Source organism: Sus scrofa, chromosome 2 (assembly GCF_000003025.6).
Source record: "Sus scrofa isolate TJ Tabasco breed Duroc chromosome 2, Sscrofa11.1, whole genome shotgun sequence".
NCBI lineage: Eukaryota > Metazoa > Chordata > Mammalia > Artiodactyla > Suidae > Sus > Sus scrofa.
This window is the reverse complement of record NC_010444.4, coordinates 8,409,276-8,550,700: the sequence shown is the minus strand read 5'-3', so window position 1 is coordinate 8,550,700 and position 141,425 is coordinate 8,409,276. Positions and strand designations below refer to the sequence as shown.

The following is a 141,425-nucleotide window of genomic DNA, read 5'->3' as shown; positions in this document are numbered from 1 at the left end:
ACAAAATGTAAATAAGTCACCTGTCTTAGCTCATGAAGCCCTGCACATGGTCAGCCTCTGAGCAGTTTGTCTGCTATGTCTTAGCCTTTTGAACACTTCCAACAGGGTCGTCTTCACCTGTCATCAAGGGGATCCTAATTACTGCAGCTCAGGTTCCCTGAGCCTCACTGGTTTTCCTCTCTCCAGAAATGCAGGCCGTGCGTATGGTGTTGGCATCTTTGGCAGCAGGATCTTGTTCTGCCCTCTTCTCCTGTTTTGTTTCCCATTCGGCAGAACTGATTCCCACTGTCCTCAGGTATGAAAACTCACGGACACTCTTTAAGGGTCAACACAGACCTTTCCTAACGAATTAACATTTGTTGAGGGAAGAACACTAAGGTCGGTTAGTTATCCAAAGCAATCGATTACAATAACACAAACGCCAACAATGTACAAGCAAAGTTGATTTAAAGCTGATTTTTGTTGGGCACGGGATGAAGTCCTTTCGTGTAACCTTCCAAACCACACAAAGGGTAGATGCTGTGGGTAAGTGTCTATTTTTAATGATCAAACTGTCTCCTAATGCACTTAATGCACCTGAACTTGAGGGGAAAAATGGCTAGTGACCAGAAGAGAAAATGCCAAAAGCCACAGTGGGTTGTTGATCTTCTGCCCTGCTTTGCATCTCTCATAATCAGAGCAAAATAAAGAATCACAAATGGCATGTGCAGATTTTTATCAGACCTTCTTGTGTTATTGCTTCCACCCCAAGGTCAACTTCCTCAGGAGTCCTGGGAATTGCTGGTGGTTCCGGGGCAGCCCTGTCTCCTCTCTTGATGATCCTGACAGTGTACTCCCCCCCCCTGCCCTGGATCATCTGTGGCATCTTCTCCCTCCTCGCTGGCTTTGCTGTCCTACTCCTTCCTGAAACGAAGAATCAGCCTCTGCCTGACTCCATCCAGGACGTGGAAAATAAGTGAGTGAACCCCCCAAGGGTCCCTTAGGGTCTGTGATGACGAGACCCTGCAGGTCTGTGATGAGGAGGGCAAAGCGTGAGTGGCAATCACTGTCCCCCAAACAAGCGTAGACCTAATAAGCTCTTTCCATGTGGTCAGTGCCTTTGGTTTAGCGACAGTGACCTCTGACTCGTGTGAGGCTCCCTACATCACACAGACCAGCTCTGCCCAGCCTGCACCAGTCGTTTCAGAAGAGGTGCCCTAGTGTGCCAGACACCCTGCCGGTGTTTCACAAACGTGCACAGATCCTAACACCAGGTTCTCATCCCTCAGACCCTGGCAGCCCCCAGCCAGGGAGGGCAGTCAGCTCTTGAGAGCCCTGGTGTCTATAGGTCTGTGATCTGCCCTGGTCACTGAAGAATCTGTGGGAGACAAGGGAGAGGACACGAGCCCCTCCCATAAATGACAATATATCTCAGGGGAAGAAGTCTTGGCATGCTGCCTGCAAGATTCAGAGCACCCAGCTTTCCCTGGAAACGAAATATCAAGACAAGAGAGAAAAAGTATAAACATTGGGGTTTTAAAATGATGAAGATTGGGAAAGGATACGATACCTTTCCGGGCTCCCCTTGCCTTCTCCGAAGACTCCTTTAACCAATGCGATGATGTCCAAAAACAAAAGGAGAAACTATCCAAAATACCTTCCCAAATTTTGCTCTGGGAGTTTTGCCTTTTTCCTCACAAGATTTATTCCAACCGTCAGGGCAGGGGTTACGGTTTTAATCCAAATTGGTGGCCAAAGGATCAGATTGTTCTAAAAAAGGAGAAAAGAAAAATGTAAGACATAAATGCTTCTTCCTTGTCTTTTTGATTTTGTGTTTGTTTGCTTGCTTATTGGTTTATCTGTATTTGTCCCAGGGGAAACGACTCAAGAAAAACAGAGCAGGAAGATAGCTTCATGAAAGTGACACAGTTTTAAGGAACTCCAGGAAAGAACTACTAATCGAAGAGAAAGAGGAAAAAATGTATTTTTTTTTTCTAAATACTAAAAAGAATTGGAGGAGTTCCCACAGTGGCTCAGCGGTTAACAAGCCCAGCTAGCATCCATGAGGATGCGGGTTCGATCCTTGGCCTCACTCAGTGGGCTAAGGATGTGGTGTTGCTGTGGCTGTGGTGTAGGCTGGTGGCTACAGCTCTGATTCAATGCCTAGCCTGGGAACCTCCAGAGGCCACAGGTGCAGCCCTAAAAAGACAAAAATAAAAATAAATTGAAAAATAATAAAGCCACAGATATAATAAAAACATAGATTACAATCGTGGTGCTAATTGCCAAATATGAAATGCATACAAATTAATCATAATAAGAGATGTGAAGAAAAATATAATCATTAAAAATAATTATATCAGAATATTTATATAATGGTAGAAACCCAGCATGCTTCTACATAATAAAATTAATTAGTCCTAAAAAATTAAGTGTTTTCCTCAATTACTTAGAGGACTAATTGGTAGAGGAATTACAATGAGATCTTGAAAATTGCTCCAAATTTTATCTAGAAACAAATAATAAACAATATGACTCAGAAAAAGAGGACGTGGAGTAGATTGAGCTGTTTGTTGAATGCAGAAGCATGTGTAAGTCTTTAATATAAGCTATAATCATCAAAAGAAAACAAAAAATAATAGCAGATGCATTTTTAAATGAAAAGAAATCCATCAAATAGACCATAATATTTTAATACTTAATATGTCATAATAAATCACTAAAGAAAATAAAGTACGGTTCAAATATAGCATTAACTGATTATGTGGAAAGAAACGACTAAAAATTTGATCATACAGTAAATTTTAAAAAGCCACCTGAATAAAGTTAAATAAACCAAATGAACCAGAGAGATAATTTTACAGCTTCCTTTCTGTCTTGAATGCCTTTTATTTCTTGTTCTTACCTAATTGCTCTGGATGGGACTTCCAGTACTCTGTTGAATAGAAGTGGCAAGAGTGGCCATTCTTGCCTTGTTCCTCATTTTGGAGGAAAAGCTTTCAGTTTTTCTCTGTTAATTGTAATGTTGGCTGTGAGCTTCTCATATATAGCCTTTATTATGTTAAGGTAATTTCCTTCTATTCTTAGTTTGTTAGTGTTTTACCACAAAATGGTGTGATTTTTTTTGTCAAATGCTTTTTTGCATCCATGGAGATGATCATTTGATTTTTATCCTTCATTGTGTCACATTACGGATATGCAGAACCATGCTTATATGCCAAGCGTAAATCCCCCCGGTCATGATGTACACTCCTTTTAGTGAGCTGTCTTATTATATTTTCTAGCATTTTGTTGAGAATTTTTGCATGTACATTCATCAGAAATACTGGCCAAAAATGTATCTGCTATTACTGGTGTTCTTTTTTCGTAGTGTTATCAGAATAACGCTGGCCTCGTAACATGAATTTGGGAGTGTTTCCTCGTCTTCGATTTTTTCGGAAGAGTTTTGAGAAGAACTGGTGTTAATTTTTTAAACGTTTGGTAGAATTCGTCTGTAAAGCTGTCTAGTCCTGGGCTTTTCTTTGTTGAGAGGTTTTAAGCTACTGATTGAATATGCTTACTCATTATTGGCTTATTCAGATTTTGTCATGTCCTTTGATTCTAGGAATTTATCTGTATCTTATAGGTTACACAATTAGTTAATGTATGTTTGTTCATAGTAGTGCCCTATGATCCTTTTTAATTTCTGTGTCATCAGTGGTAATGTCTTCTCTCTTTCATTTCCAATTTCATTTATTTGTCTCCTTTTTTCTTTTTTTTCTTTTTTTTTTTTGTCTTTTTGCCACCATTTCTTGGGCCATTCCCGTGGCATATGGAGGTTCCCAGGCTAGGGGTCCAATCGGAGCTGTAGCCACTGGCCTACGCCAGAGCCACAGCAACATGGGATCCGAGCCGCGTCTGCGATCTGCACCACAGCTCACGGCAACGCCTGATCGTTAACCCACTGAGCAAGGGCAGGGACCGAACCCGCAACCTCATGGTTCCTAGTTGGATTCGTTAACCACTGCGCCACGACGGGAACTCCTCCTTTTTTCTTAATCTAGTGAAAAATTTGTTGGTTTTACTCATTTTTTCAAAAAAAACAACTTAGTTTTTGGAGTTCTCTTGTGCTGCATCAGGTTAAGGATCTGGCATTTCCACTGCAGTGGCTCTGGTCATTGCTGGGGCAAGGGTTCAGTTCCTGGCCCAGGACTTCCACATGCCATGGGCATGGCCAAAAAACTTTTTTTTTTAAAGAAAAACTTGGTTTTGGTTTCTTTTCTATTGTGTCTATTCTCTATTTCATTTATTTCTTCTGTAATCTTTAATGTTTCATTAACTTTAGGCTTTGGTTTTTTTCTAGTTCCTTGAAGTGTGAAGTTAGGTTGTTTGTTTGAGTCTCTTGTTGTTGTTGCCACACCCATGGCATATGGACATTCCTGGGCCAGGAATAGAATCCAAGCCACAGCTGCAACTTACACCACAGCTGCAGCCACACTTAATCCTTAACCAGGGCCAGGCCAGGGATCAAGCCTGCACCTCAGCAGCCAACCCAAACCGCTACAGAGACAAAGCTGGATCGGTAACCCACTGTGCCACAGTGGGAACTCTCAATATTTCTTCTTTTTTAATGAAAGTACTTATTGCTCTGATTTTCGGTACTGCTTTGCTGCACACGTGGTTTAGGTATCTTGTATTTTCATTTTTGTTGGTCTCCAGATATTAACTAATTTCCCTTTTTGTTTCTTTTTTGACCCATTGCTTGTTCAAGTGGCTGTTGTATATTTCCACATATTTGTGAATTTTCCAGTTTTCTTTCTGTTATTGATTTCTAGTATTATTTCATTGGGCTTAGAAAAGAAATTTAGTATGATTTGAATGATTGTATTTTATTTATAGAAGAGCCTAAAGACTTCACATTAAAAAAAAACTGTGAAAACTAATAAACAAAGTCAGTAATGTGGCTGGATATTAAATCAACGTACAAAAATCAGTTGCAGAGTTCCCATTGTGGTGCAGTGGAAACAAATCCAACTAGTATCCCTGAGGATTCCAGTTCAATCCCTGGCCTTGCTCAATGGGTTAAGGATCTGGGTGTTGCTGTGAGCTGTGGTGTAGGTTGCAGATGTGGCTCAGATCTGGCGTTGCTGTGGCTGTGGCGTAGGCCAACCACAACAGTTCCAATTAGACCCCTAGCCTGGGAACCTCCATGTACCACAGGAGTGGCCCTAGAAAAGGCAAAAAGACAAAAATATAGACCCCTCGCCTGGGAACTTCCACATGCCATGAGTGTGGCCCTAAAAACAAGATAGATAAATAAATAAATAAACAAACAAACAAACAAACAAACAAACTAAAGAGAAGGCCAGGATGAGGATGAACTATTATGTTATCTACCTTATGTCTATATTTCATTCTATTTACTTATTTATTTTTGGCTTTTTGGGCCACATACACAGCATGTGGAGGTTCCCAGGCTAGGGGTCGCATCAGAGCTACAGTTGCTGCTGGCCTACACCACAGCCACAGCAATGCCAGATCTGAGCCTCAGCTGCCGCCTACACCACAGCTCACGGCAACACAGGAACTCCTTATGTTTATATTGTAGTCTGCATTCTCACAACAAAGAAATAATGCTTCTACGTTAGTTTCCCAGGGCTACCATACAAAAACACCACAAAGCGGTCGACTTAAACAACATTTACGGCATCACAAGTGACTTAAGCAGCATTTACTGCCTCACGAGTCTATAACGTAGAAGCCTGAGATAAATGCTGTGGCAAGATCAGGACCTTCTGAGGGCTGTGAGGGAGAAATCTGTCCCAAGCCCCTCTCAGCTTCTGGAAGTTTGGTTGGCAGTGTTTGAGGCTTCTTGGCTTCCGCTGCATCACCGCAGTCTCTGCCTTGGTTTTTAGATGGTGGTCTCCTTATTCACGTGCCTCTGGGTTCTTACCTCCCCCTCGTATAAGAACACTCGTCATGTTGGATTAGGGGTCCATCTTATTCTGGTATGACCTCTTTTTTTTTTGCAGGATATTAAAGGTTTCTATTTATTTTTCCCCAAGCATAATTTATTCTTTTTTATGAGAGTATAGTTGATTTACAATGTTGTGTCAATTCTGCAGAGTCACCCAGTCATACAACTATATACATTCTTTTTCTCATAATATCTTCTGTCAGGTTCTGCCCCATGTACTCCCTGTGCCGTACAGTAGGACCTCATTGCTTATTCATTCTAAATGTCATAGTTTGCATCTATCAACCCCAAAATCCCTGTCCATCCCACTCCCTTCCACCTCCCCTGGCAACCACAAGTCTGTTCACCATGTCTGTCTGTGTCTGTGATCCATTTCTGTTTTGTAAATAGGATCATTCGTGCCATATTTTAGGTTCCACGTATAAGTGATATTATATACTATTTGTCTTTCTCTTTTTGACTCACTTTACTCAGGATGAGAATCTCTAGTTGCATCCATGTTGCTGCAAATGGCGTTATTTTGTTTTCATGGCTGAATAGTATTCCATTGTGTTTATGTACAACATCTTCTTAATCCATTCATCTGTCCGTGGACATTTAGGTTATTTCCATGTCTTGGCTTTTGTGAATAGTGCTGCTATGAACACAGGGGTACACGTATCTTTTTGAATGAAAATTTTGTGGTATGACTCTTCTTAACTAGTTCACCTGCAGTCAATTCTGAGAATTCTCAGAATAACTCACATTTTAAGTCACTGAACGTTAGGACTTCGACTTACGAATTTTGGTGGAACATGATTCAACTCGTAACAGCTTTTAAAAGATAGGAGGAGAAAGGAGATGATGAGAATAGTGAGAAATTCATTGGTTATTGTATTCACAAGAGATAAGATTTAAAGTCTAACTTGAAATTTGTCAAATCCAATATGAAAATTTGGGTTAAATAAAATGGCACATTCTAAATGGTAGTTTAAAAAGCCGCAAGTACAAATGTAATCAATAACACAAAATATTAAATAGTTAAATAGCAAAAGTAATAAAACATGTCATATGGAGAAAGAACAAAGACAAATTCATACACGCATACTCATAAATCTTAATTAGCTCCAATAACTTATAAAAACAGTTTTTAATTCAGTTCACAAGGTCAAACACCTCTGTGCTATCTACAAGTGACACACCCGAAGTGATTCAGAAGGTGGCGAAACAACAGCCATCAGCAAATGTGCACCTATGAAGTGAAAATAATAAGAACGCAGGATATTCAATCCTTACAACAGATGAGGCAGAATTCAGGCCAGAAAGAATTAAACAGGAAAAGGAAGAATGGGGGTTAGTGCCAACACCAAAAATAGAACAGTTATGAATATCTATGCACCAAATAACTGACCAACCACTGGCACCTTTCTGAAAGAAGACAAATATTGAAATGCTAAAATAATAGATGTTTAACCACCTCTCTCAATACGAGACATATAGCAATAGGACAAATGTAAGAAAGGAGGCAGACAACCTTTAAAGTGCAGAAACTATGGTAGATCTTATGATCAAGCCACTGAACTTTACTATCTAATATTACAGAACACGTTTGCCCATCAAGAAAACATGAAAAATCCACACCAAAAAATGTACTCATACCCTTAGTGAAAGGAAACCCTCCTCTGTTTTAAGGTCTACTCACAGGACACCACTGCAACCAGATGTGTTTTTCCCCACACCAACCCATTCTCCAACCCCAGGCAGGTGTCCAACAATTCAATTTAGGGTCCGACACTATCTCTCTGAAGTTCGTGTCAGATCCCACAGGTTAGGGGCTCGGTTCGACAAGACTCCCTCCACTTCAGATGCCAATCAAAAGACGTGGGGGACCCCAGGTTACCCACACTTGTGTCTGCCTGGGCTACAAATCGGGAGGTCCCATGGCCCCCTCCTGAGGTTATAACAGCTCACATAACTCAAGGAAATTATTGCTATTTACCTATTTGTTATATGAAAACCGCTATGATAAAGGATACAGCTGAGCACGCAGATGAAGAAGAATGTAGGATGACATCTAGAAGGTTCCCAAACCCAGGAGCTCTGGCGTGCCACCCTCTCCCTGTGGAGGGGTGTGTTCACACGCCTGGACGGTCTCAGAACCTCTCAGTTCAGGGATTTTCATGGAGGCGTCACCACGTAAGTGTGATGGATTATTAACTCAATTTCCAGTCCCTCCCTCCTCCCCCAAGGACTGGCGATGAGGCCAAAAATTCCAAGCTTCTAATCATGGCTTGGTCTTTCTGGGGGCCAGCCCCCATCCTAAAGCTATCCAAGAGCCCGCCCAGAGTAGAGAGCCTCATTCGAACAAAAGAGTTTCCATCACCTTATTTCCACAAAGGACTTGGGAGTTTGGGGTCAGGAACAGATCAAATATGGGAACGGAAGATGCCCCTAGCACCTTTACCTCTTAGGAAATTACAAAGGTTTTTAGGAACTCTAGGCAGGAGCCAGGTACAGAGATCAAAAATATATACTTATTATGATATCCCAATACCACCTTAGGTCACAAAGAAAAATCAGTAATTTCAATGATATAGAAATATGACAATCCACAATCTCTGATCCCCTAAAGAAAATGAGAAATTCACAGAATTAAAAAAAAAAAAAGACCTTCCCTCCTGGAAATTGTAAAACCCCCTATTAAGTATCTCTTTGTTGAAAGAGGAAAAAACCAACTGAAATTGCAGATACCTTGAAAACGATAATAAAAACGCTTCGGCGAGGAGGAGATTATGGGATTTTTTAAAAAAGAGTTGTCGACGAAAAAACACACAACCTGAAAGTTGAGAGTTAAGTTTTATTTGGGGCAAAAGTAGGACTTAAGCCCAGGGAGACAGCATCTCAGGTAGCCCTGAGAAACAGCTCCGAGGCAGGTGGTGAGGGAGGACCTAGGGTATAGAGGAATTTTTGCAACAAAGGGCAGGGAGCAGGGACCAAAGAGGCCTGGGCTCCCTGAAATCATTCCTTTGATGTGCACGTCCACTATCGGGGCCAGTATCCCGAGTCTGAGTTTTCACAGCCTGCAGGACTCCCTGGCTCTCACCCTGGGAGATATTCTTTATCCTTAACTACAGAACCAGGCTGAAATACCACCCAAGGAGGAAAAAGGGGGAACATCGGGACATGATATAGGTGGTGGGGGTGGGGGGTGCATACAGCATAGACCCATTTTACAGAAGTTTGTTGCTGACCTCCTGAAGGTCACTCCCAGTCACAAGGAGCAGACATCACCATGAAGGATTTTCATGTTTTTCTAGACATGAGTGTTGGCTTTGCTGAGGGAGGAACACACAAGGCCTAGTTGGCAAAAAAGAGATGTATGAAGGCATCAGAGGGGCATGGGCTGAGCTCAAGATGGTACCAGCTCTGACTGTGAAGAGGTGCTAGGCTTATAAAGGATCTGAGGCTGGAGGTCACGGCGGGAACGAGTGGGTATGAGGCCAAAGCAGGAGTAGGTGAGGAGGGTTAGGTGGTCGGGTCCCATGACAGAGGGCAGTGAACCCTTGTAGGTGGTTCATCTCTGCTCCCCATTCCAGGAAAAGGTGTCGATCTTGTGCCAGGCCATACCCACATCCCCAGCAGGGCTCCAAGGTCATCAGCCACATGCGGGGGGGTGGGGGTCTGTCTCCATCCCCCTGGGAACCTATCACATAAAATCTTCTAAAACTACCTGACGATCTGAAGGCCTGTTCTTCCAGCTTTCCCAGAGCACAGAGCGCCTCACTCCTGGTCTCTGCCCTGAGCTCCACTCAGAGGGTGCCGTGGGTTGGTAGCTGCAGTGACTCATGTTTTTACTCAACGTAGAGGCTGATGCCAAGGGCCAAACTTCAGTTCACACAGTGATCCAGCAAAAACTATCCCCCTAAATATTTCTACTAGTGATGCAGGTGCCTCATACCCCCGAGAGAAAAGTTATATGCCTTATGCGTCTTTTTGAAATTGAACAGCTTAGAGACCTGCCTTGTCCTTCTCCCTGACCTAATGGACCCTAAACACAATCACCCATAAGCTAAAGATGAGTCTCCCTGAGCACAGTTGCCTGTGGGTTAAAGAGGGTGCGCACATGATGTTTTTCAGGAACTTCCCTAGTTTGCGCTAATCTCTGATCAATCTGCCCTTTTTGCAAGTACTGTTATTCCAGGCAATAAGCCAGAAGACCCCATCGTGAAGATCCCCTGACTCCAGCTTTGATGACTAAGGTTCCCCCAAAGAAAGAAGAAGGCCTGCTTGTCCCAATCCCAACTCCTATCCGAAAACCTATTTTTCTCCTTTTTACTCTAAAACTCCTTGCAATTCTTTCTAAGGGGGCGAGGGGGTATGGTCTTTAAGGTGTTAGCCTGCTGTGGCCTCCTTTGCCTGGCAAAGCAATAAAGCTATTTTTTTTTTCTTTCTCTCCTTTACCCAACAGTCTGTCTCTGCTTTTCAATTTGGCACTGGCAGACAGAGGCCGAATGCTAGCAACGCTAATAATAATTGACTTGAGGATGAAAAACAATTGACTCACAGCCAAAAAAAGTAGAAAAAGTTCAACAAAGCAAATCGAAAGGAATCACAAGTAAAGAGCAGCACTAGAGACAGAAGGGAACGGAGTATGGTATAGACTGAAGGACACGTAATTCATATATTAGGAGATACTACGTTTTCGAAACAATTTTCCAAAGAGACAAACACCAGCTAAGGTCATCAAGAGAAAGGGGGAGAACGTGCAAATCTATGAACCATAACATGGAATGAATAACCAGAGGGGACTGGGAAAACTTGAGCTCCGGGGGGGGTCCCCCTGCCCGTGGCCAGGAGAGTCCTCGAAAGTCCGGGAAGGGGCAGGGAGGCAGTACTTCTAGTAACCTTCGGAACTGCCTTTTCACTTTCAAAAAAAAAAACCTTTAGAAATGGGACCACATGAGGCTGGAGGCGGGCCTTTTCAGCTCAAAGGCCGAACGGAGGGCCTTGTTAGAGAATTTCTTAAAACCCAGGGAGGATTCTCAAAAGTATTAGTAAATGGACTCCCCCCATGAAAGGCTACCCGTCTGGCTAACCTGACCATAGGGGGTGTTCGGTACCTAGTGGGGGTTTTGCGGGGAGGCCTTCTCCCCCAGAGGCGAATAGGTGTCTCAGTCCTTTGAGGATATCGTGGGCGTGGTCACCCAAATCTTTAAGGAAACAAAACAAAAAACTTGTTATTTTACAAACCTGGCATTTATAGGACCAGGCGTGTAGCTCTAGAAAAAAATCCCAAACCCGCCAATCTTTTTACTCCTCCCCAAACCTCCCAGGGAGAACATATCTTTCTCATGCCTTTGAGATGGAAAATGTTCTACTTGGTGCTTTCAGGCTTTATCGCTTGCCATCTTTTTAAAATGCAGATTTCAGGAGTGCCCACTGGGGCAGAATGGGATTGGCGGCGTCTCGGGAGTGCTGGGACACAGGTTCAATCCCCGGCCCAGCACAGTGGGTTAAGGATCCGGTATTGCCATGAGCTGTGGTGTAGGTTGCAGACATGGCTTGGATCTGGCATTGCGGTGGCTCTGGTGTAGGCCAGCAGCTGTAACTTTGATTAGACCCCTAGCCTGGGAACACCCATATGCCTCGGGCGTGGTCCTAAAAAGACAAAAATATATATGTGTATATATACACACACACAGTCATTCTAGAAATTACATGGAACTCCTAAAATTCTGAAATATCCTGGTGAATGGTATCAGTCATAGTTTTACTAATTATCTTAAATTGTATGTTCAGTAGTAACCGTTTCTTTTCAGTTGCACTGTAAGCAGCTCTTTAACCTTGAATTGTCTTGCCACTTACAGACCAATTATTGTTGTACTCAAATGCTTTTGCAAAAGTACTTCATCTTCAAGAAGTTTCATAGGAAGGACTTTTGACAAGTGTGGATCATATTGCTGAACTGAATAAGAATTTTAAAATCCTGCTGGGAAAACTGATGGCTTCCTAAAAAGCTACCAAAAGGATTGGTTACCGAGTGGACTGGTAAATACGGTTTAATGTTTATGGTTTCCATCTGAACTATTACTGGGTTTTAATCTCTGTTTTCTAGATACAAGAAAACCTTCAACGGACACCTCTGTAAGTAGAATTCCAACATTTATCTTTTCTCTCTACCTGATCCCTCCAGCATCTGGAAACTCTTAGGTTCCCAGCAGCTTTCTCAGGTGTATAAAAGAAGGCCACCTCCTAACAGGTACAGGAATTTCAAGGTATTTAGGGGACCTTGAAAAGAAGAATTCTCCCAAACCTGTAGATATCACAACCAAAATCAGTTGACACCCTTGGCGTGGCTTTCCTGGCCTGGAGGTTTTTAGAGTTCAAGCTGAGATTCTTTATGAAAATTTCCAGCACAGCCAATGTCAAGTGTCTATGGTCGATTAACCATAGTTATTAATATATAATAATTAATTTGACGGAGTTCCCGTCATGGCGCAGTCGTTAACAAATCCGACTAGGAACCATGAGGTTGCGGGTTCAATCCCTGGCCTTGCTTAGTGGGTTAAGGATCCGGTGTTACCGTGAGCTGTGGTGTAGATCGAAGGCGTGGCCTGGATCCCGCGTTGCTGTGGCTCTGGCGTAGGCTGGTGGCTACAGCCCCGATTAGACCCCTGGCCTGGGAACATCCATATGCCGTGGAAGCGGCCCTAGAAAAGGCAAAAAAAAATTTTTTTTTAATAATTAATTTGATAAAAATGAGGGTAATTTTAAAGAGAAAGGGTTTGTGTTTCAATGGATGTTAAATTTCTTTCTTTCTTTTTGATAATTGAAGTCTATATTTACTGGCTAAGACTTCCCAGAGAGTTCCTGGTAAAGTTTAGTTATGAAAAGGACACTAAGTTTGGTTATCACAGAAAGCTATTTTTCAATGAAGATCAAATTCCCCATGACCGGCAACCAGGAGATTATTCATGCTGGAGAAAACATCAGACAAGGGAAATGTGGGAAGGGACCATATCAGGCCTCTCCCAAATGAACTGAAACTCCTGTTTTGACAAATGATTTTGACTAAGACCAGATTAGGATGAAACAAAGATGACATCTAACGTGGCTGCCCCAAGATGCTGGCACAGGCTCGTATACGGATGACCTTGATAATTGCTCACATTTTTGCTAGTGAGACAGGTGTATTTCTTGCGCTTAATCATAAGCAATTTTCAAAAATCAATCCAATTGTTGGGTTTATGGCTAATGATCTACGTCCAGTACACCCAAGTTGACTTGGTGGATTTCACCTCTCCAAGGTTCTAATTGAATGGCCTTTAAGGAAAAAAAAAAATTTTTTTTTTTTGTCTTTTTAGGACCACGCCCATGGTATATGGAGGTTCCCAGGCTAAGGAGTCAACTTGGAACTGTAGCTGCTAGCCTACACCACAGCCACAGCAATGTGGGATCCAAGCCACGTCTGCAAACTGCACCACAGCTCACAGCAATGGGGGATCCTTAACCCACGGAGCAAGGCCAGGGATCGAACCTGCACCCTCATGGATGCTAGTCAGATTCTTTTCAGCTGAGTCACAATGGAAACTCCTAGAAATTTTATTTTAAAGGAAAGAACGTCTAGCATCATGCAAAATAATGTTACCACCAATATCACTAAATGAAATTTCTTTTACTTGGCCAATTAATGATGCTGTTCTGGCCATAAATAATCCTTTATATTGGATGTTGAATATTCGGTGGCTCCTAACAGGACGCATTTGTGGGACAAGTGGATTTATGGACCAAGTTTATGACCTTGACTCGCCCCAGGTTGATGAGGGAGAGGCATAGTTGGTTTCCCTTGGGTTTAAGGTCACTCACTTATAAGCAGCCTTGGAAACAGCCCCTGCCAATCTGTCAATCAGTCTTTAGCACAGGCATGCTTGCTTCCGTCAGTTTTCCAATGATTTGGCCACGATATTCGTTCGTTCCTGTTATAACCTATGAAGTGTCATATTTCTGCTGTGAACAATCTTCTTCCCAGCTTAAAGAAAATGGTTTGGTTTAGGAAGATTTAGCTTAAATTTTTGCTAATGACAAGGTTCCTACTACCAATTTAAATTATAATGTGTGGAACTTATAAGATGATAGTTTCTCGCCTTTCCCACCGTGTGTCATCAGCTTGTATTAGGACAATGATGTCTAAATGACTTGAAACTGTAGATCACCTCCCCAGTTCTCTATAAAATAATGGGTGTATGTAATGCATATGTGAGGAAAATTGGCTTCAGTCCCTTATTTGACAGCCTAGAACTGACTGTCAATCCTTGCCAAACATTCATCTAGTATAACCCCCAGAAAAAGAGAACTGGGCTCTTAGGACCCAGCCCTGAGGGACATGAGACACAGGGGGCAGCCACTCTAGCTTCAGGGGACCACATATTTATTTGATCACATAATACTTCCTATCGAAAGGCTAGTGATGAACAGGGGGAAAATATGAAATCAAATTCATATTTTGTGGCAAGACAAGAAAAATATAAATATAAAAATTTGGAGCTCCTGTCATGGCTCAGTGGTTAACGAATCCGACTAGGAACCACAAGGTTGCGGGTTCGGTCCCTGGCCTTGCTCAGTGGGTTAAGGATCCGGTGTTGCCGTGAGTTGTGGTGTAGGTCACAGACATGGCTTGGATCCCGAGTTGCCGTGGCTGTGGCGTAGGCTGTCGGCCACAGCTCTGATTAGACCCCTCGCCTGGGAACCTCCATATGCCGCAGGAGCGGCCCTAGAAAAGGCAAAAGGCCAAAAAAAAAAAAAAGGCAAAAAAAATGTCTCTACCCTTTGGTCTCCCCTCTTCTCACTGAGCATTGGGTATTGGCATTCTACAGCAATCAGACCTCCTCCACTGGCAGGCACATCTGCTCAACCATAAAGAGCTACGTTCTCCTAACATCAAGACAATTCTTTAAAGATAAATAACATTCCTTCTTCTTGTAAGAGGTCTCATGACCCACCAGGACGATGCTTAGATCTAGATTGGGTAAATGGTCACACATTTGATGTACAGACCTCTGTCTCCCACAAACTTCCATAAAGCTGAGTTCCTGTCGTGGCACAGAGGAAACGAATCTGACTAGGAACCATGAGGTTGCCGGTTCGATCCTTGGCCCTGCTCAGTGGGTTAAGGATCCGGTGTTGCCACAAGCTGTGATGTAGGTCACAGACATGGCTTGGGTCTGGCATTGTTGTGGCTGTGGTGTACGCTGGCAGTGGTAACTCCGACTGGACCCCTAGACTGGGAACCTCCATATGCCACGGTTGTGGCCCTAAAAAGACAAAAAAAAAAAAAAAAAAAACTTCCATAAAGTGTGTCTCAACTTCTGATGGGCAGAACAGTTCTCAGAGCTTTCTGAGCTGCTCTTCTGGGGTTACAATCCTCAAATTTGTCTTGAATAAAATTTTCCAATTCTTTTTTTAGGTCAACTGATCGAAATATTAATTTTTCATTAACATTATAAATCATAATATCAAGGTGAGGAAAAATGTAAGTACCCTAGAGAAAATTGAAGCCTCTGTCAACTACAGCAACAGTTGTGTGTGTGTGTGTGTGTGTGTGTGTGTGTGTGTGTGTGTTGGTGAAAGGATGCTCTGTACGGACAGGGGTGATGGTTGCACAAACTCTGTGACAACTAGAACTCACTGGATGGTACTTTAAATAGAGGAATTAGATGATATGTAAATAGCACCTCAATAAAATTATAAACAAAGAAGGTTCTAGTAGATGATTTAGTGATAATCAATAGTGCTATGAGGTTTCATCCCATATTTTCTCTCCAATTCTTCCCCAGCACATTGTGTAAGGACCATGGAATGTTAGGACATTAGAGTGTAATTATTTAGTTACTCCTCTTTTCCTCACCAGACAATAAGAGGCAGAAAGACTAGGTTTGATACAAAGCTGCATCCCTGAAAATAGAATAGGAAAGACTCTCACATAAGTTATCTCCATGGATCCAAAAAACCAGTGGAAAACAAACCTCTGTATGAGCTTACACGGGCTTAGCCCTCTACCCTCCATCGCTGCCCACTGTGCCTCCCTTTCAAGTAACTTATTTTCCATGTGAATTTCAGTGTGAACTGAAGCCCAATGTTACTTCCAGGGGGAAAGGATTGCCTCACGTTTCACTTGCTTTAATTTAACTCCGGATAGGTTTCATTGACTCTTTCATTAAAATTCAGTACTAAGCAAGCAAAACATTTTCCGTTCTTTTCCCAAAAAATCAAGCGCATTTCACCTTTGAGTCTCACAAATTACATTTTCTTGGAAGAATGGCAGATTATTCAGCAGATTTATGACCACTGCCTTGCTAAAAAAAAAAAGTCCAACCCTGACTTGGTAGGTCAGAGTCCACACTGACTTTGTGGTGCTGTTGAGAACAAAAATTTTTGCCAAGTACACTTTTAATAGATTTAATTGTCAACTGCTGAAGTTACCTCAGCAAAATATTTCTCTCTGTGACTTAATGAAAACAGCTACCTTCCTGACCCTAAAAACAACCTGGAGAGACAGGGTCCATGGCCCTACTTTAGAGGTGAAACAGGGCCAACTGAGGAGAAGGTGTGGTCAGAATCCACACTTGTTTCATGAAACGTTGTAGGAGGCAATAGTTTTCCTCTTGAACTTTCCTAGATATCGTTATTTTGCCTTCTCTTGGGGACCACCTGTTCAGCTTCGATGGCCTTTCAGGACCTCCTGGATCAAGTGGGAGGCCTAGGAAGATTCCAGATCCTTCAGATGGTTTTCCTTTGTATCTGCAGCATCATAGCGTACCCTCATATCCTATTGGAGAACTTCACGGCAGCTGTCCCTGGCCATCGCTGCTGGGTCCACATCCTTGACAATGACACTGACTCTGCTAATAGCACTGGGACCCTCAGCCAAGATGCCCTCCTGAGAATCTCCATCCCCCTGGACTCAAACTTGAAGCCGGAGAAGTGTTGTCGCTTCCTCCACCCCCAGTGGCAGCTCCTTCACCTGAGTGGGACCTTCCCCAACGTGACTGATCTGGACACGGAGCCCTGTGTGGACGGCTGGGTGTATGATCAAAGCTTCTTCTCCTCCACCATCGTGACTGAGGTAAAGGACCATTTACCTCTTGTGAGTACATGGTCTGTGTGTTTAGAGGTAACAGAGCAATGAAGCTTCTAACCTTTAGCCACTAGGTAGGTGTTCATTCTTCATTCTTTCGGCAAATATTATTTCTCTATTAAATTCTTAGCATAGGAACAGATAATGAGACTAATGAATTCAGAAATAGACATATTTTCATAGCACTCTTATTCTTAGAAAGACCAGGTCTAAGCAAGTAATACATAATGTAATATATAATTATGCTAGGTTAGTAATATTCTGCCTTTGGTATTAGAATTAGAATTAGAGTTAGATTTAGAATTAGAAATATTTACACCCAGGAGTTTCCATTGTGGCTCAGAGGTAATGAACCTGACTAGTATCCATGAGGATGTGGGTTCAATCCTTGACCCTGCTCAGTGGGTTAAGGATTCGGTGTTGTCATGAGCTGCAGTATAGTTGTAGACATGGCTTGGAACTGGTATTGCTGTGGCTGTGGTACAGGCTGGTGGCTGCAGCTCCAATTTGACCCCTAAATCAAATCAAATTTGGGAACTTCCATATGCTGTGGGTGTGGCCCTGAAAAGAAGAACGAACGAACCAACAAAAGAAAGAAAGAAAGGTCTGTGCCCAGATTGTATGTCAGAGCCATCATGTAAGAAGGTCTGTAGTGAAACTCAAGCATCAATAAAATTTTAAAACTCAAATGATTGCATTCTGTGACCAAGATGAAGAACCAGTTAGTATGGAGTAAAGCAAGGCATTAATAAAATCTACTGTTTTAAAGGAGGTTTTGCCCTCAAAAAAAAAAAAAAAGATTGATTAAGCTGAGTTCTGAATGAGAAGGTCAGCTAATGCAGAAAGGGAAGATGAGGATAAGGGCCTCATATTAAGTTCTGAGTAGTGTTAAGGTGTTTCCACTAAGGAGGTACAAGGTTCTGTTGGGCTATCCTTTGCTGGCTTCCTTCTCTTCCAGTGGGACCTGGTATGTGATTATCAGTCACTGACCTCAGTGCCTAAGTTCCTCTGCATCACTGGAATGCTGGTGGGAGGCATCCTATACAGCCATTTATCAGACAGGTGAGTGTCTCTGGATTATAGAGCTATGATCCCTTGCTCCCGGATATTTTTATCAATACAAGAATCATTCTTTCATTAAGAAATAAATATTATAAATTACCCTGTCCTAAAGCTGCCTTGGTCTCCAGGTTTCTAGAAATACAAACGGAGAATTAACCAGTGTGGTGAGTGCTATTTTTTTTTTTTGACATTGAGCTATGTGTACAGTATACAGTAATGACATGTCCTTCACATCTGGAAGCACAGAAGGACAGGTTGTAGAGAGGAGGTGCTGTAACATGTGGTTTAAGAACATGAAAGGGCGTTGCTGTGGTGGCGCAGCAGAAATGAATCCAACTAGGAACCTTGAGGTTGTGGGTTTGATCCCTGGCCTCGCTCAGTGGGTCAAGGATCTGGCATTGCCGTGAGCTGTGGTGTAGGTCGCAGACGCAGCTCAGATCTGGCGTTGCTGTGGCTCTGGCATAGGCTGGCAGCAACAGCTCCACTTAGACCCCTAGCCTGGGAACCTCCATATGCTGCGGATGTGGCCCTAAAAAGACAAAAAAAAAAAAAAGAACGAGAAATAGTTACCTGTGGGAACAAAGAAAAGACATTTTGTGGCATGAGATTCAGCCTGTTAAAGACACAGTTATGGAACGTGACTTCAATAGCTCTGGTCATGGTTTCCATGTTCCATTCTTCGTGGAGCCTATGAGCTGAATGACTGTGGCTTCCCAGAGAATGGTCATAATTTCCCAATTGGATGATGGATACATTTTCCTATAAAATTTACAGGTCACAGGGCAATGTGTCATTGGTGCTGTACTGACAAATTACACCGGTAATCGTAATTTGGGGTTGCAAAAACAGATTTTTAAAGGACCGGTTTGCAGAGTTCCCATTGTGGCACTGTGGAAGCGAATGTGACTAGTACCCATGAGGATGTGGGTTCGATCCCTGGCCTCACTCAGTGGGTTGGGGGATCCGGTGTTACCATGAGCTGTGGTGTAGGTCGCAGATGTGGCTTGGATCCCATATTACTGTGGCTGTGGAGTAGGCTGGCAGCTGTCGCTGTGATTCAACCCCTAGTCTGGGAACCTCCATATGCCACAGGTGTGGCCCTAAGAAAAGCAAAAAAAGAAAAGAGTCAGTTTTGCAATCACGCAAAGTAATTAATCTAACCACATTGCTATCACAGTTTGTCATGTGAAATTTGGGATAATCTGTGCCTAACACGCCTCCTCTGAAACAGAGCTTTTCTGAAATCTTTGCCAGTATCTGAGCGTGTCTTTCCTGAGGGAGGTGGAAGCCATGAGGTGCCCCTCACCAGCATAATGTTAACTGCTGTCTTGGCTGAAAAGTGTATCACAGAAAATGTAGCATAGAAAAGAGTTCAGAGTCTGAGTGCTCATTTTCAACCCTTAATAACCTAGCCTTCTGTAATGTTATAATAACAGTATATAAATATGTCTGTTCTTATGGATCATAGGGATGTGGGGTTGGGAATGAGAGGAGCCTAGGAGCAGATTACAGTGAAGAACTAGCTGAAATTGAAGGTACAAGAAATTCTGGGGATTTTGAACATCATAAGAAAGCTAAGAGGAAAAGCTATGTGCAAGGGAAGGGCATGATCAAATTGATATTTTTAAAATAAGACTCTCAACTATTCATAAAATCCCAATACTGGGAACAATCTAGAAGTCCTTCAATAATAGAGTGAATAAATAAGATGCAGAATATTGCACAATGGATTGATACAGAGTAAAAAGACTGAACAGACGACTCTGTGCAGTGACATGGATGAACCCAATGGTAACCACAAACCAAAAACCTACAATAGATACACAAAAGCTAAAGAGAAAAGGATACAAGCATACTACTAAAGAAAATCCTCAGACCCCAAAGGAAGGTATCTATCAATAATTACTTAAAATGTCAAGGGACTAAAAGCATAGTGGCTGATTGGATGATAAAAAAAAACAGGACTCGGAGTTCCCATCGTGGCGCAGTGGTTAACAAATCCGACTAGGAACCATGAGGTTGCGGGTTCGATCCCTGCCCTTGCTCAGTGGGTTAACGATCCGGCGTTGCCGTGAGCTGTGGTGTAGGTTGCAGACGCGGCTCGGATCCCGCGTTGCTGTGGCTCTGGCATAGGCTAGTGGCTACAGCTCCGATTCGACCCCTAGCCTGGGAACCTCCATATGCCACTGGAGCTGCCCAAAGAAATAGCAAAAATACAAAAAAAACAAAAAACAAAAAACAAAAAAAAACAAGACTCACCTATATTTCACCTCCAAGAGACTCCCTTCAGAGCTAAAGACACAAACAGACTGAAAGTGAAGGGATGGAGTAAGACAATTACTGCAAATGGAAATGACAAGGAAGCAGAGTTAGCAATACTCATGTCAGACCAATAGATTTAAAACAAAGTCTGTAACAGAAGACAAAAAAAAGGTATTATGTAATGACAGAGGGATCAACACAAGAAGAGGATATTATACCCTATTAACACATACACACCCCATACAAGAGCCCCTAAATGTATAAAGCAAATACTAGCAACATAAAGGAAGAAATTGATAATAATACAGTTATAATAAGATAACTTAATACCCTACTGACATCAATGGCAGATCATCCAGACAGAAAATCAATCAAGTAACCGTGGTCTTAAATGATGCTATAGACCAGGTGGACTGAATTGATGTCTATAAGGCAATACATCCCCAAAAAACCCAGAATATACATTTTTTTCAAGCACACATGGTGTCTTCTCCAGGATAGATGACATATTAGGTCACAAAACAAGTCTCCACAAATTCAAGAGGATAGAAATTATTTCAAGCATCTTTTTCGACCACAACGTATGTGACTAGAAATCAACTACAAAAAGAAAAACTAAAAAGAACAAACATGTGGATACAAAAAAAAAAACATGCTACTAAAAAACCAATGGGTCAGCAATGAAATCAAAGAAGGAATCGGAAAATACCTCAGGACAAATTAAGTTGAAAACACAACTTTCCAAAAATCTATGGCAGCAAAATTAGTTCTCAGAGGGAAGTTCATCTCAATACAGGCCTTCCTCAGGAAACAAAACAAAACAAAACAAAAAATCTCAAATAAACAATCTAATCTACCACCTAAAAGAATTAGAAAAAGAAGAAAAAACAAACCCAAAGTCAGCAAAAGGAAGGAAATAATAAAGATCAGATAGAAAAGAAATAAAATCGAGATTTAAAAAATAGAAAAAAATCAATGAAACCAAGAGCTGGTTTTTCAAAAAGATAAATAAGAGAGAGGATAAATAAAATGCGGTGCATATAAACAATGGAATATTATCCAGTCATAAAAAATGAAATAATGCCGTTTTCAGCAACATAGATAGACCTAGAGATTATCATACTGACTGAAGTAAGTCAGACAGAGAAAGACAAATATCATATGATATCACTTATATGTAAAATCTAATAAAAATGGTACAAAAACACAAAAGATTTCAGAGGCAGTCTTATGGTTACTATAGGTGAAACCGTTGTGGGGAGGGAAGAATTAGGAGGGTGGAAATAACATATACACTACTATATAAAATAGATGATTAACAAGAACCTACTGTATAGCACAGGAAAATTGACTTAATAGTTTGTAATAACTTACGTGCGAAAAGAGAAAGGATAAATTTATATATACAATGATTGCTGTACACCTGAAACTAATACAACATTGTAACCCAACAATACTCCAATAATTTTTTAAATCAATTTGAAGGAGTTCCCACTGTGGCTCAGCGGTAATGAACTTGCCTAGTATCCATGAGGATGTGGGTTCAATCCCTGGCCCCACTCAGTGGTTAAGGATCTGGCATTGCCATGAGCCGTGGTATAGGTTGCCAATGCAGATTGCATCCCATGTGGCTGTGGCTGTGGCTGACAGCTGCAGCTCTGATTCAACCCCTAGCCTGGGAACTTCTGTATGCCACATGTGTAGCCCATAAATAAATAAATAAACAAACAAACAAATTTGAGACCAAAGAAAAAGAAAAGATAAACAAAATTGACATAGCTTTAGCTAGGCTTACTAAGAAGAAAAGAGAGAGGACCCAAATAAACAAAATAAGAGCTATGAGAGGAGAAATAACAACTGATACCACAAAGATACCAAAAAATCATAAGAGAATACTATGAATAGTTATATGCCAACAAATTGGACAACCTAGAAGAAATGGACAAATTTCTAGAAACATACAACCTATGAACACTGAGTCAAAAAGAAACAAATTTGAACAGACCAATCACTAGAAATAAAGTAGAATCTGTTTTTTTTTTTTAAAAAGCAAAACAAAACAAAAAACAAAATTCCCTGCAAACAAAAGCCCAGGACTACGTACCTTTACTGAAAAACTCTACCAAGCATATAGAGAACTTTTACCAGTCCTTCTCAAACTATTCAAGAAAAATTGAAGCGGGGGAACATTCCCAAAACTGATTCTATGAGGCCATTACCCTCATAGAATACCAAACCAAACAAAGATGCTACAAAGCAAAAGAAAAGAAAATTACAGGCCAATATTTTTGATGAATGATAAATGCAAAAGTCATCAACAAAATAGTAGCCAATCAAATCCGACAATACAGAAAAAGGGATCATACACTGTGATCACACTAGATTTATTCTAGTGAATCTTGTTATCTATTCACAAGGACAATGCACTATATGCAAATCAGTCAATGTGATACACCACATTTTTAAAAAAAGACGAAAATGACGTGATCACCTTGATAGATCTACAAGAAGCTTTTGACAAAATTCAACATCTATTCAAGATAAGAACTCTCGTCAAAGTGAGTATAGAGGGAATATATACGGACATACTAAACGCCATTTGTGACAAACCACAGCCAACATAATACTCGACTGTGAAAATCTGAAAGCCTTCCCACTAAATTCAGGAACACGACAAGGAAGTCCACTCTCACCACTTCTACTCAACGTAGTTTTGGAAGTCCTAGTGACATGAATTAGACAAGAAAAAGAAAGAAAAGCCATCAAAATTGGAAGAAAAAATATGTGCACCAGACAGCAGCATATTTAAATAACATTAAGCAAATACTAACAGGTATGAAGGAAGAAATAGTTAACAGTACAATAGTAGTAACGGGCTTCAATACCACATTCCGACCATGGATAGATCAGTAAGACAGAAAATCAATAAGGAAATGTTGGACTTGAACTATATTTCAGACTAAATGGGCCTCATAGATACATACAGAACTTTCCATCCCAACAACGGTGCACACGGATCATATGTAAGGTCTTGGAAAACTTAAGAATATTGAAATAGGTCTTGGAAAACTTAAGGATATTGAAATCACAACAAGCATCTTTTCTGACCACAGTGGTATGAAACTAGAAATCAATAACAGAAGAAACACTTCAATTTAGCCTTAGCCTGCAGGGTCCTAGCAAGAGCCACTGTTTTCTAGACACTAATGTAGACTTCTTACTATCCTAAGTGCCTCTGTTAGCACAAAGAATGTTTGTGATGTATGAAAATTTACAGTATTCCATCCTGCCTTATTTGGTTTCCGTTGGTGTCAAAGATCCACTGGTAACAGAGCGGAGAAGAGACTTTGTTTCACTTGGGTTACAGACGGGAAGGTCGCTTTCAGAGATCTGTCCTTAATTATCTGTTGATTCATCAAGGTTTCAAGTGCAAAGTTTCACTTGCCAAAAACATTCCCTGAATTTCAAAATGGGCCCCTTTCTTTCACACATGTTTTCAATTGGTTGTTATTGTTCCTATCTTCTAACCTGTACCTATTTCTCAGGTTTGGGAGAAAGTTAATACTCAGCTGGTGTTTGCTCCAGCTTGCCCTTGCTGACACCTGTGCCGTCATCGCTCCCAACTTCCCCATTTACTGCTTACTACGTTTCTTGGCTGGGCTTCCTGCTGCAACCATCTTAGTCAATAGCAATATGCTCAGTAAGTCAACACTTTCGATCGTCTACGTTTTGACTTGACTTTGACATTGACAGTCCACCTTTGTTTGAGGTCAAAATCCTGTTTGTATTTCCTTTCAGTTATAGAATGGATGGTGCCCCAATTCCAAGCCATGGGAGTAGCACTGGTAACCTCTGCCGCTGGTGTTGGACAGATACTCTTAGGTGGTTTAGCTTTTGCCTTTCAAGACTGGTGCACCTTCCAGCTGGTGATTTCTGTGCCATTATTTGTCAGCTTTCTGTCTTCAAGGTATAAGCTCCCTCCGAGTCTTAGAGGATCTTAGAATGAAAAACCCACGAACTCTCTTCAGTCCTTGTTCAACCCTTGAGCCTGTGCTCTGCTAATCTGTGCAGTTCAACAGGCCAAACAGACAGGATTGCCAGATAATGTCGTGGACAGGAAATTAGGTTTGAATTTCAAATAGGCACAAATATTTTGGGTAACAATGTGCCAGATGTTACACGGCACATAGTTACAATGAAAATTATTCACAGTTCTTATGACATATCCACTTGTCTTAGAGTTCTGTATTTTTATGTGCTAACTGGATACAATTCAAGATATCCCATCAAATGCAAATTTCAGATCAATAATAAGTAATAGCTTAGTATAAGCATGTCCAAAATACTGTAGGAAGTTATTCATGGTTTGCTTGAATAAAATTAGAACTAGCCATGATATGTTTTTATTTGCCACAATTGGCACCTGCCCTGAATAAGAGGAAGCCGATAAGCTCCAAGTCTGAGTCTGCGATGGTGAAGGGCTACTGCATGAAAGGGTCGTCCTGGCGTTTTCCTAATTATGGTACAAGAGGAATCGATTTATATTTTCTGGCCTAATGCAGCAGTGGTGGGGATGAGATGGGAAGGGAAAGGCATCTGCAGGGAAGGAAAAATTTCCTTCCACCCTCCTGGGTTCTGTGGATGGCCCCAGACATGGGGCAGATGAACAGGAGAAATGCGTACAAATGTAGTTAACATTTTCACATGCCTTCAGAAGAAGGAAAATAAAAAACCAAAGAAGCCATTAGGTCCAAAAGCTTGTATACCTGTTCACACACACACACACAATCAATTGGTATGTGACAAGACAAAGGGGCTTGGGCTAGCAGTGTCATTTGTGGGACAGTGACTAGAAAGTATATGGGAAACTAAGGGAAAACAAGAGTTGTTTTAGCAAATTTGAACAAGCCTATGTTGGCGTCACTTCCCAGTCTCTGGTGGTAAGAATGTTCTTTCCTTCATGACACAGAAGGGGCATCTTTCTCAGGAGAAACTTTACCACCTACTTGTAGGAAGGAAGGAGAGGTCAGAGAACCCTCTTCGTGCATCTTCTGTTTCCCAAGTACCTTCGGTTCCAAATAATCAACATGCCAGAGCAGCATTTTGGGGGGATGGCACATTCTGAACCCCTTCACGTTTCCAAACAGAAGCTGTGTGGAACATGGGGAAATGAGATTTGGTTGTCACTCTGTCCTCTTCTTTGGGCAGGTGGCTGGCAGAATCTGCTCGGTGGCTGATTGTTGCCAACAGACCTGAGGAGGGCTTAAAGGAACTCAGAAAAGTCGCGCACCGGAATGGGAGGCAGAACGCTGGAGACACCCTGACCATTGAGGTGAGGCAGCTGGGAGCTGGTTACGGGATGCAGGGAAGACATGACCTGTACTCTGTATTAGTATCCACAGCAGCAAGAGCAGGTAAGATCGCAGGTGTGGCGATGGGTCTCCTTACGTCACTGTCCTGGTTCTCGAAGAGTGTCGAGATCATTCGGGCTAACATCGGAGAAGAACGTGCGATTGCTAAAAGGAATAGAAAATCGTATCTTAGTCCACGGAGGCGAAAAACACTGAGCGTGAACCATCATAAATATTGTGTATTGGTCTCACTCTGTGTAAGAGACAGTAATCAAAAAATAACCCATTCCTATAAAGACGACGTGGTACATATATACAATAGAATATGACTCCGCCCGAAACAAATAACAAAATAATGCCATTTGCAGCAACAGGGATGGACCCAGAGATTATCATACTAAGCGAAGGAAGTGAGACAGAGAAAGACAAATATCACATGAAATCACTAATATGTGGAATCTAATCTAAAGTGATACGAAAGAGCTTAGTCGCAAAACAGAAAAAGACTCAAAGTTCTCAAAACCAACTTTAGGGTTACCCAAGGGGAAACACTGGGAGGGAATCAATTAGGAGGGTGGGATTAACATATACACACTACTATAAGTATAAAATAGATAAATAAGAAGAACCCACGATACAGCACAGGGAAATCTACTCAATACTCTGTAATAATCTATATGGGGAAAGAATCTGAAAAAGGATGGTTATATGCATAACTGATTCACGTTCTACCTATACCTATATACATTCACTGAAAGTAACAAAACACTGTAAGTCGACTATACTCCAATAAAATGTTTTAAAATAATAACCCATTCCTTTCCAGTTCATTTTCTGATGGCCATGTTTCAGAGCGGCAAGGGTCATGAAAGGAAGGATCACGCCTGCGGAGAGCAGGACGCGAGGAGGTTCTCTTGTTTGTTTCCTTACCTTGCCTTTTTTCCTGGTCTTTCGTGAGTGCCTTCCTATGGCAGGTTTCCTTTCTTTCCCAGGATATGGCAGTACCCACAACCATACACATCCATGTTGCGTAGAGTTGACATTCTACTTGTTACAAGTTCCAAGAGCATAAATGAGTGGAAATGTCTCAGAGAAGTCTTTCTCTCATTTTTCCTCCTAGACGTAGAAGGCAGCTATTGCTACAGGTCATTAATTAAATCATTCTTTATGTCAAGTATTTACTGAAAAATTAGGTGGGACCAGGCATGATGCTAGATCGTGAGTAACAGAATAAGTCAGAGTCCTAGCCTTCAAGGAGCTTTCATATTAATATCAGAGAGAAAATTAATAGACATTTTTGAAACCCAATGTTTAAAAAGGTCAAAGAACATAAAGAATGCTAGAACATCTGGAATTCCCGTCGTGGCTCAGTGGCTAATGAATCCGACTAGGAACCATGACGTTGCGGGTTCAATCCCTGGCCCCGCTCAGTGGGTTAAGGATCCGGCATTGCCATGAGCTGTGGTGTAGGTCGCAGACGCGGCTCGGATCCCACGTGGCTGTGGTGTAGGCCTGCAGCTACAGCTCCAACTGGACCCTTAGCCTGGGAACCTCCATATGCCGCAGGAGTGGCCCTAGAAAAGGCAAAAAGACAAAAAAAAAACATAAAAACAAATAAAACATCTACCCTCCTTTGACTGATAAAGAGAGGATTAAAAATTAGGCCACTGGAAAAGGAGGAAGAAAAACATTTGTGGAAACATGGACAATAGCACATCTGATGGAAGTTCTTATAGACCCAGAAAAAAAACAGAAGCCCCTTAGAAGATTTCAAATGAGAAAAAAGCAAAATGCAGAGCTCCCTTGTGGCACAGTAGGTTAAGGATCTGGTGTGGTCACTGCACTGGCTGGAGTCGCTGCTGTGGCACAGGATTAATCCCTGGCCTGGGAATTTCTACATGCCATGGGTACAGCCAAAAAAGAAAAAAGAAAAAGGAAAATGCTCATGAGAATTAAGATCCCACTGAAGATGTGAGAAGAAATCAAAGTTTTCCCAGAGATGAAGCCATTACACAGAGACAGTGGCACTGAGGGTTCTTGATGTGGTGGGGAACCACTGGCTTGTACCGTTTTTTTTGTTTTTTTTTTTAGGGGGAGGGTAGACCTTGAACTTTAGGTGGGGCTCTATGACACGTCTCTACTATGTCACTATATGCCTAAATGATATGAATTTTTTGGCCCACTCCAAAGAAGGAAAGCTTAAGGTTTCTAGGGCCAGTGAGACACAAAAGTAAGGGACACTAGCTGGAAGCAAGAAAAGAACAATTCATGATCAAAGTGAGGAGTTCCCGTCGGGGCTCAGAGGAAGCAAATCTGGCTAGTGTCTATGAGGACAAAAGTTCAATCCCTGACCTTGCTCGGTGGGTTAAGGATCCCGTGTTGCCGTGAGCTGTGGTGTAGGTCGCAGATGTAGCTCAGATCTGGCATTGCTGATTTGACCCCTAGCCTGGGAACCTCCATATGCCATGGCTGCAGCCCCAAAATCAAAATAAAAATAAAAAACATAAGGTGAATGGCAACCGGATGACCTCAGTAAAAGTCGGCGAAGGAAAACAGCATGGCACGTGGGTAGCAGTTAAAATGTGGTTTAAGCAAGGGTTTCTATTCATGAATAGGTAGCTAATATGCCTTCACTTAATTTTTTATTTTGTAAAGATAATCTAGAAATTTGTGGTCTTTGTCCTGTTTTAACATGGTGTTTAATCCATCTGATGGAGAGCCCAACACACCTGCTCCAGGTAACCTTCTGACTTAAAGCTGTTCCACTTTACATGAATACCAATCTGTTGATGACTCCAGATATCCGAGAAGGGCAGCCTTTCATTTTTCCAAATCCACTTTATCATGGAATGTTTATCTAATGGACTTCATGGTACAATTTTATTTGTGGAGGCAGGATGACAAGGGAGCTAATATTATTTGAATTACTAATAAATCAACAACTCCCTGAGCTGTGCTAGGTGTAATCCCATATACATACGTGTGACTTCTTGGATGGTCTCGGACATCCTTATGACAGAGACATTCTTTTTTTTTCCTCCTGCTGCTTCTTCTTCGAATCCTGATTCTTTTATATCTTCTTTGACTATTTTTTGAGGTATAATTGACATATGGCATACAGTAGTTCCAGGGGTACAGCATGATTGTTCAACATTTGCATATACTGCAAAATGACTGGCACAGTAAGTCTAATTAGTGTCTGTCCCCACACACAATTACATTTTTTTCTTGTGATAAGAAATTTAAGATCTACACTCTTAGCCACTTTTCAGATATGCCATGTGTTATTGCTACTTTTAGTCAGCATGCTGTGCCTTATATTCCCATGACTTATATTTATCTTACAGCTGGAAGTTTCTACCTTGGAACCCCCTTAACCCATTTTGTCCACCCCCTAAAACCCACCTCTGGCAAACATCAGTCTGTTCTCTGTATTTATGAGCTTGCTTTTGTATTTATTTATTTATACTTTTATTTATTTTTGTCTTTTTGTCTTTTCTAGGGCCGCATCCGTGACATATGGAGATTGCCAGGCTAGGGGTCGAATCGGAGCTGTGGCTGCCAGCCTACACCAGAGCCACAGCAACGCAGGATCTGAGCCGCGTCTGCGACCTACATCACAGCTTATGGCAACACTGGATCCTTAACCCACTGAGCGGGGCCAGGGATTGAACCCTCAACCTCATGATTCCTAGTTGGATTTGTTAACCGCTGAGCCACGACGGGAACTCCTATGTATTTCTTTTTATTTATTTAATTATTTGCTTTTTTTAGGGACACATCCATGGCATATGGAAGTTCTCAAGCTAGGGCCCGAACCAGACCTACAGCGGCCAATCTATGCCACAGCCACAGCAACACAGGATCCAAGCCACGTCTGTGACCTACACCACAGCTCATGGCAACACCGGATCCCCAACTCACTGAGTGAGCCCAGGGATTGAACCTGCATCCTCACGGATACTAGTTGGATTTGTTTCTGCTGTGCCACAGCAGGAATTCCTGTTTGGTTTGGTTCGGTTTGGTTTTTAGATTCCACATATAAGTGAGATCATATGATATTTGCCTTTCTTGTCTGACTTGTTTCACTTAGCCTAATACCCTAAAGTCCATTCATGTTGTCACAGATGCCAAGATTTACTTCCTTTATGGCTAAATAATATTCCACTAGATAGATATACCACATTTTCTTTATCTGTTCATCCATCAGTGGACGCTTTGGCTGTTTCCATATCTTGGCTGCTATAAACAATGCTGCAATGAACATGAGGGGCGGATATCTTTTTAAGTTAACGGCTTTCATTTCCTTTTCTTCAGATAAACTCCTACAAGTGGAGTTGCTGGATCATACGGTAGTTCTATTTTTAATCTTTTTATGAACCTCTGTATAGTTTTCCACAGTAGTGACCCTAATTTACATTCCCACCAACAGTACACAAGTGTTCCCTTTTCTCTACGTCCTTGCCAGTGCTTGTTGTTTCTTATCTTTTTGATGAGAGCCATTGTAACAGGTGGGAGGTGATATCTCTCTGTAGTTTTGATTTGCATTTCCCTAAAGATCAGTCATGTTTGGCACTTTTTCGTTTACCGGTTGGCCGTCTCTGTATCTTACCTGGAAAAAATGTCTATGCAGACCCTCTTCCTATTTTTTTAATTGGATTGTTTGGTTTTGTTGCTATTGAGTTGTGTGCGTTCTTTATATATTTTGGATCTATTAACCCCCTCTCAGATACATAATTTGCAAAAATTTTCACTCATTGGGTAGGTTATCTTATTCTCATTCCTACTCATCTTTTTCATGAGAAGGAAATTGAGGTCTAGAGATGTCCTGTTACCTTCATCAAGGCAAACACCTAACACATTGCGGGGCCATTGTACAACGCCAGATAAAGTCAGCGTGTCAATCAGACTCTACCAAGATATCCCCTGATTTTTGTCCTCCAGTTTAATTCTAGCCATCTCCTTCATGAGTCGGTATTTCCCTGAAAGAGGCCGACCCCAGAACGAACATGAAGGCGCTCCTGGAAAGTACTCTCCTTTCTAAAAAACCCTTTTCTACCAAGAGCAGCCAGCCAAGGACCAAGCTCAGTGGCCAGATCGTCATGCCCCTCTAGTATAAAGGAAGATTTGACCCTAAAACCAAGTAACCCTTCCTTTAGTCCCTGCCTGACCTAAATCTCCAACCTCTACACCTTTTTTGATGACCAGCAGCCTGAGTTCCATGTTAGAATGTTCTTGCCACAGCACAATGTCCCTTTACCTCCCCAATTCACCATTCATACACGTTTTTACTCATCATTACATCCTCAATGCCTGTGTTTTCCAGTAGATAGAAAGGCAAGGCGTCTACCTTGTCCTCTGTTGAGGGCCTCATGGCACCTACCACTGTGGGACAACTGAACAGTTTGTTGTTTTTGTTGTTGAAGGTCGTGAGAGCCACCATGCAGGAGGAGCTGGAGGCAGCACAGGCCAAAACGTCGGTGTTCGACTTGTGCCGCACACCCAACCTGCGTAAAAGGACCTGTGTCCTGTCCTTTGTGAGGTGGGCTTCCCACAGTGCGTGAGGGACATTAAGATAGTGGAGACGTGGGAGTTCCCATTGTGGCTCAGAGGAAATGAATCCGACTCGTATCCGTGAGGATGCAGGTTCGATCCCTGGCCTCGCCCAGTGGGTCAGGGATCTGGCATTGCCATGAGCTGTGGTGTAGGTCGCAGACATGGCTCAGATCCTGCGTTGCTCTGGCTGTGGTGTAGGCTGGCAGCTCTAGCTCCAGTTGGGCCCCTAGCCTGGGAACCTCCATATGCTGCGGGTGAGGCCCTAAAAAGAAAACAGAAAAAAAGAAAAAAAAAAAAGTAGAGACATGGTTGTATTTGTTATTTCGGAGTCTCTAACATGCTGTAGGGACAGATCTGAGCTAGAGCATGAGGAAGCCACAAATGTAATTGCTATGTTTGGAAAGAGTGAAAGGGGTGTGAAAAGACTACCATGGAACTGCTCATAGAGCAAGGACTGCTCTTTCTCACATCGCCCTTCCAGGCTCATCGCCACAGATGATGCTGAGCTCTCCAACCATGGTAGAGATCTGGGCTCTGAGTTTCTTCACGTGTCTTCATTGTCTTTTTTTTTTAGCCTTTTCTTGGTCCACTCCCACGGCATATGGAGGTTCCCAGGCTAGGAGTTGAATCAGAGCTGTAGCCGCCGGCCTACACCAGAGCTACAGCAACGCTGGGTCCAAGCGGCGTCTGCGACCTAAACCACAGCTCACGGCAATGCCAGATCCTTAACCCACTGAGCAAGGCCAGGAATCGAACCCAAAACTTCATGGTTCCTAGTCGGATTCGTTAACCACTGAGCCATGCCAGGAACTCCTGTCTTCACTTTCATTGAAGAACAATTACAAACAGTGAAGTGCTCAAATATAGGCAGTTCAATGAATATTTCCATTTGTAAATATATAACCCTCACCCAGATCAAGGTACAGAAAAAAATTTATAGCTAAAATTTTAGAAGGCCCCATCCCGGGTGCTCCACAACCCAACTTCCCACCCCCACCAAAAAAATTTAACCATCATCACCCCCATGACCATAACATGATTTTATAAAAATGTTTAAACCAGAGTTCCCGTTGTGGTGCAGTGATTAACAAATCCGACTAGGAACCATGAGGTTGTGGGTTCGATCCCTGGCCTTGCTCAGTGGGTTAAGGATCCGGCATTGCCGTGAGCTGCAGTATAGGTTGCAGACTCGGCTCGGATCCTGTGTTGCTGTGGCTGTGGTGTAGGCCAGCATCTACAGCTCCGATTCGACCCCTCTCCTGGGAACCTCCATATGCTGCAGGAGCGGCCCTAGAAAAGGCAAAAAGACAAAAAAAAAATGTTTAAACCATCACCTTGCAAGGAAATCATTTTTATAATGTACCCAATCAGGTTTTAATCAGCTGTGCTAAGATGTGCAGACTTGGAAATAACTGTCATGAAGGAAGTTTAAATTCACAGATCCATAGAAAGAGGACAAGGCAGACAGGGCCACGTGGGGAAGCACCAGGGTCTGTCTGAAGACGGAAGCAAAGGAGGAGTGGGGCCCCGAGACAGCGGTGGGGTTTTGTGGGAGTGAATGGGAGAGGAGGGTGGGGATGCTGAGTAAGCTTGGGATCAGATAGATGGAATCATTTCAGCAGGCTCCGGGCTAGAGAGGTGGTCCTGAGTGGTCCAGCACCCAGCCCTGGGTGATGAGAGCAGGGAGAATATTGGCTTGTGGGAGAGTTTGATATAGGAGCTGGTTGGCCGTGTAGGCCCTGGCTTGGTGGTTTGCAGGTCAGAGGTGCACCCAGAGGAGAGACATTTCCATGCCCAGAAATTGGTGAGCCCTGGGAGAGGCAGACCCTCCAAGATCAAGACTCCAAAGGCCAGACGATCCAGAATAATGAAAATATGAGAATATAATCAAAACGGAAATATTCTACAAATCAGACCATGCCTGAATATTTTAACACCAACCCCTGGCTCAAAATCATCGTTTGTATGACAGAGAACCTAAAACATACAAACTTTTGTCTCTCCTCTTTTGTTCACCACAGATTTCTAGTCTCCATACCAGTTTTTGCCCTGGTCCTCCACCTCCAGCTCTTGGGGGAAAATGTTTTCCTACTCCAGATTCTCTTTGGTATAATCAACACTCCAAGCAATTGGGTTGCATTTTTGGCACTGAATCACCTGGGCCGGCGAGTAAGCCAGATCCTTTTCACGTTCCTGCAGGCCGTCTTCATTCTGGTCCTGGCCTTCATCCCCCAAGGTGAGAAAATAACACAGGGTAAAGCAGCGTTTCTCAGTATTTCTTAGGGGTTGCTTGGGTCACACCTACCCGAAGCCAGAAGGAAAGAAAGCATTATGTTCGAAGGATGCCCTGAAACCAACCGAGGGTGTTGGTGCAGCTTCTACCCTTACCTTGCTGGGAAAAGAACTCTTGGGGGGAAGAGGATTTTTCCCTATCTTTTTATGTTCTTCTGGATCATCCAGGAATTAAATTGAGCAGGAGAAACTCAAATGAAAGTTTAACAACGTGTATACACGGAAGAGTCCCAAGAAAACTGAGTAACCCATCAAAGTAGCCTCTCCTTCAATGCCGTCTTCAACTAAAAACAAAAGAGGAGGAGAAGATGTTGGGGGGTAGAGGTTTGGGTCTTCAAAGGGGAGGAAGGCGATTCACCTGGAGATGGAAAAGCAGGTGTTTGGTAAACAAATGTTTGCTGGGCCTTGTAGAAACAGTGGAACACAGAGCGGACACTGGTCTCTGGGCCCTGCCCAGTTTCTCCCACCATGCCTAGCCTATGTTCTCTGCAGGAATCTCCAGTGATAGGTCTGTTCCAGGAACAGGCCCTTTGCCTAAATTCTTTAGTCATCTAAGGAGGAAGGAAAAGGAAAAGACTTCCTGAGTCTTCTGTTTCTCAAAAATGATCAGCCTGCAGAATTCCCGTTGTGGTTCAGCAGGTTAAGAACCTGACATTATCTCCATGAGCATGTGAGTTCGATCCCTGGCCTCACTCAGTGGGTTAAGGATTTGGCATTGCTGCAAGCCACAGCGTAGGTCACAGATGCAGCTTAGATCTGGTGGTGTTGTGGCTGTGGTGTAGGCCTATAGCTACAGGTCCAATTCAACCCCTAGCCCGAGAATTTCCATAAGCCGCAGATGCGACCATAAAAGGAAAAAAAGCCAGCCTAAATTAATCCTCATGCCAAAGAGACATATTTTGGAGTGACCAATTTTGCTCCCCCACAGAACCAAAAGCAGGGAAAGGTCAGCTCAGATGTACCATTGTATTCATCACATGTGAGAAGCATCTGGAAACTGGTGCCATCTCTGATTGGCAGTTTCTCTAGGACAGCAATGGATCACCTACCTTTGCCCAATCACACTTTACATAGCAAGCAAAGAGAGTAAAATCTCCCATGTGAGAACATGATACTGTCACTTCCTCTGTCTGAACTCTTTCTGTAGCTTCGGTGAAAATTGATTCTCTGATACCTATGTCCCCACATGTGTCTCCTATCAGGTCACCCAAAGTGCAACTCTGGTGTAGGGGTGTCATCTTGACTTCAAGCAAATAAAAAATCCTTTGTCTTCAAGCAGAGACGTGTGTAGCAGGAGCAAGGCAGTAAACAGTTAAGAGCCTCCCTTAGAATCTATTTGGCCAAATGGAATGACCATATGGAATAAATAGCAGAACCCAGGTCATCACCTTGCTTCATCTAACTCCCAGGGCAGTTGGGCATCGTACAGGGTGACCCATGGGTGGGCTCCGCTCCTCACCTTGACCATCAGCAATGACGCAAGCTTGCTGCCTGACGACACAGCCCCCTCCAAAGCTGGAACACCCATAATGAAATTTCCTGAAAGACAGGAGGGGTAGAAAACTGACTCTCTGAAACTTCCCTTCAGTTGTTTGCAAGTCAGATTTTCCCCCCTAGACGTTCTTCTACTTGATGATGGAAATATTGCTCTAGACCAAGCTCCCCTCCAATTTATCCGTTTAACATAGGAGTCCCGTTCTTTCATGAATCTCTTCTCCAGTACTAGCCCCATGTCAATATTGTGTAAGCTCCTGGGTCTTAATCTCTGGGGACACGGATGAGTCTACACTCTGCCGTTATTGCTCACCTGACAGTCCTACATTCTGCCTGAAAGACAGTCCTGCAGTGATTGCTCACCAGACAGAATGAGATAAAGCAAGTCCAGCCAGTCTCACCTTCTCTCTTCTCCAAACCTCAGATCTGCAGGGAGAGTTGATGAAATAACTCAGACCCTTGTGTTCGCCCTAAGCCATAGCATATACGCAAGTCACATTTCTCAGCTTTTTAAACTCTGCACATGTTCAGCCTCCGAGCAGTTTCTCTATAATGTGTTTTATATTCACGAACAATAGGATCTTCCTCTGTAATTATGGGGCTGATAACTCCCTCAGCTCAGGTCTCCTGAGCCTCACTGGCTTTCCCCTCTCCAGAAATGCAGACCGTGCGTGCGGTTTTGGCAAGTTTGGCAGCGGGATTTTCTTCTGCTACATTCACCAGTTCGGTTTCCCATGCCTTTGAACTGATTCCCACTACAATCAGGTATGAGAACTCATGGATATACTTTCAAATCTAAAACAGATCCTTTCCCAGCTTCCGGACACTTACTGAGGGAAGAAAACAAAGAGGGATTAGTTATCCAAAGCAATCGATTACAATAACACAAACGCCAACAATGTACAAGCAAAGTTGATTTAAAGCTGACTTTTGTCCGGCACTGAATGAAGTCCTTTATTGCATCATCTCAAGTAACCTTCCAGACCATGCAAAGGGTAGATGCTATTGGTGACGGTATATTTTTAATGATCCATTTGTGCCTTGATGCACTCAGTGTATTTGAATTTGAGGGGGAAAAATTACTAGTGACTAGAAGAGAAAAAGCCAAAAGCCACAGTATGTTTTCAGCCTTCTGCCTTGCTCTGCAATGCTCTTAATCACAGCAAAATAATAAATCACAAATGGCATGTGTAGGTCTTCACTAGACTTGCTTCTCTTATTTCCACCCCAAGGGCAACCTCTACAGGAGTCCTGGGAATTGCTGGTGGTACCGGGGCAGCCCTGTCTCCTCTCTTGATGATCCTGACAGTGTATTCTCCCCCCCTGCCCTGGATCGTCTGTGGCATCTTCTCCCTCCTCGCTGGCTTTGCTGTCCTACTCCTTCCTGAAACGAAGAATCAGCCTCTGCCTGACTCCATCCAGGACGTGGAAAATAAGTGAGTGAACCCCCCAAGGGTCCCTTAGGGTCTGTGATGACGAGACCCTGCAGGTCTGTGATGAGGAGGGCAAAGCGTGAGTGGCAATCACTGTCCCCCAAACAAGCGTAGACCTAATAAGCTCTCTCCATGTGGTCAGTGCCTTTGGTTTAGCGACAGTGACCTCTGACTCGTGTGAGGCTCCCTACATCACACAGACCAGCTCTGCCCAGCTGCACCAGTCGTTTCAGAAGAGGTGCCCTAGTGTGCCAGACACCCTGCAGGTGTTTCACAAACGTGCACAGATCCTAACACCAGGTTCTCATCCCTCAGACCCTGGCAGCCCCCAGCCAGGGAGGGTAGTCAGCTCTTGAGAGTCCTGGTGTTTGTCGGTCTGTATTAATCCAATTCTTTTCCTAAGAGAAGTAGAACCTGTAGGATATATATACACACACATATATATGCTGATATAATCAGTCTCTCTGTATAAATTTACATCTCTATACATGTACATACATATGTGTGTACACACACACACACACACACACACACACACACACACAGATCGATTCTAGGGAAGTGGATCACAAGAGCACAGAGGCTGACAAGTGTAAAATCTGTGATCCGGCTGCAGCCTGGAGACCCGGGGAGAAGTTAAAGGAAGGGAAGAGTCTGAAGACTGAATTTCTTCCTCCTCTGGGGACTTTTTTTCCTTTTACTCACATTTTGGGGGTCCCGTGCTTTACTCAAAGCCCACTGGTTTAAATATTAACAGCATCTAAAAAATACCTTCCCAAAACATCTAGACTGGTGTTTGACCAAATATCTGGCTAGCAGACTGGCCACATGGACATATAAAATGCATCATCACGAGGCCTGAGCACGGCCCTGGTCAGTGACGAATCTGAGGGAGCCCAGGGAGAAGGCGAAGATGGTACATCCTGGGAACTGCCGCATGCCGCGAGTGCAGCCCTCAAAAGAAATTAATAGTAAAAAAAAAAAAATTAAATGATGAAGATTGGGAAAGGATTCGATAACATTCTGGGCTCCCCTTGCCTTTTCCAAAGACTCCTTTAACCAATGCGATGAAGTCCAAAAACAAAAGGAGAAACTATTTTGCTCCGGGAGGTTGGTCCTTTTCTTCACAAGATTGACTTCCACCCTTGGGGCAGGGGTCATGGTTTATACCAAACCTGGCAGGCAAAGGGTGATCTTGCTCGAGAGACTCCAAGACATACAGGCTTATTTGATACCTTGGCATTGTTACTCACTTGTTGGTTTCATTGTATTTTTCCTAGGAGAAAAGATTCAATAAAAGAAGGGCAGGAAGATACCTTCATGAAAGTGACACAGTTTTAAGGAACTCCAATAACGAACTGTCAATTCAAGAACATAATGAAAGGAAAAGAGAGAGAGAGAGAATGCCTAGATGCTGGGAAATGTTGTAAAATAAATCCATAAAAATATATGATGGAAAAATGGATTTTTTACAATTATACCAAATGAGAAAGTATAAAATACCTATGAATCATCATAATAAGAAATGCGAAGAAAACCATAATATTTTAAAAGGACTTTGAATATTTGTGTAATTGTAGATAGCTAACATGTTTCTGAAGAGGAGTGTTAATAGTTCTAAAAATAATGTCTTCCCCTAATTAATTGGTAGAATAATTGACATAGCAATTACAATGAGAAGCCACCTACTTTTGGAAGAATTTGAAAAACAGTTACGAATTTATCAAATATTTCGTAATAAACAAGATGAGTCCAAAAAAGAGGATCAGGGAGTAAAGGGTTGCTGGCTAGTTTACGGAGTAGCATATGATGGACTTTATTATAAATGCAATGTCAAAACAGTTATAGCAGGGAGTTCCTGTTGTGGCTCAGCGGTTAACAAACCCGACTAGCATCCATGAGGACGCAGGTACGGTCCCTGGCCTCACTCAGTGGGTTAAGGATCCCGCGTTACCGTGAGCTGTGGTGTAGGTCACAGATGCAGCTCGGATCTCACGTGGCTGTGGCGTGGGCTGGGAGCCTCCATATGCCACGGGTGCAGCCCTAAAAAAAATCAAGACAAAAAAAACCAAAAAACAAAAAAGTTATAACAGACGCATTAACATATCAAAGGAAGTCCAGAAACAGATCACAGATGTAGCATTTAATATATAATTTTGGCATTGTAAAGCTTGGGCAAAATAAAGAATTATGTAACAAATAGCATAACAATTTATAAACAAATGACTGACATTGTAACTTCATACCCTAAACCAAAAAAAATTCTACTTTAATAACATGTTAAGTGGAACCAATAAACCACAATTTTCAATAGAAAACTTGGCTACAAAATCTCAGAATAAAAAATATTCTGGGAGGAGTTCCTATCATGGCGCAGTGGTTAACGAATCCGACTAGGAACCATGAGGTTGCGGGTTCGGGCCCTGCCCTTGCTCAGTGGGATAAGGATCCAGCGTTGCCGTGAGCTGTGGTGTAGGTTGCAGACATGGCTCGGATCCCTGAGTTGCTGTGGCTGTGGCGTAGGCCGACGGCTACAGCTCCATTTGACCCCTAGCCTGGGAACCTCCATATTCCTCCGGAGCGGCCCAAGAAATGGCAAAAAGACCAAAACCAAAAAAAATATTCTGAATAGCAAAGCAAATGGCAGCAATGTAAAGACAGATGAGTTGAATAATACTCACTTAAAGCCCATGTGGGGCACAACTCTAACAATTTATCAGCGAAAACTAGACAAATATTCACCAAAATGATAAAAACATTTAACTCTTAATGGTAGACTTTTAAGCGATTGTTACTTTCTCCTAAGTTTCTGTATTCAAAATTTTAATCAAGGAATATGTAAAATTTCAAAATATTAAAGATGTCAAAAATGAAAGAGCAAATGACAAAATAAACCATTTTCAAAGTGTACTCTTTTTCGGGCCACACCCAAGGCATACGGAAGCTCATGGGCCAGGAACTGAATCCATGCCACAGCAGAGACCTGAGCCACAGCCGTGACAACACCAGATCCTTAGCCCACTGGGCCATCCAGAAACTCCATAAAGTGTACTTTTAATATGTAGAATTTTCAAAATATCTACCAAAAAAAGAGAATAAATAATTCAATAGAAAAATGGATATAAGCCAGAACGTATTTTTTTAATTACACTTCTTATTTCAAGATTACTATAGGTTCATATGCAAATGTAGAAATGATTGTTCAAGATTCCCCTATACCCTTTATCCAGTTCTGCTCCTTGGTAACATCTTGCAAAACTACGGCACAATTATCACAACCAGGATAATATTGACATGGATACAGTCAAGATATCAAAGATTTTCTTTTCTTTTTTTTTTTTTTTTTTTAATCTTTTTAGGGCCTCATCCATGGCATATGAAAGTTCCCGGGCTAGGGGTTGGATCGGAGGTGCAGCTGCCAGCCTACACCACAGCCACAGCAACACCAGGTCCTTAACCCATGGAGCCAGGCCAGAGATCAAACCTGAGTCCTCATGGATACTGGTCAGGTTCATTATCGCTGAACTACCATGGGAACTCCTATGGAACATTGCACATTTATCACCACAAGGACCTCTCATGTTACCCTATGATAGTCACATCCCCTTTCCTCCCAACCTCATCCTCCCTTGACCTCTAGCAAACACTAATCTGTTCTTTATTTTTATAATTTTATTATTTCAAGAATGTTACATAAACAGAATTATACATGATGTGACCTTTGGGGACTGGCTTTATCCACTCAAAATAATTCTCTGGAGATCCATCCAGGTTTTTGACATCAAGCTTTTTTATTCCACCATTTTGCTATTTAAAATTGTGCTGCAAAAAAAAAAAAAAATGCGCTGCAAAGAACCTCCTTATATGCAAGAAAAATTTCTAGGCTTAGTGTCACTGGGTTAAAAAGTATCTTTCATCTGCATTTTCCATAATGTATGTGACCTAATTGCCATTCAGAAGGTTATATCCGTTGTCAACCTGTCTTCGTGTCGTAAGAAAGAAACCGTCAAAGTGAAGCAAGCAAATTTTTACTTGGGGTTCAAACATCTTTGTCCAAGTGTAAGAAACAGTTAGGAAGACATCAGGTCTATCAAGCTCTGCCCTCCATGCCACCCCCTCAACCCCAAAACTAGCTAAAGATCATCTGAGCTGGGGAAGGAGTGTCTGAGAGGAAGCAACAAGAGAGTAGAGGCTTTTAAGACTCAAAAGATAAAAGACAGTAGGCTCTGAAAAAGAACTCTGGGCAGGGTATTCGCCCTACCATCCATAGTGGAACAATGAACCCGTCTGCTCAGTAGGAAACAAAGAATGAAGGCAGGTGCATTTACATAGAGAATTTGAAAACAATAGTAAAACTTAACAGAAAGTCAGTCTGGAGGGTTCCTGCTGTGGCACAACAGGTTAAGGATCCAGTGTTGTCTCTGCAATGCCTCGGGACACTGCAGAGGCACGGGTTCGATCCCTGGCCCCATAGCATTGCCAAGGCTGTGTCGTAGGTCTAAGCCACAGCTCCAATTCCATCTCTGGCCCAGGAGCTTCCATATGTCTCGGGTTCAGCTGTAAAATACAAATAAATATAAGTCGGTCTGTTTTATTATTACTGTGTAGCAGCACCTTTCATGGAAGCAACAAGCTCCTCCTACTCAACCAAAAATATGTGTTGTTGGTCTAAGTTCTGAGCAATGGATGTGATTCCTGTTAAGTAATAACACTCGGAGTTCCCGTCGTAGTGCAGTGGTTAACGAATCTGACTAGGAACCATGAGGTTGCGGGTTCGATCCCTGGCCCCGCTCAGTGGGTTAAGGATCCGGCATTGCCGTGAGCTGTGGTGTAGGTTGCAGACGCGGTTCGGATCCCTCATTGCTGTGGCTCTTTCGTAGGCCGGCGGCTACAGCTCCGATTAGACCCCTAGCCTGGGAACCTCCATATGCCGTGGGAGCGGCCCAAAGAAATAGCAAAATAAGACAAAAAATAAATAAATAAAAAATAATAATATTGTATCTGCACGCTTCAAATTAACACGTTCCTGTTACTTATCACTTAATAAATACTGTATCTTACATGGACACTGATTTGGAGAACTTCCAGGTGTACAAGTTGCCCCAGGCATCTGTGGAACCAGCTACACACATTCGTTTCAGGAATAAGTTCATGAGATCTGACTGGCATCTACGAGGACGCAGGTTCTATCCCTGGCCTCGCTGAGTGGGTTAAGGATCCAGGTTCCCATGAGCTTCTGTAGAGGTCACAGACACAGCTCAGATCTGGCATTGCTGTGGCTGTGGAGTAGGCCAGTGGCTACAGCTCCAATTCAACCCTAACCTGGGAATCTCCTATGCCGAGAGTGTGGCCCTAAAAAGACAAAAAAAAAAAAAAAAAAAAAAAGAATAAGTTCATGAGGATTCAGAATCATACCAGCTCATTTTGGACACTATTGTATCTCCAATCCCTGTGATATAGCATATTTCTGCCTTTAAAGAGTGGACTCGAGGGAGTTCCCGTCGTGGCTCAGGGGTTAACAAATCCAACTAGGAACCATGAGGTTGCGGGCTTGATCCCTGGCCTCGCACTATGGGTTAAGGATCCGGCATTTCTGTGAGCTGTGGTGTAGGTCGCAGACGTGGCTCGGATCCCGAGTTGCTGTGGCTGTGGTGTAGGCCAGAGGCTACAGCTCCAATTAGACCCCTAGCCTGGGAACCTCCATATGCCACGGGAACAGTCTTAGAAAAGGCAAAAAAAGACCAAAAAAAAAAAAAAAAGAGTGGACTCGAGAAGTTCTTGCTGTGGCACAGTGGGTTAAGAATCTGACTGCAGCAGCTCAGTTTACTGTGGAAGTGCGGTTTTGATCCCCAGCTTGGCGCAGTGGGTTAAAGGATCTGGCAGTACCACAGCTGGCTAGGTCACAGCTGTGGCTCGGATACAGTCTCTGGCCCGGGAACTTCCATATGCTGAGGCTGCCCCCCCCCCAAAAAAAAAGATTCAAAATAAACAATGAAAGCATAGTGATTAGAAAAATAAAAAACCTGAACTTGAATGACTTCAACGGCGTAGCCACTTGGAGTTTTATCTGTGTTCAAAATTTAAAATAGTAAAACAAGAAAACTGCGACATGTACATTTTTGTTCAGTGAGTTAACATTTATTTTACATAAGAAATATTTTGCTGGAGTTCCCGTCATGGCACAGTGGAAATGAATCTGACTAGGAACCATGAGGTTCCGGGTTCAATCCCAGGCCTCGATCAGTGGGATAAGGATCTGGCATTTCTGTGAGCTGTGGTGTATATTGCAGACGAGGCTCGGATCCCTTGTGGCTGTGGCTGTGGCTGTGCCTGGCAGCTGTAGCTCCCATTGGACCCCTGCCTGGGAACCTCCATATGCTGCAGGTGCAGCCCTAAAAAACAAAAAGAAAAGAAAAGAAAAAAAAATATTTTGCTAAGTTTAAATAGTATTTTTAAATTGAAAATTACAGTTTTTAAGTGATTAACTCCTTTAAAACTAAAAAAAAAATAAGAAAACAAAATATTGTATCAGTAGAACAATTTTGTAGTTGCATTGATTGCATCCTTTGCTAATGCTTCCTTTTTTAAATTTGCTTAATGGATAATTATTGACGTAAAATACTGTTACATCAGGCTGTAACCAAAGGACCCAAAGTTCGAACTGTAAGGTAGAATGAAAACATTAGAGTCAATCGTTGCACTTTGTCGTATTTGTTTTATTCTATTGTTTTAGTTGCATAGTTATAGACAAGAATTTTTTTTTAATTTTTTCACTGTATGTTTACTCTGGCCATTATTATTATTTGTTTCATTTCACCATTATTACCAAAGATATATTTAACACATGGAGGCTAGAGGGCTTAAAATACGACCCATTCCAGGTGATATATATGCTAGATTCTGTCCCCCTACAGTTGGGGAAATGAGAGCAGAAGGAATCTGTGCTCCATTCCAAGGGAAACTTTTGCCAGCTGACTGCACGTCTGGATGCTCCCCTGTCCAAAAGGCAAGGAAGCAGCAGAGCAAAGGTGGGTACATGCCAGAGTGGGCATGGTGACAGAGCCAGCCCTCTCAAGGCCTCCAGTTGGCTAAGAGCTGTTGGCCTGAAATAAATCAAGCAGTGAAGAGGTACAAACCTCCAGTTAGAAAAGAAATAAGCCACAAGGATGTGATATACAGTATCAGGAGTATATAACATGATTTGTATGGGGACAGATACACAGTATCTGACGTAGTAGTGATCAGTTCGCAACGTATGCAAATGTCGAGTCACTACGTAGTACACCCGAAATTAACACTATATGTACATCAACTATATTTCAGTCTGTAAAAAGGGGGAGAAAGGAGCTGATGGCTTGAAGGCATTTCAGGGTCTTGAGGAGGGTGCCCCCTCCTGGAAATTGCTGTGTACTGCACCTTTGGGAAATGAACAAAATGCCAGGTAGAGGGACAGTCACAGACCATGACAGGCTACGTTTAATTGAAGCACATGCAAGCATAGGACAGAAGGGGGTGGAAAGCCTATCTCCACCTTCCTCCCCTGTCATTTAGGTGCCAAACATGAGCAAAAGACAGAGAAGACAACACTCTGAAATAGCTAATTTAAACCTGAAATGACTACAGAGCTGTGACTCTAAATAGAGGTGAAGGTTGGGTGTTTTATTTGTTTTGTTTGTTTGTTTGGCTTTTTAGGGCCGGGCACATGGCATATGGAAGTTCCCAGGCTAGGCATCCAATGGGAGCTGCAGCTACCAGCCTACATCACAGCCACAGCCATGCTGGATCCAAGCTGCATCTGTGACCTACACTGCAGTTTATAGCAACACCAGATCCTTAACCCACTGATCGAGGACAGGGATGGAACCTGCATCCTCACGGACACTACGTTGGGTTCTTCACCTGCTAAGCCACAACAGGAACTCCCCTGAGTCCCTCTCTTGTAGGGTACCCCCCTCATCTTTGGCAGCCTGCAGCCACAAACTAATTCGCAGAGAGGTGAAAAGGACAGGTCCTCTCACCTCTAGAGCTCCTTTTAGGCTGGCTTAGGCCTCTGCCAGGATCCATCACAGTTCAGCTTCTCCCTGTGCACAGCCTGCTTCCTCCACTCCCCCCAGTAAACTTCCTGCCCACAAACCTCCACCTCGGAGCCTATTTTCCAAGGAGCCTGACCTGCAATCGTAGATTCTCTATAACGCTAAACAGAACGAAGCCCACAAATACCCTATACCCCCAAACACACATTTCCTATGGAACAACCCAAGGGGAGAAATCTGCTAACAAGGGCCCCTCATGTAGATCCCTGCATAGCAAGCTTCTCTAAGGAATCCCAGCCATGAGTCTGGACAGCAAGATCAGCTTCTGTGCATCAGAACATGTTTGGGGTCCTCATGGGAAAAAGAAGACCCGGGATCTAAGATCACATCTGCTGTTTCTGCCCACCTGACTCCTTCGTTGCCTGATCCCTAATAACCACATGGTTCTGGCAACCTGGCCCTTCACAGTATTTTGAAGCCAATGTCACAAAGCCCTAAATCCAGCTGTACTTTTTTTTGACTCCAGGATTGTCAAGGTCACTTAAAGTAAGTTCCTCACTTGGCTTAAGCCATTTTGTGGAGGGAGTTCCCATCGTGGCGCAGCAGAAACAAGCCCAACTTGAATCCATGAAGATGCAAGTTTGATCCCTGGCCTCCCTCAGTGGGTTAAGCATCTGGCGTTGCCTTGAGCTATGGTGTAGGTTGCAGATGCGCTCAGATCCAGCATTGCTGTGGCTGTGGTGTAGGTGGGCAGCTGTAGCTCCGATTTGACCCCTAGCCTGGGAGTTTCCATATGACACAGGGGTGGCCCTAAAAAGCAAAAAACAACCCCCCCCCCAAAAAAAACCATCTTGTTGAATTTTCTGTCCCTTGCATCTAAAAGAGCTTACACAGGTCAACTTGTGGCTCGGGGAATATCTGGAGAGATGAGACTTCAAGACATCTCTAAGAGCTTATTGCCCCATATTGAGAGGATGACAGATCAACCTACCCAATATCCTTCTTTCCTTAATATTGTATACCTAGCCGGGTCCTGGTGTTTGGGGTCTGGATAATGTTTTTAATGGGTAAGTTTCCGTGAGCCTCCCCCATCCCACCCTTCCTGGAGCCCAGCCTTGCAGAGTAGAAGTCCTGAGCATGAGCCCCCCCCAGAGGCAGTTTCATCAACGACCTATAAGCAGTTATGAGAGCACCTTTTTCCTATTGTCCTGTGACATCCCAGGGCTTTGGGGAAGATGCCCCAGGCTGCTCTGGACAGCCACCAGTACAGAACCCTCAGCTCTGTGCTGGTGGTGAAGCCTGGTCCTGTTGGTGCAGCAGACTGGGCTCCCTGAGATGCCAGTCTGCCCTCCTGGTGGCTTTCAGCATCCAGGCAAGCTCTGCCACAGTCATGGGTTGGTGGCTCTCTGCAGCATCAATTCGGGAAGGCTGATCTGCACAAAAGAGGTTCTGATGTTCCCTGGTTCCCTATTTCTCCTATGACTGAGCTTTTTCCCACCACCTCCCGTAAAGGACACACCTTGTTGCTTCAGCCTTGCAAGCAATACCGCATTTGGGTCATCACAATTCAGTGTCTGCATCCCGCAGGGACTTTCTGTGCCAAAGGCATTGCAGATCAGCTCAGACATTTATCCTACTCTTTACCATCAACTACCACACAGCCAACAGCCAAGGCCTGATATTGCAATTATATGCAATTAATGCTGCCCCAGCTCTGAGCCTTGTAGGTGACAAGCCCTCTGCCCCTGCCCAAAGCCCCCTTTGCATGATGCTTCTTGGGGCTTAAATACCTGCTTCCCTCATTTATCGCTGGGTTCATTATAACGCAGCTCTTGATCTCAAACCTCCATTTGCCTGGTGGAGGCACTACGGCTACAAACATTTACCCAGTTAAAAGCACAGGTAAATCTTTTAACTTTGGATGGTTAACTGTGGGTGTGTGCCATCTGCTCATGGGGCAGGGGTTGTCACAGAGTCTGAAATGGAGATAATGAACACACAGAGCCACGTGACTGAAAGTCATCAGAAAGCATTTAAAACAGCACCGGGCAGAGTTCCCGTCGTGGCTCAATGGTTCACGAATCTGACTAGGAACCATGAGGTTGTGGTTCGATCCCTGGCCTCGCTCAGTGGGTTAAAGATCAGGCGTTGCCATGAGCTGTGGTGTAGGTCGCAGACATGGCTCAGATCCCGAGTTGCTGTGGCTCTGGTGTAGGCTGGCAGCTACAGCTCTGATTCGACCCCTGGCCTGGGAACCTCCATATGCCGCGGATACGGTCCTAGAAAAGAAAAAAAAAAAAAAAAAAAAAGCAGCACCTGGGGAGTTTCCTGGTAGCCTAGCAGTTAAGCATCTGGCATTGTCACTGCATCAGCTCGGTTGCTGCTGCTGAGGCACAGGTTCCACCCCTGGCCTGGGAACTTCCACATGCTGTGGGCACAGCCAAAAAGAAAATAAATGACAACTAATCAAACAGTGCCTACAACAGCCTGACCCCTCTGGGAATGTCACCGTTGTCTGTCATTATTAGTTTATTTCCATCAACCGTGGGCAGGGCACTTCCTCCAGGGCCCGCACCCCAGGCTGCCCTTGGGAAGCTCCGGACCTGCTCCACCCAGAGCTGCTCCCTTGCCCCCATTTTTCTGTACACCTGGGCAGCTCGATGATATTATGCCTCGGGGCCCTGCTACTGGTGCAAAGCGGCCTGGGCCACTGCTCTGGAAAAATCTGTTGAAGCCAGACATCTCTCATCTTTCCTGCCACCCCGGGCCCGGCTCGCCTGCTCAGGCAAAGGTCAAGGGAGCCATCTGGCTTCAAGATAAAGGACCAGGAGACTATGACCTCAATTGATTTTTTTTTTCTCAGCTGTCCTGCTTTTGAAATGGAACTGTAAGAACCCAAAATTATTCATTTACAAGGCATGCCCCCCACGTTGTTGCAAACTCAAATATGCTCTCCGAGGTGGAATGTTAAGCAATCTTTCCAAAACACATAAAAATTCGTCTTTTAGATTTAACCTGGCAAACTGAATATATTTTTTAAATACACACCATAAGCAAAAGCAAAAACAGAAACAAACCACTTTCTCACGGGTTCATTAACAGTGGCTTCCTCATTGGGCAGCTGCCCAGCTGATGGTGGGCTGTCCGCTTGGAAAGCAGTGGAAACAGACGTTGGAGAGAAGAGAACTTTCCGGAGCTCAGAGGGCCTTCTTGGAGTTTGTGTAGCCATGTGTTGTTCCACTGAAGGGATAAGAGACGTTCCAGTGGGCAAAGCCTGGGGTCAGAATGGGCTGTTATCATCAGCAGGCCGATGGGTCACCACCTCCTCCTCGGATGTTGCCCTTGACCATGAGACATAAGGATCCCAGTCCTGCAGATTCAAGAGTCATCTTTCCCTTTAAAATCTTCCTTTTTTGAACAAGCTCCCCTCCTGCATGACTGTGGAAAATCCACCTCTGTCCCAGAGGCTTCCAGAGGACTTCCATGCAGAAGCTCTGGTCTCCTGGCTTCCAGGGGACTCCCTCAGGGGGCCCCTGAGCCTCTGTCCCAGGAGCTGCAGCCCATCTGGGAGCCACAAACCATGGGCACTGGGCCCTGTCTTTACTCCCCAAACACAGCAGATAGAAGGCTTGAGGAGAACAAAAGGTAATGTTAAGCATAATTCAAAAACTTAAAACGAAGGAGCTGCTTATCCGTACTCTCAGCGTGACAAGGGGACAGTTATGAGCCATTTGCGGGGGGGACAGAAGAAACGACAGAGCATGACGTGGAGACCCCTGGCTGGACAGTGGTCTCTGCCTGCTTCTGAGCTGTCCCTGAAGTCATGAGCTCTGCAACGCACCCCACACTTTGCAGACAAGAAGGAAAGGGTGGTTTCTCCCCTAAGCCTCTGCGCTGCCACCCCAGCAGTGGGGGTTCATCGCCCCTGTTTCAGTGTGCATGTTTCCCCTTCCTTATCGCCCATCCCTGGCTGGCAAAACCAGATCCTTTCTCATCCCAGTCACCTCTGCAGAAGTTATTCGGGGTTTCCCAAAGTCCGTCTTTCCATCATTCAGTAAAACATCTGGATTGGGCGGAGCACCTGCTGCACCCCAGGGGTCATTGAGACCGGACCGCTCTACCACTAAGGAACCCAGCTTGTTTGTATTCTCGGTTCCATGTGCTCTCTGCCAAGAGAACCAGTGCCCCCACGGCCCCCCACTCACCCATTCCCCACCCCCAAAGTGAAAAGGAATAAACACTAAAAAAAAAAAAGAAGAAGGACACAAACAAGAGACCACACGTTGACATCTCAGAAACATTTGCATTCAGACGACGTCCCTTGGGATCCCCCCTCTAGCAGCGGGTATGTGCCTTGTATCTACAAGACGCAGTAGGCTCCCAAGGGGTCCCACTCAGAAGCTGTCTTTACGCTAGAATGCAGGACCTGCTGTGGGGTTTCTCATAACACTCTAAGAAACCCCTGCTCCTTGGGTCCTCAAAGAGTGGGGTACATTCCAGAGCTCATGACTTCAGGGACAGCTCAGAAGCAGGGAGAAACCACTGTCCAGCCAGGGGTCTCCACGTCACGTGCTGATGTGTCTTGTGAAACCCCCTCCCCCGCTGATGCATAACTGTTCCCTGCCACGTCTGACCACCACTCATGGGTTCGGGCAAAGGTGGATGGAGCCAGGGTCTGGCCCACAACAGACACTCCAAAATGTTTGTTGGATGAATGAGTGAGCGTATGCCCTGATATGCTGCAGAGGGTCTCTGCCCCAACAGGTACAAGCCAGCAAGGACCCAGGGAAGAATCTTTCTGTCCCAAACATAAACAAGAGCTAGATGAGTGCTTTATTTTATTTATTTATTTATTTATTTATTTTGTCTTTTCTAGGGCCGCACCCGCAGCATATGGAGGTTCCCAGGCTAGGGGTCTAATCGGAGCTGTAGCCGCCAGCCTACTCCAGAGCGGCAGCAACACGGGATCCGAGCCACGTCTGCAACCTACACCACAGCTCGTGGCAACGCCGGATCCTTAACCCACTGAGCAAGGCCAGGGATCAAACCTGAAACCTCATGGTTCCTACTTGGATTCATTAACAACTGCACCACGACAGGAACTCCAATGAGTGATTTAGAAGTCACTAAACACCCCCTGGCAAGGGCAGGGGAGTTATTTGTTTGTTAATCAAACAACACCCAGTTGGATTGATTAATGAGTACTGTGGTCTCTGAGGTCAGAGAGACCTTCCTATCAAAAGGTTTACTCATCAATGACAGCTCATTCAAAGCTAAAATGTATAAAATACAAATTCCTGGCACTTGGGTTCTGCTCCAAAGGATGTCTCCAACCTAGACGGTTTAATGACCAAAGAGCCTGAAGGGAAGCGTAGTGGGAACTCCAGTGATTGAGGAGTGGGGGGGCGGGAGGGGGCGTTCTGGGAATTAGGGGCGATGGCTTTATCTAATTCATGATTCATAGCAATGAGGGTAGGCTCTAACTAGCAGCTCCTGTAACTGCTGTGCAAGGCAGAGGGAGAGGCCACCGGAAGAGCAGAGGGAAGGCAATTAGGGACACACACCCCGACTCCAGCATCTAGGAAACAGGAGAGGGTGGGAAAGGTCAAGTTTGAGTGGAAAGGAGAGAACAGAGGGGGAGAAAGGACCAAGTTTCACTGCAGGTCTGTCTTCCAAAGAGGAGGACGACCCGGGGGGAGGTCCCAACAGACCTTAGGGGGATGCTCTGGGGGTTCCATCCTGCTGTCCTCTCGTCCCTCACATTTTCTAGGCATTTCCAGAGCCCTTCGCTGGCTTTCTGGGGTGGCTTCAGCTCTCAGATGGCACTAACAACCTCCAGCATCTCCTCAGACCTTCCAAACACAAACACCACTCTTTCCCGGCCTCATTCACACAGAAGGCCTTGGATTAAATTATTTTAAATACTCATCGGAAATCAGCGGAGAGAGACATTTCTAATTTTCTGGTGCTCACGAGGCTGAAGAACAAGATAAATGGTCTTGTTGATTACACTTTCAATAGAGCGGGGTTGGTTGTGTTTTTTTTTTTTAATACAATAGGGAATAAAGCTGATGCATAATTTTAAAAAGAAAGTATTTCTTGGGGAAGGTCTTCCTTGATTAAGACAGAGCTGGCTCTGAGCAGCCTTCCCTCAAGTCTGACTCCGGGGAACCACAGTGCGGATCTGAAAGGGCAATAAAAAGAACTTCTGGGAGTTCCCGTCGTGGCTCAGTGGAAACGAATCTGACTAGCATCCATGAGGACGCAGGTTCGATCCCTGGCCTCGCTCAGTGGGTTAAGGATCCGGTGTTGCCGGAGTTCCCGACGGTGCAGTGGTTAATGAATCTGACTAGGAACCATGAGGTTGCGGGTTCGGTCCCTGGCCTTGCTCAGTGGGTTAACAATCCGGCGTTGCCATAAGCTGTGGTGTAGGTTGCAGACGCAGCTTGGATTCCGAGTTGCTGTGGCTCTGGTGTAGGCCTGTGACTGCGGCTCCAGTTCGACTCCTATCCTGGGAGCCTCCATATGCCGCAGGAGCGGCCCAAGAAATAGCAAAAAAAAAAAAAAAAAAAAAAAAAAAAAGGATCCGGTGTTGCCATAAGCTGTGGTGTAGGTCACAGATGCAGCTCAGATCTGGCATTGCTGTGGCTGTGGTGTAGGCCAGCAGCTACAGCTCTGGTTTGCCCCCTAGCCTATGGAAACCTCCATATGCCACAGGTGCAGCCCTGAAAAGACGGAAAAAAAAAAAAAAAACTTCTGAAAAGAGTTCTTCTTTCCTAGGACCCTTCAAGCAAACATTTCCAGGCTCTTTCAAGCATCAGCATCACAGACTAGGTTCAACCTAAAAAAGGAGTAACACCTCTTCCTAAGAGGGAGAAAGATGAAGCAACTAGGTGAAAATGCCTAGCGCAGTGCCTGGCGCCTTAGCGATGCATAAAAATATTAGGTCCTCCCCACCCTGAGAGTCCAGGGTCTCTGAGTACATAAATTGATTGTATTTCCGGAGGGGTAATTGGGTACATTCTAGATTCTTCCAGAAGCACACAATTTTCTTGCATGGGGCCAAGGAGAGAGGAAGGCAGGGGAGGAAAGAAGTCAGTTCTCTTTGCCAACGTCAGCAGCTCTTCCTCTGCTTGGGGCTTTCGGTGCCTTCAGGCCAATGCGGGTCTGGGTCTCATGCTGTCCACCACAGCCGAAATCACCGCTCCTGCAGCCTTCGCTCCTTCCATCAGTACGTGCTCCACCTGCAAAGCAGACCAGTCCACGGGACCCTCGGTGGGGCTCCTGGGCTGATGCCCTGCCCCACCCCTACCTCACGGCTCCCCTTCAGGGACTGGCCCACTGAGGAGGAAGCCACCCTATGGTCCCAAACATCCCTGAGCTTCTAGAGACGTGGAGAAGCCAGGATGGTCCAAGATGGATGTTGGAGGCAGGCTTGAGCCCCTCCCCCAGGAGGCATCCAGGGTGCCTTCCTCCGGCAGAGCCATTCAGCCCAGGGCCTGCCTCTAGTGAGGGGCTCAGAGGCAAAGGATCTCGGAGGGGCAGAGTCCCGGAGTCCCTTGCGTGACACACAGGGAATCTGAGAGCCGGGGTAAGGCCCTCACTCAGACCAAGTTCACAGGGATCTAAGTATCCACACTTAGCTCTAGGCTTGGGTCTCGTGAATGCCAGGCCCGGGCTCCCTCGAAGGACCTCCCATAATTCCCTTGCTCCTTGGGGGTCTTCCTTCCATGCACAAGTGCTCAGGGGATGGGAGATGCCTCATACTAGAGCCCACCAAGCCCTGGGCACTGGAGCAAGGTCTCCGGAGGAAGCTGCAGAGAGCGGAACCGGGGAGCGAGCGAGCAGGGGGCCAGCTAACCCTCAGGAGAGACGGGAGAGAGACAGGAGAGAGACTAGGATTGGGATTCAGGCACCCGCTGGCTAAGGGAGCACAAGAAACTCTGAAAAGAGGTGTTCCCATTGCGGCTCAGCAGTAATGAACCCGACTAGTATCCATAAGGACTCCAGCTCGATCCCTGGTCCTCAGTGGGTTAAAGGATCCAGCACTGCTGTGAGCTGTGGTGTAGGTCACAGACAAGGCTGGAATCCTGCATTGCTGTGGCTGTGGTGTAGGCTGGCAACAGCAGCTCCAATTTGACCCCTAGCCTGGGAATCTCCATATGCCGCAAGTGCAGTCCTAAAAAGCAAGAAGAAAAGAAAAAGGAAAAACAAACATAGAAAAGTCATGTCCCACTTTTAACCCTTGATTTTTTTAATCGATTAAAAAGGTAGCAATAAAGGCTTCTTCTTCTCATCTCGTGGGGGTTTAGTAAGGCCCAAACATTAACAAGAACAGCTCAAATTGTCAGAAGCATCTAGGCTGGCAAAGCTCCTTCATCTGTATTATACCACAATTGATTTATCAGCAGGGAGTCCAAAACTCACGCACACACAGGCCAGGCAGGTAATGGGGGTGACGCTGATACGTGACACACCTGTGCCCCACAGGCCACCTAGAGGGGGAGCCCCTGCTGGCCCCACAGAGTGTCAGCAAGCTGGAATGAGGGCCCAATGGCTTGATCCATCAGTTGGTCAAGAGAGGCTGGGAATCCAGATTTTTTTATATAAAATTTCTATATTCTCTCTCTTTTTTTTTTTTTTTTTTTTTTTTTTTTTTGTCTTTTTGCCATTTCTTGGGCCACTCTTGCAGCACATGGAGGTTCCCAGGCTAGAGGTTGAATCGAAGCTGTAGCCACCGGCCTACACCAGAGCCACAGCAATGCAGGATCCGAGCTGCATCTGCAACCTACACCACAGCTCATGGCAACGCCGGATCCTTAACCCACTGAGCAAGGCCAGGGATCAAACCCGCAACCTCATGGTTCCCAGTGGGATTCATTAACCACTGCACCACGACGGGAACTCCAAAATTTCTATATTCCTAAATATTGGCAAATCATTCAAATTTAAAAAAAAATACTAGCTATCCAAGCAAAACATGTCTGCGGGCCAAATGTGGCCTTCAGGCTGCTGGTCTGCAAATTTAGCCCTGAGGTGCCACCTCCACTTAACCCAGTTTTGTCAAGAAACAGTCTCAGAAATAAGATGACTCGGAGGCCCCCCCCCCATCCCGGTGGCTCAGCAGGGTAAGGATCCGCATTGCCACTGCTGGGGCTCAGGTGGCCATGGTGGCGTGGGTTCGACCCTTGGCCCGGGAACTTCCACATAGTGTATTGAGGGCAGCCAAAAAATTAAAAAATTTTCAATAAATAAATAAATAAGATGACTTGACCAAGGAGACCCCGATAGCTGGTGGCCGAGCCAGGACTCCAGCCAGTGGTCTTGCTTTGCCGCTCAGCGCCCCCTCTACTCCCCCAGGGGTGAGCAGAGATGAAAACGCCTTCTGAACGGTCAAGTCCTGGAGTGGTGGAAAGCCCCGCGTGCACAGCGAATAACACCCATCACCGTCAGGACCCCCAGGACCCCGTGTCAGAGGGGGGCGCCACACCTGCTGGCTCCTGCGCACGCCGTATCGGAGGTCGTTGACAAAGTGCTCACAGTTGCCTTCAATCAGACTGTACTGTACTATCTTGTTGATCATCTGTTTCGTCCTCTGGATGATCTGGTCCACGGGCAGCGGCAGGTACATACCGTCCAGCTTGTTGTTGACCTTCCAGGAACAGCCGTGCAGCACGTCCTCCAGACGGCTGTATTTCACCACCGCCCGGTTGCTGAAGATGGAGGTGATGCTGCCAGCCTCAAATTCCTCACCTAGAGGCCAAAGACAAGCCAAAGTTGGAAGCTTCGAGGGGCAGTGGGGCAGAGCACGGGCTCATTCTGGCCGCTGGGAAGGTGGGGTCCCAGTTTCATGGTCTCTAAAACAGGTGGGGAGTTAGGTTAAACGAACTGCAAAGGACCAGCGTCCCTAAAAAGCCTTCTGCTCTGCTCTCTGCACTCCCCACTTTCTTTCTCTCTCTCTCTCTCTCTCTCTCTCTCTCTCTCTCTCTCTCTCTGTGTGTGTGTGTGTGTGTGTGTGTGTGTGTGTGTCTTTTTTAGGGCTGCACCTGCCACGCATGGAAGTTCCCAGGCTAGGGGTCGAATCAGAGCTGTCGCTGCTAGCCACAGCCAGAGCAACACGGGATCCTTGACCCACTCAGCAAGGCCAAGAATCGAACCCATGTCCTCATGAATACTAGTCAGGTTTGTTACCCACTGAGTCACAGCAGGAACTCCCTGCACTCCCCACTTTCAACCTCCAGAGCAATCCCTTTCTCATAAAGCTCTAGAAATACCTGCTAGAGTCCTGCTTTCCTAACTGGACGTCCAGAATCTTCCCAAAGCCGTGATGAGCACCTCACATGGAAGAGGTGGCTCCCGGAGAAGGGGCTGTCATGGGGTTCCATGACAGGCCTCCCCCCGTCAGCACCACAGGGGTGCAAGTGAGGTCACACCAACAAGGCTCTGGATAGGACCCACTCCAACCAGCTTCCACCCAGCCCCACTCTGCCTTCCTCTTGACTCAAGTATTAGGATTCTCACTGAGGGTTTGTTTGAAAACAAGGTTCCACAGCTTTGGGAAAAGGAATGTTTCTGAGTTCCTGTGTGGCATCGCAGAAACAAACCCGGCTAGTATCCATGAGGACATGGGTTCGATCCCTGGCCTTGCTCAGTGGGTTAAAGATCCGGCATTGCCATGAGCTGTGGTGTAGGTCGCAGACGCGGCTTGGATCCTGCATTGCTGTGGCTGTGGTGTAGGCCGGTGGCTACAGCTTCGATACAACCCCTAGCCTGGGAACTTCCATGTGCCATGGGTGTAGTCCTAAAAAGCAAAAAAGAAAAGAACGGAAAAAGGAAGGAAGGGAGGGAGGGAGGAAGAAAGAAAGCAAGGAGGGAGTTCCCGTCGTGGCGCAGTGGTTAACGAATCCGACTAGGAACCACGAGGCTGCGGGTTCGATCCCTGCCCTTGCTCAGTGGGTTAACGATCCGGCGTTGCCGTGAGCTGTGATGTGGGTTGCAGACGCGGCTCGGACCCTGCGTTGCTGTGGCTCTGGCATAGGCCAGTGGCTACAGCTCCGATTCAACCCCTAGCCTGGGAACCTCCATATGCCAAGGCAGCGGCCCAAGAAATAGCAAAAAAGACAAAAAAAAAAAAATTTTTTTTAAAAAAGAAAGAAAGAAAGAAAGGAATGTTTGAAAGCTGCTATATTATCCTGTTCAGTCCTTAGAGGAGAGAGAGCCTCAGACAGGGTCTGGAAGCTGCCCAAGGCCAGGTGGGTGGTAGTTTAATATCAGGACTGTTTTGGGGAGTTCCCATCGTGGCTCAGTGGTTAACGAATCTGGCTAGGAACCATGAGGTTGCAGGTTTGATCCCTGGCCTTGCTCAGTGGGTTAAGGATCCCTCATTGCTGTGGCTATGGTGTAGGATGGCAGCAACAGCTCCAATTAGACCCCTAGCCTGGGAACCTCCATAGGCTGCAGGAGCGGCCCTAGAAAAGGCAAAAAGACCAAAAAAAAAATCAGGACCGTTTTTTTGCTGCAACCACAGGGAAATGCCAACAGAAGTATCCTCCCTTCTACAAGTTGTCTGAGAACGAGAACTGTCCCCTGTTCCTTTCTTTAGTATTTGAAGACCAGCCGTTGATTTCACAGAAGCTGAAGTCGCCCAATTCCCAGCTTTTAGGAACAACGATGGCAGAATTCATATTTGGAGCAAGATCTGATGACGGCGGTGGCGGGGAGGGACGTTGCTGTTAACTTGGGTGACTCTGGGCTTATACCCGGGGGGGAGGCTCCTGGCCTGAGCCTGGAAAGGAGCCCTGGAGAGGAACGAACCGTGAAGCAATTGTCATTCTTCCTGTTGATTCTGACACGTGGAGTGGGAAGGTTCAAGTGGACGGGGAGGGAGAGCTAGGTGGGGGGCGGCTGGGAGGAACCTCTGCTCTGTGGGAAGATCCCGGCAAGGTGAGAGGCTCGGCCAACGGGGGTGGGGGAAGAACAGGATGCAGGGATGAGAGCCGGGAACAAGGTGTGGCCACAGGCCCTTGGCCCCAGCGCCCTTCTGTAATCTAATCGTGAACGAGCAGTGATTTCACAGGAGGGACCATCCCAAAGGCATCAATGATCACACAGCAGACTCCCCCGTACCCCCTTCTCCCAGGTCCCCCAGGGCCCATCTCCTGAGGCCACCATGTGACCAGGGGGTCTCGATGTCCCATTTTAAGTTGTTTCCTATTTTGTGCTCTAATATGCTGCTGTCACCAGAGTTCCCGTTGTGGCTCAGTGGCAATGAACCCGACTAGTATCCATGAGGATGCAGGTTCGATCCCCGGCCTCCCTTCGTGGGTTAAGGATCCAGTGTTGATGCGAGCTGGGATGTAGGTCACAGACGCCGCTCGGATCCACATTGCTGTGGCTGTGGTGTAGGCGGGCAGCTGCAGCTCCGATTTGACCCCTAGCCTGGGAACTTCCATATGCCACAGGTGTGGCCCTAAAAAGACCAAAAAAAAAAAAATTAGTGTCACCACTTCCTCATCAAATCTCCACTAAAATTTAATTAGTCACCCGTTTAATCTCGGTCCTGTGTTAATGCGGAAATGAAAGAACAGTGTCCACACTGAGGGTGGAGCAGCCCGGGATGCGTGGGAAAAGCAGAGAGACGAGGTGAGGGCGGAGGTGCCCATGGTGACCAGGAAGCCAGAGCAGCATTTGGGGACAACGGGAAACAAGTGACAAACAGAACATGTAAGCATCTGCACCCATCGAGGGGAACGCTCAGAAACAGAGCAAGAGAAATACTGAACAGGGGTCATTGCAAAACAGAGGCTCAGGTTCTTATGCGTCCACATGAAAAGGGTGATCTAGATGCTCGGGGAACTTAGGGACCCTCCTTGCACTTGCGTCCATCTCGGGGCTGGACACGCAGTGGGTTTTGGTGGATAAGCTCTATCGCACAATAAAGAGTAAATTAAGGTCCAGTAATACTTCAGGGTGTGTCATCGCTAAAGTAAGGCAGCCACGAATCCAACTAGGAACCATGAGGTTTCGGGTTCGATCCCTGGCCTTGCTCAGTGGGTTAAGGATCCAGTGTTGCTGGGAGCTGTGGTGTAGGTCGCAGACGCGGCTTGGATCCTGCGTTGCTGTGGCTGTGGTGTAGGCCGGTGGCTGCAGCTCCAATTAGACCCCTAGCCTGGGAACTTCCATATGCCGCGGGAGCAGCTCAAGAAAAGGCAAAAAGACAAAAAATAAAATAAAATAAAATAAAAAGTAAGGCAGCCACTGAGGAACAGGTCATCGACTGTCCTTTCCACTTTGCTAACTTCAGTATCACTATGTCAGCAGCGTGTCCACTCTTACTTGGGGGAGCCAGGTGGACCACACAGTCGTCTTCCACATAGATGGCCCAGTGCTCATAGCCAATTCGAAAAATCTCAATGAGGTCTCCGGGTCTGGGTCTGGGTTTGTCCTATGATGGAAAGAAAGAAAATCAAATAAAGAGACTGCCCATGCAAGGGAGTTCCCATCCTAGCGCAGTGGTTGACGAATCCAACTAGGCACCATGAGGTTGCGGGTGCGATCCCTGGCCTTGCTCAGTGGGTTAGGGATCTGGTGTTGCCACGAGCTGTGGTGCAGTTTGCAGACTCAGCTCAGATTCTGAGTTGCTGTGGCTGTGGGGTAGGCCAGTGGCTACAGCTCTGATTAGACCCCTAGCATGGAAACCTCTATATGCTGCAGGAGCGGCCCTAGAAAAGACAAAAAATGAGAGAGAGAGAGACTGTGCAGGCCCAAGGGACTCCAGAGACCCTGTTTGGGGATCAGCTAGAGCTCAGCCTGAAGACACCGTGTTTCATCACTTCCCAGAAACCCAGGCTGCAAAAGGCGCTCTCGTCACACAAAGGACCAAGGGACCCGCCCACTCCTGCTACCACCCTCGTTGCGAAAGCCTCCGAGGCTGAGGGTACCAGCTCCAAAAGCAGGCTCCGTGTATACACACACACACACACATGCTCTGTGATGAGTGATGGAGCTCCTGCAAGCGTTTCTCCTTGAAGCTGAGCATCATGCAGGCTTTCTCAATAGAGGGCGCTGGAGAGGCACTGCAGGAAAAGGGCTCTCCTGCAGGTTCTGGCTTGGGCTGGGGTGGTAACACCAAACTCGCATTCTTGGGATAAATTACTCAGTCCTGATGTATAATCCTTTTAATATTCAGTCCGCTGGTATTTTGTGGGGAATTTTAACATCCATATTCATGAGAGATGTTAGGGTGTAGTTTTTTTTTTATTTTATTTATTTTTATTTTTTTCCACTGTACAGAATGGGGACCAACTTACACATACATGTATACATACTTTTTCCTCCCATTTTTGTGTTGCCATGTAAGTATCTAGACATAGTTCTCAACGCTAGACAGCAGGATCTCATTGTAAACCCATTCCAAGAGTAATAGTTTGCATCTGTTAACCCCAAGCTCCCAATCCCTCCCACTCCCTCCCCCTCCCCCTGGGCAGCCACAAGTCTTATTCTCCAAGTCTATGATTTTCTTTTCTGTGGAAACGTTCATTTGTGCTGTATATTAGATTCTAGTTATAAGTGATATCATATGGCACTTGTCTTTCTCTTTCTTTTTTATTTCTCTCAGTATGAGTCTCTGGTTCCATCCATGTTGCTGCAAATGGCATTATGTAATTCTTTTTTTTTTTTTTTTTTTTTTTTTTTTTTGCTATTTCTTGGGCCGCTCCCGCGGCATGTGGAGGTTCCCAGGCTAGGGATCCAATAGGAGCTGTAGCCACCGGCCTACGCCAGAGCCACAACAACTCGGGATCCGAGCCACGTCTGCAACCTACACCACAGCTCATGGCAACGCCGGATCGTTAACCCACTGAGCAAGGGCAGGGACCGAACCCGCAACCTCATGGTTCCTAGTCGGATTCGTTAACCACTGCGCCACGACGGGAACTCCGCATTATGTCATTCTTTTTATGGCTGAGTAGTATTCCATTGTGTATATATACCACATCTTCCGAATCCAATTGTCTGTCAATGGATTGGGTTGTTTCCAGGTCTTGGTGTAGTTCTCTTCTTGACTGACTTTAGTATCAGGGTTAACAGTGGCCTCGCTTCTCAAGTGAAGCCATTGGGACCTGAGTGTGTCCTTGGGAAAAGATTTTTATTTACCAATTCAATTTACTGGTTGTAGGTCTATTCAGATTTTCTTGCTATTTTTGAGTAGTCAGTTTTGTAATACATGTCTTTCTAGCAATTTGTTTATCTTAGGTAGGTTTTCTTATTTGTTAGCACAAAGTTGTTTAGAGTATTCCTTCATTATCCTTTTAATTTCTGTGAGATTGGTAAGGAGTCACCTCTTTCAATCCTGATGTCGATATTGTGTTCTCTGTTTTTTAGCCAATGTAGCTAAAGTTTTATCAGTTTTGTTTATCTTCTCAAAGAACCAACATATGGCTTCATTGATTTTTCTCTGTTTATTTCCATTTTCTATTTCATTGATTTCGGCTTCAATATTTATTATTTCTTTCCTTCTGCTTCCTTTGAGTTTGTGTTTCTTTTTCCAGTGTCTTAAGGTAGGAACTTGGATTACTGATTTGAAATCATCCTTGTTTCTTTTTTTTTTTTTTTTTTTTGCTTTTTGGGGCCGAAGGTGCAGCATATGAAAGTTCCCAGGCTAAGGGTCAAATCAGAGCTACAGCTGCTGGCCCCTACGCCACAGCCAAGCAATACCAGATCCAAGCCGTGTCTTCGACCTACACCGCAGCCCATGGTGATGCCAGATCCTTAGCCCACTGCACCGCAAGAGAACTCCTATAATTATTGTTTAACCCAATTATCTTTAAAATTGGAATCTAAGTTAAAATATATATTTTATACTTTTGTAATAATAACCTAGTTAATTACCGTTACCAGTGCTTTGTATTCCTTCATGTAAATTAATTACCATCTGGTGTGACTTTCTTCCAGCCTGAAGAACTTTCTTAGTTATTAAGGCGATTCTTCTAGCCACATAACCTAACAGTCGTCATTTGTGAGACTACCTTTATTCCACCTTCATCTTAGTTTACTGGATATAGGTTTTTTGGCTGGCAGCTATTTTTTCTTTGAGCACTTTTCATATGCCATCCCACTGCTTTCTGACCTCTCTTGTTTCTGATGAAAAGCCAGCTGTCGATTTTATTGGGGTTCCCTTGTACATGATGAGTCTTTTTTTTTTAGGGTCGCACCCAGGGCATATGGAGGTTCGCAGGCTCGGGGTGGAATCAGAGCTGTAGCTGCCAGCCTAAGCCATAGCCACAGCAATGCCAGATCTAAGACGCGTCTTCGACCTACACCACAGCTCACCACAGCCAGATCCTCAACCCACTGAGTGAGGCCACGGGGTCGAACTTGTGTCCTCATGGATGCTAGTCAGATTCATTTCACTGAGCCACAAGGGGAACTCCATGATGAGTTTTCTTTTCTCTCGTTGCTTTCCAGACTTTCTCTTTGTGTTTGGCTTTCAACTGTTTGGGTTCTGATTCCCTCCTGGGCTGGTAGTTGTTGTTTATTTGTTTGTTGATTTGTTTGTTAAGAGGCTTGCCTGGACTAATTCTCTGATGTCTGTTTCCCTCACAGCAAGCAATCAGTTAGTGTATCTGCTTCTTTTTTTTTTTTTCCTTGTTCTTATTCTTAAGCCTGGCCACAACTTGGCCAACAAGGCATCACTCTTTGCCTACAGAACTCTGGGTGGTTTGGAGGAGTCAGTCAAGGTGCTAAAGTTTAAAAGTCTTTCCCAGCTGTTACTTCTGCACGTACAAGGCCTTACCTTCCTCCAGGAACTAGAGACCCATTCATGCCGCTCCAGTCTCTCCTGAACACGTGTGTAGCCTCACGCATCCCTTCCACACCCCCAACTTTTCCAGAGCCTCGCTAGCTGTCTCATTACCTGGGTTTCTATATTAAATTTGAAATTTATGAAATTTCCCATATTAAATTTGGCTGATCTGTTAGTATATCACTTGCCCCAACCAGTACTGCAACCTCAGGCTAGTTGCAGTGTGGGGCCTTCCATGATTTTTGTCACTAAGAAAACTATTGTTTTCAACAACTTCCCTGGGCATGGAATTTTCCACACTCTGCTCCAAATAAAGTTGCTCTTTGCAGCCACTGCCAGTCTTCCTGGCATCTCCCACCCACCCAGGCCCAGCTTCGCCACCCACAGAGCTGGGGGAGGTGGAGGGTGGGGGGCTTGCTAAGATGCTACAGACCTCTATTGTTCTGAGATTCCTAGATTTACAAGATTTCTTGATGCAATGCTTATCAATTTTTGTATGCCTTTGGTCAAGTTCAAGAGTCTTTACACGGCTGTCTTTGACAGTTTTGTCCGCTCTATTTTTGCTCTTCAGGGAGATTATCTGAGATCCTCGGCCATTCCAGGAGTCCTGCCCACTTGACAGAAGGAGATTTTATGGGCACAGAGCGGATCATCTACTCAGTGAAATTACACAGAAGGGATGGAGGCCAAGAAATATGAAGTGCTTTGCCCAAGGTCCAATGGCAAGTCAGGCCTTGGACAAAGCTAGCAAGGATGGCAGAGCTAGGACCACCTGCAACCTCAGGCCACCTGCCCCTGATCAAACCCGCCCTTTCTGCCTTAAAGAGAAAATACAACGGCAGTTGAGCTCCCACTAGAGGGCGCCCGAAACCAGGCTTGTCCTCCGGAAAGTGCAATGACACTGTCGCTGACTTACAACTGATTTCATTTTCTTTTACCATAGTCCCAGGGAAAGAGACGTGGATGTGTTCCTCCCTGAAATATAGAGGGTGATAGTATATCCAAGAGGGTGGGAGCTAAGGGTTGGGAAGACAGCACGAAAATGATGGCAGAGGTCCAAAGAAGTGACGTGATGCAGGGATGCACGTAACGGAGGAGGAGGAGGAGGTCCAGGGCGCGGGTAGAGAGCAAGCAAAGAGCGGGAAAGTGCAAGGAGGGGATCGTCCAATCGTTCAACTGGCAAATTAACAGGATCCTCTTTATGATTCAAATACTAAGAAAAACAGACCATTTTAAGCAAATGCTTCTGTCTTGAAAAACAAAGAAATCAGAGCAATGTTTTAAAAGGTCCCTAAGAATGTCTGAACTTTAAATATTTCAACACTCTTTTTTTTTTTTTTTTTTTTTGTCTTTTTGCCTTTTCTAGGGCTGCACCTGAGGCATATGGAGGTTCCCAGGCTAGGCGTCCAATCAGAGCTGAAGCCACCAGCCTACGCCAGAGCCACAGCAACGTGGGATCCCAGTCCAGTCTGCAACCTACATCACAGCTCACGGCAACGCCGGATCGTTAACCCACTGAGCAAGGGCAGGGATCGAACCCGCAAGCTCATGGTTCCTAGTCGGATTCGTTAACCACTGAGCCACGACGGGAACTCCCCGTGGAGCTTTTAAACACTGAGATTGATCTCCAAATTACACAGATAACTCATACAACTCAACAAAAGAACAAACAATCCAACTGAAAAATGGGCAGAAGATCTCAATAAACATGTCTCCAAAGAAGCCATACAGATGGCCAGTAAGCACATGAAAAGATGCTCCACATCACTAATTAATAGAGAAATGCAAATTAAAATTACAATGAGGTACCACTGCACCCCGGTCAGAATGGCCACCATTAGTAAGTCTCTAAATAACAAATGCTGGAGAGGATGTAGAGAAAAGGGAACCCTCCTACCCTGTTGGTGGGAATGGAACTTGGTACAACCACTATGGAAAATAGTATGGCGGTACCTCAGAAAACTGTACATAGAACTACCATATGATCTAGCAGTTCCATTCCTGTATATATATCCAGACAAAAGTATAATTCAAAAAGATACTTCCACTCCTGTGTTCATTGCAGCACTATTCACAATAGCTAAGACATGGAAACAGCCATCAGCAGATGAATGGATTAAGAAGATGCGATACAGGCAGCCAAGGGGGAAGGGGGAGTGGATGGGATGGACTGGGAGTTTGGGGTTAGTGGATGCAAACTATTACATACAGAATAGATAAGCACTGCAGTGCTACTGTATAGTACAGGGAACTATATCCGATCTCCTGGGACAGACCATGATGGAAATTTTTTTTTTTTTTTGCTTTTTAGGGCCACACCTGTAGCATATGGCAGTTCTCAGGCTAGGGGTCGAATTGGAGCTACAGCTGCTAGCCACAGCCACAGCCACAGCAACACCAGATCCAAGCCGCCTCAACAACCTACACCACAGCTCACAGCAATGCAGGATCTTTAACCCACTGAGCAAGGCCAGGAATCGAACCTGCATCCTCATGGGTCCTAGTTGGGTTTGTTACCGCTGAGCCATCATAGGAACTCCCCAGAAAATAATATATTCTTAAAAGAATGTGGAGTTCCCCTCATGGCGCAGTGGAAACAAATCTGACTAGGAACTATGAGGTTGCCAGTTCGATCCCTGGCCTTGCTCAGTGGGTTAAGGATCTGGCATTGCCGTGAGCTGTGGTGTAGGTCAAAGACGTGGCTCAGATCTAGAGTTGCTGTGGCTGTGGTGTAGGCCGGCAGCTGTGGCTCTGATTAGACCCCTAGCCTGGGACCCTCCATATGCCCCGGGTGCTGCCCTGAAAAGCAAAAAAGAATGTATATTCAGTCATATTTCTGTATGACTGAGTCATTTTGCTGTACAACAGAAATTGGCACAACATTGTAAATCAACCATACCTTAATAAATTTTAAAAAATAAAAAACAGAAATGGAGATTGATCTGGAATGTGGCCTGAGAACCAGAGCTTTAAGGGCTCCCCCGGTGCCTCTACTGGCAGCCAAGGCTGCAGCCATACTGGAGGCTTCTCCAAGGTCCCATCTTTCCTTTTTCCTAGACTTTAGCCTCCCCCCAGATTTCATGCACCTCCAGGAGCCTGTCTATACCCTCCAGAGCAACCTCCAGTCCCAGCTGACACTTCAATTTTCAAATCCAGTTGAAGGTTTCTCTGCCCTTTTTCTCTCCTTGGAATAAGATATTGCTTCAAAATCCTCCATCTATCTGCTATTTATTTCCTTTGCACAGGCTGGCGACCCAGCTCTGGCCCTGCTCCCAGAAACAGGCACCTGTTTAGAAAAACCAGTCTTTCCTAAGGCCTCTAGATAAGACCAGTTTCTGAAAGCCTTATAACTCTGACAAGGGTGGTACAGGGAAGAGGGTGGAGGGCCGTCCCTGCCTGGGGCATGTGGCAGAGAGGCAAAATCACAAAGAGCATTATTTTGTACACTTTAAAAGGATAATATGTATACTACTCATAGCTCCATAAAGATGTTATTTTTTAAAAAGGTAACTGAAAGCTTAAGCAAAAATAACAACGTTATGTTGGGATTTAAAACACATGCATATGTAAATGATATGATAATAATACAATGAGGTCAGGTGTGGAGAAACAGAACTATACTATTGTAAGCTTCTTATACCATAAATTAAGTGGCAAAATATCATTTGAAGGCTGCCTGTAATAAGTTGAAAATGTAGAATATAAACACTAAAACAAGGATTAAAATTACAGAACACAGAGAACGGTATAGTCAACAAACCTCTAATGAAATAAAACTAAATCACAAAAAAATACTCAAACAAAAAGAAATCGGGGAAAAAAAAGGAGAAAGGAAACAAAAAACGGAACGATAGGAAATAAGCAATGAGATGACAGACTTAAATCTAAGCTTATCCATAGTCACATTAAAGCACCCAGTCAAGGACTTCCCATTGTGGCTCAGTGGGTTAAGAGCCCAACTAGTATCCATGAGGATGTGGGTTTGATCCCTGGCCTTGCTCAGTGGGTTAGGGATCCGACACTCTACGAGCTGTGGTGTAGGTTGCAGACATGGCTTTGATTCTGCATTGCTGTGGCTGTGGTGTAGGCCAGCAGCTACAGCTACAATTCAACCCCTAGCCTGGGAACCTCCGTATGCTGTGGGTGGGGCCCTAAAAAGACAAAAAAAAAAAAAAAAAAAAAAAAAGGAGAAGGAAGAAAATGATATACCATGCTAACACTAATTGAAAGAGCTGGAGTGACTATATTAATATCAGACAAAGTAGATTTACAAGTAACAAGTATTACTAGGAATAGAGAAGGTATTATTTGAAATAATAAAGGAATTAATTCATCAATAATAAATAACGATCCTAAATGTTTACATATGTAATAATACAGCCTTATGAGTCGTTGAAAATAAACTGATAAAACTGCAGGCAGAAGGAGTTCCCGCTATGCTACAATGGGATTGGTGGTGTCTCTGGAGCACTGGGATGCAGGTTCGATCCCCTGCCTGGCAGAGTGGGTTGAGGATCCAGTGTTGCCACAGCTGCAGCTTAGGTCGCAACTACAGCTTGAATCAACTCCATATGCCATGGGGCAGCCAAAATAGAAAGAAAAAAAAATTGCAAGGAGAAATAAACAAATCTGCAGTTACAGTCAGAAATTTCAATACTCCTTCATGTAATTAATAGAAAAATATAAACAGAAGACCGACTAACACAAGGAACCTACTCAGTCTAACTGATGTTCACCAGAAGAGCAGAGTACACATTCTTCCCAAGAGCTAACACAACCTTTACCAAGCTGGACCATATTTGAGGCTGTGAAAAAAGGCGCAGTAAATTTAAGTGGGTTCAAGTCATACAAAACATGCTCTCTGACCACAAGAGAATAAATATAAATTAATAACCAAAGATATCTTAGAAATTTCCAAGCATTTGGAAGCCAAGTAAGATTTTTCATAACGCATGTTTTTTCATAACAGGGAAAAAAGCAAGTACTTTTTGAATTGAACAAAAATGAAAATGCAACATATTGAAGTCTGTAGGACACCACGAAGCAGTGTTTAGGGGGAAATTTATAGTAATAAATGCCTGTCGTAGAGAAGAAGAAAAGTCTGAAATCAGTGGCCCCTCCTTAAGACATTAGAAAAACAAGTGCAAGTTAAAACCAAAGTAAGTAGAAAAAAGGAAGTAATAAAAATCAGGGCCGCATCAGAGACATTAGAAAACAGAAAAACAACAGAGGAAAAATCAATGAAATCAAAAACTGGTTCTCTGAGAAAATCTGTAAAATTGATAAAACTTTAACTGAATTGATCAAGGAATAAAAGAGAAGACAAAAATGACCAATATCAGGAATAAGAGAGGTGACATCATCTCATGTTCTACAGATATTAAATAGATAACAAGGGAGTATTGTAACTTTATGCCAACAAATTTGACGTTATAGTTTCTGAAAGACATAAACTATCAAAGATCACTCAAGAAGAAATAGATAATGTGAATACCCACATATATATGAAGGAAGTTGATTCTGTAGGTTAAAATCCTTCCCACAAAGAAAACTCCTGGCCCAGACTGCTTCAGCTGATAAATCCTTTTTTTTTTTTTTTTTTTTTTTTGGCTTTTTAGGGTCACACCCACAGCACATGGAGGTTCCCAGGCTACGGGTCTAATTGGAGCTACAGCTGCCAGCCTACACCAAAGCCACAGCAACACCAGGTCCGAGCCACGTCTGCAACCTACACCACAGCTCACAGCAACACCGGATCCTTAACCCACTGAGAAAGGCCAGGGATCGAACCCGAAACCTCACGGTTCCTAGTCAGGTTCGTTTCCACTGTGCCACGATGGGAACTTCTCAACCGGTAAATTCTACCCAACATCAAAGGGAAAAAAATATATACCAGTGCTACACAAGAACACTGTGAAGTAGAAATACCTCAAATACCTACACACCTATTAGGAGAGCTAAAATTAAAAGATTGATCACACCAAATGCTAATAAAGCCGTGGAGGAACTGGAACTCACACACTGTTGGTGGGAATGGAAAATGGCACGACCACTTTGAAAAACATCAAGTTCAACATACATCTACCACATGATCTAGCCACTATATTCCAAAGTTTTCACCCAAGAGAAAACATTTGTCTATACAAAGACTTGTACAGAAATGTTCAGAGCAGCTCTATTCATAGCAGCCAAACACCAGAAACAGCTAATGGATAAGCAAATGATCATCTATTCATACAATGGAATACTATTCAATCATGAAAAGGAATAAACTGTTGGTAATACGCAAAAACATGGCTATAACTCAAAATAATCACGTGAAATTATGTGAAAGGAGACAGACGAAAGAGAGCACATGTAGTATGATTCCATTTATACTAAATCTCTAGGAAATGCCAGCTAACACAGAGTGACAGAAAGCACATCAGTTGTTGCCTGGGGATGGGAGTGGGAAGGAGGAGGGATTTCAAGAAGGGAACAAAAAAGCTTCTGGAGTGATGGGAGATGCAGCGATGGCTTCGTGGATGTATACATATGTCAAAACATATTCAGCTGTATATTCTGAATATATGCAGCTTATTGTACGTCAGTTATACTTCAATGAAGTTCAATAAACAGCTCCATAAAGCTATTTTTTAAAAATTTAAAAGGCGTAAGCAACACCCCCAAATCAGGGTACAATTTGACCTGCCATTGTATAAATAAATTAAAATACAAAAAGAGAGTTCCCGTCGTGGTGCAACGGAAACGAATCTGACTAGGAATGGTGAGGTTTCAGGTTTGATCCCTGGCCTTGCTCAGTGGGTTAAAGATCCGGCGTTGCCGTGAGCTGTGGTATAGGTCACAGACACGGTTCGGATCTGGCGTTGTAGCTGTGGCTATGGCTGGCAGCAGTAGCTCCGATTTGACCCCTGGCCTGGGAACCTCCATGTGCTGCAGGTGCAGCCCTAAAAAGCAAAAAAATAAAATAAAATACAAAAGCATGTAGAGAAGTTTCCAGGAAGTTAAAGATATGCCTCTTGAAATGATATAATATGATATGGTATGATACGAGACGATATGATACCCACCTCCGCTGCTGTCTTTATTAACCTGCCTGCGCTCCCAGGCTTCGGGGTTGAAGGCCACTCTGCTCTCTTCTGATTGGGTGTGGACTCCAAGCTAACTACGGGCTTCTCCCTAAATGAATTTTGTGATCATATAGTTAACAAATACCACTATTTCGCAATTACGGGAAAATCAGTGTTAGTTGAAATTTATGATTTTAAGATATCTTTCAGTTTTGAGATTCTGGGAAACATACTCCCCCCCACCCCAGCTTATTCCTATGTCACCATTAGCTGTCATACAAAATATACTGCTGTTTTCTGCTTTTCAGACAATTGTTGAAAATGCTAATGATGGTAATGAGTAGATTTAGGGGCTTTTTCCTCCCTCTAATAACCTTTTTTTAATGTTTATCAAAACGATACTTGAGGAGTTCCTATTGTGGCTCAGTGGGTTAAGAACTTGACTGGTATCCATGGGGATGCAGGTTCGATCCCTGGCCTCCAGCGTTGCTGCAAACTGGGGCGTAGGTTGCAGATGCAGCTAAGATCTGGCATTGCTTTGGTCGTGTTGTAGGCTGGCAGCTGCAGCTCCAATTCGACCCCTAGCCTAGGAACTTCATATGCCGTGGGTGCGACCCTAAAAAAACAAAAAAAACAAACAAACAAAAAAAAAAAAGATACTTGGACATAACTTTAAAAAAACAGTAACTGTACACAATGATTTAAAGGAAATGCAACCAGCCTCTGCTCCTTCCCTTCCCGTGCTCCTGGCCAAAAGGCAAGCTCCTTGAACTTGAGCTGTGATTTCCAATAATTAACTCCATACATCTAAGAAGTCTTGTTGAGTCACAACACAAACTGCAAGAAATGTGGAGGAAATCATTTTGTCCCTCGAAACAAAATATTACAGAAGAAGACAGAAACTGAAGGCAGGAATGTGGTTTTTGGGTAGAAAAGTAGAGTGAAATATATGGGAGCCCAAAAGACCTGAGTTTGGATCCTGGCTCTGATACTGGCTGTCCAACCCTGAGCTAATAAACTAGTCTGTCTGAACCTCAGTTTAACTGCCTATAAAATTTAGATGCTGATATGTGTCTCACAGAGTTGTCAAGATGGTTAAATGAGAAAGCATAGGTATACATCTGGTCCATCACCAACCCCCAAATGGCTTTTTCTTTACCTTTCCCAAATTTTAACTCTTCTCCAAAAGTACAGTGTATGCGGGCTGCAGGGGTACCCCTTATTTTCAGTATTGCTCTTCTCCAAACTTTCAGCTCTCAGAATTTTAAACAGAGGCAAATGTGGTTTGGTTTGGTTTGGTTTTTTGCTTTTTAGGGCCACACCCATGGCATTTGGAGGTTCCCAGGCTAAGGGTCCAATCGGAGCCACAGCTGCTGGCCCACACCACAGCCACAGCCACAGCAACACCAGATCCGAGCCGCATCTACGATCTATACCTCAGCTCACGGCAACGCCGGATCCTTAACCCACTGAATGAGGCCAGGAATCGAACCTGCAACCTCATGGTTACTAGTCGGGTTCGTTAACCACTGAGCCATTGCAGGAACTCCAGGCCAGGGGTCTTAATCGGAGCTGCAGCTGCCGGCCTAAGGCACAGCCACAGAAATCTAGGATCCCAGCCGTGTCTGCGACCCACACCACAGCTCACCCCAATGCCAGATCCTTAACCCGATGAGCAAGGCCAGGGATTGAAATGGCATCCTCATGGGTACTAGTCAGATTCCTTTCCGCTGCAGCACAACGGGACCTCAAATATCATGTTTTTAATGAAAGTGAATGGCAGAAATTGGCAAGAAGGTCGCATCATTCATTAGTTACTGAGAATAGCCAGCAATGCTGTAAGCTTTGGAAAGCGGTACAGTTCTCATGGGTCTGGAGAATGACCTTGTGGCTAGAAACTGCTACAAGGCAGCCTCCAGGACTGTTCTCCCAAGGTTATCACCAAGATCGCAGCTGCCTCCTGCTGTCGTGTTAGGGGTAGGCTGGTTCGCCAGGAAACCAGCTCAAGCTTTGTGTTCTAAAACTGTCATCAAAATCAGGTCTTCAAAAGGCTTCTACTCATCCAAACACCCAGTCCTTCCATGCAAAGAAAGAATCTTACCCCTGCTGGATGTTGCTGCTGCCCTGTTCTGATGGGCCCTGCTGTGGCTGCTTGGGCAAGAGCTGGACCCACGCTTGAGACCCCACAGATTCTTCTAATTCAGGGAAAAAGAAATGCTATTTAAATCAAATTGTCTTCCGTGGGGCATGAAACCTGCGAAAGGAGCACTGAGGCCAGCAACTTCACATCTATGTGAAGGTGGAAGCAAGGGCTGGAACCGAACCTGGCTCCTGGTTAGCCCTCAATAAACTTTTGGACGAAGGAGGTTGTGGGACCCTGTCTGCAGAGGACCCAGTTCCTCCGCGAAAGAAAGACTGAATTCCTGGGCACAGAACAGAAGGAGGAAGCCTCTGTGACCGATGGCAGAATCCTTGGGGCTAAGCCCTATGGCAGAAGCTTCTGTGCAGGTAGAGCCCTTCCCAACTCTACCTGCCCAGGAGCTGCCCCGGCCGCCTCATTTCCACCCAGACACAGGAGGTAAGTAAATACTCCTGAGAGTCACTGGATGCCCCGCTCACTTCGGTTAAATTAATAACAATCATTCCAAAATATCACTCCTTTCGGTTTACAAGGATTTCTCACAATGAGCAAATATCTACGAGAAGATAGGTGGAAAGACACCACGGTGACCTTGCTGGGGACCCGACGGCCGGCTGGGACCTGCAGAACGACCCTGGAGGGTTCCAGGCCTGGACGTGGGAGCCCAATGGGAGGGAGCCCCACTCCTACGACGACCCGACTGGGGCCCAGGTGCAGGTCCAGGAGTAGGCTGGTTGTCATCTGGCCGTAAACTCGCGGTTCTCGAGGCGGGTTTGAGGCGGGGCCGGGGGAACCTAAGGGAGCGGCGCCGGCACTCGCCCCTGGTGGCCGGGCTCAGGCCCATCCCGCTGCTGCTGCTGCCCCGCGGGTCCCCGCGCCTCGCAGGGGGCGACGCGCCTGGCCAGTTCCCCCAGTTGGCGCGGCCCCAGGTCGCGGGGTCCAGGGCGCTGGGCGCAGCGCGGACAGGAACTGCTCGCAGGGAGGGCGGAGGGGCACGCGGGGCAGGCGGGGCACGCGGGGCACGCGGGGCAGGCGGCCAACGGCGGGGGCGCGCGGCCGGAGGCGCGGGGGGTGGCGGGGTGGAAAGGGACAGAACAGTTCGTACGATGGCTCAGAGGTGGCATCTGATGTGTCTGGAGCGGAATGTTCACGGAACAGATAGAGGGGCAGAATATGGAGGCAGGGGTTCAGGCCAGATCAGGAGGGTTTGGGGAGGCACACTAAGGAGTTAAAATCTTGGGAGATCCAGATGTGTGTGTGTGTGTAAAACGTTTTATATTCTTGTGTGTTTTAATTACATATACTATGTAATATACAAAAGCATACATGGAATACATGCTGTTATGAAACATGATGACCAAATTACCACCCGTGAGAATGGATTAGCAGTGACACCCTGCTCTGCAGCCCTGGGAACGAGGTATAGTCACTTACGATGGAGCGCGACAATGTGAGAAAAAAGAATGATACAGGAGTTCCTGTTGTGGCGCAGTGGTTAACGAATCCGACTAGGAACCATGAGGTTGCGGGTTTGGTCCCTACCCTTGCTCAGTGGGTTAATGATCCGGCGTTGCCGTGAGCTGTGGTGTAGGTTGCAGACGGGGCTCGGATCCCGTGTTGCTGTGGCTCTGGCGTAGGCCGGCGGCTACAGCTCCGATTCGACCCCTAGCCTGGGAACCTCCATATGCCGCCGGAGCGGCCCAAGAAATAGCAACAACAACAACAACAACAAAGACAAAAAAAAAAAAAAAAAGAATGTATACGTGTATGTGTAACTGGGTCACAAGGCTGTACAGTGGGGGGGGGAAACAAAAGGTGTATCAAAAGAAAAAAGAAAACAAATTACCACCCGCGAATACAACATCCTGGTAAGAAGGACAACATACCTGGCACAGGTGCTCCTCCTACCTGTGTGTTCCTCCTCATCCCATTTCCCTGCTTCCTCCCGGTCTCACCCCCAAGGGACCACGTCTCTCCTCAGTGGCTATCACGCCCCTGCTTTTTAAAAGTTTCTTTTTGGAGTTCCCGTCGTGGCGCAGTGGTTAACGAATCCGACTAGGAACCATGAGGTTGCGGGTTCAGTCCCTGCCCTTGCTCAGTGGGTTAAGGATCTGGCGTTACCGTGAGCTGTGATGTAGGTTGCAGATGCGGCTCGGATCCTGTGTTGCTGTGGCCGTGGTGTCAGCTGGTGGCTACAGCTCCGATTAGACCCTTAGCCCAGGAACCTCCACATGCTGCGGGAGTGGCCCTAGAAAAGGCAAAAAGACAAAAAAAAAAAAAAAAAAAAAAAAAAAAAAGATTCGGCGTTGCTGTGAGCTGTCTTGTAGGTCAAGAGGTCGAAGACTCGACTCCAATCCCTCATTGCTGTGGCTGTGCCCTAGGCCGATGGCTACAGCTCCAATACGACCCCTAGCCTGGAAATTTCCATGTGCTGCTGTTGTGGCCCTAAAAAGCAAAAAAAAAAAAAAAGAAGAGTATGTGACTCTTTTGTGCTTGGGCCACTATTCCTGCGGGGGGCGGTGGGGGGGGGGGAGGCAGAGAAGGAGGCAGAGATAGGACAGAAGCCATCAGCCATCACTGCTCACAGTCACTCTTCTTTAAATGTACTTCAAGAACTTTCTCTGTGTCAGGCATCTGCTGGGTAAAGAGGGTGTGAGAATAAGTGTGCCCTCTGGGAATTTATAGATGGGGAGTAGGAGGATGGGAGACAAACGTTAAACAGTTCCCCGGTACATAATGACAGGTTATGAGAAGTCCTCTGAGGGAAAGTTCTGGGTGGAGGGCCCTGGAGGATGCGGTGGAAGCCCAGGGCAGGGAACCCCACCTGCCAGCATCAGGGTACCATTGGCCCTTTCCTAACTTCCCTCACCTGGCCCCCCTCACCCACACCCTGCCCTAAGACGAAGATTCTGTCGCCTCACCCCCACGCCTGGCCAGACCAACAGACACTAAGGCCCTCTCTTATTCTGGAGTCTCTCAGGGTCAACAAGCCGGGGACGGATGTGTGCTTTAAGCCCAATCAGGTCCCTCCAAGCTGCCAAAAGCCAGGGTTCCCTGAAAAGAGAGATGAAATTCACCCTCCCCTTCCTTCTGCGCTGCCCCCCACACACCGCTGCCCGCCACTGCCCCCACGGCAGGCCCTCGACAGCCCCTGGGGCCGACTGTTGCAATAGCTTGGAGTTTCAGAAAGAGACTAGCTAGAGCTGGTGCTCTGTTATGGGCTAAATTGTGTCTCCCCAGGCAAAAAATCATATACTGAGTCCTAACCCCCATAACTAGAATGTGACTGCCTTTGGAGATAAAGCCTTTGAAAAGGTAATTAGGGTAAAATGAGGTCCTGGGATGGGCCCGAATCCAACCCAGTCCATCTCCTGATAGGAAGAGATGAGAACACAAACTTCAGCAAGCCATGGAGAGAAGCCCCCCCCCCCAAAAAAAGAAAGAAAAACCCTGCTGACACCCTGATCTGGGCTTTTAGCCCCCAGAACTGGGAGAAAATAAATTCTTGTTGTTTCAGCCCAGGTACCCAGCCTATGGGATTTGGTTATGGGCGCCCTGGCTGACTCAGACAGCCTCCTTCCTCAGTCCGCAGAGGAGGCACTGAGGCTGGGATGGGAGTCGGGAGGGGCGGGAGGGGCGCCTTTGAGGCTGGGACGGGACCCAGATCTGACTCCCACTGGCAGAGGTCCCCATCCTTGCCCAACCAGTTTCTCCACTTTGAGTTTCTCCCCATCCCCCGCTGCTGGGTCTGTATATTATTCTTCCTGATTGCACTTGGGATCGAATTTCCCCATACAAAACGCCTTCAGCCACCCAGCTCCATCTGCCCAGCAGGATCTCAACAAACTCCTAGCCTTCTGGGACTCCAAGCCCTGCCGAGTTAAGGACCGAAGTCGAAGTCATTGCTTCTCAAGCATTGACTTGCATCAGAATCACCAGGAGACTGTGTTAAAATGCTGATTCCTGGGCCCTGCCACTAGAGGTTTCTCCTCAGTAGGTCTGGGGATGGGCCCCAAAGCTTGCACTTTCAACAGGCTTCCAGGCAGGCTGCAGATGCAGCCTTTGAGCAGCTCCCCAGGACCGCCCAGGCACTTGCCCCTCCATCAGAGAACCCAAGCGCTTACTTTTTCCTCGCACCCCTTGCCCTTAAGCCTTTGCCCAGCCTGGCCCTGCCAGGAAGTCCCTGGGGCCAAGTCTGACATCGTGGTCAGATCTCAGGACCTCCCAACTCAGGATAAAGGTGAGAGGTGGTGCTGCATTTTAAAGGGGAAGATTTGTTGGAATCTGAACCTGAATTGGGAATGACTAGTCCAAAGGATCGTGGGGGAACTTGACATCACACACACACACACACACACACACACACACGGAAATCTAGATCCACTCTCAGATAGAGACCCCCATTTGAGACGCGCCACTGTGGTCACCCTATCTATATACGGATGACCCAAGGTAAGCAGCTTGTCCCAGGGCACACAGCACATTACAGCAGAGGCTGAGCAAGAACCCTTGGAGCAGCTGTGTGCCCACCGCTGCCTTTTCTCAATTTAAGAGAGTCCCCTCTCTCCCCGCCCTTTCTCACTTCTCACCACCCCACTTTCTTGTGACCCCAGCTGGGCCCTGGCGTTTCCAGCCGGTGCTGAAATGGAGCCCCAGAGGATTATAAAACTTGCCAAAGAGAGAAGAGTGGGGAAAGGGGCAGAGAAATGAGGGCGAGATGGAAAATGTTGTGGGAGGGGAGGAGAAACCACTCATTGGTGGCCAGGAAGCTGGGGGCGGGGCTTCTCCTGGGACCCGCCCACGTGTACCACCTTTCCTGCCTCTGACCACAAGGGCAGACCCCTATTGACCGCAAAAGAACAAGCCTCTGGGCTCCCTCTTCAAGGGGCAGTGAGCTTCAGCGTCTGGGGGCTGGTTAGTTGTTTGGTTAGTGCAAGCTTCGTGCTCCTCACCACGAATTTTTGCTGACACCCAGTCCAGCCGGTGGGGCTGCAGCTGGGGTGGGACCCTGGGGGCGGACAGCTGCCCTCCCAGCCGTGCTCCTAGCGTCATTAGGACCCTGCCAGGTACAGGTGAGACTAACAGCTGGGAGAGCTGCCTCAGGCACTTAGGATCGGGCTGGAAAGGTGAGTCAGTCCAGTGGGGGCAGGGCTCTGGAATTGGGATCTGCAGCCCAAGTTGGAGGTGCCCCCCCCATGTCACCTGGAGAGAAACTGGACCCGCTTCCTGACACCTTCATCCTGCAGCCGCCAGTCTTCCACCCGGTGAGCATCTGCTCAGATCTGGAACCTCCTGGGTCTCAGGGCTCAGTTGGGCCCAGACTGGCAGTCGGGGGGTGGGGGATGGGGGATGGCGAGGCCCTCAGTCCTGGGCCCAGCTTCCCCAGCCCCTGCCCATGGGCTCTGGAAACCCTCCTGAGCTTAGCAACGTGGCTGACAGTTCATCCCCACCTGAGTGTCAGTGACTGTTGGCTCACGGGTCCTTCACATTTTAAAAGTAGTAGGGTCTGGGAGTTGCCGCTGTGGCGCAGTGGTTAACGAATCCGACTAAGAACCATGAGGTTGCGGGGTCGATCCCTGGCCTTGATCAGTGGGTTAAGAATCTGGTGTTGCCGTGAGCTGTGGTGTGGGTCGAAGATGCGGCTCAGATCCCTCATTGCTGTGGCTCTGGCGTAGGCCGGTGGCTACAGCTCCAATTAGACCCCTACCCTGGGAATCTCCATATGCCACGGGAGCGGCTCAAGAAAAGGCAAAAAGATAAGAAAAAAATTTAAAAATTAAAGTAGTAGGGTCTGGAGTTCCCCTTGTGGCTCAGCAGTAGCAAAACCAACAGGTATCCACGAGGATGCAGGTTTGATCCCCGGCCCCACTCAGTAGGTCAAGGATCTGGCCTTGCCGCAAGATGCAGTGTAGGTCACAGACATGGCTGGATCTGGTGTTACAGTGGCTGTGGCGTAGGCCAGCAACTGCAGCTGATTCGACCCCTAGCCTGGGAACGTCCATATGCTGCAGGTCCAGCCCTAAAAAGAAAAAAAAGTAGTAAGTCCTGGAGACACAGTGCTGTCCCCTGCTACAGCCTGGGGGGCGTGGGTGTCATTGAGGGGACGCCAATCACACAGACAGGGCCATTCATCTCCAGCCTGGAAGGGAGTCAGGTCGAAACCTCCAGGTCGGAGAGAGATTGGGTTGGGGTTTCCTGGATTCCTCCTTTAACTTAGTGCCCTGCAGATTTCCTTAAGCCTGGCATGCTTTACAGAAGGCTGAACTCCCAGCAGACACTACCCTCCCACTAATGAGCACTAATTATCATTTTCTCTTTACTTGGTCCTCTGCTCCCTGGCGCACTGCATCAGCTCAGTTAATTACAGGCCAGGCGCAGAGCCTGGGAAGGAGGAAGGACTGACCGGCTGAGCCTGGCTAAGCTGTGGTTATTCTGACAGCTCGGGGTCTCCTGCACCTCCCCAGCCTGTATATAGCAGCTCCTTGCTTTGCAAGCTGGGAGCCCCCACCTAGAGGGCAGCACTGTTGGGATGCAGCTTCTGAAGGCTGCTGGGAGCTGGAGAACATCGCATGAGGGCCAGTCTTGTGATACTGCCCATTTCGTACCTGCGGCACATGCACGTTTGGTCTGCAGACATCTCTTCAGAGCCCCTGCTGGGCCAGGCCAGGCACTGAACCTGCAGAAGCAAAAGACAGGGCTTCAGCTTTGAGGGGTTTGTGCCTCCCAGGGTGAACAGCCACCACCTGGTTCCCCCTAAGCCAGCGGGCCAGGGGCCAAACTAGCCATGCCAGCAGAGAGCATGCTGAGGGAAGCAGTAATTTGGGTACCAAAATGGATGATGCTTAGAGAAGGTGTCAGAGCCTGGAAAGTCAAGGCAGATTTCTCAGGGTGGAGGGAAGGCAGAGGAAACAGCTCCAGAAAAGGTCAGGAGTGGTAAAATCGTACTGTGTTGTTTTAGGCACGCCAGGGGAAAGGTAAGCTGGGAAGATGGGCGGGGTCGTTGTCAGGTGTTTCTCCAGGTATCCACATCAGGGCCTGTGCTCAGGTCCCAACTTGGCCATCCTTCTGCCTCCCACTTCCCAGGCTCTGGCCAATGGACAGTCCTCAGGAAGCTCTGACAGCAGGCTTCTGGAGGCCAGGGTGGCAGCCAGCCTCCCTGGGGACACTCTTGTGCCCTTGGAGCTGGGGAAAGGGGCTGGGCTGGCGCTCTGAGGGGGCAGGGGAACTGAATCTGGTTCCCCCTGTGCAATGTGGCTTTGATGTGTGAAAGACCAGGAAAGGGGAGGAGACGGAAGAAAACATTTCGGAGAAAATAAATCTTTCCTCATAAGGATGTTCTCTGTTTGGGGTGGGAGAGGTGAGTTTTCTGTCGCTCTCCCCTCTCCACCTCCCCAGGCTCTTGAGGACGTTTTTCCTACCCCATGTGGGTGGGTTTCTCCCCTTATGCAGGTGGTTCCTTATGTCACGACGATTTTTGGTGGCCTGCGAGCAGGCAAGATGGTCCAGCTCCAGGGAGTGGTCCCTCTAGATGCGCGCAGGTAAGGGGGCTGCTCCACGGGGCTTCCTCTCTGCCTTTGGGGTTTCTGGGGGGTCTCTGATTGGAGGTGCCCTTTGAGAGCCTCACCCCCCGCCCATCAGGTTCCAGGTGGACTTCCAGTGCGGCTGCAGCCTACATCCCCGGCCAGATATTGCCATCCATTTCAACCCTCGCTTCCATACCACCAAGCCCCACGTCATCTGCAACACCCTTCAGGGCGGGCACTGGCAAGCCGAGGCCCGGTGGCCCCACCTGGCCCTGCAGAGAGGAGCCAGCTTCCTCATCCTCTTTCTCTTTGGAAATGAGGAGATGAAGGTGAGTGGAAGGGACGGACACCAGGGGTCCTGAACTTGTGTCCTTCTGCCCTTCCTTCCTTCAGCTGAATTCTCCATGTCACTGTGTTAGGTGGGGTCTTGAGGGCACAGTCTAGGACCCAGGGCACCAAGGAGCTGCCAAACCTGCTTCCAAGCTGCCCTGGGCCCACATGGCCCTGTGCATGTGGCAGCATTCAGCAGGCTTTATCGGCTGGCCCTGGGAGGGCACCGAGGCCATAGTCAGAGGGAAGCATCTATAGAGCGCCTGCCATATGCCCGGCTCTGCTCTAAGCCCTTAAATATCAGCCCATTGAATTCTCACAACAACCTAGGAGGAAGCTACTTTCCTTTTTTGTTTGTTTTTTGTTTTTTAGGGCTGCACCCGTGGCACATGGAGGTTCCCAGGTAGGGGTCGAATCAGAGCTGCAGCTGCCGGGCTACACCCCAGCCACAGCAACATAGGATCCTTAACCTGCTGAGTGAGGCTAGGAATTGAACCCACCTCCACATGGGCAGTTGGGTTCTTTACCGCTGAGCCACAATGGGAACTCCAGGAGGATGGTACTTTCATTCTCCCCATCTCGCAGCTGAGGGGGCAGGGGATCGGGAGAGAGAACTTGGCTCAAGTCTTTCACCGCTGATATGAACTCCTGCCAGAGGGATTTTCAGACGTCTCCAGGGGGGAGGGACCTGGTGGGAGCCAGCAGTGAGGGCAGGACCTGTGAGACAGGGGTCCACACGGCCTCCTGAGCCTCCATTTCCTACCTTGAATGGGGATGAGACTGCTACAGGTGCCAGCAGGGCAGCTGAGAGGGGAAGTGGGGCCGACAAGGGGAAGGGCTGTGTCAGGGGCAGAGAGGGGCATTGGCAGGTGCGGCATCTGCCAGCTCCACACTGCAGCCTTGGGGAGGTCGGTTAAGCTCCCTGAGCCTCAAGCACCTGGTCTGTAACAGGTGCCTGCCTCGTAGAGTTGGCATGACATTGAATGAGGAAGATTTAAGTTGGTGTGAGTTAAATGAGGAAGCGTGTTCACGGATGCCCAGCAAGCATGGACTTAGGAGCATCAGCTGCTGCCAAGCCTGTTCTTGTCTATCTCTCCAGGTGAGCGTGAATGGACTCCACTTTCTCCACTACCGCTACCGGCTCCCGCTGTCCCGTGTAGACACCCTGGGCATATACGGTGACATCTTGGTGACAGCCGTCGGGTTTCTGAACATCAACGTAAGTTCACTTGGGGCCAAAGCCTGGGTAGCAGTAGCCTCTGATGTCCCCTGAGGCCTGGACAGGCCGGGACCCCCTGCTGCCCCAGACAAGCCCTGTGACACCAGTTATAACCAAGGTGGAGGGGATCCATCGAGGTGTTGGACATAAGGGGGGGTGAGGCGACCCCAGAAGGGGGCCCAAGACCCTCGGGTAAGACGTCTGTACTGGCATGGGGTCTGGTCAGTGGGGAGCAGTGGCCTGAAGGCAAATGACCTGGAAACTTGGAGCCGCGCAGCCCAAACGTAGCACTGGCTGTAGCACTCCCGACTGAGGAGCTTCTAAAAACGCAGGAGTGGAGTTCCCGTCGTGGCACAGTGGTTAACGAATCCAACTGGGAACCATGAGGTTGCGGGTTCAATCCCTGGCCTTGCTCAGCGGGTTAGGGATCTGGCGTTGCCGTGAGCTGTGGTGTAGGTCGCAGACGCGGCTCAGATCCCACGTTGCTGTGGCTGAGGTGAAGGCCAGCGGCTACAGCTCCGATTCGACCCCTAGCCTGGGAACCTCCATATGCTGCGGAAAGAAGCCCTAAAAAAGGCAAAAAGACCAAAAAAAATGCAGATTTCAGGGACCTGCCACCAGAAATTCTGATTCAGTATATCAGAAGTGGGGCCCAGGAGAGCATGTTCAAAATGCAGGGTTTAAGAACCCTGAAAAGACCTCAGGGAGTTGAGAGGCTATCAAGGCTACAGCCAGCCGCTGCCCCCTCCCAGGCACACAGGGCAGGCAAGGGCCAAATAAATGGCCCTGGGGCTTGCAGTGGTCCCGAACCCTGCCTGTTGCTTCTTCTCTCTCCTAACAGCCGTTTGTGGAGGGCGGTAGCGAGTATCCGGTTGGACACGTGAGTTTCTTGGGAGCAGGGTGGCCCTGGCTGTCCCAGCTACATCGGCTGAGCCCTGAGCCTCCCCCAGGGGGCCCTGCTTTCACTGCATCAGGCCCAGCTGCCCCTTCCCTCACTGCACGGTTGCCATGGTTACGGCTGGCTCCGCCTCAGCCCTTGGGAGCCAAGACTTGCCTCTCCCTGCACCAGGACCAGACCAGAAGGATGGGTGGGGGGAGCTGGCAGGGCCCCAGTGTTCCTATCAGAAGATCCAATCCACCTCAGTTGGAGCTTTCAGTTCTCAGCAACTCTGCGAGGTAGCCAGTGCCTGCCCAGAGCCACACAGGGAGTGAACGACACCCCTCCATCCAGTTCCTCCCCAATATTCCAGAGCTGGTGTCCATCTGAATTCAAGAGGACCCCACTGGGGCTCCAGTCATTATATCCTGTATTATCTCTGGAGAGGCCAACCCCAAATATCCCCAATTTTTAAGAATAATCTCAGAGTTCCTGTCATGGTGCAGCGGAAACGAATCCAACTAGGAACCATGAAGTTGCAGGTTCGATCCCTGGCCTCGCTCAGTGGGTTAAGGATCCGGCGTTGCCGTGAGCTTTGGTGTAGGTCGCAGATGCAGCTCAGATCTGGTGTTGCTGTGGCTCTGGCATAGGTCGGCAGCTGTAGCTTCAATTAGACTCCCAGCCCGGGAATCTCCATATGCCACAGGGTACGGCCCTAAAAACGACAAAAAGACAAAAAAAAAAAAAAAAAAAAAAAAAAGAATAAGAGGTTCCCTTTCAACAGAGCAAACACCACGTGGCCTCCATGTCCTCTCTTTCTTTCCTTGACAGCCTTTCCTGCTGAAGAGCCCCAGGCTGGTGAGTGAACCTGCTCCTTCAGGGTGGGCGGGTGGGCGGGCACCCCCACCTGCTGGGAGACGGCCTCTCCTTTATAGGAAACCGCACACTGAGGGTGGGCTGGCAGCTTCAGGCTGAAGCTCCATCTTTATTTTACCTCTTCTCCATTTATCCTGCATGCAATCATCTGCTATTCTGTGCCAGGCCCAGTGCCAGGCTCTAGGACAGGGGCACAAGCCAGCTCCAGCCCTCCAGCTGCTCACAGGCTGGTGGGGAGGAACACCAGCAAATGAGCCATTACAGCATGAAGTGCAGCATTAGGAGCTCATGGCATGAGGGGCGGGAGAAGAGGGAGTCAAGGAAGAACCAGGGAGAATGGACTACAGGAGGGGAACATGCAATAGGTGTTTAATAAATGAGCAGAGCTGTCTCCTCCAGGATGCAGGCCTAGAGGCAGAAACTCACTTGCCCCAGGGCTCCCTGGTGCTTAAGGGTGGCCCAGGAAGCAGATCTTAGGGGCAGCCACCTTGTTGCCCAAACTCGGCCTCGGTCCACCATTGCCAACTAGAAACGTGGAGACAGGAGGTCCCATCGTGGCGCAGCAGAAACAAATCCGACTAGGAACCATGAGGATGAGGGGTTCGATCCCTGGCCTTGCTCAGTGGGTTAAGGATCCGGTGTTGCCGTGAGCTGTGGTGTAGATCACAGACACAGCTCAGATCTGGCGTGGCTGTGGCTGTGGTGTAGGCTGGCGGGGGCAGCGGCTGCTCCAATTCAACCCCTAGCCTGGGAATCTCCATGTGCTGCAGGTGCAGCCCTAAAAAGACAAAAAGATTAAAAAAAAAATTTAATTTAAAAAAAAAAAGAAAAGAAACATGGAGCAGAGTTTTGGATGAAGGAGAAAAAAGATACCTCTACGGCTTTGCCAAAGGAGGCCACAGCAGGCTAATACCTTATTAAAGACTGGGCCCCGCCTTGGGAGAGCTTAGAAAGCGGTTTTATAGTTTGGGGAGTGGAAAATAGGACCGCAGATCAGGGTAGAGGCCAGCCTTAGTGGCCCCAGGACTGGTTCTGGTGGTTCTCCTTTCAGGAATGAAGACAGCTTTGGCAGGTACTTAACATCTTCCATTTGTTGGGGGTTTTAGTTCTGCAGAAAGACTCAAAGATATTGCTGTGTATATTCCTTGAGAAGGAACCAGGACCCTGCACCACGGCTGCACCATTGTCTCTTGGCGCTGGTCTCTGCATCCCCTCCCTTCCCTGATCAGTGACTGTTTGAAACCTGCCCTTTGGAACTCAGGGAAGGTCATGGAGCCTGAAGCTTAGTCCCTAAAAACAAGGAATGGAGGACCCAGAAAGGCTTGTGTGCCCAGGAGCCCTACAGGGCCCTGCTCACCTACCCCCTCCCCATCTCAGTCATCTCTCGTGTTCCTTCAGGAGGTGCCCTGTTCGCGTGCCCTTCCCCGGGGTCTCTGGCCTGGACAGGTCATCATAGTGCGGGGACTGGTCTTGCCAGAGCCGAAGGAGTAAGTATCCAGAAGGAGGGAGGGAGCCACAGCTCTGTGCCAGCTGAGAATTTTGTAAGCCTCACTTTTTTTTTTTTTTTTTTTTTTTTGTCTTCTTTTAGGGCCGCACCTGCAGCATATAGAGGTTCCTAGGCTAGGGTCGAATCAGAGCTGTAGCCCCCGGACTACTCCAGCCACGTGGGATCTAAGCCACGTCTGCGACCTACACCACAGCTCACGGCAACACGGGATCCTTAACCCACTGAGCAAGGCCAGGGATCGAACCTGCGTCTTCATGGATGCTAGTCGGATTTGTGAACGGCTGAGCCACAAGGGAACTCCAAGCCTCACCACTTTAATCTCCAGCACCACTATTTCATCTCATCCCCTTACAGATGAGTAGAAAGCAACTGCCCAGGGTCACAGAGCTTGTGAAAGTCTGGTCTGGGATTGGGTCCAGGGCTCAGGCCACCTTCACGCACCAGCAGCCACAGTTCCGGGAGTACCTTCCCTGCCTGTACTTCAGGGCAGGCCAGCCAGCCTCTCGCCGCAGGTCCCAGCTGGAGCCTCAGGAAAGGCCCTTTAAAGGCACAGGCTGAGACCCAGATACAGGCTGTGACCTCCCACAGTGACACAGTGCCAGAGGTAGGGACTTAGAGGGACTCAATAACCAAGCGGATGCTGCCCGACTCCTCCCACAGGGGGCGCTCCCGCTCCACCTCCCAAACCTGTGGGCCCCAAGCCAGTTAGACACGTGTCTTTCTCTTTCCCTTTATTTCTTTCTTTTTCCTTCTTTCCTTCTCTCCTCCTTTCCTTCCTTCTGGAATTATCCTGGATTTCATGACTTTTCTGGGCCAGATTTCCTGGTTTTGGCTCCTGCTAAGGACAGTTAACACCTGTGCAACTTCACAGCAATTACTTTTCCTTCCTATGGTTCAGTTTCCTTGTCTGTAAAAAGGGATCAAAATAGTGCCAAGTTCAGGGACAGCATAAATGCATAGAATTGTGCCAGGCATGTAGCGAGGGCTCCACAAATGCGGCATCAGAATTGTTTTGGTGGAGGGGAAGAGAAGTGAGGAGAACTCTCATGTGCTCCCTACCCAAACCCCTTCTGTTTTGGGTGTTTTTTTGTTTTGTTTTTTTTTTTGTTTTTTTGCTTTTTAAGGGCCGCATTTGCGGCATATGGAGGTTCCCAGGCTAGGGGTCGAATCAGAGCTGTAGCCTCCAGGCTACACCACAGCCACAGCCACAGCCACACCAGATGAGAGCCACATCTGTGACCTACACCACAGCTCACGGCAACACCGGATCCTTAACCCACTGAGCAAGGCCAGGGATCGAACCTGCATCCTCATGGATGCTAGTCAGATTCGTTTCCGCTGCACGACGATGGGAACTCATGTTTTTGTTTTTAAAGTCACTGACCTCAATAAGCCCTTGCCCTGCACACATGCTCCTGGTCAGGCCTGTGAATTCCGGGCAGGCGTGCAGCGCAGTCCTGGACAGCATGGGCCTCCAAAGCCAGGCACTGGGTTGGATTCCTGGGTTTGCCTCATATGAACTGTGATCTTGGGCAAGTCACTACACCTCTCTGAGCCTGGAGTCCTAAGTTGTCCCATCAGAAAGAAAAAAAAAGGACAATGATAATCCCAACCCTATGGAGAAAATGGAAAAGTTCCCAGTGAAAGAAAGAACCCCTAGAGGTTCCCACTATGGTGCAGTGGGGTTGGCGGCATCTCTGGAGCCATAGGTAGCAGGTTCCAGCCCCAGCCCCGCACAGTGGGTTACTAAGGATGTGGTGTTGCCGCAGCCATAGCGTAGGTCACAGCTGCAGCTCATGTCTGATCCCTGGCCCAGAAACTCCATATGCCAGGGGGCAAAGAGAGAAGGAAAGAACCCCTACCCCGACCCCCCCAAGAAAACCTTGGAGGCAGGAGACCAGGTTCATGTCTTAGCTCAAAGTCACATGACAATTATTAATGACACAGCAAGTGACTGCCATCATTAAAGGCCCATGAATTCACATGTCCTCAGAGGCTACCAGGCTGAGAAGCTGGTGTATCAGAAAGGATACCATAGACCCACTCGTGCCAGCTCTCCTGATTATTATTCTCTTTTAAAAAGAGAAGCTGGGAGTTCCTGTCGTGGTGCAGTGGTTAACGAATCCGACTAGGAACCATGAGGTTACGGGTTCGATCCCTGCCCTTGCTCAGTGGGTTGACGATCCAGCGTTGCCGTGAGCTGTGGTGTAGGTCGCAGACTCGGCTCGGATCCCATGCTGCTGTGACTCTGGTGTAGGCTGGTGTCAACAGCTCCGATTAGACCCCTAGCCTGGGAACCTCCATATGCCGCGGGAGCGGCCCAACAAATGGCAAAAGACAAAAAAAAAAAGAGAGAGAGAGAGAAGCTGGGAGTTCCCGTCATGGCTCTGTGGTTAACAAACCCAACTGGTATCCAAGAGGACGCAGGTTCGATCCCTGGCCTCGCTCAGTGCATTAAGGATCCCGTGTTGCTGTGAGCTGTGGTGTAGGTCACAGATGCGGCTCGGGATCCCGAGTTGCTGTGGCTGTGGCGTAGGCCAGCGGCTTCAGCTCCGTTTTGACCCCTAGCCTGGGAACCTCCATATGCCGAAGGTGTGGCCCCTAAAAAAAAAAAAAAAAAAAAAAGAAGCTGAAAGCCAGCATTTATAAATATTCTCATCCTTTGAGAATGGTATTGAAGTTGAAGAATACTGAGAACCAGCCAGAACATTTTTACAGGCTAAGTCAACCCTGGGCCACGAACCTCAAGGCTTAGCACAGTGCCTGGCGCTTAGCAGACCTGCAGTAAATACACTGCTGCTGCTGCTGCTATTTTCTGAGGGCAGCTGGCTTGAACTGGGGGCACCTGGTTCATTTGCATGACAAGTTCGTCCTTCCCTCTCTACCTCCCCTGCCTAACCACTGAGTCAGGATACGGCTGTAGCCTCAAAGAGCTTCCACAGAGCATCACCAGGCACCTGAGGGTGGGAATTCATTACCCAGCAGAGGGCTGTGCCCGACGGGGCGGAGAGAGGCCCCTGAGGCCTCCCAGAGTCTTCAGGCCAGTGGGAAGGCAAAGCCTGATCTGGGGAGGCGGGTGGGGGGCGCTCCAGCCCGCGGGTGGCAATGTCGTGATTCCAGCGGATGGAAGCAGGGAGTCCACTCTGAGCTCTTTCTGGGGCTGGAATCTGTGCCCATTCTTCCAGCCGCCGTCCCACCTCCATCCCGCTGCTCAGGATCAGCAGCCACAGCCCGGAGGAGTCAGGGGGCCAGGGCCTGGGGACTGCAGAGGCTGAGCCCCCTCTCCCGCCCTCCCCCGCAGTTTCACGCTCCGTCTGCGGGACGAGGCCGCCCACGTTCCTGTGACGCTCAGGGCATCCTTCGCAGACCGAACTCTAGCCTGGGTCTCGCGCTGGGGCGGGAAGAAGCTGATCCCGGCCCCCTTCCTCTTCTACCCCCAGCGATTCTTCGAGGTGGGTGGGAGCCAAGACGCCTGGTCCCCCAGGGCTAGGCTGCAGAGCTGCATTCCCTTCCAGAAGCACGGGGGGTGCGTCCTGGGGCGGGGAAGCCAGAGCGGTGGGGGAGGGAAGAGCCCTGTGGGGGAATTTCATGCCCAGAAACCTCCCCCTCCCCATGTAATTAAACAGGGCAGGCCCTGACATTGGCATTATTTAAAAGACCCCTTAAGGAGTTCCTGTTGGGGCTCAGCAGTAATGAACCTGACTAGTATCCATGAGGAAGCAGGTTCAATTCCAGACCTTGCTCAGTGGGTTAAGGATCTGGCCTGCCATGAGCTGTGGTGAGGTCTCAGAGTTGGCTGGGATCTCATGCTGCTGTGGCTGGGATAGACCCCTAACCTGGGAACTTCCATATGCCTCAGGAGCAGCCCTAAAAAGCAGATAAATTAATATAAATCCCCCCTAATGACTCCAAGGTGCAACTTAGGTTGAGACCACTCCTCCAGGGGACACAGCCCCTGTTACAGATGGTGAAACAGGCCCAGACCTGAGCAGATCCATGTGGAAGGGCTGGTGACAAGCCGGGCCCCTAGTCCTGGTCTTGCCCACCGCTGGGTGCCCCTCGGATCCAGTCTGTGTGTCCTCAGGTAGGAGGAGCAGAGCGGCTGGCTGAGTGGGACATCAAGCAGGTAAGGGAGGGTCTCGTAGCCTGCAGCACCCCCTGCCCTCCTTTCCCAGGTGCTGCTCCTGTGCCAGGAGGGAGGGCTGAAGTTGGCACTCAACGGGCAAGGCCTGGGGGCCACCAGCCTGGGCCCACAGGCCCTGGAGCGGCTACGAGAGCTGCACATCAGTGGCAGCATCCAGCTCTACTGTGTCCACTACTGAGGAGGGTTCCGGAAGGCCCAGCCAGAGAAGAGGAGGGCCAGCTGTATCTGGGGCCCCACTAGATGGCCCCCGTCCCCTCCCCTCATTAAACTGTCCACCTGTCACCATGGCATCCAGCCTGCCTGGCTCGCTTCTGAAGCTACAAGCCTGAGCCTGCAAAGGCCTTGGGCCTCATCGCAGAGGGTAGGCACGAGACCTCGAAGGCTCTGGAAACTCTGCCGCTCCCTCTGCCAGGAATTTGGCTCCGTGCTCCTGCAGGGCCCAGACAAGGAGGCAGGCTTTATAGCCTAATGAAGATACTCCAAACTACAGTGGCTTCAAAAATTTTAGACGTTTAGGAGTTCCTGTTGTGGCTCAGCAGGTTAAGAACCCGACTGGTATCCATGAGGATGCTGGTTCAATTTCTGGCCTCAATCAGCGGGTTAAGGATCTCACATTGTCGCAAACTAAGATGTGGGTCACAGATGCTCCTTGGAGCTGGAGTGGCTATGGTTATGGTGTAGGCTGGCAGCTGCAGCTCGGATTTGACCCCTAGCCTGGGAACTTCCATGTGCCACAGGTGCGGCCCTAAAAGAGAAAAGGAAAAAAAAAATTTTTTTTTAGATGTTTCTTTCCTTCTCGTCTAACAGAGAACTAGTCCAGGTCCATGGACAGCTCTGCTCCCCACAGACACTGGGGGTCATATGGTCATCATCCTACCACCCCCAGGGCAAGAGCACCACCTGCATGGCAAAAGCTCAGCTGCCACATCTAGCTTTCAACCACTGAGAAGGCAAATAGAAAGGATGGCCAAGGGAGTTCCCGTCGTGGCGCAGTGGTTAACGAATCCGACTAGGAACCATGAGGTTGAGGGTTCGGTCCCTGCCCTTGCTCAGTGGGTTAACGATCCGGCGTTGCCGTGAACTGTGGTGTAGGTTGCAGACTCGGCTCAGGTCCCGTATTGCTGTGGCTCTGGCATAGGCTGGTGGCTACAGCTCCGATTCAACCCCTAGCCTGGGAACCTCCATATGCCGCGGGAGTGGCCCAAGAAATAGCAACAACAACAAAAAAGACAAAAGACAAAAAAAAAAAAAAAAATAGAAAGGATGGCCAAGGCCCATACGTATGACCTGATGTCATAAGCCCCGGGCCTGGGCTGGGCGCACACTGCTTACCCGTGTACTTCATCAGCGAGTGATCAGTTACAAGGCCACACTAGGCAGGGGAGGCTGGCAGTGCCCTCCGTGGGACTGATGATGTGCCCGGCCAGTGCTCCTCCTGTGATTCCTGCTATGTTTGGTTTCATGTGTACCATCTTATTTTGTGTTTTCTATTTACACTTGCTATTTTTCCTTACATGTTCACCTTTCTGGCTTGCTATTGGATTGTTAAAATCTTCTGTATTACCCTCCTTTTTTTTTTTCTTATGCTGACTTGGAAGTTATGAATTCCATCTGACACTTCTAGGGTGCCCACATTCATGCTTCGAAACTCAGGGGCTGATATTAAAATCAAAAATGCTCCCCTGGAGTTCCCATCGTGGCTCAGTGGTTAACGAATCCGACTAGGGACCATGAGGTTGCAGGTTCGATCCCTGGCCTTGCTCAGTGGGTTGGGGGTCCTGCATTGCCATGAGCTGTGGTGTAGGTAGCAGACGTGGCTCGGATCCAGTGTTGCTGTGGCTCTGGCGTGGGCCGGTGGCTACAGCTCAAATTAGACCCCCAGCCTGGGAACCTCCATATGCCATGGGAGCGGCTCCAGAAAAGGCAAAAAGACAAAAAAAAAAAAAAAAAAAAAAGATGCTCCCCTGCTTGCAGGGGCAAGAGGGACTGCATTCTTTATCTCCTGGAATGGATGCGCAAAGGGGCCCTGCTGCACGGCCCAGGGAACTGTGTGTGATTGGGTCACTGGTCTGTACAACAGAACTTGAAGAAATATTACAAATCAACTATACTTCAATTTAAAAAAAAAAAAAAAAAAAGGCATTTCCACCGTGGCTCAGTGAAACAAAACCAACTAGCATCCATGAGGATGCAGTTTCGATCCCTGGCCTTGCTCAGTGGGTTAAGGATCCAGTGTTGCATGAGCTGTGGTGTAGGTTGCAGATGGGACTCAGATCCCGTGTTGCTGTGGCTGTGTGTAGGCCAGGGGCTACAGCTCCGATTCGACCCCTAGCTTGGGAACCTCCATATGCCACAGGTGCAGCCCTAAAAAATGCCCATCCCCCAAAAAAAGAAAAAAATCTCAGGGGTAGGGTTGGGCCAGCCTTCCCTAGAGCAACCAAGGGTACGTGTACCTGAGCCCCCCAACCCTACCCAGAGTGGCTTCTTTCGGGGGAAGGGCGATGCTGCAGCTTCATCACTTGGTGGGAAACCAGGAAGGTGCCGGCCCTTGTCTCAGAGACACGGGGAAGGAGGAAGTGTCCCCGGAGGGTGTTGGCGGAGTATATGTCCACTCAGATGGGCGTCACATACACATGGCTGTGTTTCTGAGTGTGTGCGCAGCGTCTTTCCAAAACATCCAGGCACCAGGCCCACCCAGGACAACACTGAACTGTCGGTCTCGAGCCCCTTCTCCCCTTGCAGACAGACCCTCAAGCCCAGACGCCCCTGCTCCCGGTGTCTGTGGCCTTGTTGAGCACCCTCCGTCAACCCTCTGGGCCTCAGGGTGCCCTTCTGTCATAGCTGACGTCCTGAGAGATGCAAGATGAAGGGACCTCTCTTTTTTCCCATTTTTTAAAGTTCTATTGAAGTATAGTTGTTTACTGTTTTGTGATGATTTCTGCTGAACAACAGTGTGATTCTGTTTTGGGGGGGGTTTCGTGTTTTTTTTGTTTTTTTCTATTTAGGGCCATACCCACAGCATATGGACATTCCCAGGCTAAGGGTCAAATCAGAGCTATAGCCGCTGGCCTATGCCAGAGCCACAGCAACACGGGATCGGAACCGCGTCTGCAACGTACACCACAGCTCATGGCCACGCCAGATCCTTAACCTACTGAGCAAGGCCAGGGATCGAACCTGTGTCTTCATGGGTACTAGTCGGACTTGTTGCCGCTGAGCCAAAACAGGAACTCTGTGTTTCAGTTCTTAATGTGAGCCAACAGGCAGTTTGACCAGGGACCAGGACCTTGTGGGATCAGACAGCTGTCCGCATGGGGTAGACACCAGCCATCTGTGCCTGACCCCCCCCACACCCAGCCGCCAGCCCCACAAAAACCTCATGAGGGATTATCAGGGGCGGGAACCAAGGTTCGAAGAGGGGGATGGTTTGCTCGAGGTCACTTATGCGAAGAGAGAGAGGCCCAGCTGGGTCTTTTCTCCACCCATGTCTCTCAGTAGGTGCCCTGTGGTCCTGCCTTCCTCGTCTGTATTCCTCCCCAGGGCACCGCAGCTGCCAGAACTAATACTTTCCCTGTTCCCTCCATGTTCCTGATCAGGGAAATGACATCCCCCAATCCAGCCCTCTTCCCAGTCCCAAAGGAGGGCCCCCGAGTCCTCCGTCTCCCGAGCACCCCTCTTCCTTCCACCCCACCTTCACCCCTACCCCTGCTGCCGCCTGCATCCAGTCACAAGCTCTGTCCGATGCCAGCCCTGGAAATGTCCCTGAATTCACTGCCTCATCCATCTCCCATCACTGATTTGGTCCAGGGCAGGCCTATCCCTGCCTCGTGACCCTCATGGCCCCCAGCATCCCTTGCCCCCTGTCCCCGCCACTCCACACCAGTCTCCCCAAGACCCTCTGTGGCCTGCGCAAAGGGCGCACCTGCCCATGACCTTCCTCTGATCTCAGGGCACACCCTTTGGCCTTTGCTGACTTGCCCTCCTCACCCCTCCTCACCCTCCCTGCCCCTGTGTCCCAGGCTGACTCAATGACTTGCCTCTGCTCTTCTATAAATCCGGTTCTCTCTGACCCCAATGCCCAACCCACACCTCCCTTTCTCTCCTCCCCATCATACAGCCCTCCTCTGAGAAGCTGCCCTCAAGGTCCCAGCCTGGTCACCTGCCACCCTCTGGGTCCCCGGTCCCCCCCAGGGCCTCCCCCTCTCCCCATCAGGTCCTCCTGCAAGTCCCTGTGTCTGTCTGCACCTGCTCTGGACTTGGAACTCCATTCAGGCAGGATGCTGTGTGCGTGTCCCTCCCTTCCTGCATCTCAGCATCCAGGGAGGCCCCTGGCTTGGAACAGGAGCAAAGGAATTGCCTAAGCAGGAGATCTGGAGGCTCCGCAGGCCCAGGATCCCCACCCAGCTGCTCTGCTCTCTCAGCTCGAGGCTCCCCATCAGCCAGGGCAGGGCCCTGATGGTTTCCATCTGGAGAGCATGAGGGGACTGTTCATTCCATCCCCAGATGCCTAAGGCCACAGCCAGGGCACCATCGACAGCCATGCTGAGCCGAAGTCTGCACTTGGCCTCTATCCAGATGAAGACATTGGGAATGATCACCAGGGACAGGAAAGTTCCTTCTGGAAGGAGGCCAGACAACCTCCCTGTTTTTATGAGTATAAAATATGCCTTCCTGGAATTGTTCCATTTCCTGGAATAAGCAATGAACCCAGTTTGTTTTTAGCTGCACACCACGTGGAATTCAACCCTGCCCCAGAACTGCACTGACACAGAAAATCAGGGCCGCTGGATCTTGCAGAGCCTTGGCAAGAACTGGGAGAAAAGTCTGTACAATTAAGAGTGGGGACAGAGGTGCTGTTTGGGGACAGAGAAGGGTCTAAACCCTCACCAGTAACAGAGGGAGGCAGGTCAGGGACTGGTAAGCCCCCCAGAGACCCAAGATTTCCCCCACAGACTTAGTGTCAAGGCCCCTCTGTGAACTGGGTATGAGCAAGCTGAGCCCCAAGGCCCAGGCAGACGCAGCTTCTAGAACAAGGACCCAGCTCCTCGCATGTCTCACCCACAGTGCTGCCCCCTCCCTACGTGCCAGGCATGTAGTTTCTGGGGTCATAGCAAGGACCTCATAGTGGTCCCCTAGGGAAAATATAATAACAGATTTTTTTTTCTTTTTCGGGCTGCACCTGCGGCATATGGAGGTTCCCAGGCTAGGGGTCGAATCGGAGCTGTAGCCGCCGGCTTATGCCAGAGCCACAGCAACTCCAGATCCGAGCCGCATCTGCAACCTACACCACAGCTCACGGCAACGCCGGATCGTTAACCCACTGAGCAAGGGCAGGGACCGAACCCGCAACCTCATGGTTCCTAGTCGGATTCACGCCACGATGGGAACTCCAATTTTTTTTTTTTATTTTGTCTTTTGTCTTTTCTAGGGCTTTACCTGCAGCATGTGGAGGTTTCCAGGCTAGGGGTCCAATTGTAGCTGTAGCCGCCGGCCTATGCCAGAGCCGTGTCTGCGACCTACACCACAGCTCAAGGCAACACCGGATCCTTAACCCACTGAGTAACGCCAGGGTTGAACCTGCAACCTCATGGTTCCTAGTCAGATTTGTTAACCACTGAGCCACGACGGGAACTCCTTTTTTTTCTTTTTAGGGCCACACCAGGGGCATATGGAGTTTCCCAGGTTAGGGGTTCGAATTGGACCTGCAGCCGCTGGCCTACACCACAGCCACAGCAACACCAGATCCAAGCTGCATCTACGACCTACACCACAGCTCATGACAACGCCGGATCCTTAACCCACTAAGCAAGGCCAGGGATCGGACCTGCATCCTCATGGAGACTAGTCAGGTTCATAACCCACTGACCCCCAAAGGGAACTCCTGTTTTTTCATAATAAGCTCATAAAGCAGTTGTGCTATCTCTGAACAATCCTCCATCTCAGTAAACTTGCTTTTAGGACTAACTTTGCTTTCGAGAGCGTGCATATATTCCACAGCCTTTGCTTCAGCTCAAGAAAAGTTTAAGAGAAGAGAAATTGGTGCTGGAGAAACAGGAATCCTGGGGCTTGTGTGGTATGACTCAGGTTGCCCTTTGGATGTCATTCTGTCACTCTTGTAAGGCAGTCTCTCCATCCCCACCCTGGGAACTGTCTGCGGGACAGGTGGCAGGTCATGGGAAGTCCTTGGTGCTGCCCCCCTCCCTTGTGGGTGGCTGGGAGTTTCCCTCTGTGTGCATGCCCCAGTATCACCAGAATGTTCTGAAGGTGCTCGGGATCTGGAACCACAGAGACATAGGAAGAGAGGGAAATCTCAGGGCTGCCAGCCAACTGGATGCCCACGGAGCCATCCTCCAGTGGAGAGACCCTCTGCTCCCTGGGGGGACACGTGCTCAGGGGAGCCACGTGCCAGGGTGACAGCAGTGCTGAGAGCACCTGCAGAGCTGCCAAGGTCATCACCAGACACTCCCATCGGTCTCCCTTCAGGTTTGGGGGGAAGGCACCCCCACCCCTAGTCTGTTTCAATAGCCACCCTGGCGCCTGAAATTTGCCATGTTGAATTCAGTTTTCAACATTTTGTCCTCTAGGTATTCCAAACGGTTGCATTCAATTTCTTTTAAAGCCATTGGCATTTTAGTAAAAACTAGTCCTTTGGAGTTTTCTTTGGGTTAAGGATCCAGAGGTGTCACTGCAGTGGTATGTGTGGCTGCTATGTGAGGGAGGGTTCAGTCCCTGGCCCTGGAACCTTCACATGCTGTGCGCATGGCCCCAAAAAATGAGTCCTAGAGTGGCTTTCAGCTCCCTGGTAGGGCATGGGACAAACGGGTCTCGGAACGGGTAAGTCTTGGTGTGAGTGTGTTTGTGCAAGAAAGTGTGTGTAGCCCAGAACCAGGGTTGCTGGGAGTTGTTGGGGTGGCTGCGGTGGGTGGCTTCTTTAAAATAAATGATGAGAGTGGGAATGGGGGAAGCAGTAGGAGGTCAGGAAAGAAGGATGCTGAAGGAGGAGGCAGGGGACTTGCAGGCAAAGGCCAAGAGATTCAGCTTCCCTGGGAGACTAGGGAAGGCAAGAGAGGCAGAGGGCTCTGTGCCTGGCCTCAGGGCAAAGGTTGGCACTCTCTCCACACCCTTCCTGTTTGCTTTGCATTTCTGGGCAATTCTAGCCAACATCTTAAGATTTTCCAGAGAAGGGTCATGCTCACTTCGCATGCACATTCTCCTGCAGCCTGAATAACGAAAGGGATAGAAGCTTTGGCACAGTCCCCCAAAACACCCTGATATTCTGAGCAGGAAACCACACGCCAGGGGCAATAGGTTGGCATCATGTCTGAAAGAGGTGGCTGCTATAGCCTGGCTTTAACTCTGATCAAGAGATGGTTTCGATTTAGCAGACTGAATGTTAGAAACAGTTCTTCCTTAATAATCAGCGTAACAGGGGCTAGAAATGCTCTCTCCTTGGTGAAATCAGTGCCATTCAGGAGATGTGAATTGGCTAAAATATGTTAGAGCCCTTCCCAACCCTGGCAGGAGTGGAGCATAAGAGAGAGGCCTGGAGTCTGTGTCTCTGGGTGTGGCATCTGGAGCTTGATCCCCTAATGTGCCCTGGGACAAGACCCAGGACCCCAGCAGCGCTCGAGGAGTCAAAAATTGGTACTGTCTCTGTACCCTCCGCTTGGTTCCTGGTGCCAATCATGCTTGTCTCACCCACAAACCCCTCTCAATCAAACTGCCTCGGCACTCAGGTTTGAACCTGTGTGACCACAAGAGCCTAGTGGGATCACCTGACCCAGTAGGCAGAGCTAGGATGTGTGGCACGTTGAACCAATCAGATTCTCTCTTGGGAACTTGAACTGGGAGCCACAGACAGCCTGAGAGATGGAGGTGAGTGGAAGCAGAAAGAGAAGCTGCAAGAGAGGATATGGGATCAGACTTTGGGGGGTCATATCAAGCCCAAGCGGGAAAGAAGTAGGAGCGCTGGGGGGATGGGAGCAACAAGCCAGCGGAAAGATGTGCAAATCAGAGGGAGGGAATGATGCCAATGGTTCCTGGAATCAAGAGGAAGAGGGGAGTTCCCGTCGTGGCGCAGTGGTTAACGAATCCGACTAGGAACCATGAGGTTGCGGGTTCGGTCCCTGCCCTTGCTGGGTGGGTTAACGATCCGGCGTTGCCGTGAGCTGTGGTGTAGGTTGCAGACGCGGCTCGGATCCCGCGTTGCTGTGGCTCTGGCGTAGGCCGGAACCTCCATATGCCTGGGAGCCTGGGAACCATAAGCCTGGGAACCTCCATATGCGGGAGCGGCCCAAGAAATAGCAACAACAACAACAACAAAAAAGACCAAAAAAAATAAAAATAAAAATAAAAAAAGAGGAAGAGGGACTTACAGGAGGAGCAGGAGGTGGCAGCCACTTGTGGCTGAGTCATGTTTGTGGTCAAGAATCTTAAACAAATTTCCCGCCATCAGGGTTCCAGGCTCTAATTGTTGTTCATTGGACTTCAAGTTCCCTTCAAGGAGTTAGAACGCAAAGCCTCCGGCCAAGGTAAGAATTGCCAGACTCTTATCATTGCCCATCTCCTTGTAATGCCCTTCCCCTCACCTTGAGCAACCTACTCCTTCCAACCCCCTACTATGTGGCCCGATCCCCACACCACCCCTATGAGGGCCCTAGAGGCCCCCAACCAACCAGCAAGTATATCTCAAGACCCCTCTTCCCCCAACCAATCAGCAGGTGAGCAGGTCAGGAGGTGTATCTGCAGACCTCTCTTCTCCCTGGATTATAAAAAGACATGAATGACCACACGCCTGTTGTCATCTCTCCCTGATTGTCAGGAAGTCATCCCTCAGTTCACTGCCCTCTCAGCATCACTTATCTCAATAAATTCTACTTTCTCTCCACCTCGCCATGCCCAAGAAACTCTGCTTTCTTTTCACCCTGCTGACACAAGTCCGGAAAGTCTTCTTCCAACCCACGTGCACAGACCAAGACATTGTTGATCACAAGGGTGTCTCCCCGGACCCTGGTGTGTCCTCCCACCATAAAAAGAACCCAGCCCTCTTAGAGGACACCTGAGAAGAGCACTGAACAGCCAAGACGCACCTTGCTGTAGCTGGGAAGGAGCCCACGTCAGTCAGCTCGGGCGCCACAACAACACACCACAGATCGAGCAGCTTAAACAACAGCTGTCTTTCCCACCCTTTTGTAAGCTGAGAAGTTCAAGATCAAGGTGACATTGACAGCACTTATGCCTCGAACCAGCCTAAACCCAGATGGGGACTTGAACCCAGAGTTTTTAAACTAGAATCACTCACCCGGTGTCTGGACTCACTGAGGTTCAGGTTCTTCATGCCTCTGCGCAGAAGGAATTCAGCGAGAGACAAAGTGATAGGCAAGATATAGATTTATTAAGATAGGATGCTTGTGAGAAATGCAAGCAGCAGGCAAGGAGGCTCTGCCCCGAGGGTTAGGTGGGCTACAGTCTTATCCTCCAAGGCGAGTGGGGGTCGGAAAAGACCGCCCCTTCCTTTCTGAGAGTAGCAGCTCCTCCTTGGTAAGATGTGTATTCAAATCAGCAGAAGGGTGGTGCTCAGACTCCTGCCCTTGGTCTGAACCTGAATGCAGGCCTCATCCCATCCCCCACCCAACGACCTGGGGTCATTCTCATGCCTCCACTAGTCAAGCACGCCTGCCTGGTGCTGATGGCTTTCTTGAGCGATTATTAACTTACAGTGAGCTCCCAACGTTCCCTAGGTTTCCCTCTCTACCTGTGGTCCCTTCCTGGGACTTCTACAGCTACCTGTGCCTACTCCATCCCTATCAGTGCTGCCTTGAAGACCAATCTGGTGGACTTGGAAGGAGCCAAGAGGAGGGAGAGGACAACCAACCTCCCAGGATACTTGGCTCTAGAATCCCTCTTGGCTGAAAGATGCGTGTGCCACCAGGAAGGACCCTGAGCCAAACCAATACAGGCCAAGCAAGACAATTGGCCAGAGACAATCCAGAAAACCTGTCCCATAAAACCTGAGACTGCAGGCCACGTGGCAGAGCAGTTCTCCTGGCTTCCCTTACCTCACTGCTCTCCACCGGGCACCCCTTCCCAATCAAGTCTCTTGTTTTGTCAACACGTGTGTCTCCTCAATTTGTTTCCGAGAGTTAGACTAGAGCCCATTCTCAGGCCCTGGAAGGCACCGTGCCATCTTGAGTTCTCACCTGTCAGAAAGACAGCAGAGGCCAACCACTCTCTAAAACCTGGGGTCTCCCGGATGGACTCTGGGCTTCAGCCCAGCCTTTGGACATGCTTTTAAGGCAGCATCGGAGTTCTCCTGTGGCTCAGCAGGGTAAGGATCCTGCAGTGGCTCAGGTTGCTGCTGTGGCATGGGTTCGATCCCTGGCCCAGGAACATCCATGTGCCATGTGGGTGTGTGTGGGGGGGGAATAAAAGCAGCTCAAACAAGCAAAAGAAAAAAATAGATAAATTCAATTTCATTAAAAAATTAAAAACTTGGAATTCCCATTGTGGCTCAGTAGTTAACGCATCCGACTAGGAACCATGAAGTTGCAGGTTTGATCCCTGGCCTTGCTCAGTGGGTTAAGGATCTGGCATTGCCATGAGCTGTGGTGTAGGTTGCAAACGAAGCTCGGATCTGGCATTGCTGTGGCTCTGGCCTAGGCCGGCAGCTACAGCTCTGATTAGACCCCTAGCCTGGGAACCTCCCTATGCCTCGGGAGCGGCCCTAGAAAAGACAAAACAATAAATTAATTAAATTAAATTAAAAATTAAAAACTTTTTTAAAAAAAGGCAATGTGCCTCCACCCCCAGCCCCACCCCAGCTGTCAGCCCTCCCAGCCAGATACAGGTCTGTCCTCCTCGGCTCAAAGGAAGGACAGCCCATCAGCAAGGTCATTGCTGGGCACCACAGAATGAAACCGAACAGGGACTTGTGGGGCTCCTGGACACAAGGCTTTCTGTATCCCCCATTTCTTGTTTTGAGGAAATAAGTTTCAGCCTCCGAGACCTTCCCTAAATTCTAAAGGGCAGGTTGAAACAGTTGCCCTTTAGTAACCCGAGTCAGAGAAGGAGGGGATGCAGAGACCAGGGAGGGAGGAGCAGCCAAGAGACAAGAGTGCAGCCTTGGGGCAGGGTCCTGGTTCCCGCTCTGGGAATATACTTAACAGTATCTTCGAGTTCTTCTGCAGAACTAAACCCCCAACAAATGAAAACAAGAGAGGAGGCCCACCAGAACCAGTCCTGGGGCCACTAAACACCAACTTTGAAGGTTGAAAGCTTGCATCTACCCTAACCCTTATCTGTAGCCCTATTTTCTATTCTCAGACTCTAAAACCACTTCCTAATCTCTCCCAAGGGAGGGCACAGTCTTTAGGGCACTAGCCTGCTGGGGCCTCCTTTGCCTAGCAAAGCAATAAAGCAAGAGCAATAAAGCTATTTTTTCTCTGCTCCCCAAACTCTGTCTGTGTTTCTATTCAGCACCAGCGGACAAAGGCCAAGGTTCAGCAGCAGGAGCAGTAACCACTGTTCCCAGGAGCCAGGAACAGGGCCTTAGTCAGCAGCCTGGGCTCCATCCTAGGTCTTGATTTTGTAGCAGAGTCTCAGCCTCTGTGCATCAGCACCAATTAAGTCTCAGAGACAGAGTTTTGGGTGAATCAGAAGGAACAGCTTTATTGCTTTGCCAGGCAAAGGGGGCCACAGCAGGCTAATGCCTCAAAACTCTGCCCTATCTTGAGAGGGGAGAGATCTCATAGGTTTAGCTTGAAAGGCAGAGGGTTTTGGGGGGTTTTGTTTTTTGCTTTTTAGGGCCACACACATGACATATGGAGGTTCCCAGGCTAGGGGCTGATTTGGAGCTACAGCTGCCGGCCTACACCAGAGCCACAGCAACACAAGATCCGAGTCATGTCTGCGACCTACACCTTAGCTCATGGCAACGCCAGATCCTTAATCCACTGAGCAAGGTCAGGGATTGAACCCTAGTCGAATTCATTTCTGCTGCGCCAGCGGGAACTCCAAAGGACAGAGTAATTGACTAAGCTGTCTGCACAAGGAGTTCCCTTCGTGGCAGCAGATACAAATCTGACTAGGAACCATGAGGTTGCAGGTTTGCCACCCGGCCTCACTCAGTGGGTTAAGGATCTGATGTGGTCGTGAGCTTGTGGCGTAGGTCGCAGATGCAGATCGGGTCCTGCGTTGCTGTGGCTGTGGTGTAGGCCGGCAGCTGTAGCTGTAGCTCTGATTGGACCCCTAACCTGGGAACCTCCATATGCTTCAGTTATGGCCCTAAAAAGCACACACACACACACACAAATGTTTTTTAAAAAAGATGTCTGCATTGTAATCCCTCCTTAGATCATTTCAGAGTCATCAAGTCCAGCAACAGTTGATCCAGTGATGGTTTCTGGTCGTCTTCAGGGTTATTGTTCCTGGACCTTTTCTTTGGAAAGAAGATAAGATCGTTTACAGAAAAGTGGTGTTAGAGGGTGTTCCCCTTACAAAAGAAAACACAGGGGCAATGTAACTCTAACTAGAAAGTTAACGTTCGTTAAAGAAAGCAAGGAAGCAAGGAAGAGAGCCTTTGTGAAAAGCCGACACTAGGGGCAGTAAAACTCTAACTAGCAAGTAAGCATGGCTAATAAGTTCATATGCCAAAGCAGGGCAGGACGTAATGGAGCCTCTTTTAACTAGTTTTAGTTTTTAGCTAGAACAAAATTCCCTAGTATCCTAACTCTTTCTTTCTCCCTTTTTTTTTTTTTTTTTTTTTTTCCTTTTTACAGCCACATGTACCACCTACGGAAGTTCTCAGGCTAGGGGTCGAATTGGAGCTGCAACTGCAGCTGCCAGCCTACGCCACAGCCACAGCAACGCCAGATCCGAGCTGTGTCTGCCACCTACACCTCAGCTCACAGCAACACCGGATCCTTAACCCACTGAGCGAGGCCAGGGATCGAACCTGTGCCCTTGAGTGTACAAGTCGGATTCGTTACCATTGAGCCATGACGGGAACTCCTCATCATGGACTCTTGAGTCAACCTTTTGAGGCTGAGGGGAGGCCTAGGAGGCTAAAGGAAAAGCCTCTTCCTTCAAAACGCAATGACGTAGGTTCTGGTATGTGGTTCCAGTTTCCAGCAGGTATGGGTTCTCCTTGTCCACCTTCGCTTTCACCAGGATCCTTCTGCCTTAGGAAAGAAAATCTTCATCCTCGCCTGCCCTGAATCTGTAGTGCCTGCCCTGAGGTGGAGACATTCCCGACGCCACTAGAAAGATTAAGGTATCAATTCTAAGCCGCCAAGACTTCTGGAACAAACATGTGACTACCAACCCACCTCCAGGGGACTCCCTCCTTTCCATCTGCTATTTTAGGTTAGAAAGTGAGATGGTTGTCATGGAAATGGCGCTTTAACATTTTGTTTATTTGGGGATTTCCCTTCGTGGCTCAGTGCAAACGAATCTGACTCACATCCATGAGGAGGCGGGTTCGATCCCTGGGCTCGCTCCGTGGGTTAAGGATCTGGCGTGGCTGTGGCTGTGGCTGTGGTGTAGGCCAGCGGCTACAGCTCCAATGAGACCCTTAGCCTGGGAACCTCCATAGGCTGAGGGTCTGGCCCTAAAAAGACCAAAAATTAAAATAAATAAAAATAAAAATGTTTTGTTTATTTGAGGTGAAAAAGCGTCAGCTTGTCTTCCAAGAGAAATCAAGTCTGATGTGGCTGATTGGTTTGACAAAAATACCTGTCCTAGGCATTTAAATTACATGGCAGACATTTTTCATTAACTGCATAAGCTAAATGTGCAGCTCCAAGATGTGAAGATATGAACATAAAGCCTACATGCAATCTGCTGCACACCAAAGATGCCATCCTTTGCAATGTTTTTTGTATTTATGATTTTTTAAATGTTTGACGCCTCCTAAAAACTTATGCAGGACTCCACGTTTTGTCGGTTTTGTCTTTGCTTTTTAGGCCCACACCTGCGGCATGTGGAAGTTCCCAGGCTAGCGGTGGAATCAGAGCTACGGCTGCAGGGCTACACCACAGCTGCATCTGCCACCTACACCACAGCTCACAGTAACACCAGATGCTTAACCCATTGCACAAGGCCAGGGATGGATGGAACCCACATCCTCACAGATACTCGTCGGGTTTGTTACTGCTGAGCCACAACAGGATTTTTTTTTTCCAGATTATTTTAGACCAGGAGTCAGCAAACAATGGCATGTGGGTCAAAAGGAGCGCAACACTTATTTTTGTAAAAAACCCTTTTTTTTTTTTTTGTCTTTTGTGTTTTTAAGGCCATACCCGCTGCATATGGAGGATCCCAGGCTAGGGGTCGAATCGGAGCTGTAGCTGCCAGCCTACACCACAGCCACAGCAATGCCAGATCTGAGCCGCGTCTGCAACCTATAGCACAGTGGAGGAAAGAAGAAATACAGGCCTAAAGTATGTCACCAAGAATCTATTTCTTTTCATGAGAAAAATACATTTTCTCCTTCTCTGCCTTCATGGATCCCTCAACCCTGAGTCTCTCCTTCTGGGTTCTAATGTTTCTTTTTCTGCCCCTCAGCCTTGGTCTCTCTGCGATGGACTTCTTCCTTTCCCCAGTAGGCGGCGCCCTCTCCTATGTTGCTGGGAGGTACTGGCACCACGGTTGGGCAATTTCTTAAACATTCACTCACCATATGATCCCAGAATCTCACACCTAGGTTTTTACTAAAAAGAGATGAAAATCTACGGAGTTCTTTGGTAGCCTAGTGGTTAAGGATTCAGCATTATCATTGCTGTGACTTGGGTTCAATCCCTGGCCCAGGAATAAATAACTAAAATCACCCTGAGAGGGATTGGCCAACGGGGACCTGCTGTATAGCACAGGGGACTCTACTCAATATTCTGTGATAATTTCTGTGGGAAAAGAATCTGAAAAAGAATGGATGTCTCGGAGTTCCCGTCATGGCGCAGTGGTTAACGAATCCGACAAGGAACCATGGGGTTGCGGGTTCGATCCCTGGCCTTGCTCAGTGGGTTGAGGATCTGGCGTTGCCGTGAGCTGTGGTGTAGGTTGCAGATGCGGCTCGGAACCCGCATTGCTGTGGCTGTGGTGTAGGCCGGTGGCTACAGCTCCGATTAGACCCTAGCCTGGGAACCTCCACATGTCACGGGAGCGGCCCTAGAAAAGGCAAAATGACAAAAAAAAAAAAAAAAAAAGAATGGATGTCTGTACATGTATAACTGAATCCCTTTGTTGTTCAGCAGAAATTATCACAGCATTGTGAATCAACTGCACTTCAATTAAACTTTTAAAAAAGAAAAAAAAATAAACCTGAGCGTTTTTTAAAAAAGAAATTAAAATAGAAAATATATGTTCGTGTATCGTGCATACACGAACACACCCATGTCGAATACTTATAGTGGCTGTCATAATTATTGCCAAAAATCAAAAAGCACCCAATGTCCTTCAGCCGGTGAATAAACAAAGGGTGGGACAGCCGTCTGACAGGATTCCACTCAGCAGTAAAGAGGAACAAAGCGTTGTCACGTGCCATATAAATGACCCTCGAATGCATTCTGCTAAGTTAAAGAAACCAGACACAAAAGGCAACATTTTGTACGACTCCATTTACATGACATCCCCAAAAGGCAAAACTACAGAAACAGAAAAAGATCCTAGATTGCCAGAAGCTGGGGGTGTGGAGCTGGGGGACAGGGGTTGGTTGACGACAAAGCGGGGGTGGGGGGACTTCCGGGGGGGGGTGCTTTCCTATTGTGGTGATGCTTACACAATTGTATGCATTCGTCAAAAGTCATAGAACTTTATTTATTTATTTATTTATTTATTTTGTCTTTTGTCTTTTTAGGATGAAACCTGCGGCATATGGAGGTTCCCAGACTAGGAGTGGAATCGGAGCTGTAGCCACAGCCACAGCAACGTGGGATCCGAGCCTTGTCTGCGACCTACACCACAGCTCACGGCAACGCTGGATCCTTAACCCCCTGAGCAAGGCCAGGGATCGAACCCACAACCTCACAGTTCCTAGTCGGATTCGTTTCCGCTGCGCCATGACAAGAACGCCAAGTCATAGGACTTTATACTAAAAAGAGTAAATTTGACTATTTGTCAATTATTCCTCCATAAGCCTAATTTTTAACTGAATTTGAATACACACACAAACATGCATACATGTGTAACACACACCTGCGGAACAGCTGTTGTAATGGTTATATAACATGCCATCACATGCAAGTTATCTCTCTTATTTGGCAGTTCCCTGCTATTGAGTGGTTTCCAGGGTTTGGACATTTTCTTTATTTTTTTCTTTCTTTTTTTTATATTTTTTTTTTACAGCCACACCTGTAGCACATGGAAGTTCCTGGGCTATGTGTCAAATGGAAGCTTCAGCTGAAGCTTACGACACAGCCACAGCATATCCAAGCTGCATCCACAACCTATACCACAGGTTGCAGTAATACCGGATCCTTCACTCACTGAGCAAGGCCAGGGATCAAACCCGCATCCTCATGGATACTAGTCAGGTTGTTAACCCGCTGAGCCACAACGGGAACTCCTTGGGCATTTTCTTCAATGCCATGATGCTCCAGAAGGAAAGGGGGCCTGGTTCAGCACCTGGCCAAGCCATGCACCAGGGCCTCCCCCACATACTACCTCAATCCATCCCTCCACCCCCGGGAGGTAGGTTCTTACCTCCTCTGCAGAGGGTGGAGCCAAACTTAGCAAGGTCAGGTCACCTGTGCAAGTCACACGGTCAGTAAGGAGAAGACTCAAGATTCCAAACTGGGAGTTCCCATCGTGGCTCAGTAGTTAACAAACCCAACTTGCATCCATGTGGATGCAGGTTGGATCCCTGGCCTCGCTCAGTGGGTTAAGGATCCAGCGTTGCCGTGAGCTGTGGTATAGGCCGACAGCTGCACCTTGAATTTGACCCCTCGCCTGGGAACCTCCATATGCCGCAGGTTCGGCCCTAAAAAGACAAAAGCAAAAAAAAAAAAAAAAAAAGATTCCAAACTGATTCTGTCTAGTTGGGGGGCGCACACTCCTTTCCTCACGTTGTGCAGCCAGCTGTAAACTGTTTGAAGGAAGGCGCGGCCTCTCACCCTCCTGTGTCCTTTCAGGCCAATGAATACATGGGAGGTTGGACCCATGAAGGGACGCCTCCCCAGTACAGTGGGTTGGCTGGAACTGAACCCCACTCTCCAGTGGAATAAAGGTCAACAGTCTCTCCCCTCACTGCTCACGAAGACTAGCCTGGTCCGTACCCTGCAGGGAGAGCATAAGACATTCAGCAAATGCTGTCGAGTGCCCGTGCCAGGCGCTGAAGTGAGAACAAGCACATGATTGTGCAACTGTGGACACTCTCCGCCTCAACCCTGGTACGCCCACAGAGCACCAGCCTTACACACAGCCCTTTCCCACGTAGAAGGCCCAGTGCTCCCAGCCCAAGGGAGGAAGCTCAGTAAGGGCTCTGAGTCTTACTCTTGGTTCGGCCTGGGACAGAAAAACCAGAGACAGGCAGAGGGGGGCCCTCGTTGGGGAACATTCTAGAACCTGACCTACAAGGAGCCCCAGCCCAGTCCCCAGGCTCCCTCTGTTCATCACCTGCAGGAAGCAGAGAGGAGGGAGCTCTCCTTGCCCAGTAAAGCCCCTCTCTTTACTGGGGTGGCCAGGCTGGCGATGAGCTCTTCAGGGGACAAAGAAGAGAAGGAGAGGGTGTCCAGGAGACGGTGTGGTTGGGTGTGCAGCACGAGAGTGAGTCAGAACCATGTACATAAGCTGGGTGTGAGCACATTTTAGCATGGCGGGTGTGTGGGTCAGCAAGTGAGTCTCTGACTAAAATGCCTCCTCAAGGACCACCTGCCTCGTACCAGGCCCGAGGGATTCTTGTGAGTGATGGAGCTCTGACTTACAGAGCCCAACGTGCCAGACAAGGTGCTCAACACTTGACCCAGCGTATCCACTGGTTACTCACTCCACTGAGTAAGGACTGTCACGATCCCACTTGACGGATGAGAAGACTGAGTCTCAGGGAGGTTAAGCGACTTGCCACAGATCCTTATCTAGTGAGTAGAAGAGCAAGACTGGAACCTAAGTCTGAGGCCAGTGTTATGCCCCCCAGGATCCCAGAACATCCCAGGCAATCCCGGGGCCTCTCAAGCCTGGGCCGGGGATCCTGGGGTGAGGTTGGAGTCGGCAACAGGGCAACGCCTTTCTGGAGTTTGCGGGAAGAGGAGGTATGTTGCCCTGGTTACAATCAGAATGTGAGATAAGCCCTGGCCCAAGAGTTCTATTTCAGGAACACTCTGAGAACAGCCAGCATCCCATCTTCTCCTGACTCAGCTGAGCCAGCCACACCCTCGACCAGGGGGTTGAGCTGCTGTGGGGGCAGAGAGGCTGCCAGCCGACTGGATGTCTAGTGGGGAAAAGGTGGTTGAGAATACAGCCTTTGACTACAGGAGTCAAGATTCAACTTGGCCAGGAGTTCCCGTTGTGGCTCAGAAGGTTATGAACCCGACATAGTGTCCGTTAGGGTGCGGGTTCAATCCCCCACCTCACTCAGTGGATTAAGGATCCAGCGTTGCCGCCAGCTGCAGTGTAGGTCACAGATGTGGCTTGGATCTGGCTTTGTGGTGGCTGTGGCTCTGATTCAACCCCTAGCCACAGCCACAGCAACACCAAATCTGAGCCACATCTGCAACCTACACCACAGCTCACAGCAACCCCAGATCCTTAACCCACTAAGCAAGGCCAGGGATCGAACCCACATCCTCATGGATACCAGTTGGGTTCATAACCCTTGGAGCCACAATGGGAACTCCCTGTGGAGCATTTTCTAATACCAGCAACCAATTCTCTGACTTGCCAGACAACTAAATGGGTGTTCAACAACCTCAGAGCTTAAGCGCTCCGTTCCCCAAGTCTGCCATCCCCTCTACTTCAGAATCTTTCGCCATTTACCAGTCCCAGGCCACCTGTATTTCTGTCAAAGAGCTAAAAATCAGGGGTCCCCACAACCCCTCCTTAGGTTCAGTAATTTGCTAGAAAACAGCGCACAAAACTCAGGAAGACATAATTATGTTTACGGGTTTATTATAACAGATACAGCGCAGGAACAACTGAATGGAAGTGATGCACAGGGCAAGGCGCAGGGGCAGAGGGATGCAAGGAGCTTCTACGCCTCCTTTAGGCAGCTGCTCACTCTCCCAGTACCTCAATATGTTCACCACCTGGAGTTCCCGTCGTGGCACAGCAGAAGCGAATCTGCCTAGGAACTATGAGGTTGCGGGTTCGATCCCTGGCCCATGGAAGAGTCCATGTTTAGGACAGTTTACCCATGCCCTCAATTTTTCTCCTTGATGACATTAACCTTTTTTTTTTTTTTCTTTTTAGGGCTGCGCCCACGGCATATGGAAGTTCCCAGGCTAGGGGTCTAATCGGAGCTGTAGCTGCCGGCCACAGCCACAGCCACACGGGATCTGAGCCACATCTGCGACCTACACCACAGCTCACTGGCAATGCTGGCTCTTTTCACCCACTGAGCAAGGCCAGGGATCAAACCTGCATCCTCAAGGATGCTAGTGAGATTCGTTTCCGCTGAACCATGACGGACACACCTCCATATTTTTAACTTCAGTTTTTGTGTCTTTTTACTTCAGTTGTACCTGCTGCAAACACTCTTCCCTGGATGAGTTTTCTAATCCAGTGTAATGTTTGTCTTTTACTTGGTGAGTTTAGTCCATTTATATTTATACTCATAACCAAAATATTTGGAATTAGTTCTTTGATCTTATTGGATTATTTCTATACATCTCATTTTTTTCGTACATAATGTTTGTTTTTCAGCTGAACTGGGTGTTTTTGTTTTGCTTTCTTGTGTTTATTTTTCCTCCTTCCTTTTTTCTCCACAGATAGTTTGGAGATTTATACTCCACGTGTCCACATCACCTTATGCCACCTGAGAGAAGGGACTTTAAGAGGACCCGCCCTTTAAGTTTTGCCTGTGTCCCTTGGGTTTGGGGGAGCATGAGATGTTACCTCAATAGAGCTGAGACAAAAAGAAAGAAAACCACGCTGGGAGACAACTATTCTTATATCAACACTAGAGCATGAATACGCATATGTCTATCCTGGACCAGATGTGAGCCAAGCAGGAAGGAGCTGGCAAGGAGCTATCTGTACGTCCTGTCCAGAATTCCAACAGCTAGGTGGTGCCCAGAAAGCCAGAGCTAAAGAAGGAAACATTTGCAACCAGATGGAGGAGAAGACTTGTCCTGTGGAGGGAAGAACCACTAGCCCCAGCAAAGTATTTCTGAGCAACCCATTTCAGAGAAATGGTCATTCTGAACACCTGACAAGCCCAGCGAGCAACAGCAGCAGATGCCAAAGGACCAACAATAAATGGTTGTGCCTTCTCCCCCAACCCCTCCCCGTGAGGGCTCGGTAACCGGGAGACCAGTCAAGGACCAGCCACACCACCTCCCTACCCCATAAAGTCTGAGGCAACCTTGTACCATGTGACCTGGCCCCCGCTGATTGGCTTAGTGGGGCCACCTGACCCAGTGGCAGCCAATCAGCTGGTAGGCTGAGCTAAGTGCCGGGAGCTGAGCCAATCAGGTTCTCTCTCAGTCGCGTGCCCTGGGAGCAGCTCACAGACGAATATGGCCTTGATCACACGTGGGAAGATAAACCGCAAGAGCAGTGTGGGATCAGAGAGTTGGGGGTGGTGACAAGCCCACATGGAGAGGATGCGAGATGGCTGTGGGACGGAAACGATAAGGAAGAGGAAAGCTGTGGAGAGGAGAGGGAGGGAATTTGGAACAAGATGGGCAGGATTTCCTAATGTTTTGGTTCGGTCTGAACTCCACTGAACAGCCACAGGCTCCAGCCGCTGGGTCCTGGAAGCCAGCCTGGGTCTAGTTCCAGGTCAAGGGTGCCGGATGTCTGATGGTTCCTGTTCCTGTATATCAATCAGGTCTGTCTGTCTGCCTTGCTGCCCATCTGTATCCTCACAACCAGACATGCCCATGACTTGAGATAACCGGAGTTAGACTCTGTTTGCTACGTGGAAAGAACGCAGCCCACAGAGAGAAGGTGAGAGAAAAATCTCCGAAGGTCCAGAGCGCAACCTGTCATCACCGGGAACAGAGCCTCGCTGTACCCGCAACAGACTTCACTCCAGCCAGTTCTTGCTGCAGTTTTCCCAGTAAAATCCTCCCTTCTTGGACTTTATTTTATTCGGTGAAAATAAACCTCATTATAAAACAGAATGAAAGCTACAAACCAAACCTCAAACCCTCTAGCAAAACGAGACCCCCTTAATGTATAAAGTCTCGGCTGACAGGACAGCCCTTTCCACTCATTGCTTTTGCCGCTTGTTTCTGGAGAGCATGACGCCAATGAAGCTCACAGCAGCCAGGCCCACTCCTGCGATGCCAGCTGCCACGATGGCATCTCTGACCTGCAAGAGAGAGGAGGGTGGATAAGACTCTATGTGAGGAATCTGAGTACAGGCTGTCCATTCAGCAAGAACATTCACTCAGGGAGCCTCCCATGTGCCCCTTAGCCTCCCTGGCAAACTCAGGCGTCAACAAATACTGGCAGGGAAATGGGGAGAAGAGGGCTGGCTGGGGAAAGAACGGGTGGATGGGGCCAGCTGGCCAACCAGCGACGACAATGGGCTTGAAGAAGGAAACTCACTTCACCCCTTGAGTATTTAAAGCACATGACTCTCCAGAGGTTGGCTGTGGGAAGGACTGGGAGATGAAGCCAGATGGTTGAAATCCTGGCTGGCCACCAGGGAGGTCTTGAAACAAGTGCAAAGTTCTTTTTTTTTTTTTTTTTCCTTCTTTTTTTTCTTTTCTTTTCTCTCTCTCTTTTTTTTTTTTTTTTTTTTTTTTTTTTTTTTTTATTTTTACAGCCACACATGCAGCATATGGAAGTTTCCAGGCTAGGGGTTGAATTGGAGCTGCAGCCGCAGGCCTCCACCACAGCCACAGCAACACAGAGCCCCAACCTGCAACCTATGCCAAAGCATGTAACAACGCCAGATCATTTACCCGCTGTGCAAAGCCAGGGATCAAACCCGCATCCTTATAGACGGACACGGTTCTTAACCCTGTGAGCCACAATGGGAACTCCTCAAGTGGGAAGTTGAAGAGGAATTGCTGTTGAATAGTCAGTGAACTGTGACCTCCAAGAGGGCCAAGATCTCACTTGTCTCCATCTTCACTGTGTCCCCAGCACCCAGTCCTGCCAGGCCCAGGGGTGCCCTTTAAATAACTACGAAGGGTAATGATGGTACGCTTTAAATGAGGAGGCTATCTGACTTATATTGTTTGTACTGGGGAAAAAAAACTGTTGCAAAAGTAAGACTAAGTTTCAGGGTAAAAGTTGAACATGTGTCAAAGTTCACTCCTTGAAATCCAACTAAAAGTTTTTTTATTTATTTTATTATTATTATTTTTTTTTTTTTTTTTTTGCTATTTCTTGGGCCGCTCCCGTGGCATATGGAGGTTCCCAGGCTAGGGGTTGAATCGGAGCTGTAGCCACCGACCTACGCCAAAGCCACAGCAACGCGGGATCCGAGCCGCATCTGCGACCTACACCACAGCTCACAGCAACGCCAGATCGTTAACCCACTGAGCAAGGGCAGGGACCGAACCCGCAACCTCATGGTTCCTAGTCGGATTCGTTAACCACTGCGCCACCACGGGAACTCCCAACTAAAAGTTAAGTAACGCATTTGTTTTAGGCATAATTCGACTAGGACCGAACTGCTACGGCAGCCGTGGGAAAAGCTGAGGATCAATCCTAATTATGCAGCCTTGAAAAAGACCACCCATTGGCATCAAGGGACCTCTGGAAGTGGGTGAAAGAGAGAGTTGGGTCCCTGGGCCCCTCACAGCCACAGTGAAAGTCACAAGATCTGGGGGTCTGGAAGCCTTGAAGCATGTGTGGGTATCGTACCACCAACAAAGGATTGAGAGGCCGAAAACATGCTCAATGGAGGCTCTTGGCCCATCCTTCTCTGCTCCCAGAACAACAGGAATGGGAGTTCCCATTGTGGCTCAGCAGGTTACAAACCCGACTAGTATCCATGAGGATGTGGGTTCAATCCCTGGCCTCGCTCAGGGTTAAAGAATCTAGCCACAGTGGCTGTGGCTATGGCGTAAGCCAGCAGCTGATCTCCAATTGGACCCCTAGCCTGGGAACGTCCATGTGCCACAGGTACGGCCCTTTAAAAAAAAAAAAACTCGAAAGGCAAGATGATGAGGAAGCCATTCTATCATGGAGGCAAGGACTGCAGGCAGTTTTGGGAAGACAAACAATTACGCATTCTAGGAGTTCCCGTCATGGCTCAGTGGTTAACAAATCCAACTAGGAACCATGAGGTTGCAGGTTGGATCCCTGGCCTCGCGCAGTGGGTTAAGGATCCGGCGTTGCCGGGAGCTGTGTTGTGGGTCACAGACATGGCTCTGATCCCAAGTTGCTGTGGCTACAGCTCCAATTAGATCCCTAGCCTGGGAACCTCCATATGCCGTAGGTGCGGCCCTAGAAAAGACAAAAATACAAAAAAAAAAAAAAAAAAAAAAAAGGCATTCTAGTAAATAGCCACAAGAAAATGCTGCCAATCCATTATACAGATAACCATGTTGGCACGGATGTAACAGAAGCAACTGACTGCTGTTCTGATAGCTTGGCTTTGTCCAGTGATGGGTGATTGAGTTGAGGGAACACACACACACACACACACACACACACACACACACACACACACAGCTCAGATTCAGTCATCACTTTGTTTGCCACATTCCCTTCTACCTTTGACCTCTGATCTTCAATCTGGTTGAGTTTTTGTTTTTTGGCCACGCCCTCAGCATGTGGAAGTTCCCAGGCCAAGGAACTGCGCCACAGCAACGACCCAAACTGCTGCAATGACAATGCTGGACCCTTAACCTGCCGCACCACCAGGGAACTCCTTCAAATCTGATTTATCTCAAGTGCCTAAGAGTGCACTCAGCATTGCTGTCCATGTTTCAGATTTCAAGGATTTGTCTACTTTTAATAAGTTTTTAAAAATTGGATTTAGTATAGCCTGCTCTTCCTTCATCTCAGAATTCAAGTAGTTTGGATGTACACAACACTTCATAAGTAACACTTCATATACAACTCACCAAACTGAAACACCGTAGCCATGGATTTGAGCTTCATCAAAACACAGTAGCCATGGATTTGAGCTTCACCAATGTGAGAGCTTCAGATGAAGTGCAGATAAAAAGCCCCTATTAGTAGAGTTCCTACTGTGGCTCAGCAGGTTAAGAACCTGACATAGTATCTGTGAGGACACTGGTTTGATCCCTGGCCTCACTCAGTGGGCTAAGGATCTAGCCTTGCCGCAAGCTGAGGTGTAAGCCACAGATGCAGCTCGGATCAGGCAACACTTGATCCTTAACCCACTGAGCGAGGCCTGGGATCAAACCTGTGCCCTCGGGATACTAATCAGATTCGTTTCCTCTGAGCCACACGGGAACTCCTGCCCAGGCTTATCTGAGCCATAAATGTGTCCAGCATAGCCATGTGAAATGCCAGGAAATACACCAGTGTAACTAACATCAGGAGGTACCCAGAACTGGTGTCCCTGGTAGCAGAACGCAGAACGCATGATGACAAAAATCTGAACGAAGCTACTGATCTAAGGTTTGACTTTAGACTTTGCTGTGAAATTAAAGGTATTGAGGGTTGGCTTTGTGGCAGCTGTGCTTCTGTCAGTTTCTTGCTAGGGAACCTGCATAAAATCACTTGCATCTGCTGTTTTCCTTGCTAAGCTATGTGTCCAGGTGGGAGAAATGGGGTGCAGATAATGGAGTAAGAACAAGAAGTCCCCAGTTCTTTACAGAACTTCATAGTGTGAGAAGAAATGCTGAGGCAGCAGCCCAGTCACACAAAAGATACTTTGTCAAGGAAAACAACAATAGGCCCATTGTGCTCAGGCTTTGTACTGAGTCAGAGTGTGCAATTCAATACAAGAAATGGTATCCAGCTAGTCCTGGGAGTGCAGACTTCCTAGAAGGAACCATCAGCCTGGGAGAGACGGTGCTACCTACAGATGCCGCTGATGACTGCCTTGCTGCAAGGCTGATGGGTCCCGCCCAGCCACTGTGCTGGTATTACAAGAGTTCTGGTCCTGAAAAAGGACTACAGGGTGTGCATGAGAGGCCTTCAATCAGGAGATCATGAAACAAAAAACATCTCCCTCCTTAGAAATGCTAAGAAATCTGTCTTTTTTTTAAAGTGGGAAAACTGAGGGGTTCCCATCGTGGCGCAGCAGGAACGAATCCGACTAGGAACCATGGGGTTGCAGGTTCAATCCCTGGCCTCGCTCAGTGGGTTAAGGATCCGGCGTTGCTGTGCACTGTGGTGTAGGCCAGCAGCTGTAGCTCCAATTAGACCCCTAGCCTGGGAACGTCCATATGCCGTGGGTGCGGCCCTAAAAAGCTAAATAAATAAATAAATATTAAAAATCATTGCAATTCTCCCTTAATAAAAAAGAATTAAAAAAATAAAGTGAGAAAGCTGAAGTCCTTTGGGGGTGGTACTCTTTTTAGGGCCACACCCAAAGCATATGGAGGTTCCCGGGCTAGGGGTCAAATCGGAGCTACAGCTGTGGGCATACGCCACAGCCACAGCAATGCAGGATCCAAGCCACATCTGCAACCTACACCACAGCTCACGGCAATGCCAGATCCTTAACCCACTGAGCGAGGCCAGGGAGCGAACTCTCGTGGGCAGAAGTCAGGTTTGTCAACTGCCGAGCCACAACGGGAACGTCAGAAAACTGAAACACTATCAGACTGCAGACAGTTAACTGCTTTATGCTACATGGCACCTCTGAGTTAAGCCCTAGAATTGTTTTATTTCTAGGAAAAAGAAAATAATTTTTATTTTTAATGATTTGTATTTTTTCCATTATAGTTGGTTAACAGGAAAAAGAAAATTCTAATGTGCTTTCTTCACCTTCAGGAATGTTCTAAGTGGATATAAGAAGAGTAGTGTTATTTAGAAAGCAATTGAATTTAGACCATGAGAGATTACAAAGTAAGAACAGTTATGAGGAGTTCCTGTTGTGGCTCAGTGGTAACGAACCAGACTAGTATTCATGAGCAGGCGGGTTCCATCCCTGTCTTTGCTCAGTGGGTTAAGCATCTGGGGTTGCCATGAGCTGTGATGTAGGCTTGCGACACACCCAGATCTGGCATTGCTGTGGCCTAGGCCATGGGCCAGCAGCTGCAGCTTCGATTCGACCCCTAGCCTGGGAATTTGCATATGCTACGGGTGTGGCCCAAAAAAGAACTGTTATAAAATATTCATACAGGGAGTTCCCGTTGTGGCACAGTGGTTAACGAATCTGACTAGGAACCATGAGGTTGCAGTTTCGATCCCTGCCCTTGCTCAGTGGGTTAACGATCCGGCGTTGCCATGAGCTGTGGTGTAGGTCGCAGACGTGGCTCGGATCCTGCGTTGCTGTGGCTCTGGCGTAGGTTGGCTATAGCTCCGATTCGACCCCTAGCCTGGGAACCTCCATATGCCGCAGGAGCGGCCCAAGAAATTGCAAAAAGACAAAAAAAAAAAAAAAAAAAAAATTTGGTTTTGGAGTTCCTGCTATGGCATAATGGGTGTTGTCTCTGCAGCGCCAGGATACAGTTACAATCCCTGGCCCAGTGCTGTGGGTTAAGGGATCTGGCGTTGTAGCAGGTGTGGCATAGGCCACGGCTGTGGCTGGGGTCTGACTGAGCTCTGGCTTCAGAGCTTCCATAGGCCACAGAGCAGCCAAAAAAGAAACTTGACTTTAATATTTACAGTAATTTAAAAACAGTACCCTGCAATTTGTCCAGGCTTATGTAATAATACACCTTGGCCACCTCTTCCATTTCTATTTGTCTTACTGTTTTATCTGACACAGGGTAGAATTCAGCATGAGTGTAGCTCTTAGGTGCCTTTTTTGGTGTGTTTTATATTTACTTATTTTCTTTTATTAAAGTATAGTTGCTGCTATCAGAACATATAAGGATTTTCTTTTCTCCCCTAGAAGAATGTGTATAGTTCAATTCCCAGGTCTGAGATTTAAATATGTTTGTAATTCTTGTGGTCATATTTTTGTTTTATTACTTCCTCATACTTATGAATTTTTCCATGTCTTAAGTCTTTTGATTTTAGCTTTATAAAATCATCCACTTGTCCCAAATGACTGCGGCTTTTTTTCATGCTATGGCTTCACTAGCCTTAGTTTAATAAACTGAATGTTTGGATTCCTCAAAAAATAAAAAATAAAAAATAAAATACATTAAAAAATAAAAATAAAGTATAGTTGCTTTACAATGTTGTACCAGTTTCTGCCATATAACAGTGACTCGGTTATTTATGTATCTATACATGCACACATGCTATTTTTTTGTTGTTGTTGTCTTTTGTCTTTTTTTTGTTGTTGTTGTTGTTGTTGTTGCTATTTCTTGGGCCGCTCCCGCGGCATATGGAGGTTCCCAGGCTAGGGGTTGAATCGGAGCTGTAGCCACCGGCCTACGCCAGAGCCACAGCAACGAGGGATCCGAGCCGCATCTGCAACCTACACCACAGCTCACGGCAACGCCAGATCATTAACCCACTGAGCAAGGGCAGGGACCGAACCCGCAACCTCATGGTTCCTAGTCGGATTCGTTAACCACTGCGCCACGACGGGAACTCCACACATGCTTTTTTTTAATCTTCTTTTCCACCATGGGCTAGCCGGGGAGACTGCATATAGTTCCCTATGCTGTACAGCAGGACCTGTCACTTATCCTCGTTGCCTTTTTTCAAGTACTATTCAGTACGAAGGCTTATTTACAAAGCTTACGAAGTGTACACTTTTTTGGAGCCTGAGTATTTTTAGACAGGTAGGTGGAAAATAGGAGATTCTTTTTTTAGAATACTCTGGGGCATGTAAAACACAAACTACATTTTCATTTAAATCCATGGCTTCCCTCTAACTGGGGAGTTAGATGAGTCACACATATTCTGCAGAAGGAAAATTCAGTCTGCTTCAAAGAGCTGAACACAGGGAGTTCCTGTCATGACTCAGTGCAAACGAATCAGACTAGCATCCATGAGGATGCAGGTTCAATTGCTGGCCTCCCTCAGTGGGTTAAGGATCCGGCGTTGCTATGAGCTGTGGTATAGGTCAAAGTGCGGCTCGGATCTGGAGTTGCCTGGGCTGTGGTGTAGGTCAGCAGCTAAGGCTCCGATTGGACCCCTAGCCTGGGAACTTGCATAGGCCACAGGTGCAACCCTAAAAAAAGGCAGAAAGACTTATCTTCATTGTCAATGGCCCAAAATGTCAACAGTGCTGAGGCTGAGAAACCCTCAGGCCAAGAAATGAAAGAGGAACTCTTTGGGACCAGTAGAGATGGTACCTCTTTTTGTTTCGTAGTATGTTCCGGCTTCATTTTCTGTAAGGGGGAGTCCAGGAGAATTGTTGGTGCTGTTATTGTGGTTGTGCTGTCAAGGTTTTGCCTCTTAGGGGTGGATGGTTAGTGCATCGGGCTAAAGCCTCCGGAAGAGAAATGTGATGTGGCCAATTTGTGTTGTTTCATTTTGCAAGAAGTGTTGAATTTCATGTTCGTAGGAGTAAGTGATAGAAAATATTTCTTGGTTATTTCACGATCTCAAGATTTAGAATTGTATTCAAATGTTCTAAGTATTATTTGTGCATACTGACATATGTATTTTATTAAATTATGTTTCAATTTTGATTAAAACCAAATGTTCTACTTATATATGAACTTGTGAATCTGTCCTTTAGTCAATTAATAATCACTAAAGAACTAAAAATGAGATGACACAACATTGTAAATCAACCATACGTCAATAAGAATTTGTTTAAAACCTAGGTATGATAAAAGTATTATCCTTTTAAAAAATGAGTGTATTCCCGCTGTGGCGCACCGGGTTAAGAATCAGACTGCAGTGTGTCAGGAAGCTGTGGAGGCAAGGATTAAGGGATCCAGTGTTACAGCCACAGCTTGGATTCGGTCCCTAGCCTGGGAATTTCCACATGCCACAGGTGCAGCTGAAAAAGAAAAAAAAAAAAAGAGATGGGTAGGAGATATTTTATAAATCTACCAAATCTTCCTAATGTAGCACGCTAAATTTCATAAAGTATTTATCACTTCCCAAGTCTGGACAGTAATCTCTATTTGGAGTTTCTTGATCTATGAGAATATGGACATTTACCTGAAGTAGAAGCCAGGTGTAATAAGACCCTCAATTGTTATGCAATATCACCAGGGATGAAATCAGATTTATTTAGCCTAACCTTCTCTTTTTTATCATCACTGCTACTTTTTTTAAAAACTTCTATTAAATACATGTCTACCAATAGAAATTCCCATCTTGGCACATCAGAAACGAATCCAACTAGGAACCATGAGGATGCGGGTTCGATCCCTGGCCTCACTCAGTGGGTTAAGATGCAGTGTTGCTGTGAGCTGTGGTGTAGGTCGCAGACCCAGCTCGGATCTGGCATTGCTGTGGCTCTGGCGTAGGCCAGCAGCTGTAGCTCCAATTAGACCCCCAGCCTGGGAACCTCCATATGCCTCAGGTGCGGCCCTAAAAAGACAAAAGACAAAAAAAGCACATATCTACCAATAAATAATAGTTTTCTAATTTAGCAAGAGAAGTGGAAAACAGGAGAGAGAAGACAAGAAAATCAGAGGAGCAGTCTGGGAGTACAATCTCAAAATAACCAAGTTCCAAAATAAGAGAAGAGAAAATGGAAATTTTCCCAGAGCTTTTGAAGGAATAGGGTTTCCAGAATGAAAAGAGTCATCAAGTATCCCACACAATTCATGAAAACAGATCCACACGAAGCAGATAGTGAAATTTCAATATGAAATTTCAGAACACAGAAGATAAAAAGAGATGATTCTATAAGCTTCCAGAAAGATAAAATAGGTCACATACAAAGGATCAAAAATTAGGACCAATTCGGACTTCTGGACAGCAATAGCATAAACTAGATTTCAATAGAGCAATACCTTCAATTTTTTTTTTCTTTTTCAGCTGCCCCTGTGGCACATGGAAGATCCCTGGCCAGGGCTGAATCCAAGCCGGAGTTTCGTCCTATACCATAGCTGCAGCAACTCTGGATTCTTAACCCACTGCCCGGGGCCAGGTACAGAACCAGTATCAATAACCCACTGTGCCACAGCAAGAACTCCCAAATTTTAGAGAAAAAAATTATTTTCAGCCTAGAATTCAGCCAAACTATCAATCAAATATGAGGATAAAATGAAGACCTGAAAAACAGGCATGAAAGTTCTTTTGAAAATGCCTTCTAGGGGAGTTCCCGTCGTGGCTCAGTGGGTGAAGGATCTGGTGTTGCCATGAGCTGTGTTGTAGACTGCAGACTCGGTTTGGATCCCGCGTTGCTATGGCTCTGACGTAGGCCGGCGGCTATGGCTTGGACCCCTAGCCTGGGAACTTCCATATGCCTTGGGAGCAGCCCAAGAAATGGCAAAAAGACCAAAAAAAAAAAAAAAAAAATGCATTCTAGAGCTCCTGCTGTGGTGCAACAGGATCAGCGGCATCTTGGGAGCACTGGGTGACAGGTTCAGTTTCCATCCTGGCACAAAGGTTAAGGATCTGGGGTTGGCACAGCTGCGACTTAGGTCAGGACCACGGCTTGGATTTGATCCCTGACCTGGGAGCTCCATGTGTCTTGGGGCGGCCAAAAATGTGAAAAATAAAAAATAACATAAAATAAAATGCATCCTTTCTCAATAATCAATTACAGGTGGTATTCCACCAAAACAAGGGAGCCACCCAAGAAAGAGAAAGATGTGAGCTAATGAGGATAAAAGCGCCAATGCAGGCGAGATCTAGGATGCTAGTAAAGAGAGAACCCAGGCTGAGGAGCACGCATCAAATGTGACTCAAGTGTTTTGAAGGCTATTATCCCCAGTAGATATATGTGCTAAATGCCATCATCCCCCAGGTGCCTTCTTGTGGCATCACCTTTGTAACCTGAGTAATGAGCTTCCTCTCGTGACCCTGCCCACTGACTTTCCCAGATGGAGGTTCCTATACACTGTCAGGGAAGCTGAAACCAGACTGTGACCCAGAGACTCTGGGACTCTTTGCTGGCAGTCTTACCCCCTCCTTACCTACCTAGGCATCTTCTTGCTAATTCTCAATTTTTATAGCAATCACCTTTCACAATCATATATATATATTTATATATACATATATGTAAATATATGTTACATATACATATATTTGTATACATTTTAATATATGTGCATATGTATTGAATAATAACAACACAATTGATTGAAGATAAAAAACAAGAGACCACCCATTGGAAGACATCAACTATCCCATCACGGAGAGTAGGACAAACTGACCCATACGGAGGTCAGCGTAGTAAACACAGCTGGTTATCAGCAGCACGAGGGAAGCTGAGTATGGCCTTTGAGAGGGTGGTGACGCCTCCCCATCAGGTCACAGACAGGCCAGTGGACCAGACACTGGGTGAACCAAGAAAAAGAATGAAGATGAAGACAATTACGACGACTTCTCCTATTACAATTTATTAAGTGCCTTTTCTGAGTTGCCATCTGCGAAGCATAAAGATGCTCTGAGTTCCCGTCGTGGCTCAGTGGTTAAGGAATCCGACTAGGAACCATGAGGTTGCGGGTTTGATCCCTGGCCTTGCTCAGTGGGTTAACGATCTGGCGTTGCTGTGGCTGTGGTGTAGGCTGGCAGCAACAGCTCTGATTAGACCCCTAGCCTGGGAACCTCCATATGCCGCAGGAGCGGCCCAAGAAATGGCAAAAAGACCACAAAAAAAAAAAAAAATGCTCTTATTTAATTCCCACAGTACCCCTCCAAGATCAGCATTATCACCTGTACTTTACCAAGGGTTAGAGAACTTGAATAAATCTCCCAAGGTCATAAAGCTGGCAAAAGGCGGAGCCTCGATGCAGCCCAGGTTCACCTGACACCTGGAGCCGTGCTCTCGACCACCACACTGACCAAAGAAGGAGAGACCAGGGAGTTCCCGTCGTGGCGCATCGGAAACAAATCCCACTAAGAACCATGGGGTTGCGGGTTCGATCCCTGGCCTTGCTCATTGGGTTAAGGATCCGACGTTGCCATGAGCTGTGGTGTAGGTCACAGAGGCACCTCGGATCCTGTGTTGTTGTGGCTCTGGCGTAGGCTGGAGTCTACAGCTCCTATTGGACCCCTAGCCTGGGAACCTCCATATGCCGCGGGTGCAACCCTAAAACGCCAAAAAAATAAGAGAGACCAGATCTCGAAAAATAAGAAAGTAATGAAAATGAACAACCTGACAGATCTTAACCCTTAACCTCATTGTTCACTGAGAGAAAAAAAAAAAAATCATACTCTTTTGCATCAATAGGGCATCTAAGAACTTTTCCAAACAGTATTCTCACAAATTATTTATATATAACATATAAATTATTTATATGTCATATATAAATATATATCACATAATATATAACATGTTATATATTATCCACACACACACACTCACACACACACAGAAATGGAGGGAAGGAAGCAAGAGAAAATGGGAAGAAAGTTAGCTACCCAGGAGAAAAAAGATTCAAAAGAGAGGCCATGGGCAAAATCAACTAATTAAATAAACAAACCTGCACCCCCCAGGGGCCTCCCGGACGGCCCCTTGGGTTACAGCAGGGCTGAGCGCAGTGATCTTTATAATCATGAAAAGCCCTGCCAGACAGACCTGGGCTTCAAATCCCACCTCTGCTATTTATTAGTCCAGTCGCAGGCCACTCTCAGGAAAAGAGACAACGCAGTTTTGTTTGAGGAAATGAATGGCCATCGACAAGGCACGTAAGCCCGGTGAGCCTCAGTTTCTGCATCTGTAAAGCGGGATAATGACACCTGCCCCTGGGGCTGTGGGACGGGACCATCTCAGGACCTGGCAGCCAGGGAGGGCTGGACAACCCGGCTGGCGGTGATGGCTGCGCTCACGCCCTCGCCAAGGCCCGGCACCCCAGTGGCCTGCAGCACCCACCCCCACCCCCCGCAGCCCCACCCCCCGGACATCCTCCAGGGCAGGGACTTGTTCTGCTAGTCCCTCTGGGTTTTGCCCGTCTCCACCCAGCCCAGCCCACACCGATGTCCAGGTCGCTTGAGGAAATGGCCAGGTTCCCAGGGACGCGGACACGTCCCGCACACACCTGGTCGCTGCGGGCGACCCCGTAGCGCAGCTCGTTGACAAAGTGCTCGCAGTTCTCGCTGGTCAGCTTGTAGAGAACCTCCTGGCCCACCAGCTCCTCCGCCCGCTGGACGATTTTGCTGGGAGGCAGCGGTGAGTACTTGCCATCATGCTTGTTGTTGACCTGGTACCGGTCTCGCCCCGCCACCTCGTACAGCAGTTCCTTCTTCACCAGGGCCTTGTCGGTCAGCGCGGACATGAGGCTGGCCGCGCCAGCTCCCGCAATTTCGCCTGTGGATTCAGGATGAGAAACAGAGGGATTAGCCCTGGGGAGGCCCACAGGGGCTCAGAGGGGCCCCCGGCCTGGCATCCAACCTTCCACCTTGTACCATCCATAAGGGGATGAGCAGATGTGGAAGGGTCAGAGCTGTGTGGCTTTGAATAAGGCACTTGTGGTCTCTGGGCCCTGGTTTCCGAATCCAAGATGAGGAGGAGTGGCGTTCTATGATTTGTTGTGATTTTTTTTTTTTTAATCTAGAGATGTTGCCCTTCTACACCCTGTGACACTTTGGGGGCTTCTTGATTGTGCAAATACAGGCCCTGAGCACACCCATCTCCCTAGGAGAGTGTAAGCCTCTTGTGATCTTATCAAGGCTACACTTTTTTTTGTTTTTTTTGTTTGTTTGTTTGTTTTGCTTTTTAGGCCTGCACCCGAGGCATATGGAGGTTCCCAGGCTAGGGGTTGAATTGGAACTACACCTGCCAGCCTACACCACAGCAACAGCAAAGCAGGATCCGAGCCGTGTCTGTGACCTACACCACAGTTCATGGCAACGCAGGATCCTTAACCCACTGAGCAAGGCCAGGGATCGAACCCACAACCTCATGGTTCCTAGTCGGATTCATTAACCACTGTGCCACGACGGGAACTCCAACTACACTTTCTTGACACACACAAAGCTGATTGCTGCAGAAAAGGTAGATGGATTTGCAGAAGGGGTTCCCATCCTTCTTGGAGCAAAGGGACCAAAACCCCATAGCTGCTCCTGGAAGGGTGACACCAGGGAGGTTCAGTGGGTACCAGCACTGCCCTCGCCAAGGCTGAGGGGCTGGAAGGGGCAACCGATGTTCAGAACTGAACCTGCCTTGAAGAAAGGGATTCTGGGCTCAATAGAAGGACCAGGGTTGGGAGTGGGGGCCGGGGTGCGGGGAGCAGATGCCAGCACCGACACTGAGGATCCCTCCCAAGGCAGCCCGCCTGCCCGGTGTGGGGAGGGGTACACTTTGGGCATGATGGCCCCAGGGAATATCACGAGAGGAGGCTCCCTCTCTGTCAAAGAGCCTCTAGAGCCCTGAGTGGATCAGGAACCCCCAGGCCTCTTCCCTGCTGGGGAAGCATGAGACGGGCAGGACCTGTCTCCCAGTGGGACACCATGTGACAGCAACTAGCAATGGCAGGAGGGGCTGATCAGACCCAGGTCCTGGTCCGCCAGGCTTTGCAAAGAGGACAAAACCCCTTTGCCTGAGTACAATCCTGAGATTGTAGCCAGTTGGAGGAATTCAGACTTGCTACAAATAGGGCCAGAGGTGCCTGGAAAAACCCACCCAAGGAAATCGAAGGTGGTGCTGTGTTTGAACCCCAAGTTGGAGGTGAAGGTCAGCATGGAGGCTGGACCAGGTGAGCTCCTGAGCCCCATCCACCTCCAGCCCTTGGGCAGGTGGGTGGGTGGCAGGGCTGGGACTGGGTCGAGGCAGCCAGGTGTCCAGAGCACAAAATTCCAGGAGGTACCATTCTCAGGGATGCAAGTTCAGAGTCAACACCTAAGAGTGAGGGCTTCCTTACACTTCATACCCTGGGTGCCCCCCTGGTGACTGAGAGAACAGCCTGACAGTCTCTAGGTTCTGATTGTGGCCCCATCCCTGTGTGGTCTTGCCATGTCACTTAACTTTGCTGAGCCAACACTGGGAATCCACAAATATAAACTAAAATTGATTCAGAAACACACATCAACAAAGTCCCTTTTCAAAGAATTATTTGACGAGTTCCCGTCGTGGCTCAGTGGTTAGTGAATCCAACTAGGAACCATGAGGTTGCGGGTTCGATCCCTGGCCTTGCTCAGTGGGAACCTTTAGGGCCACAGGTACGGCCCTAGAAAAGCCAAAAAAAAAAAAAGACACACCCAAGCGTGACCCCACCAGCCGCGCACAGAGCAGTCCACGGCTGGAAGCAATCCAATGTCCACCCGCAAAAGAAGGGATGACAAACTGAGATACATCCATGTAACGGAAGACACACAGCGACACAACACCAACAGCCCCACAGGCCCAAAGAAAGAGCCAGATGAAAAGAGCACAGGCTGTGGGATTCCTTTTCCCTGAAGTTTCAGAACAGGCACAACCAACCCACAGCAAGAGAACCTAGAATAGTGTTTGCCTCTAGGAAGGGAGAGAGGATATTAAAGAGGCACGAGGCCAGGGCTTTTAGGAGAGTGGGAATGTTCTAGATCTTGCTCCAGGTCATTGTCACATGGATGGATACTTTTTTTTTTTTTTTTTTTGTCTTTTTCCTTTTCTAGGGCCGTACCCACGGCATATGGAGGTTCCCAGGCTAGAGGTATAATTGGAGCTGTTGCTGCCGGCCTACACCACAGCCACAGCAATGCCGGATCCTTAACCCACTGAGCAAGGCCAGGGATCGAACCTGTGTCCTCACGGATACTAGTCAGATTTGTATTCTGCTGAGCCACGACGGGAACTCTCTGAATGTGGTTTACAGAAAGTCATAATATATAAAATACATAAAAGCAGACCCACCTCCTTGGAAGCCCACCTTAGTCCCTGTACAGAACCCCTGGGGTTCCAAGGAGCAGAGTTTGAAAACCATCGCCCCACCCCAGACTGTCTTCTGGCAGCCCTCAGGAACCAACCACCAGTTGAGGAGCGAGAAGAATATTGGGGTCTGCTCTTACCCACAGCTCCCCCACCTCCCTCTGCTCCCAGCCCCAGCTCAGCGGGGGCCCCAGGCACCCTTACTTGGGGGAGCCAGGTGGACCACATATCCATCGCCAACGTAAATGGCCCAATGTCTGTAGAAAGGGCGGAAAATCTCAATGAGGTCTCCAAGCTGGGGCTCTGGCTGCAAAACCAAGAACAGGGCTGTTAGAAGGGGTACGAGACTGGGGAACCAGGGCCAGGGTTCACTTAGGAGGATGCAGCCTTTTAGGTTTGCACTTTGCACGTTGTAGTGAAGGTGGGCAGGCCTAGAGCCCCTGCAGGTCTGGGAGGTCTCCAAGCTGGGGCTCTGGCTGCAAAACCAAGAACAGGGCTGTTAGAAGGGGTACGAGACCTGGGAACCAGGGCCAGGGTTCACTTAGGAAGATGCCGCTCAGGGGCCGCCAGCTATCAGCTCACCAGGACACACTCCCGCGACCTGCAGGGTCAGCATACTGCCAGTTCAACTTCACAGGCCTGTGTTCCAGACCTGCAGGGGCTCTAGGCCTGCCCACCTGTCACTACAACGTACAAAGTGCAAACCTAAAAGGCTTCTTCTTCTTCTTTTTTTTTTTTTTTTTTTTAAGACGCCACCTGCAGCATATGGAGGTTCCCAGGCTAGGAGTCTAATCGGAGCTGTAGCCGCCGGCCTACACCAGAGCCACAGCAACATGGGATCCGAGCTGCATCTGCAACCCACACCACAGCTCATGGCAACACCGGATCCTTAACCCACTGAGCAAGGCCAGGGATCGAACCTGCAACCTCATGGTTCCTAGTCAGATTGGTTAACCACTGAGCCACGACAGGAACTCCATAAAAGGCTTCTTCAATAGCTGGGGTTTCTGCCTTGTTGTCGCTATTCTGGGAATATTATTTATTTATCTCTTTACTCGGAGCCAAGGGCTCTGCCAAGTCTTTTATAGGCATAGCTCAATAAATTCACACAATCGTCCTGAGGTGAGCAGTGCTGGGAACCCCAATTTATGAATGAGGAAATCAAGGCTCATCGTTGCAAAAGAACGTTTGCAAAGCCACACAGCTGATGAGTGACACGTCTGGGACTCAACGCCAGGCTGCCTGATTCCCAGGCCAAGGGTCTCAGTCACCACACTGACAGTCAGGCAAGCACCCGCAGTTGTTCAACTACAGCTGCCCACTTGGGGACCCTGCCAGAGGCTGGTAGATGCCACATGTGTGGCCATAAAAGGCAAAAAAAAAAACCCTGCCATTCAAGCTAAACCTATAAAACCCTTTACTTGCCCCTTTGAAGACAGGGCACAGTTCTGAAGCATCAGCCGGCGGTGGCCTCCTTTGCCTGGCAAAGCAATAAAGCTGTTCCTTCTGCTTCACCCAAAAGTCTGTCTCTGAGACTTAATTGGTGCTGGTGCACAGAGGCTGCAGGAACAACAACAACAACAAAAACAGAAGACAAGGGGTCTTGCAGGGACCCGTGAGGACAGGGAGCCGTGAACGGAGGACGTGAAACTTTCACACGCTTTCACTTCACCTCTAACTAGAGAAGCAACTACTTCATGATGCACAAGCTGACCGAGCTGCATCAAAATGAAGCACACAGGAAATCAAGTTACCAAGACAGAAGTTTGAGAACTCCCATCCATGGGCCGAATTTCTGCCTCTGCGTATTTTTGCACGCAGGCAAAAAAAAAAAGGCTTTTTTACTTTTTTACATGTCTTAACAGTTGTGGGAAATGTCAAAAGAAGAATATTTTGTGACACATGAAATTATCTGCAATTCCAACTTCAGTGTCTGTCGAGTTTTATTGGCACCCAGCCACTCGCATCATTGACACGATGGCTGAAGCTGCTTTCTCGATACAGCAGCGGAACGGATGCAACAGAAACCAGAGACAGTCAAATATTCCCTCTCTGGCCCTTTTCAGAAAAAGTTGGTCGGACTCCTGTTATAAAAGGATCGATGGGGGAGTTCCCGTTGTGGCTCAGTGGTTAACGAATCCACCGAGGAACCATGAGCTTGCGGGTTCGATCCCTTGCCTTGCTCAGTGGGTTGAGGATCCGGCGTTGCCGTGAGCTGTGGTGCAGGTCGCAGACACGGCTCAGATCTGGTGTTGCTGTGGCTGTGGCGTAGGCCAGCAGCTGTAGCTCTGACTCGACTCCTAGCCTGGGAACCTCCCTATGCCACGAGTGCGGCCCTCAAAAAGCCAAAATAATAATAATGATAATAAAAGGATCGACAGTGAGCCCTCCCTCCCTCCACTTGATCCCCAGTCCTAGAAATCTGGTTGTATCCTGCTGCCAGGTGGTTCTTTCTCCCCCGCCCCCAGGAACAAAGTGAGCCAGGGAGAAGCCAGAAAATCTCTAGGGCCCGGTAACCAGGGCGCTCCCACACACACAGGCGACAATGGCAAAGTTGAGACGCTGCGCCCACGGGATTTCAGAACAAAAAGTCTTTATGCGCGTCACAAAAGCAGAGCTCCAAAGAGCTGTGTCACAGCCATTTTCCTTAGCAAGCAGATTGGGGAACAATCTCTGGCTTCCACAGTTCACATTGGAAAAGCAACCTAAACAACCGTTAATAAGGACCAATTAAATTTTCTTATATAATCGTATGTGCACACAGTCAGTCGAGAGAATGGGGTGGATTTATGTCACTCTATAACCAAAATAATTGAAGAAAGTAAGTGCAAAGCAGACTCTTTTTGCTTAACAAACATTTTTGTACATTTATAAATGAAATGCATTATACACCATATGTAAACTGAGGAAAATACGTCTAACTGTTGTATATTATTTGCAGCGGGGGTGGGGATTCAGAGACTTTTACAAGTTATTTTGTTTTTATCAATGTGAATTATGTTTATAATGAAAACTTTTAAAAGGTTTTTAGATGGTTAAAATCCTTCATACCGATGAAACTGCTGTTTTTGGTTACTGGGGTTTTCTTTTTCTTTTTCTTTCTTTCTTTCTTTTTTTTTTTTTTTTGTAAGAGCTGTACCCGCAGCATATGGAAATTCCCAGGCTAGGGGTGGAATCGGAGCTGTAGCTGCTGGCCACAACCACAGCCACAGCAACGCTGGATCCAAGCCATATATGCAACCTACACCACAGCTCACAGCAATGCCAGATCCTTAACCCACTGAGCAAGGCCAGGGATCGAACCCTCATCCTCATGGATACTAGTCAGGTTTGTCAACCGCTGAGCCACGACAGGAACTTCAAACTGCAGTTTTTTAATTGAAAAAGGTGGATGTTAATCTGTCACCAAAGCCTCTTGAAACCATCTCCCATCTAAAGCCTGTAAATATTACCATGTTCATATTGTTTAAAAATCAGTAAGACTTATGTGTAACATATAAAACCATAAAATAAAATGTAAAATAATATAGATGGATATGTATCAGATCATGGAATAGAGAACGACAGTCTAAGGATAAAGTCCAAAGAAAAAGGCATAAAATAAAAAATTAAAATCATCTTTATGATTGGAAGTTCCTCTGTGGCTCAGCAAGTTAAGGATCCCACATTGTCACTGCAGTGGCCCAGGTCTCCACTCTGGTTCAGGTTCAGCGCCTGGCCTAGGAATTTCCACATGCTGAGGGTGAAGACAGAAAAAAAAAAAAGTTCCTCTGATTGCAAAAATGCTAAACTTCTTATGAGTAAAATTTTCTATCATTGCCTGTTATGTTCATACTCCCTTTTTTTGTTCTGTTTTTTTAAGGCTGTGCCTGTGGCATATGGAAGTTCGCAGGCTAGGGGTCAAATCAGAGCTGCAGCTGCCGCCCCGACACCACAGCCACAGCAATGCCAGATCAGAGCCATGTCTGTGACCTAGGCTGCAGCTCATGACAATCCCAGATCTTTAACCCACTGAGCAAGGCCAGGGATCCAAACCACAGTCTCATGGATAATAGTTGGGTTCATTTCCACTCTGCCACAGTGGGAACTCCTCATACTCCCTTTTAAGAGAACAGGTCCAGGAGTTCCCATCATAGCGCAGTGGAAACGAATCCGACTAGGAACCATGAGGTTATGGGTTCGATCCCTGGCCTTGCTCAATGAGTTAAGGATCCGGCATTGCTGTGAGCTGTGGTGTAGGTCGCAGATGCGGCTCGGATCCTGCGTTGCTGTGGCTGTGGTGTAGACCAGCAGCTGTAGCCCCAGTTGGACCCCTAGCCTGGGAACTTCCATATGCCGGGGGTACAGCCCTAAAAAGCAAAAAAAAAAAAGAGAGAGAGAGAGAAAAGGTCCACCCACAATGCACGTTGCCCAGGCAGCCATGTTTTATACCATGTGACCGCTGCATCCCTGCCAGAGCTGGACCAGAGGCAGGCACAGGCCCCCAAGCAGGTGAGCATCCTGTGATCCTCCATGATAAGTGGAGCTGAGCCAATCAAATCCTCTCTCTTTCTCTCAAAAATCTGAACCAAGTAATGAGAGGGGAAAAAAACCTTTTGGCAGTAGGGGCTACAATTGAAAAGGCATGAAGAAGAGGAGGCAAGAAAGACCCCAGTGAACCACAGGCTGGACCAAGGGTGGAAGGAGGAAACACCCAGTCTGACCTGGTAGGAGACCCCTGTCGAAAGTGGGAGAGAAAGAAGCAGGTGTATCGAGATCAGCTAACCGAGTGACTTCGATGATGGCTCACTAAGGAGAGGCACTAACTCCTCCCACTAACTGGGAGGTCCAGCCTTGTTACAGCTCCTGTACTTAGATTTTCAAGAGAATTCCCTTAGCTCTGCACATATGTCCTTACAATAAACCTAAATGGGCTGCTTGCTACTTATAACCAAAAGAGCCAGACCAGAAGATTCCATGCACTGAAAAGACTCCAGAAACAGACTACTGTGACCAACTGGAAGAAAATGACAGGCAAACAATTAATAGCTTTCATATATAAAGAATTTTTATGAATCAATTTAAAAAAAAGATTTAAACACCAAAATAGAAAAAATGGAGAAAGGGTATATAAAAAAGGCTATAGGGAGTTCCCTTTGTGGTTCAGTGGTTAATGAACCTGACTAGGATCCATGAGGATGCGGGTTTGATCCCTGGCCTCACTCAGTGGGTTAGGGATCTGGTGTTGCTATGAGCTGGGGTGTAGGTCACAGGCACAGCTTGGATCCCATATTGCTGTGGCTGTGGCATAGGCCAGCACCTATAGCTCCCATCGACCCTAGCCTGGGAACCTCCATATGTCTACATGCCACAGGTGTGGCCTTAAAAAAAAAAAAAAAAAAAGGTAAAGAAAAAGCTATAAATAAAAGGATATAAATAAGATCATAAATAATCTTAAAAGGAGAAATACATATGGAGTTCCCATCGTGGCGCAGTGGTTAACGAATCCAACTAGGAACCATGAGGTTGTGGGTTCGATCCCTGGCCTTGCTCAGTGGGTTAAGGTTCCGGTGTTGCCTTGAGCTGTGGTGTAGGTCGCAGACATGGCTAATCGGCTACAGCTCCGATTAGACCCCTAGCCTGGGAACCTCCATATGCTGCGGGAGTGGCCCAAGAAATGGCAAAAAAAGACAAAAAAAAAAAAGAGATACATATTACCACTAATATAAGAAAACATATTCTATCTCACTTAATCCAATAAATGTAAATTAAAAACTGGCTTGGGGGAAATTAAAATACTAATCCTAAATATAAGAAAAGATGCTATTAAAAAAAAAAGAAAGAAAAAAAAAGAAAAGATGCAAGTAAAACAGACACTCCCAATCACCGCTGACAGGAATATAAATCAGTACAATTTTTTTTTTTTTTTTTTTTTTTTTTTTGTCTTTTGTCTTTTTAAGGCCGCACTCTCGGCATATGGAGGTTCCCAGACTAGGGGTCGAATCGGAGCTGTTGCCTCCGGCCTACACCACAGCCACAGCAACACCAGCTCCGAGCTGTGTCTGCAACCTACACCACAGCTCAAGGCAACGCCGGATCCTTAACCCACTGAGCAAGGCCAGGGATCAAACCTGCAACCTCATGGTTCCTGGCTGGATTCATTTCCGCTGCGCCACAACAGGAACTCCAATACAATTTTTCTGAAGGACAATTCAGCAACATTGTATATCGACTACACTTCAATAAAAAAAAGCAGCTGTGTTTCAAAGTTACATTTTAAAAGAATACTGAAGGGCAAGAAATGTCCATAATACAATGGTTAATAAAAAAGCTTTACAATCACCTACAACTCAATTTTTTGAAAAAATTTTAAAAGTTTTACACAAAACAATCTTTTCTTTTTTATGAAAGTGTCGATTTGCTGAGGTCTTGAAAGATGAGGGGGAAGGCATGTGTGATAGAGACAGAATTCAACCCATATCTGGCGCCCTTAACCCTCCCACTCTCCACAAGCAGAGAAGGGTGAAGAGGAAGTGGCCAGAAAGGCAGTAAATGGAGACAGAAAGGCAGGGATGTGGACACAGTGGTGCCAGGCTCTCGGGTGCCCTCCGGGTTGGGTCAGAAGCCAGATCCCCAGTGGACTGCAGACCTGGCTTTTTTTTCTTTTTTTTTTTTTTTTTTTTTTCCCTAAGCTTCCAGGTGATTCTACCGTGCAGCCCAGAATGAGAACCACAGAAGAGGGTATCGGAAGGAGAGAGGAGGATGAGCCAGAGAGAGGGGCAGTCACGCCTCGATTTGCAGGTGGAGAAACTGAGGCCGGGGGATGAGGTCACTTTACCCAGAGTCAGCCTGAAAGTAGCAAGCAGGAACTTGAACCCCAGCCTCATGCCTCACCACAAGGAGAAAGGATATCCCAGCCCTCTGGAAGATTTTGCCACCTGTCCTGCATAATAACCCACATTCACTCCAGCAACTCGGATCCAGGGAGCCCCTCGGCTGTGGGCACTGGACAGGACCAGAGGGGAAAACAAGGGCACTTTCAGAAGAATTTTCCACGCCAGGGTTGAAACAAAACAAACAAAATGTTTTTCTCGAATTCAAGGCCACCAAGGATGTGTTCCAATCTGCCTGCGCTCAGCCCCATTTACCTTATCAGAGTTTTGGTTTTGGTTTTGGTTTTGTCTTTTTAGGGCCACACCCGGGGCATATGGAGGTTCCCAGGCCAGGGGTCAAATCAGAACTGTAGCCGACGGCCTATGTCACAACCACAGAAACACCAGATCCGAGCTGCGTCTGCTGCCTACATCACAGCTCACGGCAATGCCAGATCCTTAACTCACCGAGCAAAGCCAGGGATCGAACCTGTGTCCTCATGGATACTAGTCAAATTCCTTTCTGCTGAGCCATGATGGGAACTCTGGCAATTTTGGTTTTTTAATGAACTATTTCAGCATACAAAAAATACCAGAAAGTGGGCTAAGGAGCATGGCTGCTCTGGGTTTAAATTAGGATGGATTAGATTTTCAAAAATAGCATACTAATTACAGCCTTGGGGCTCCAAAGCCAGACAGCATGGGTTCAAATTCAGCCTCTTCATGTACTGGCTGGATAGCCTGGGGCATGTTACCCAGCTTCTCCCAGCCCTAGTTTCCTCAGCTCTAAAATGAGGAGAGGGAGTGCCCTTCATGGCTCAGCAGTTAACAAACCCGACTAGGATCCATGAGGATACAGGTTCGATCCCTGGCCTCACTCATTGGGTTAAGAATCCAGCATTGCCATGAGATGTGGTGTAGGTCACAGATGCAGCTCGGATCCTGCATTGCTGTGGCTATGGCACAGGCTGGCAGCTACAGCTCTGATTCCACCCCTAGCCTGGGAACCTCCATATGCCTCAGTGTAGCCCTAAAGAGAGACACACACACACAAAGAAAACCACTCAGCAAATACCGCCTGGCACATAGGCAGTGTTCTGTAAGTGGCAGTTTTTACTGTCACTGTTCTTGACATTTTAATTATTTTGGATATGGAAGGTCACAGACAGCTCCAGAACCAGCCGGAGACCCTGCAGCGGCTGCGAAACCCAGGCTGAAAGCAGGTTCTCCTTGTTCCCGAATCACATGTTCTGGTGATTGTGGAAATCCCTGACCTCATTTCTGATAATCGAGGAAAACATCTAGAAGCATCTGATTTAAAAACAAAAGCAAAAACCTGAAGTCCAGCGAGGGTGCTGAGAAGGGACTTTCTCGGTAGAGTTGGGAATTTTGATGCTAAGGTTTCAGGAAGAAAAGAAACCTGTGAGGGAGTTCCTGCTCTTTCTCTGAGGTTAAGGGTTCGATCCCTGGCCTCGCTCAGTGGGTTAAGGATCCGGCGTTGCCACAAGCCAAGGCTCAGATCAGGTGTGGCTGTGGCTGTGGCTGTGGCATGGGCTGCCAGCTGCAGCTCCGATTCAACCCCTAGCCTGGGAACTTCCATATGCCATAGTTGTGGCCATGAGAAAGAGAGAAAGGGCGCAGTGGTTGACGAATCCAACTAGGAACCATGAGGTTGCAGGTTCGATTCCTGGCCTTGTTCAGTGGGTTAAGGATCCAGCATTACTGTGAGCTGTGGTGTAGGCCGGTGGCTACAGCTCCGATTAGACCCCTACCCTGGGAACCTCCACATGCCTCGGGAGCAGCCCGAGAAATGGCAAAAAGACAAAAAAAAAGAGAGAGAGAGAGAGGAAGGAAGGAAGGAAGGAAGGAAGCTTCGACGAGCTTGCTATCAATCCTGTCTTTCTGAGGCTGTGTTTTCAAAAGAGGAGGCCCCTCTGCCTCATTGCTGTGTGACCCTCAGGAATCACTTAACTTCTCTGAGCTTCTCTGGTAAAACAAGGCCATTCAGACCCATCCTGCAGGGTTTTTGTGTGAGGAATAAATGAGATAATGGGGATGAAAGCTGTAAAACCACTTAATGCCAATGAGAGAGTTGAGACCCTGTGCCCCAGGTTGGGTGGGTGCAAGGAACTCAGGGTGGGGGGGCAGACTCCCCAGCCTCAGGCCCAGAGAGAAGGTAGAGAAGGGGTTGAGCTGACACGTCACCTCTTCCCTTGCCAGCCTCTGGAAAAGAGACAGTGACAGCTCCGATGGGCACCAGGTCCAGCCCCAGCAGCCCAAAGCACACGGATACCCTGGAAAAAGGAGGCAAATTGCCGCCGCCCTCCCAGGCTCTTGACCTCCAAGCCCTCAGCCTGCTCTGCAGGTGGAAGCTCACCCCACAGGAACCAGGACTCCCCCTGAGCTCATCTGGGAACCACCGCCACTGTCACCAGGCACTACTTGGGGTTTTTCACAAGTTACCTGGAATCTTTACAGCAGCCCCCTTTTCCCAACCAGAAAACAGCTCAGAGACAGGAGAACTCCCTGAGAAGCAGAGTCAGAATACACGGCAGGTCTTTCCTGAATCCAAAGCCCACGTTCCTCTCACTGTCGCCACTGACATCTGATAACCACCGTGGCGGGCTCTGCCCCGGCATCACTGGACTCCAAGCCCGAGACGCCCTTGACCGTTCACTGGCCTCTTCCTACTGTCCCCTCAATGTCTCCACCTCCTCAAGGCACTCTTCCCACCCCCCAACCCGGCAACGTGTTGCTGCTGCACCCAGGGCGCTGTTTCTCTGATGGCTGTAATTGCTGAGCTGAGCTCAAGGGAAGGAGTGAGCAGTTTCCCTGCCCAGCCCTCCACCTACACTGAGCAGCTGGCCCTGCACCGACAATGTTCACAGCAGAGGTTTGTGGCTAGTCCACGGCCCTGCTTCCTCCTCAAGCTCCTCCCAGGCTGGGGCCCCTCCAGAGCACGGATGAACCCCCGCCTGGCCTGAAGCATCCGCTTCTCCCCCTCCCCTTTGCACCTCGACTAACTCCACAGAGATCTGTCTGAACATCAGGCAAATTTAGAGGGTCATAAAGAAGAAAACAAGGAATTCCCGTCATGGTGCAGCGGAAACAAATCCGATTAGGAACCATGAGGTTGCAGGTTCGATTCCTGGCCTCACTCAGCAGGTTAAGGATCCGGCGTTGTTGTGGCTGTGGTGTAGGCCAGCAGCTAGAGCTCCAATGCGACCCCTAGTCTGGGAACCTCCATATGCCACAGGTGCAGCTCTAACAAGGACAAAAAGACAAAAAAAGAAGAGAACAAGGGAGTGTAGAGCCAGAGTTCAGAGCAGGCCCACCAATTCCCACATATTAGGGAGCCCTGGGTTCTCTTTATTATTTTTCCTTTTTAGGGGTGCACCTGTGGCATATGGAAGTCCCCCGGCTAGGGGCTGAATCAGAGTCATAGCCACCGGCCTATGCCATAGCCACAGCAAGAGCAACTTGACCACAGACCACAACTTGAAGCAACGCCAGATCCTTAACCCACCGAGGGAGGCCAGGGATCGAACCTGCGTCCTCACGGATAATAGTCTGCTGAGCCACAACAGGAAGTCCTTGGGTTCCCTTTAAAAGATGTTCACCCAGCAGCAGCCGCTCAACAAGCCACAGGTTTCAGGACAGGGTGGGTGAAGGAGGAAATGAAAGACCCTGGCCCACTTATTCTAAGGAAATTTAGACCACAGGGGAGAGAAACAGGCAGCGCTGGCCCCAACCAGGAGGAGGCCTCAGGGCTGCACGAAAGGGCTGGGAGAAAGGAAGGCCTGTATGGCTGACACGCAGCCTGTCCACCCCAGGGAGGCCCAGGGAGCTGCTTCAACAACTGCTAACGCTTGTCAAGCCCTAAGAGCCAGGCAGTGGCACACCTAGAGTGGGAAAGCGAAAGCCAAATCCCCTGGGTGCAGACAAGCAGGGGAGAGTTATCCACAGAGAATTTTAAAATAATAATAAGCCACACCAAAAGTCACTCTATTTATTATCACCATGTGCCAACACTTTTACACAATATCAGTGATACTGGTCTAAGTCCTAATTGACACAGTTCCTGCTGAGATTTAATAATATATACGTGAGCTTTATATTAGCACATTTTCATCTCTTACTCTTTTTTTTTCCTCTTTAATTCTTTATTTCTCTTTCTTTTTCTTCACAGCATCTGTGCTATTTGATTTTATTTTTTAATTTTTTTAAATTTTTTATGATAGTTTGTATTATTTCCATTACAGCGGGTTTACATTCATCTTATTCTTTAAAAATCCTGGTCTTCTACATGGATGCTTAATCAGAGACCACTCAGTTGTACACTCAACCCCCAACACACACAGACTCAGCTCCATGCATCTGTTCCAACAGAAAGTTCCAAATGGCTCAGAAGGGTTCAAGTTCAACTTTCACCCTGGGGTGTCAACCCCTGTGGTCCTACATTTTCCTGTTTTTATTATTTTTATTTTTATTTTTTGTCTTTTTGCCATTTCTTAGGCCGCTCCCTCGGCACATGGGGATTCCCAGGCTAGGGGTTGAATCGGAGCTGTAGCCACCAGCCCACACCACAGCCACAGCAATGCGGGATCCGAGCTGCATGTGCGACCTAAACCACACCTCCCGGCCACGCCTGATCCTTAACCCACTGAGCGAGGTCAGGGATGGAACCCAAAACCTCATGGTTCCTAGTCAGATTCATTAACCACTGAGCCACAACGGGAACTCCCATTTTCCTGTTTTTAAACAGAAGACAAAACAGTTTGCTCTCCCAGTACTGGACAAAATTAAAAGCACAGTGGTTGAAAGTCTGGATCAATTTCACCAAGAACTAGACTCTCATTCTAAAGCAAGGAGTTAAACTAACGTCAACCTTCACCACCATTCAGCCATTTTCTCTGTTTTTTGCAGAAGAAGAAAAACTTGGGACAATTTTGCCGAATAAGATACAAACTTATGAATTTTATGGTGGAAACATTTTGGTGAAAATGTTTCAAATGTGGAGATTTGTTTAAGGCCACAAGAATTCATTTTTTTAAAGACATGGTATTGCAATTTCTGGAATTCATGATTAAACGGGATTTTTATGAATCTCTAACAAACGTATCCCAATGTTTAAGGCTTTTCCTATTTGTATATCTGTTGCTTCATGCGAGAGAAGTTAAAATTAATTTTAAAAAAAAAGTGTTCTTCAGTCAACTGTGAGCAAAGAGGGATCAACAAATCTAGCTCTACTGAATGTTGAACATAAATATGCAAAGACGGGGAGTTCCCGTCGTGGCGCAGTGGTTAACGAATCCGACTAGGAACCATGAGGTTGCGGGTTCGATCCCTGGCCTTGCTCAGTGGGTTAACAATCCGGCGTTGCCGAGAGCTGTGGTGTAGGTTGCAGACGCGACTCGGATCCCGCGTTGCTGTGGCTCTGGTGTAGGCCGGTGGCTACAGGTCCGATTTGACCCCTAGCCTGGGAACCTCCATATGCCACGGGAGCAGCCCAAGAAATGGCAAAAAACAAAAAAAAATGCAAAGATGATCAATTTTGTCAAAGCCAAGGACCGCTTTTTAGAAATGAAAGTTTCAAGACAGAAACTGTAATGCTACATTCACTACTGTGACCAATTGATACATTTTTTTCTTCAAAAACGCATTCATGCAATCAAAAATGATTAATTCACTACCTCATTCCACTTTTCTCTATAACATTTACTTTATTTTTCATTTTTTAATTTTTTCCCACTGGCATGATTTTATATACAAAGCTCAGTAGAAGAAACGTTACTGTATTTCTTTCCTGGCCATTAATACTCTTCATTTCATGATAATTGCCAAACATTTTAGACAAAGGAGAGGGATGTTTTTAAATGACTGCCCCAGGCATTAAATATGCCAGGCACACCCTAATGCCAGGCACACCCTAATGCCAGGCACTGTGTGAAAGCCCTTTGCGTGAATTAAATCATAATCATAATCCCAATGGATTACAGCCGAGCACCTATGCCTGCAAAGTACTGTTCTGAGTACTTCGTGAGTATGTATGTTGTGAGCCACACGGGAAGTCCAAGTACTACCTAAGTGTGCAGTCATATCATTCTCCCTGTGGAGAACAGAGTGGATTTGAAACTTGATCCAGGTGCCACAAGAACACCATGCCAGGGCAATTTACCAGGGCAGTCTACTTCAAAAGTCAGTCTCAGAACCTCTCTGCATCCGGGTCCTGCTAGGTTGAAAGGAAGCACCAGCTAAGCCCCTTTGTGATTTCTGAATCCCAGCACAGGTTAGAAATAGGAAAAGTGAGAGTTTGGAAATTGCTGGCAGGGTGAGTCATGAGGTGCATCCACTGAGACCAGAAAAGGCTGCCTGGTCAGACCCAGGTGCCAGGGCAGCAGGTGCAGCCCTGGGGCCCTGTCCAGGGGTTCTGATCTGACTCAGGAAGGCAGCACAGGACCTTGGTGGAGCAAGTCTCCCCTTGCTGCTTCCCTGCTCCTATAGGTCCTGCCTTTCTGGGGGCTTGTTTCCGGCCTCCAAACCTGCCCACCCAAGTATTCGCTCACTGACCCGCATCTGACACCTGATACCCAGCGGCCAGCAGAGGTGTGGCCCCATATCCGCAAGGACCCTCTCTCTGAAGTGATGACTCGGGCTTTGGGACAATGAGTCGCCACAGAAACACGGCCCCCATCCCTCGCCCACTCCTTCCCCAAACTTACAATCAGGGCGCGCATCTTCTCAGGCGATGTGAGCCCTCTATTTCAGGCTGGAGTTGACTGTATCAGCTGCAGAAATGCCTGTGGCAAGGGGAGCAGGGAATCATTATGTCATTAAGAGGACACAGCGCCTCCAAGACCCCAGGGAACTGTGGCTTTTGGCAGGGAGACCCTGCGCGGTTGGTCTCCGAGAACAACCGCCTCACTCCCTGCTGAGTCCTTCTGGGCCCTCTCCCTGCCCTTGCACTTGGCCGTGAAGGGATGAATCGTTTTTAGGGGGCAGGGAGGTTCACCTGATGCAGGAGAGGCTGGCGGCGCAGGGGTCGAGAGCGCGATCGGTGTCGCCTGTCTAGGTGCGCCGCGTCCCAGAAAGTCAGTGGGGCGACCGGCGCGTCCCGCCCTCCGTCCGGGTGGGCGGGTACCGGGAGGCCGCTGCTCGCAGCTGCTCCCTAACTTGTTTACTCGCGGCGCACCCAACTTCTCCATCCCCCACACAGTCCCGGGCACCCGGGGAGCCACCCCAGGCGTCTCACCCTTCCTTACATGCGTGAATGCAGCCCTCCACCCACCTCGCGGACTTGAGAAGCAGCGCGGCCTCCCCGGCAAAAGGAAACCGGTTAAATGGCCGCAGAGTCCAGGCCAGCGTGAGGTCACCCGGCTCCTCCCAGTGTGACTAATTACAGCCGCGATGAGCTCCCTGCCCCGGCGACAGGGACCGCCTGCTCCGGCTTCTGGGGCAGTCAGGCCAGGATGCCTCCTGTTCCCCCGGACCGTCTCCCCACAGCCTTCCATGCCTGGAGGCGCCCCCGGGACCCTGCTCAGGGCCACCTCGTCCTCGCCTCTTCTACACACGCGCTGCGGCGCGCGCGGCATTCAAGAGAGGGTATACGCATCGCACTGGACTGTAATCAAATATCTCCTCCACTCTAGCCGCGTACACTGTGGTTTAAAACCAAGTTATGTGGAGGTTTTTTCTGGGGTCTGTTGGATAACAAACCAGGAGAGGAAATCGCAGATAAGCGGGGGATTACCGCAGGGTTCCGTCCTACCCGCGGTTTTGGCATCTGCGGGGGCGGAGGGTGCTTTGAAGGTATCCCCGGGGACTTCTGTATATTACATTTTAAAGCTATTTAAAGGCAAGGGCCTAAACAGAAAGTACCGAGTCTTAAGCCTTCAGATATCCCCCAACCCTGGCACAAACCCAGCACACAGTAAGCATTTCATGAATGAATGAATGACCCATCGCAGGCCTTTCCTCTGCACTGGGCTGTGACTCCCCAAGAGTAGAAGCAGCTCCTGTTCATCTCTATAGTCTTGCCACTTCCTGTCAGCACCCAGCTAGGAATCGGGACCGTGGGCCAAATCCTGGCCCTGTCACTTGCAAGCTGCTGGGTCCAGGGCACCCTTCCCTCTCTGAGCCTCAGTTGGTTCATCTGTTTGTCTTTCTAAGGCCACACCTGCAGCATAGGGAAGGTCCCAGGCTAGGGATCAAGTCAGAGCTGCAGCCACAGCGACACTGGATCCAAGTCACATCTGTGACCTATGCTGGAGCTTGTGACAAAGCCGGATCCTTAACCCACTGATCAAGGCCAGGGATTGAACCCAAATCTTCGTGGACACTGTATCCGGTTCTTAAGCCGCCTGAGCCACAATGGGAGCTCCTGTTCATCTGTAAAACGGAATGGTGATAATATTGAACGCCACATGAGATAATATATAAAAATACACTCCCCAAAGGGAGAGTAGCAGATGAAAGGAGGCCCCTACCATGGGAGCTGATGTCTGGCCTGGGGTAAGTCCTCACTCAAGACACCTGAGCCGTTGTTAACAGGAGTGACCCATGCTCATCAACATCACACATTACTCACCAGATTCCTGGCAAGGAGAGTCAGAGGCGATATAAATAAATACCAGAGCTTTATGTGCATTTCTACTCACCCAACAAAATGTGCATATTGAACAAATTACTATCTGGAAGGCAGTCCGAACCCAGGATGGAGAGGTTCAGATCTGAGGAAACAAGACCGATTTCTGCCTCGCTTCTTCCAGTATTGCCCAGATGTCACTGCCTTCACTTTTTTTCTCCCCTGTTGCTCTGCCGGGAAAAACAAGACAAAAAGCCCACTGAGGGGCAAAGATGTCAAGGAAGTGATTTTTACCTTTCATGCAGCTCTCAAAAGAGGAGTTCCCCAGAGGAGCTCCCACTGTGGCTCAGCGGGTTAAGGACCTGACATTGTGTCTGTTGCGGTGGCTGTAGCATAGGCCCCAGCTGCAGCCGCGATCCAAGCCCTGGCCCAGGAACTTCCATGTGCCCCAGTGCAGCCATAAAAAAAAGAAAAAAGGAAAAGAAAAGCCCTAGGACTGAGAAGCTACACACGATCCTGACACTGTCACCAGCAGGACAGTCCTTAAGCCCCACTCCAAGTCCATGGCCATGACCCGGGTGGACAGCCAAATTCAAAACAGCTGGGATCAATCTGCCATCTGCCTCCAAAGGCTCCAGGCTTTTCTGCAACCACAGCCATGGAGCTCTGTTCTTCTTGTGATGGATGGAAGACATTTTTAATTACTTGCAATCTCTCCAAATCATGAAGTCTCTGCCTTGAGGAGGAGGATGGCTCCTCCGGGAGACCCCATTGTTGGGCTGTCTCTAAGAAAGGACAGGTGAGCAAGTGGGAGGAAATGGCCCAAGGCTATGTGCTGTGTCGCAGGTGTGAGACCCCGTGGGGATTCTGAGCGGGTGGGGTAGATTCGAGAAGCAAGGCCAGGGCGAGGAGAGGGAAGAGGGGAGGAGAAGGTAGGCAAACCGATTTAAGGGAGCAGAATCCATAGAAGGGTTTCATGGTAACACAAGGGCTTCTGACATCTAACAGCAGCTCATAACCGGAACCAAGGGGAAAGGTGCTCCATCGCCAACTGAACACAGGCTTTTTACGTGTATCCAGGCCACTCTGGGCAGGCTTTGTGAATACACCCTCTTTCCGTTTGCTCTGAGCAGAAAAATCAGGGTTTTGGGAAGTATCACTTCCTCCTAAATTGCCTAGCTCTGAACCCCAAGTCCTGCTGAAGAGAATAAACCCCCTGTTGAGAGGCCCTGAAGAGCTTCCTCTGCATAAATGGGAAGCAAAACTACCTCTCTTTCCCCTTCAAAGCACATTCCTGCAGTGTTCCAGGCTCTCATTCCACTGTGTTGTTAAATGGCCAGTCTGGGGAGCTGATAACTGCAGTGGACATTGGTTTGTGTCCAGTAGTCTTTCATCTGGTGACTACATAGTGGTGGAGCTGACGATCACAGGAACCCATCGCCCTGACTAGGACGCATGTGACCTACATCTGGCTGATTATCATGCCTCAGCCCTTAGGCAACAGTCAAGTCACCCTGGAAGGAGCATAGGACCCAAGGCAGACCAGTTAGAATCTTTCTCTGGGATGGAGGTGTGTGTATATATATATACATATGTATCACACACACATTTTTTAAACAGGCAATGAGTCAAAAAGCCTCTTTCCGGAGTTCCCATCGTGGCGCAGTGGTTAACGAATCCGACTAGGAACCATGAGGTTGCGGGTTCGGTCCCTGCCCTTGCTCAGTGGGTTAACGATCCGGCGTTGCCGTGAGCTGTGGTGTAGGTTGCAGACGCGGCTCGGATCCCATGTTGCTGTGGCTCTGGCGTAGGCCGGTGGCTACAGCTCCGATTCAACCCCTAGCCTGGGAACCTCCATATGCCGCGGGAGCAGCCCAAGAAGTAGCAACAACAACAACAACAACAACAACAAAAAGACAAAAGACCAAAAAAAAAAAAAAATTCAAAAAAAAAAAAAAAAGCCTCTTTCCTCTGGGGACATTAAAGGGGATGATGCAAGCCTGCCCTCCCCCACAGCATGGAGGAAATCCATCTGCACGCGTAAATCACACAGCCGCTGTACACAGGAGACTATAGCTATGCTGACATTTGAGTTCTTCTCATGCCTCACGTCACTTTAATTTCTAGACATCCAATTACAAGAAACTTTTTCCTAGGTACAATTCTTTTTTTTTTTTAAGCTAATTCAGGTTGGACTTTTTCTTTGGCAAATTGTTTATGGTAATCAAAGGCAAGAATGTCAATGCACCAGCAAGTAGTTTGCTTGATATCCCACCCACAACCCACACACGTGACCACTTTCCCCCGCCCTGGTCCTTCCCATTCCCCAGCTTAAGCTGATGGAGGAAGCAACACTCCCCATGCTCTTTGTATCACATCATAAGTTGAGTCTTCCAGGGTTCCCGTCATGGCACAGTGGTTAACCAATCCGACTAGGAACCATGAGATTGCGGGTTCGATCCCTGGCCTTGCTCAGTGGGTCAAGGATCCGGCATTGCCGTGAGCTGTGGTGTGGGTCACAGACGCAGCTCGGATCCCGCGTTGTGAGGGTTCTGGTGTAGGCCAGTGGCTACAGCTCCGATTTAGACCCCTAGCCTTGGAATCGCCACATGCCACAGGAGCAGCCCTAGAAAAGGCAAAAAGACAAAAAAAAAAAAAATAAAAAGTTGAGTCTTCCCCTTCACTACTAAACTGTGATAAGCTCAGTGCAACTCCCAGCCTGGTGCCTGACATACACTCAGGTTGGATGGAGGCTACTTGACCCCATGCAGTGGGTCTCAAAGGAGGGAAGAAATCTTTTTATTGTAGGGCTACAGGGAGTATGTCCAGGGATTAGTCAGTATCTGAGAAGTTCAAGCCAACTTCCCCACCGCCTCCAAGGTCGCCAGTGAAAGGA

At 47.6% G+C, this 141,425-nt stretch overlaps 5 protein-coding genes and 2 long non-coding RNA genes across 16 annotated transcripts in view; 3 read left to right on the top strand and 4 right to left on the bottom strand.

Moving 5' to 3' along the window:
* The window catches only part of LOC110255291 (solute carrier family 22 member 9-like), a 30,698-nt gene extending 25,747 nt beyond the window's left edge, over window positions 1–4,951 (top strand). For all 3 annotated transcript variants that reach the window (XM_021082908.1, XM_021082909.1, XM_021082910.1), the window contains 3 exons: window positions 187–295; window positions 752–955; window positions 1,854–4,951. In XM_021082908.1, the coding sequence (XP_020938567.1) occupies window positions 187–295; window positions 752–955; window positions 1,854–1,914 (374 nt within the window). In that variant the 3' untranslated portion in view covers window positions 1,915–4,951. The remainder of the gene's footprint in view (window positions 1–186; window positions 296–751; window positions 956–1,853) is intronic.
* LOC110259242 overlaps window positions 1–8,094 on the bottom strand; it is a 42,684-nt gene extending 34,590 nt beyond the window's left edge. The window contains exons 1-2 of the long non-coding RNA XR_002341449.1: window positions 7,914–8,094; window positions 1,550–1,749 (exon numbers count right to left, since the gene is read on the bottom strand). This is a non-coding gene — a long non-coding RNA (uncharacterized LOC110259242). The remainder of the gene's footprint in view (window positions 1–1,549; window positions 1,750–7,913) is intronic.
* On the top strand, window positions 16,380–37,897 carry LOC102164585 (solute carrier family 22 member 9-like). Of its 2 annotated transcripts, XM_021082905.1 has the most exons (10): window positions 16,381–17,036; window positions 18,007–18,110; window positions 23,918–24,072; window positions 24,171–24,339; window positions 25,581–25,704; window positions 31,150–31,265; window positions 33,301–33,515; window positions 35,722–35,830; window positions 36,298–36,501; window positions 37,779–37,897. In XM_021082905.1, exons 1-10 carry the CDS (start codon window positions 16,635–16,637, stop codon window positions 37,837–37,839), a joined length of 1,659 nt encoding a protein of 552 aa, XP_020938564.1. In that variant the 5' UTR covers window positions 16,381–16,634; the 3' UTR covers window positions 37,840–37,897. The 2 variants fall into 2 exon arrangements, with proteins under 2 accessions (XP_020938565.1, XP_020938564.1); XM_021082906.1 differs by lacking the exons at window positions 31,150–31,265; window positions 37,779–37,897 and having other exon boundaries at window positions 16,380–17,036; window positions 36,298–36,387.
* Window positions 51,520–75,594, bottom strand: HRASLS5 (HRAS like suppressor family member 5). Its single transcript, XM_021084417.1, has 8 exons — window positions 75,495–75,594; window positions 71,421–71,675; window positions 71,086–71,336; window positions 70,504–70,619; window positions 68,403–68,511; window positions 57,867–57,975; window positions 54,022–54,284; window positions 51,520–51,775 (listed from the first exon to the last, which is right to left on the bottom strand). Exons 1-8 carry the CDS (start codon window positions 75,592–75,594, stop codon window positions 51,683–51,685), a joined length of 1,296 nt encoding a protein of 431 aa, XP_020940076.1. The 3' UTR covers window positions 51,520–51,682.
* On the top strand, window positions 75,341–96,339 carry LGALS12 (galectin 12). 5 transcript variants are annotated; one of them, XR_002339813.1, is made up of 10 exons: window positions 75,342–75,806; window positions 77,992–78,080; window positions 78,181–78,394; window positions 79,495–79,614; window positions 80,456–80,494; window positions 81,323–81,349; window positions 82,766–82,854; window positions 86,176–86,326; window positions 95,474–95,549; window positions 95,736–96,339. XR_002339813.1 is itself a non-coding variant. In XM_013987256.2 (9 exons), the coding sequence occupies exons 2-9, from the start codon at window positions 78,040–78,042 to the stop codon at window positions 87,194–87,196; spliced, it is 828 nt and encodes a 275-aa protein (XP_013842710.1). In that variant the 5' UTR covers window positions 75,341–75,614; window positions 77,992–78,039; the 3' UTR covers window positions 87,197–87,308. The 5 variants fall into 5 exon arrangements, 3 of the variants coding, with proteins under 3 accessions (XP_013842710.1, XP_013842709.1, NP_001136316.1); XR_002339812.1 differs by having other exon boundaries at window positions 95,922–96,337; XM_013987256.2 differs by lacking the exons at window positions 95,474–95,549; window positions 95,736–96,339 and adding an exon at window positions 87,050–87,308 and having other exon boundaries at window positions 75,341–75,614.
* On the bottom strand, window positions 99,329–100,515 carry LOC106509324. Its single transcript, XR_002342099.1, has 2 exons — window positions 100,005–100,515; window positions 99,329–99,454 (listed from the first exon to the last, which is right to left on the bottom strand). It is a non-coding gene; the product is annotated as an uncharacterized LOC106509324 (long non-coding RNA).
* On the bottom strand, window positions 106,097–140,161 carry PLA2G16 (phospholipase A2 group XVI). Of its 3 annotated transcripts, none has more exons than XM_005660765.2 (5): window positions 136,958–140,161; window positions 136,668–136,745; window positions 123,299–123,401; window positions 120,288–120,556; window positions 106,097–108,481 (listed from the first exon to the last, which is right to left on the bottom strand). In XM_005660765.2, the coding sequence occupies exons 2-5, from the start codon at window positions 136,680–136,682 to the stop codon at window positions 108,380–108,382; spliced, it is 489 nt and encodes a 162-aa protein (XP_005660822.2). In that variant the 5' UTR covers window positions 136,683–136,745; window positions 136,958–140,161; the 3' UTR covers window positions 106,097–108,379.

Coding starts and splice junctions, on each gene's coding strand:
- LOC102164585 (XM_021082905.1), top strand. CDS start 16,635: ATGGCCTTTCAGGACCTCCTGGATCAAGTGGGAGGCCTAGGAAGATTC. Junction 25,705..31,149: donor GAGACACCCTGACCATTGAG/GTGAGGCAGCTG, acceptor TTGTTGTTGAAG/GTCGTGAGAGCCACCATGCA. Junction 36,502..37,778: donor ATCCAGGACGTGGAAAATAA/GTGAGTGAACCC, acceptor TATTTTTCCTAG/GAGAAAAGATTCAATAAAAG.
- LGALS12 (NM_001142844.1), top strand. CDS start 75,738: ATGTCACCTGGAGAGAAACTGGACCCGCTTCCTGACACCTTCATCCTG. Junction 78,081..78,180: donor GTCCCTCTAGATGCGCGCAG/GTAAGGGGGCTG, acceptor CCCGCCCATCAG/GTTCCAGGTGGACTTCCAGT. Junction 78,395..79,494: donor TTGGAAATGAGGAGATGAAG/GTGAGTGGAAGG, acceptor CTATCTCTCCAG/GTGAGCGTGAATGGACTCCA.
- HRASLS5 (XM_021084417.1), bottom strand. CDS start 75,594: ATGACGCTAGGAGCACGGCTGGGAGGGCAGCTGTCCGCCCCCAGGGTC. Junction 70,620..71,085: donor CTCGTAGATATTTGCTCATT/GTGAGAAATCCT, acceptor TGATTTAAATAG/CATTTCTTTTTCCCTGAATT. Junction 54,285..57,866: donor GGTCCACCTGGCTCCCCCAA/GTAAGAGTGGAC, acceptor TTTGGCCTCTAG/GTGAGGAATTTGAGGCTGGC.
- PLA2G16 (XM_005660765.2), bottom strand. Junction 120,557..123,298: donor GGTCCACCTGGCTCCCCCAA/GTAAGGGTGCCT, acceptor CTGAATCCACAG/GCGAAATTGCGGGAGCTGGC. Junction 108,482..120,287: donor GGGTCGCCCGCAGCGACCAG/GTGTGTGCGGGA, acceptor TCTCTCTTGCAG/GTCAGAGATGCCATCGTGGC.